At 40.6% G+C, this 144,179-nt stretch overlaps 2 protein-coding genes across 3 annotated transcripts; one reads left to right on the top strand and one right to left on the bottom strand.

Moving 5' to 3' along the window:
- Positions 1 to 68,359: 68,359 nt before the first annotated feature.
- Positions 68,360 to 91,230, top strand: PALS2 (protein associated with LIN7 2, MAGUK p55 family member). 2 transcript variants are annotated; one of them, XM_074150368.1, is made up of 11 exons: positions 68,360 to 68,458; positions 72,928 to 73,080; positions 78,778 to 78,930; positions 79,461 to 79,688; positions 80,838 to 80,969; positions 82,843 to 82,942; positions 83,500 to 83,568; positions 84,589 to 84,750; positions 87,356 to 87,558; positions 87,965 to 88,093; positions 91,009 to 91,230. In XM_074150368.1, the coding sequence occupies exons 1-11, from the start codon at positions 68,360 to 68,362 to the stop codon at positions 91,183 to 91,185; spliced, it is 1,605 nt and encodes a 534-aa protein (XP_074006469.1). In that variant the 3' UTR covers positions 91,186 to 91,230. The 2 variants fall into 2 exon arrangements, with proteins under 2 accessions (XP_074006469.1, XP_074006468.1); XM_074150367.1 differs by having other exon boundaries at positions 68,360 to 68,476.
- Positions 91,231 to 99,447: 8,217 nt separating this feature from the next.
- On the bottom strand, positions 99,448 to 126,387 carry GSDME (gasdermin E). The gene is made up of 11 exons (XM_074150781.1): positions 126,274 to 126,387; positions 125,207 to 125,275; positions 123,409 to 123,639; positions 122,060 to 122,252; positions 112,121 to 112,292; positions 111,197 to 111,317; positions 106,560 to 106,748; positions 104,452 to 104,579; positions 104,153 to 104,336; positions 102,545 to 102,618; positions 99,448 to 101,732 (listed from the first exon to the last, which is right to left on the bottom strand). Exons 3-11 carry the CDS (start codon positions 123,617 to 123,619, stop codon positions 101,502 to 101,504), a joined length of 1,503 nt encoding a protein of 500 aa, XP_074006882.1. The 5' UTR covers positions 123,620 to 123,639; positions 125,207 to 125,275; positions 126,274 to 126,387; the 3' UTR covers positions 99,448 to 101,501.
- Between the last annotated feature and the right edge of the window lie 17,792 nt (positions 126,388 to 144,179).

The following is a 144,179-nucleotide window of genomic DNA, read 5'->3' as shown; positions in this document are numbered from 1 at the left end:
ATTTTGAGTCAGCAGCGTGATGCCAGTTTGCATAGCTGAGCATCTAGTCCGCAAAACTGGGAAGAGGAGTTTGGCCTCCGCTTGGGGATTGGTGAGAGGGAATGGAGCCTGCAGAGAGAGCAGGCAGAGGAGGGCGGATTTGGTGGCGTGCAGCTCAGCGAAACGAAAGGCATTAGCACGCACCCGCCGCGGGAGATCGCATGAGCTGACACCGGGACGGCAGCTAAAGACGCGGGTTCTTTGAGGCTGACAGTAACATTTTCAAACATCGTTGTAAATGAGCAGCTCAAGTTTCTCAAGCTCCTTAAGTTTTGCTCCCGACTCACTTGGAAGGGTTTTAAAATAGTACACCTCGGGTTCAGGGAGGCAGAGCCTGATGGAAGAGTGAGACAGTAAAAAGCAGGCGGGAGACCGGGTTTTTAAAACAAAGAAACACAAAGTCTTTCCTTCCCTCTGTTCGCCCCACACACTTTTCTGAAATATTAGGTTGTTTTGATAATTTGCAATTTACAGCAAGCCACAAGAAAGGATTGCCAGCATAAAGTAAGCAAAATCCTAGGATTCAAAATATGAGCAAGTCACCATAAAAGTGATAAAGAGCCAAGGAGAGAAAATCGGTTTTTGGAAAAGGGACAAAAGAATAATGAATGCCAGACTCTGCTAACGTTTGTGATGCTGGCTTACAAAGCAAAAGCATTATCAACTGTATAAAATAGGAAGCCAACGAGAAGTATGCAATGATGGATGTACAGACGATTACTCGAAACAGTAGAGTTTTTCTCTTCCAGCCGGGATAACAAACGCGACAGTTCAGCAGTCCTGGGTAAGAGCAATGCCTCGTATCAGCTCGGCACCAAAAGAAGGCTGCGTATCGCAAAGTGGGGGAAATGCCTGCTAGACCATAAAAAAACCCAGTTATTGCAGCCTTGAATGGTATGAGCAGGAAAATGAAGTTGTTTGATGCGCTTCCTCTTCAGGAAGAGCCCATGCTGCTCTTTCCTTCTCCAGCTATGTACTTAGGTGGGAACGAGCGCAGGATTTATCCATGGTTTCACCTGATGTGATAACCGAGCTTCAGGGACAACTTTATTCACACTTAAAGAAGAATGTCTCTCATCAACAGTGGGAATGTTTAGTAGAATATAAAAATATCCTTTTAAGCTGTGACCGTACAGGCATGATCATTATAATTATGGGTAATGCAATGGCTGTGGATCCTGCACTATGTTTAGCAGTCAGAATCGGGGCATTAATGTTTTAGACAAAGATAGGATCTGACTTCTCTTCCCACAGTGGCTCCACATTCCTCTCAACTGAGCAGCCACGACATCCATATTCATATACTATTTTTTTCTCCAAAACATTGCCCTTGGTCTTGCTTATTTCCGTGTGAGAACTGCTTGCAGTGTCCTAACAGCCCCACAAAATTTCCTACCCTAATTACAAGTGTGCTCTGGAAAGAAGCTCTCCCACAGCCAGTATAAACAGGGTCAAGGCAGAGCTGAGAGGCAAAAAGAGACATACCTAAGCAAAAGGGAGACCTTTCTGGTCATAAACTGTTTTTGGAGGCTCTGCTGAATCCAAGAGCAGTGTCTGATTTGACCTCTTATGGTAATAGCCTAGCGTTGCCAGCCTTTTTCTGACACTGCTCTCTGGTACATCTGCTGTAAGTGGTTATCTATTTAAATGAGCATTTTTTACTTGGAGTGGATTGGGTTTAGTTCTTACAAAAAAAAAAAAAGGAGCTCTTTCAAAACAACAAGAAAAAACTCAGGAAAAAAACCTCTGTGTGGCAGAAGTCCCAAAATTCATCTCTGAAAACACACAGAGCTGCACTCACCCGAAAGTGCCAGTTCTGTGAAATCCTTGGCAGTCCCCGCAGGGCACTGAGCGCCCTCAGTTCTCAGGATAGTGCTTGCAATTTAAAGCTGCTCAGGAGCCTGCAGGATCAAGCTACTAGCTGCTAAAAAATATCCTCCACTTCTTGCCCATGCACATAGTCGACATGCCGATGCTGCAGTCATTAAAGAATTACAGGCTCTCACAGGAGGCATGATCTTATATCCTTGGGATTAAATCTAGTGCTCAGCCTTGTTTTCCAAACAGAAAGCTAAAACACCTCCATAATAAAACAGATTAGCAGAGAAAATATGGAGTTGCTAAAATAAGTGACAATGTAAAGCAAAAATAAAGCAACGCAGAGCTCACTGGTGATTTTTCTGCTTCTAGCTTCTACAGTGACACCAACTGAGAAATTGCATTTGCTGATGACATCTGTGTATGTTCAGTGGTTATTTATTCCACTGAAGAAAAATTAGCCATATAGTCATTCTGAAAACACTTCCTCATAGAGCATGAAGAAGTCGCTTTGCTTTCTAGGGATGAAGAACTCAATTTTGCAGGGGTTGAGCAACCTCCTTCCTTAATGAGCTTACCTGATGCCAGCTGAGGATGCTTAGCACATCACAGAAATACATTTCACTTCCGAGGAGTGAAATCCTGACTCTTTTGAAGTTAATGGGAGTTTTGCCATCAATCTGGCTAGGATTTCATCTTAGGTCTGTAAAACAGATCTGTCTGCTGTCTGCGTACAGATTCTTTGACACTCTGCTGGCCTTGGCCACTGTTATGGTGTATATAAAACTACAGGTCACCTTTTGGAGCTTATCATATTTTATAATGATAACGAGGAACCTTTTTTTTTTTTTCTAGGAGCTTCTAGAAAACATAAACCTCTTAAAAGCCCAAGCCCATCTTCCATTCACAACCCTCTTTGAAGGAAAGATGGAAAAATGAGGAGGAGAATGTTTGCCATGATTTAGACATCTGCCAGCCTGCTCTGACGTGCCTTGCAGAGGGATTGGCCTGGTAGTAGATGGGAACATATTAATCTGAATATGTATAAGCATAAACAATGCTTAGAAGCTACTGCCCAGCTTCATATCCTGCCCTCCCTCCTCCACATATTGAATTAGTGCATTTATAATGGCATCTCTGTTTATTTAATAAATCTAAATTTCAATTAGAGACCACTAACAATTAGTCATACAGACTAGATATGACAGATGGGCCTCATCCATGGCTGATTACACTAAAAAATGTTATGTGAGTCTATTTTTAAAATACTATCATTCTAATACCCTTGCTGCATGCAAATAGCTGAGAAGTCCATAACATATTAGTGAGAAATTCAGCTTCCTGATAATATTGCAACAGAATGTGGGGTTTATTTTATTTTAAGAGTTCATTATTGTTTCCTATTATCTTGGGTTCATTACTAAAAATTATGACAGTGTTTGTGTAAAGAAATGTAACACAGCGTGATAATTTGGTTATTCTTACATGATCTTGATTTAAAACATCTAACCAGCACAATTATCCAAGATAGAAAAATACTTGCATACATCAAGGCAAGGACATACCTGAATCGTGTAACGGGTTTTATATCCCTTGACTCCCTTGGATTTTTGGTATTTTAAAATTCAGCCATGGACAGGCAGCTGTTTAAAAATATTTCTGGTGATGAAAATGAAGGGCTGCCCCACCCTCCCAGCATGAGATTAGTATGTTGTATGTGTTGCTCCTTTTTATATGCTCATGTAAACTAAATAAATGGAGGATTTTGTGTTCCATCAAAAAGGCTTTAACTAAGTTTTATATATTAAATATATAAATGTTAATATATTTTCTATATATTGTATAATCTATTTTATAGACTCCCATCTAGTCCAACAGAGTAGGGGAAAATGATCACAAAAAAGTTACAGAGAGTAGTGTGTTTGAATGGCATTAGCCTTCTGGTTTCTATTCTCCTGTCCTTTCAACTCTATTCACAAATGCTTCTTCTTGTAGCCGGCTAGCAAAACTGAATTATAGTGCCATGCTACATGGAATGATTCTGACAGAAAGCAATCTTTCTCTAAAAAAAGCACCACTTTTTATAAGAGATTTTTCTCCTTTTCTTGACACAATTTCAGGAAAAAAAGTCCTGTATTAAAGAAGATGAAAATGTTAGGAAAATATTCTTTTGAGGAACATCATTGAGAAAATCAGGAAAGGGCATATCAGACAACACAGAACTAACCCAGAGAAGCACTGACCTTGAAATATTTAAGCTGAAATCAGAAAAATTAAGGGGAAAGGGCCATTTTAATCTAAGATGTAAAAATAACCTAATTCAATTGCACTCTGCGTTTCATATTTATAGCACAAACCTTTGTCCTTTTCATTTGTTTGTATCAGTGGCACTAAACCTTTAATATCTGGAGAGCTAGTTTGTCATCTGATAGAGTCTCTGGTGGCTATGAAAGATGAAATATATACAGAATACAAATATCAGACCAGAACGTTAGTCTCACAATATATATAGCGCTTCTGCAACTCCAGCATAACAGAAAGGGCCATAAAGCACCTTAACTGGTCTCCCGAGGAGCCTTTCCACCCCAACAGGACCCCGAGTGACAGCTCTCCCCACTGAGCAGCCGGGCGAGGAGGAGGCAGCATGATGTAAATGCTACTACAGGCCAGTGACCCCTTGCTGTAGCAACGGCCCCTTAGGTTTGACCATAACTGAGGTCGTTCCTGAGGCCAATATCTTTATCATATCCCTTGAGAACACCAGCAGAAAGGAATAAAGAGGCGGCGGAAAGTCCCTCTCCCTTTTCTCTCTCTTGCATCTGGTACTGTGCCGAGCGCAGCTTAGCTACAGTGGCGGTAACAGGCTAGTATGTGTAACCCTATTCAGAAAAAATCATGGTTGGTAATTCTGTTAAATCACTTTATCCCTGAGTAAAGCAAACATGAGAGCAGATTTTTGTATTCTTATTTTTACGGTTTGCTTACTTGGCTGATAAAATAAATAAAGTTTATATGCCTGTCTGTCCATCTGAGTCAATGTGGGTTTTCATGTTTAGGTTGGCTGTGTTCCCTGGAGTAAATGCCATGTTGCCATTAATCGCTATGTGATGATGTGCACTAAAAACAGTGTCTGTGTATGTGGCAAGAGAAGAGCTGCATACTGCTCTGGAATCACATGCCAAATTCACTTGTTTGCATGGCTTGCAGAAACCTCTTTTTCAGGAGGCAAAGAAATGCAGCGCATGAAGGGAGCTCCAGGGGTGTTTCCAGGGCAATGTCTAACCCATGATTTGCTCAACATCCCTCAGAAGTTCTTCATTCTGCGTCATCGGAAGAATTTGTGCTGTTACGTTACTGATTGCAAGTGTTAACAAGTTCAAAACAGGGCTCCGTGGGTGAAGGTTAACCCCTTGTAACTGCTGAGGCAGCTCTGGGCTGACCTGGGGTTGACATGCTCTGGTTAACCTGAAGTCCAGCACTGTACCAAGTTTCTGGTAAGTAGCCATCGGCTTGTTCACAGGGCAGAAAACATCCATCTCTCTGCAAACAGGAGGAAGCATCCAGCTAAGGGATCTGCTGCCTGTGGTTCCCCAACACCTCTTGGCCTGCCCAGGTTCTGGTCTGAAATGCAATACTCCTCACCCAGCCTCGAGAAGTGCCTGTCCGCCTGCACTCTCCTTGATGACAGACACTGTAGGACCAGCTGTTCTTGCCTGGGAGGAGGCCTTCGTGCTCAGAAAGCCCGTGAGGTTGGGTTGCCAGGAGGGACCTAGGGTTAGGTGATGCTGCAGAGGTGATCCGAGGAAATCCCAGGGGCTCCACACCATGGGTGTCTCTCTCATGTCTTGGTGAAGAGTTTGGAGCAATTTTGCATTATTCTAGATGTAAAAGTTCCTGTTACCGTTCTCCACTGGAAAGATATGTGCATGTTAAATTAGCAAATCTACAAAACAATGAATTGCACCTAAAAAGTAAGCTGATAAAATGATTGAGGAGGAAATCATTGTTACGCTCTTGAGTGGTGCTAAATTGGTTATAACAGATAAAACACTTTCTTCTGCTTGCAATTATAAGAGAGAGAAAGCAGTGCTATATATATGTTTGAAGTCTGAAAAGGTGATGAAACTCAAAGTTTATTTTCTAGTTCCTATCCAAATACGCCAGGACGAAAGACGATGCAGAACTCCTGCTGCTTTTTGCTGCAGACCATTGTTACTCCTGTGGGCAAGATATGGGAGATATATGATATTTATACTGGTTTAAACTATGGACTTTCCCTCAGACTGTACCCTATGGGGCTGCAAGATGGATCTTTTAAGGGAAGACTGTACCCTATGGGGCTGCAAGATGGATCTTTTAAGGGATTCCCCTTCCACGCTTCTCTTCTGTCTTTCTAGTCTTCCTCACAGCACGACCCTGTGGGGAGCACACAGTCCAACTCAGATATTTTTTTTCCATGGCAGCTCTGCAGAAGCAAAGAGGAGGCCCTGGGAGAGTTAATTCTGTGTCAAGCAGCATTAGCCGTAGCTCTGATTTCCAGTCGGAAATCCCTGGGGTCAGCTGAGGACAGCGCTATAGACAGGAGTCGGTCTCCTGATCTGTCCCTCCCGCCTCACTGATTACCCCAGGCCCACTGGAATACCTCGGGGCATCTTATTTTGTACCCAGCTGATGGAGGGACAGTGCTATGGAGGAATTATGGTCCCTGCTGCTGCCCCAGATTCTGTGGGTTTTCATCCCTCCCACTGAAAGCCAAAGGGAACAGTCTGATACTGAGGCTCGTAGTACAGTATTTCAGTTAAAGAAATCCAAGGTTTTTTTCCTCTAGTTATTTTTTCTAGTATTTCTTTGTTTTTTCACTTTTATTAATAAATTGACGTGTGAGCCAACTGGAACAAAAGCTTTCTCTGTATGAAGCTTTATATCTGAGACTGTATAAGCAATGATGTTCCCCCTTCCCCATGAAGCTGTATGGCTGCATTAAAGTTTCTCCTAAGAAGGCAGCAGCTTGGATTTCCTACCAGGACTCTCTCTTCTGTTAACATAGGCACTTCTAAAGAACTATGCCACCTAAAAAAAAACCCAGAACAACGTTTGCCACAGAAGCAACCAAGAATATAGGCATTTCTCTTCTGTCAGCACTGGGGAAGCTGCAGGGCTTTCTGAGCCCTTCCTCTGACCCAGCCTCCAAGAGTTTTGCCTGTAGCTCTTGAAGAGAGCCTGTAGCTCTTGAAGCTCTTGCTAGCTGATGACAAAAGACATTTCATGGTCACCTGATAACCTTTTTTATATATGTACGTAACTTTTAGAAGTGATTGACAGTTCAAGCTCAATCCAGCGCTACTAACAGCAGCCTCTTATGATTACTCTAATGACCCTGTTAAACCTGGGGCTTTTCTTAAATCCTGGGAACTGATAACAATCTAAATACATGAATATTAACCTCAGGTCACTGAGGCTTAAGTTTTTGCAGTACACAGATCTTGCATTAATACATCACTATTTTTACTGATAAATAGCAGCAAACCTTAATTTTATTCTGTTTCATTGTAGTTATTATTCTTCTGGTTGGGTATGGAACTGAAAAGACAAAAAGTGAACTTCCGCAATACCAAAAACACTGTTTCTAACACTAATTTAACTCATGTAAAATGAGGTGCTCCTATCTCCTAAAAACACCGTGTCTTGTGTGTGGTAGGAATTTTGCTACAGGAATGTACAATTTTTCTGAGGAAAAAGGGCCATGTTCTCTTCTGGCTTAACTCTGGTGGAGTCACATCATCAGGAAACTGCAGCATTTTTCCTCTGTATGTCTTTATCTCCCCATCCCACATAAATGTAATTTCAATCACTTATTCTTTCTGTTGTGCCAAGAATGGTCAATGGTTTCAAACCCATGGTGGCAATGAGGTAAAATTCATGAGGTCTTCAAAACAGGATTTAAATGCTATCTAGATCTCATCCTACCTCTTTATCCAGAAACATTTTCTATTTCTCAGGACAGGAATACAAAAGAATTAAGTAATCATCGCAGTTCTGATTTAAAAATCAAATGAATTGGGAAATTGCTACTTTTCATTTCCTCTCAGGTATCTTGTGTAGGCCTAGATTTTTTTTAACGTGATATTTCAAAGAGATCTTATTTCCTCCTGTACTAAAGTCTGTTTCTGAATAATCTCAGCAATGCCCAATTCTATGGAAAAGATCTGTGATCTGCATTGGTGACACAAACTGAGCTTTGTAGTGCTCGTTTCTTGTTATCTGCTGGAAATGGACAATTAAGTTGCCCTGACAACACCCAAGCACTTCTTTTCAGGAGCAGAAAATTGTAATCTTCCCAGGAATTACTCAGTTTACCTTTCATCAGATGAGAAGGACTTTCATTCTCTATTTTAAAATTCACATAGGATTCATCCTGCAAATGTCAGGTGCCTGATAACAAAAGCACATATTTACTCTGAAGCCAGAAGCAGCTGATATTTTTTATGAGACATGGAATTGCTAGAAAACTGTGATTCCTCTTTGACTGAGCTGTAAATCAACTGGTTAGTAGTGTTTATATTTGTAAATGGTTTGATATTTTGATCCTGGCTGTGTGTACATGAGAAGTACCACTGGCGATGTTCAGAGATCACATGCCATGTTTTTCAGATTTCTTTATTGTGGGTGACAAGAAGAGAGCAGCTGAATGTGACCTTTTGAACAGCGCTTTTGGCTGTGTACCTTACTCCATTGACATCATATCCTACTAGTAGATGGTGGGGGCACTAGCTAATGTACTCATTTAATTTGGCAAATGTGAAAAATTTTGAACAAACAGTTAAAGCAAACATTGTCGAAAGCAGCCTCTGACCTTGGGGTACGGTGCAGATGAGTACAAGTTTGGTAATGTGGGTGTCCGCCTGAAGGCACTGCTCTTTGGCCACTGGAGCACGGGCAGCTGCAATCTCCCCACCAGCTTCCTACCATCTCCCTAGGTGCCACTTCAATTAAAACATCCCTCTGTGTACTGTGACTCTTGAAAAGTAAATATTAGTGAGAGCTGAATCAAGACCACAACCATGTTCAGACTTGTTCAGCTGTGAATGCAGGTCCCATAGTCTCAGACTCAAGATGCACACTTTCTTATTAATGGAAACTAGGACAAAATATTCTATATGATTATATATTCAACTGCATATAAGCTGCCATTCAGCAACTGGCTGGCTCTTTGCCTTTGTTTCAAAGTTCTTGCTTGTACTCTGCTGCTGCTGCTATTGGAGTATTGTCAACAAACTCAATTAAAACTTCAGATATGACATACTTACACTTTCATTTCCTCATTAAAATACTTTCCTCAATAGGAATCTAAAGTTAAAGGAAATTTCAAAGAGATTTATAGAGTTCTTAAGGGTTTTTTTTTAACGACTCAAACTAATAACTTGTGTATGAACCTCCATTTCTCTTCACGTAATTGCAATTGCTTGAATAAAAAATAATAAATGGAACATAAATCCACTGCCACTTGAATGAATTTCATTAGCATGCCAAAAGTTTACTGCAAATTTGTTTTTCATTAACATTCAATGACTAAAATTCTCTTGCTTGCTAGAGTTAGGTCCATGTTCTTTGAGGTGCTCATCACCTTTTTTTGAAGTGCTGAGGGCTCTGACGTTCAGAAATTATTCAGCAGTAGAAGAACACCGCCCACAATACAGTTAGTTTCTTAGTTAAAAAAAAAAAAAGCTTTTAAATTAAATGAAGAGCCACCCTCAACTTTCTATTTAGAATTTGACTTGGAGCTTTTAATGGGTTTGCACGTTGCTGTGAATGTAGCCATATGACTCTATTAATGAATTTAATTCTATTTGTGATTCTTGCACATATAAACTGTAAATTAAATTTTTATATCTTTGTATGCTTTCCAGTATCAGATTATTTCTTTAAACTCCCTGAACTATCACACCAGGGAATTAGACCAGTTCTACCAGCTACACGGCATGTAATACCAGCCTGATTCAACTGAGAAGCAGCCCAGATCAGAGAATGATGTTTAGCAGCAAGCCGCATGGTTCCTTTCTCCAGCATGCAGTGAATCAACATGTTTCTAGGTATGCATTGAAAGAGGCATCTTTTAAACATTTTAATCTGGTGGCGAGCATACTAAGGAGTGTGATTTTATTTAAATATTTCTGTGATTTGGGAAAGATGCATATCTGAGATTTTGATAGAGAGCTCCTGGGTACCTTTTGCTCTGCAAACTTAAGTTGTTGCATAAGAGCTCAAATCTGTGAGCTGTTCAGTTTTGCTCAAATCCAACACAGTGATTTTAATGGCCTTCATACAGACCATCAGATTTCTTCACAAAGACTCATCTTCTCAAGAATCAAATGGTGGTGTAGATATTTGCATGTTATGCCCACACTAGTAGAATAATTTTAAATTTAGTCTTTGTAATGGTTAAATGGTTAAACTTAGTGTTTGCACTGGGGTTATCTGGCAAAAGCCAATAATGTCCACAGATGGCAAATACGTGTAAATATCCACGTTCAGTATGTATGAGAAATGGGGGAATGCTGTAGCAGTCGAATCAGAAGTAGAAAAACCCCAGCTATATCACTGGTGAATCATGACTTCACTGAAGTACAGTAGCGAAACTCCCATTGATCTCAGCAGAGATAGCACTTCGCTGACCCTGCTGTAATAGCAAATTCATGTAGCGCAGGGATCAAGCGTTTGAAAATAACACCGAGCGTCAGGGCCATCTCCTGAAACAGCCTGATTAAAATCAGGGAGATCAGAATATTCTCTGCCTCTTAAATCAACCTGATTTTAATCAGCTGCTTTCAGGAGTTGCTCTGAGGATTTTTTTGTACGTGCGTAAGTGCTTTGCAGACTTAGGTCCCCTGTACCAAAGACTGTAAAACACAATGAGTTTTACGAAGAGGTAGAAGAAACAAACACATAATACTATTCCTCCGTTGACTTTGGGAGAAGGAGAAATCACAATTTATTGAAAAAAGTGAAAGTACGCTTAATATCCCCTTAGCAGTTCAGCTGAAAAATGTGACCCTGGCAGCACTGGATGTTTTTCAGCTTTATTTTACTGCTTATTCCAGTGTAAGAATTAAAGCTAATGTAAGTCTGTAAACTCAAGCAGCATAAACATGCAATTTAAATGGAACACTCTATACTAATAAGACTCCTTTGAACTAATAAAAGAGGTATGCCAGGTAGCTCATTTTTAGGAGTTAAGCCAGCCTCATCTCCCTTACTATAGAGCAGGTATGAATCTCTTAAAGGGCAGTGGTACAGCAAAAATAAACAAACAAATAAATAAATACTTGGAAAGGAAGCAGCCTGAGAATTCAAAATAAAAAGGAATGCTGGTGTTTTGTACAGGAGCATTTTCACTCTTATCCTTGCTACATAACCAACCTAAAAGTCTTCAGCTAGCAAACAGTCAGAGCTTTAGAGGGACTTGGATGGCTTAGAGGATTGCTTTTGGGATACAGAAGCTTTCATCTCTACGTCATTGCTTCTGGCTCTCGTCCAAAGTGGGTAGTGATCAAAAGCTGCCGTATGATGAGCCCTTCAATACACTGCATGAAAGACGCAGGGGGTCTCTGCCTACCTGCACCCGCAGCCCTCAGCTGAAATCCCTGTCAGCCTCCGCTTGTGACACTGGCTTGGGGTCCCCAGAGGGGCCTGGGGGGCCTTTCCCCAGCACCCCTCCACCAAGGATTTGTGCATCCCCACAGAATAGAGCTGCACCCACAGGGTTTGCAGCAAAGGGGGTGCCAGAGGAGTGTGTACCACTGCACTGCATTGCTCCCAACCCCAGAGACAAATATGATACTCTTAACATTTTTTTTTCATGTGTCATAAAAGCAATTTGAAAGAAATCTACCTGTTAGGTTCTTCAAGCTACATGGAAACGAAGCTTCCCTTTGGAAAGAGAATGCAAAAGTTGGAAGGACCAGGCTGGGCTGGAGAAGGAAACTGAGTTCCTCTGATTAAGAGAGGGATGAAACTCTTGGTGTGGTCATCCAGAAAACTTATTGCTGGAAACTGTGAAATTGCTGCTATATCAACAGACATCAGAGACACAAATACATAGCTTCAAAAGGAGCTACTATTTTAAGTATGAGAAAGTCTTTGAGGAAAAATAAATGAGTGTGGGTTGCCTCTGCTTTATAGACCAGATTTTGAGAAAACTTCATTTTACAACAAACAGAGCTTTCTGCATAAAAAAGAGGGTCTGGTTTCAGTCACATATCTGCAAAACTGTAAATCATCATTGTTTACATGGCTTAAAAAAATGATTCTCAGAATTATGATCTTATGAAATGATAGAAATGTTTGGTATTAATTACCTCATGAAAGAGCTGAAATTTATGCTAATAAATACTGTCTGCCAGGTATGAATGCATTTGTTACAGGCTGTCACCTACTAATGTGGATGAACAAGAAGTGGAAGAGAAAAATCACCTGAATTACTGCCACTAAATAGGTACAAGGAACCCATGCAGGCCAATGATTTTTAAGTCTCATACGGAATTCATCTGACTAATGGAACTGATGTATAGGGAGAAGACAGTTCCTTCTCGACCAGAAAAGTATGCGAGGACACACTGCCTCTGAGGATTAAGAGACACAGGAAAACAGAGCAGGAGTTAACCATAAGCGCTGGAAGGGAGGGAAGCTTAGCTATCAGGCAGTCATGTGCAAAATAGCAACTTTAAGGTGGCAGCTGCTTTTCTCTCCCAGTCGGAAAACGCAGTGTTGTGGGATGGGTTTGTATCAACGTGGAGCCAAAATCGGAGCATCCCCGGGAGGCTGGGCAGCTGCACGAACCCAGCTCCTTCATTTATATCCTCGATCCTGGTGGATGTGGCTCAGAGCCCCAGCGACGAGCTTGCAACTGTACACCTGGCTTGCAAGACTATGCCATCCACTGCATTTTACCTGTCAAATGGGGCATTTTTCTTCTCTTCCCATGACATTTTAGCTCTGCTGGAAAGGGCAGAGTGGTGGCAAGAACTTGGCTCTTCACGTTTGCAAGCTGTTGTGCGCACATAATCACTTGACTCGAGGAGCTGAGACTTTGGGAAAAGCACCAAATGTTTATGTGCCCTGAGATAAAATTGTGAGATCTGGCAGCGTTGCTGCTTGGAGTGCCAGGAGTTGGTGGGGAGGGCACACCTAGGTTTCTATTGACGCAGATTAGTGTACTTAAGATGACAAGTCTGATACAACCCCAAATTTGAACTTCTTACCCGGAACACCCTCAAATCCCTTGTCACGCTATGCCGAGGAAAGGGTGGCATGGAGCTGCTGTACCGGTGGAGTTCCCCTGGGAGACAGATTTGTGGCAGAGCCAACATACACAGGGCAAGGTACAGGGGTGAAATTGGCTTTGTGGACTTTTTCATTCAATCTGATATCCGCCTTATGGAACGAGAAATCCATTGTTTTTCAGACACCAGTGGCTTTTGGTGCTCAAGTTAAAAATTCTCTTAAGAAAAGAGCAGATGGAAGTGGCTGATTGTCAGCAAATGGCACGGTCACGGGTGGGAACCAGTCACGGGGCTGCAGAGTGGCTTTGGGAAGTGGCTCTGCTCAGGATAAGGCTTTCAGCTGCAGGCCCTGGCCAGGGGCGTTTGGGACGTGGAGCAGCTCAGCATCAAAGAGCTCTGGTCTGAGTGGAGCTGGATAACTCCTGAATTATAAATGCATTAAAAATACCAAGCATTTTTTGGAGTCGTATTTCACAATTTTTTAATCTATCAACAGAGTAAAAGAGGTGAAGAAAGATTTTGCAAGGTGCAGGGTAAAACAGAGCAGAGAGTAATAAAATACTACTTGTAAACGAGCCCAGTTGGAATGAGAGGCTCTTTATGACAGCTTGCCAAGGCTGTAGTGTTTTGCAAAACTGTGTGATAAACTCCAAATAGCTTCTCTGCAAATCTCTGGAGGCAGAACTGAGCTAAGGCTGGCTGCTGTTGCTGCCACAGCTTTCAATGAATGAGCTCAAAATGGACCCTCTAGTGACAGCTCTGTCAAAGAATAACAATCAGATGCTCTCAAAGACAACAACTTCAACATATATATTTTTGTAAGTATAAATGAACCTTAATGTGCTGGCTTCAAACGAAACCAAAAGCTCAAAGTTTTTGATGCATGGTTGGACTATGAACAAAATAAAAGCGAACACAGAGAGTACTGCATTTTCCCCCCTATTTAGTTTGCAAAGCACGATTCTCACTAGAATTGAGATGAGAACAGAATACAAAAATAGGTGGTGTTGGTGGGGGGAATGACTGGTTAAAGGTAGCTCTGCCATCCCCTTCAGAAGGGAAATGTCAGGGGAGTCACCATCACCCAACAGTTCAGGTGAACTGACTGCAAGAGGGAGGGCCCGAATGATTTTGCAAACTCACAGCTTCAACAAGCAGCACAAAAATCACATTTTGGGGGAGCCACTTCAGACTGTAAAAAATCAATCACCTAGAAATGGGCTTAATCAGAACCAAATTATTACCTCATGATATTATTGGTTTCTCCACAAACACCTGATTTCATACCACCAATAAATTCTGCATTTGAAGATTGCGTTGTGTCTTCTCTCCTGAGCAGAATAAACCAGGAGCGTGTGCCTCTGAAAAGCACTAGAAGCTTTCCAGCAGTGGTGTGCGGTGTGGGTTAGGTGAATCTTCACACTTACAGTTACTTTGGCTAAAATAACGGTTGTATTGCGAGTTATCATCAGTTTTAGCTGTGTGACTGTCAGAAGGACTCCCCTGGCACTGAAGCACCTGGACTTCTTTCACAGCCACTGTGGAAGTTAACATTTCTGTGGTGGAAGTAAGGTGTCCTTTTTGGATTCTGCTCAGGTGTAGCTGCTTGTGCAGTCTAATGGAGCTACTGCTATTGCCAAAAGAAAATTAAAACAAATCTGGCCTGGCTAATAAAAGGCTATGAGTATTAATGGCTTTTTCTCCGTTTGCCAGGAAGTTTCAGTCTCTGATGTGATGAAGACAGAGTATGTACAGACTGGTGTTGTCATGCTATTTTTAAATGTTGGTATGCTAGAGATTGTAGTCCTTTGCCCTGGTTTTTTGGCAAACAAATCTGCAGGGAGTATAAGAGTCACAATAAGAATGTGATTGTTATTTTCAGGAGAGGAAAGGACAGTTCTTAGGAATTAAGGCTATTAGTTTGCACAGTTATAAAAACATCACTTTATGGACCCGGGTCTCAGAAGTGCTGAACATTCACAACTCAGTGAAATCAATAGCCTTTACTCAGGATTACTTAAATCTAAAACATGCCAACATTCAGTGCAATTTAATGCCAGTCACCTATTAGTTTTTAACGATTGTATATATTTTGAAAAAACTGCTAAGATATGTTGCTACAAATGGGAAATTCTTAACTATGCCACACAGTGGAAAACAATCCACCCATACAAGGAAAATTATATTAACACATGGCACTAAGAGCAAACATATTTACAAACTAAAGCTGAGCAACAAACACATATACCAGATGTTACTGAGATATAGATAGTCTGCGTTGCTCAGCTGAAGTAGCTGAAGTTCCGCAGAGATTTTTTTAGAGCATCTATTTCATGATGGATATCCTTGTTCTTGAGCAAGTTGTCATGGGAGTCAGAACATGGTGGTTTTGAAGTTGTCTTTAAGATTCAGTGGTAAGCAAAATATAACAACATCAGATATTTTTTCTCCTTTTTCTTCCACATTTGTTGGTAAGAAAGGATCTTCAGCCGAACTGATGATAACTTCTTATGAACGGAAATTTTGGAAGAGACTTCACACTGTCAAATAAACACTTTCATCAAGAGGCAGGATTATCTGTGAAGTGACAGAGGAAGGTCCGCCTTCCCCGTTGTTCAGTCCAGAGCTAACTAGGAGTTTCCCTTGCCTAAACCTCCTTATCTTTTCAGCAAGTCCCATGTTTCACAACGGTTGAGGTAGTCAGAAGCTGCACCCACACTGTCATGCTCATTGGGGCTGTGGCTGCACTTCCACCACCACATTCCCTGCTTGTCTATAGCTGTCCACAATTTTGTCTCATCCTCTGCCTCTAGCTTGGAGGAAGGATCCTGGTTTCCTGGCAGAAAAATCCAAGCTCAGAGGCAAGCCTGAGCTTTGCCCTCGTGGTCCATACGGATCCATCAAGCTCAAGCCACTTGGCTCTGGAGCAGCACAGCCTTTTGCAGGGGTATTTGCGCTGTCTGTATCAGAGAACTTCTACCACAAATCCTCCTTGCTCAGCTTTCCTTCTTGCGGGCTGTTTCTGAGACTACCTCAATATTTCTTGTTGATCTTTGTTTCAATTCCTTGATAACCAAAATGAAAAATACCAGTTTTTAGAAAAAAAACCCAGTCCAATCTCAGAAAGCGAGTCCCCAGACAACTCCTACAGCATGTAAGATGGTTTTTCTGAGACATGAAGTGTTACTTCAGGCCGGCATAAATGCTCAGCACGTGCTCAGCAGCTGGGAGCTGCACTGATCTGTCCCTCGACATTGTACACCACACCTCAGTGGATGTGTAAAATTCCTCCAGTTTTTGTACTTAACCAGGAAACAACTAAAATTGTAAATTTTTATGATTGCGTTCCGCATGAGCTGGCAATGAGTCACCAGCAGTTTGGCTAGATCAGCAATACATCCAGAGCCATTTTTTTGGTGCTCTGGTAGCTTTTGCCTTGCATCAAATGTCTGGTTGTGTTTAAAGGTCCCATCAGAATGGGTAGTGGTATTGCTCACGGAGAAGACTTGGTATTTTACCTATGAAGGAAAAGTTTATTTTTAGGATGAGGGAAGTCACAACTTTTTCTGCTGTTTCTTTTGCAGATCAATTAAATTTAGTAAATTTGCAGAATTCTCCTGGCATGAATCAAGCACCACACCAGCAATACAGGCATCTTGGTGTCCCTGTGCTTAAAATGGCAGCCCTGGGGATGCCCGTTCCTTGCTGAGCAGAGATTGCCAGCAAAAAGTCACTGCCCTCTGATCGCTGGGAGGCAGAGCATGGAGAAAGGGAAGGCAGAAGATACAGAAGGTGCTGTGGAGCTGATATCTGTTAATCGGTGGAGTTACAACAACCCCCAAGTGTGGCTACAAAAAAATGGATTAAAAAGAGGATCACTTGTGAAAACTGAGACAAGGCTGACTTTGGGGGACACTGGGACACATTAACTAAGAGCAGGGGAAGTCAGTTGGCAGCTTTCACTTCTGACCCTCCTGCACAAATCCAGAGGTGTTTTGGGATGGCTTGCTAGCCACGTAAAAAAAGCTGTCACTACTAAAAGTACACTATTATTTCTGCAGTAGTTTATAATACAATATGTCTTCAGGGATTCAGCAGATGCCAGAACAGAAATGCACCAGAAGAACAGAGGTTTATCTTTGATGTGGATCTCAGTGTTGGTAATTTGCCATCCTTGAGCTGCAGAGGTGTTAGGATGAAGAAATGAGGCTATTGATATAGTTAGGAAGCCCCTGATGAAGCTGGGTTGTTTCTTACCCAACCCCCAGGGCCAGTGTCCCCCAGTCTTAGTGGGGAGGAGAGCAGCTCAATGAGGAGTGACTCGGCCATGCTGCTTGGAGCAGTGAGCACTAGGGCTCAAATTCACTGTGCTAATTGGCTTTACACAGTTGTGTCCATGCTGCAGTGCCTCATGTGCAGAGCTTGCTTCAGGCCCACATCAAACCTGTCCACACAGCAGCTCAAGCTCTGTAGCTTCCCGTGTCCCTTTGCACTACCTCAAAGGTATATGAGGGCATTTCTCACTTGATTTATCTGCACCATACACTTCTTGTCAGCCTCCAAGACACTCAAGTGAGACATCCTCCACACTGCATTCACTCTGCAAACACATTGCATGGTACTGGTTGCCACTGCTGCTGACTTGATGTGTGATACCACAGCCAGGACTCAGGAGGGTTTTCTCCTTGTGCGATGGTGCCACCAGCAAGTGTTAGGGTCCTACAAGGAAAGGGGAGACTGTGGCATGGCGTGTCTGTGTAGGTCAGTGTTAAGGGGCACTGCATGCATATTGTAGTCTCTATTCTCTTAAGCATTGCTTTTTTCCAAATGCCTCGATGATCTCTTGCCCCTAGTGCTCTTAATTCTTCTTTCAGAGTCAACCGTTCCCTGGCCACTGTATCCCATGAATTCTCCTTAAGCAGTTGTCCTCCCTTCCATGTTCCCCTGCCCAGTACAATATATGCTGGGCTTTAAAATCGTCCATGTAGCCTGTCCTAAACTTTAAAATAACATTTCCCTGCCATGAAGGACTACTGCAGTAGTCTGGCAGTTTCCTTCTCCCCGTCCCCCACTCCCAGCCAGGCTTTTCTTCCCACTCTGAGATACCCCCATAATGCATGTGCAACCTCCCTGGTGTAGACCCTGCATCCAGACATCCTCAGGATGCCCAGCAGAAGACCAATGGAAGCAGATCACACTATACCCCAGCTGGTGGCTGGGAAAAATGATAAGAAAACCTTCAAGAAACCAGAGAGCATTCAGCTTCAACAGGCTGAATATATTTATTCTGTCAGGAACATTGTAAAATATGACTAGTCTTGACTTGCACTAAGAACACAAATAATTAGGGAATCCAGACCCCCTAGGTACATCACATGCCAGCACAGAAAGTGGCAGCAGCAAGATGTGACCAATGCAGGCTAACTAACCTCTCTCAGGAGTCCAGAGAACACAATGAATGCATCACCGTGTGTTTGGAACCAATACAGATCAGCCCTTTTAACCCAGGCATCCAGGAAACACATTTAATTATTTGTGTCCTAATTTAGCAATATATATATTCTGTTTTATAGCAGAACAACTACTATAATAGAACGTAAGTAAGATCTCTTCCTTCTCCCCCCCAACACACCCATGCAGACAGCACTCCAAAATATATTCCTTGAGGTTTCCTATCTTCAAGTTGATGTCATTCTGGAGTGAACATCAGGTGATCTTGTCCTTCTAAGCAAAGCAAGAGATGGCTGGCTGTTACATTTATATCTCCAGAAGCTGAGTTTACAATTCAAACACGCAAACACTACATTACGGCAATATTGTCAGTAAGACTAGGAGGACCTACAGCCCTTTCAAGCTGTACCCACCTCAGAATTGCTTCCCATATCCCCATGCATCCCACACACTGCCTAACTGAAGGAGAGCAGGGCAAAAGCAGATGGAGGTTGCTTTCGTGCCTGTGCACTTGCTGCTTGTTCTCCTTTGGGAGGCAGCTGAGACAGGAGAGCATCCAGCAGGTGAGTGCAGGAGAGAGACATGGGAATACAGTTGTCAAACTGTGGCTACGGGTGCTCCTGGGAGGCTTCCCACCCAAGTGCTAATCGTCTGTCTCTGTTCCTCTGAGGTATGATGATCTCAAAACTCACAGCTGCATTCTTATCACTGGTTTCTGCCTGAGGAAAGCAAGTTGTAATTCTGTGGAAGTATCGGTGATAAATCTGCCCCATTACTTCCATTTACTCTTTTGCCCTGGTGCTTCTCTGTTGGTATGGCTCAGAAATGCCGCCTCCCCAGAGCACTGCCAGCAGAAGTGCTGTGAGCACAAGCACTGAGTCTGGCAAAGAGCACACTGTGTAACAGATGACTCTGGGTTCTTTTACTTTGATGATCATAATAATACATTTTATTTATATAGCACCTATTTGCATGGCAATAAGAGCAATATGTGTGCTTCAGTGAAATGAGAGATGACAGCAAACAGATTAAAAAGTACAATTCATCTTGAAATGAGGGAAAACAATCAAATGAATCACAGAGCCAAGCAATGGCAAATCATTATTCTTAAAACAGCATAATAGCAAAACAAATGAAAAATACACTGTGTAACACTTTTTCCTTGTCTGATGGCAAATACTGAGTGACATTGCCAAGCTTATGCAGAAAGAGAGACCAGTTCACCATTTAAGTTTCATGGAAACCCTCAAAAAGGAAATTATTTAAGTGGGAGTTCAGTTGTGCATTAGCTATGTGCTAAGCCCCAGTATACACATGGGTTTGGACCCTTGAAAAAAGTACTATCCCTAATCCTTGCATTATTCATCATGTCACAAGACTGAGAAAATGTGCTTTCCCAAACTTTAAGCCCCTTCAAATTTAATGGATTTAAAATTGGACAATAATGGAGCAGAGCCTATTAATATTCAAACTCCATTTTCTCATATGGAATTCATCGGCTTCCTCAGCCCTAATTAGTTTTCCTGAGGCTGTCAGTCGCAGGCAATATCAATACTCTAGTCATCTCTTCTGCCTTCTCCTCCCATCTCCTCACCCATATTCATTATTTTTATTATTCCTATCCTCCCCATCCCAGTGTCAAGCCTTCTCCGAGTTCAAGTTTCTCCTAATGACTCATCTTTCTGTAAGGCACCAAAAAAGGTGATACAACAGTCTATGTACAAATGAAAGAATCTTAACTTCAGGACATGAAAGAATCTTTTTTTTTTTTTTTTTTTCCAGTGGGAAAGTTATGCATTTGATGCCCCATTAGATTCTGACTGGCTTGCAGGACCAGAGAAGTCTCTAGTTTAGTGACAGAAACTCTTAATTCATTCAAATTTCTAATAATTTGACTTCAGCTGCTCTGTGAAGTTCTCTTCAGAGGAAAGCTAAGCTTTTCCCTAGTGTCCTGGTTTCAGCTGAGATAGAGTTAATTTTCTTTCTAGTGGTTGCTATGTTTTCAGATTTGGTATAAAAGAAATGTCAATAACGCATATTGCTTTATTTATTGCTAAGTGGTATTTGTACTAGTCCGTTTTTCAGCCTCCCATAGAAGCTGAGAAGGAGCATAGACAGAACATTAGAATGGCCAATGGAATACTCCATACGATAGACATCATACTCAATATATAAATGGGGGTTGGCTGGGGCAGGGGCACGGGAATCCACGATCTCTGCTCGGGTTAGGCTGCCAATTCACTGGGCAGTGAGAGTGACTTGTGTCTTGTATATTCTTTTACTACTCCTCCTCCTCCCCTTCTTCTTCTTCTTATTTTCCATTATTGTTCTATTAAACTATCTTTACTTCAACCCACGAGGTTTTTTTCCCTTTCCCCTCCTTTTCTCCCTCTTATCCCTACCCTTTCTGGGAGGGGAAGAGGGGGTGAGCAAGAGGCTGTGTGGTCCTAGTTGCTGGCTGGTTTTAAACCACAACACCGAAAACGTGCATATTTAGACTTGTATGTTTCTGCTTATTATGTTTTTCTACTGAAAAAGCTTTTCTCTACTTATTATGCTACATAAATATTTCAAATAAAAGTGGAATATAGGGAATAGATAACCTTCTGGCAGGTAACAAGATCTGCCCCATTTCAAAGAGCCGCAGCAAGAGCAGCGCTTCTGTCAACTTAGAAAAGAGACACTGTAATTCAAATTAGCAAGGCTGCCCTTTCCTGGGCTTGTAAATGTACGCATCTGGATGTCATGAAAATGTATTAACACATGAACATGTTTTTACCTTGTTAGCAGCTGGCCAGCTACAATTTAATCATGCTACACTGAAGCTGATGGCAAAACTCCCCTTGACTTCATGTGTCAAAATGTTTAGTTCTGATTTTAATGTGCATTCTCCCATTCCCTAGAGAAAAAAAAATCAGCATGAATCGGGATATTTTAGGAAAACCATGTAAGTACCTTAAGCCCCTGGGTGCCCTCTGTTCCCTGTCACTCCACTACTGTTAAATTAGGTTTTGACATACAATCAATGGAAAGATGTGGGAGCCAATAAATAACGTGGGTAATTAAATTGAGGCATTGAAATGCCTGACTTTCCTGAACTTGGCCCAGAGAGTGGGAGGCCGTACTCTATGGTAGGTACCTGAATTCGGTGTGGGGGCAAAGGGTTTGCTTGGAAAGGATTTGCAGCAGTGAATAGAGAGCATGCAGGAACCTGGGACTGGATGATAGGAAATGCTCTTTCACGCCACACGCTTAACATCCCTAGCCCAAGTGTCTGTTGCTGCTTTACAGGGACACGAGTAGTGCTTAATATTTTCCATTAACATAAGAGATGCACAAGGAAGAGACCAGCTTGTTGAGAGGAAAGTTGAAAGAGCCCAGCTAGAAAAGCTCACTGAAAACCGTTGTTGATCTAAGTTCTCAGACAGGTGGTAGGAAGACTTATACGGCCACTTTCAGCCAAGCTGAATTTAAGCTCGAGCCTGGCTGAGCTCAGGGGTGCAGTCACAGAGCTGTCAGCTGGCACCTAGTCCCTCTGGGGCACAGAATGAGAGTTGCTATACACATCGTCTGCAGATGTTTGTATGGATCAGGGACCTGCAAACTGTTGAATGCAAATAAAAGATGTTTGCAGTGCTGCTGCACAAACGTGATTGCAGTGCTTCTCCCTGTCCAGCCCTATGAGCACTGAGCTGCTGCCATCTCATCTGAGAAGAACACTCTGGTTTGGTGCAATCACATTTTTTTCTAGTATTTTGCAAAGCCAGTAGAGCCATTTCCTGAAAACATTCATCAGACCCCAGTTTGGGAAATGTTTTCGAAGAATCCTGTAAGAAATATGACATGACTAAGTTGGAATCTTAGTTAAAGCATTTTGCTGTGTGATTTTTCAAGCATTTTCCAGCACAAAAGCAGTCACCATCTGCTTGCAAGCCTCTGCTGAGCCACAGAGGATTGTGCTTTGAGATGCCCTTCAGTAACGAGCACCGTGATAAACAAGGGTTAACTGTTTAAATGATCAATTTAAGCAAGACACAATTCAAGCTAACCTAATGATCATGCCCAGGTCAAAACCACCATATGCAGTAAGGCTGAAGAAGCAAAAGGAAGTGTGGTGTATGAGGATATTTATGACTCTTGTAGTTGATTGACGTTAATTAACTTGCCAACTGGACAAACTCACAATGAACCAACATCCTACAGAATTGCGATGTTCCATCCAAAGTGGACATATACTTTGCTACTGAGCTGTCAAACACATATTTATAAGACACCACAATATTGGAAAGTGGTTTTGCAGTGTGAAGCAGTGCAGATGAGTGATACACCTTGGCATGCGGCGTTGGTTTTTTACTCTTTTGGTTATTTTTATGTAGGTCACTTTTTGCCTTTCTATTTGCCTTTCAGAAAGTAGTAAGATGCAGTAAAAAACACATATTAGAAAAAAAAGTAATGACCATCTTGGTATATGTGTTAGTCATAGCAACATTATTTGGTGCTACTGAAATGTGTAAAGGATAAATACTGTTCATACTCAAACGTGCTAGTTTAGGGTACCACAGTAGAGAATTAAAAGATAATGTTTTGACCACAAGAGGCATTTTACATTTTCCTATTCAATCAACAAAAACGTTCGGAAAAACTTCAACAGGCTAATTTGAAAATTAAATATAGACATTGTTCCTTCTGTACTTTACTCATTCTCTATTACCTGCCAAAGCCTACAAGCATACTTGCTTTAATGGAATGTCTGTCTTAATAGCCTGTATTTTGATTCCTGAAAGAGAAGAGTCAATAGTATGTTATTAAGATTCAGATTATTTTGGAATGAACAAGATAATTACAGGCAAATTCTGCCTTCAGTTTCCTATCATTATTTAAAAGTACTGGTTCTGATTTCCATTGATAGAAAGCAGTTCAAACAAAAAAATCTGGAGTAAAATACTTTTTAAGTAGGAAAGAATGTTTGTTTGTTTATTTTTATATTTTTTTTTTTACAGGATTAGATGTATTTTGCATAAAAAATTTCTGTTGGAAAGAAATTTCCTGATCCCAAGAGATGAATGGAGTTTGAATCTCCTACTGAAACTGATGCAAGCTGGTGTGGTTAGGCCACTAGCAAAACTAGAAGGGGAACACAAGATGTAGAAGCTTTTGGGTGCTCTCCATTCCATAATCTACCTTGAACATTGCCTGTTTTCAACACTTTGCTAGAGTTATTAAAAATTCAGAAGGATTAGATCCTTGTTTTGGCTGCCAAAGTTATTGGTGAAATTTGATAGAAGAAATTTGAAACAGTAAAAACTGTTTCAGGCTATTAATAAAAAAAGGTAAGAGACAGATAATGTTCCTCATGTGCCATGTTCTTCATGTCTCAAAAGCTGCTAAGTGCTCTTCTCTCCTTCTACAGTAGCTTTCAGCTCTCCAGAGTATAAATGAAGCATTCTCTTGTTGAGAACAGTGTACTATTTTCCCAATTAGTAACATCTGTAAACACCCACATTTAATGACAACTGCAATTCATTTTCAGCTTCAAAACAGAATTTGTGATTTTCACTGTGAGAACAACAACAAGAATGTGAAGAGGATGAAAAATACAATCTATTTTGCCCATACATTTTTAATAAATGAAGCACATATTACAATGCGCTCTTTTCAAGGCTTTTTCATCTGTGATGTTAAAGTGTGTAGGTACAAAATCCATCAAGTTAATACCTTAATGTCTAACAGTTAGCACATCAAACTCTGCTCTGAATAAACAGAGAAGCTCTTTTACTAACTTGATTCCGTTCTCTCCAACATTTCTTTATACTGTCATAGCTTATTTACTTCACTCTGGTTTTGAAGCACTAATGTAATTTTTTTTTAATGCACTAGAACACTCAAAAGCATTGCCATATTTGTAAGTTATCACTGCATACCAGTTTGGGATCATTTATTATTATGTGTTTATTAAAATCTGATAAAGTACTAGGCACAAATACAGAAAACTCTCTGCTGTAAAAGTTTATACACTACAAGAAGAAAAAATGTACTGAGACCAGTAGAGTAGCAGGTAAATTTAGAACATTTCTAAATTAATCTGTTCTGGTTTAACAGCTTTTTTCCTCCTCCTTTCCAGTATCTGCAGCAGTAGTGGCAACTCATTCTGAGCTCTGATAACTGCCTGAACTGCGACAGGAAGAGGAAATCTCAGCACATTGGGTTGTCCTTGTTGCATATCTGCAGAGAGGATTCAGATACTCGAGAAGCTTCATGAGGTGTTAGTTGGCAGTTTTCCTTAGCTCATCCCCTTCTGAGGAAGAGCCAAAGAGCTCATTGAGAAGGCCTTGCAGGAACTAATCTTTGAGGCAGTAAAAGCTCTTGGTGAGAAACGCATCAGTTGTCTCAGCTGAGAAAACTGCACTGAGAGCAGCTCTATTACCTATTACCTATTTCCTATTGCCTTGGAAGAACCCAAATACCTCAACAGCAAAGCTCAATGGAAAGCCTGGAAAATTGTTCTGCAGAGAGCTTACCTATCCACATGTCTGTCCATGTGTCTGTCTATCCATAGTTCATGGCTGAAGTATTTGTGTACTGGTCTAGCAGGTTTATTATAGGAGGTAGAGGTTGCAACAGTAGTCATTCAGGTGACAGCAAGTAGGCATTTTAAGTCCTTCAGACGACATAAAGTACATAAGACACCTGCACAGAAATGACAGTGAAGATGAAGAGATATCTAGAAGAGGCTGGCACCTTCTGGAGAGACAGCTGGACACCATGCAGGCTGCCTGCAGCGTCAAAAATGTCTTAGTTTAGGCAACAGATTCCTACCCAGTATGACTCACATCTCTCCATAAAGTTCTGTGTTATTGGGGAGAAATGTCACAATTCTCTGGTTCTCCCAACATGTATGGAACACAGTGTTCTCATCCATTTTTCAAGCTAAAAGCAGTCAGTATGGTCTCAGTGAAATGTAGCTCGTTTCACTCCATAATATATTGCAGTAAGACACAACATGCCATGTTTTAATGGTATATTAAAATGTACCTCACGTGCTTCAAGAAGCTCAAGGTTGCGTAACTTCAACTACCCAAGAACTGTACTGTCAATTAATACATGCCTTATTGTGTGCTATTCCTATAATAATGGTTCTATAATATTTATCAATAAACATCCATTTTAATGAAATATATTTCAATGAATTCATATTTCTATTTAGGGAAAAATAGATTGTAATAAAAGGAGAGGGTTCATAGTGCACTCTATAATGATTTTTTAAAGCTGTCATTTTAATCTAGTACACTGGAAATGTAAGTGATAATCACAAATCACACCTGTTGGACTAAGACTTCTGGTAAATAAAAATCAAACTCAAGTGTTGTGTTTAGATGACTGCGAATTTGCACTTGGTGATTAATACACCACTAAAAAGGTGGGATCTTTTAAACACTCCTTTTCCCTTATGCAGAGGTCATGTCATGGAAGATAGATGTACAAAACCATATGTTCACTTCTGTTTCTGTGAGTGGAAGAGAGCAGACAGCTGCACTTCCCAGCAACAGGATGGATCCCCAGCAAGGATTGCCAACTCTACGATGGCTTTTGGTTCAATAGAGAAACACTTCTTTAACCCTGCAAGGACTAATTTATGCCAGACCCCCTATGATGTTTTGACATCCCTTTCTTTCTAAGGTAGGTCTTACTTCTGAGACTGTTGTTACGAAGGACACAGCTCCCCTGCAAAGGGCTGTGTTTGCTGTAAGAGGCAGAGGTTAAGTCGTCACCTTTGGGAAAAGAATGGGAGCCTTGGGTACGAAACTTCTAAGTGTTTATTTCAAGTTTTTTAATAGCTGATAACTGCATTCAGTGTTTGGCATTTTAAGCCTGATTTTGACATTGACTGCTTTGCATTTGGAGGATCCCAATTTATTTCCAGCTTGAGGAACAAGCTTACTAGCTGTCACACAAACTCAACCACTGACCTTACCAATAGTGGTACGGGGTACACCTGGAAACATGAGCTCTCGTGAGCAATGGTACTGGTGATTGGAGGGTTAATGCATCTCCCCCAGAAGCAGCAATGAACTGAAAGTCTAGCCCTGGAGCCTCCACCAGGTGCTTAGTGAACTGTATTCTGTCCTATACAGGGACAAGAGCAGTCGCGCCTGGCTCAAAACAGATGCAAAAGCAGTGTAGATAACCAGAAACAGTGCAACTGTAGCCTCTGCAATAGTTCCGGTGGGTACAGTGTGCTTTTGAGATCGCATGATATGGAAGCAGCATATGGCTATGTATGCCTTTGCATCTATGGAGTGGTTGCACCTGGCCTTGCTATAAGTCACTTTTGCCCCGCCTTTGAGCCATGTCTTGCATTCTTCAGACACAGATAGGAATCTAGATAAGATATAAATTCAGAAACCTGATCCTTGGTTGTGATTAGAAGAAATAATATGGCCTTGTGACCTGGCCAAATTTTGTGCACCACTTTCATAAATCCAACCTGCAGCCGAATACTTTCTTCTTAATTTACTTTTTTTTCTGAAACAGCTGTGCACTGTTAAATATCGATGGCATGTCCTCTTTCCTTCTCCCTTCCCCCCTCCAGATTCCAGTGTATAACTGGTAGACTAAATCGTATCTCTGCATAACACACATGTGAGTTTATAAAGTAATTTGGTCTTGGTCAGGCTGAAGTGCAACACATTACTAGTTTGTAGGTAGTTACCACTATTATCTAGATTTGCTTTGAGTAGTCATGCCTGGGAAACTACCGCTGCCAACTTTCAATTTTGATTAAAGATGTATTTAATTGGGTTTTTTTCTTTAATGAGAAACTAAAAGCCAGGTAGGAAGGAAGTGCTATTAAAAGTCACTGGCAGTCTGTTAAAAAAAGAAAAAGGATTTTTACCCTTGTCTGACAGAACTAGCTCAGCTATGTATTTCAGATATTGCTGCTTCCAAATATTGCTTTAAAAAAACTCCTAAACTTCACACTATTTGATTTTTAGTGAAATCCTTAAGAAATTGAAAGGAAGCCCTGTGGTTGGTACACAGCTCTTGGAAGGCACAAAATTGCACCAAAACACCTAGGAGAGGGTCTCCTAAAATGTGAAGTCAAAACAAAAAAGACGACCCTATATGTAAACTTGCTGAAAACTAAGAAATATAATTTACTATTTTTAGTAGCTTTATTCACAGGATGAACCATGCTTATGATACTCTGAAGGTTCTCAAAGACTGATGATGATGGAAATTCTGCCACATTTCCTAGGCAATGTGCAAAAATAGTACCTTGCATGACAGAGTTTAACCAATAACCAGAAATTCAGCCCTGCCAACAGCCTTTGTCCTGTGAGAAACATAAAGTAACTAGCCTTTACCTCCCCTTTGGCAAGTGCTGCCCCATGTTTAGTCAGCTTTGTTCTCAGTTGCCTCTTCTGTCAGAAATTTGTCTGAGGCAAAGGAAATGAGAGCTTTTTCTGTAGCTCCCACAGACAGATTGTATTGTACAGCTCCATACATCTGTATTGTAACCATCCTCTTGCCCCAGAAAAAATTGAACAGAGGTTCAGGAGGCCAAATTTTCCCTGGCTTTCCAAAATGCACTCCACAGCAAAAGTGGTGTTTTGACTGGACACAAAACTCAGAACAAAAGGATACCATTAGTTCTACAAGCCAACTTTCCTCAAATGATAAGTAATTTTGTGAAAGAAATTAACTGCAAGAACAAAAAGTACAGGGTTTGGGTCTATTTAGACCATGTAGTATAAGTAATTAGACTTTAAATGGAGACATTGGGTTACATGTGCCTACAAGTAAATTTATTTTTAAAGCCTGGTTTGCTGTAGTGGCCATAATTGGATTTCTTTCAAACACTTTTAGGACAAACGGGCTCAAATCTTAAAATTACATATTACAGTCTTAAAAGCATTTGAAAATTAAAGAGGAAAAGGACCCAGAAGTTATGTAAGATCAATATTGGTGGAATAATTCCTTAACTACTCTTCCCATGATATCATATTTGTCTAAAATACGAAATTGATCCCTAAATGTGGTTGTAAGTAAAATGAGTCCTTTCTAAAAAGTAAAATAGCTAATCAGCATTTGTTTTTCCCTTTGTTCCCCTTTCCAATCCACGTACCTTTTAAAACCACCTCATATTTTGTCTTCACTATTTCTTCTTTATTTCCTCATTCAGGCAGAAAAGTGTCCTCTGATGCTGCTGTCATCTTTGCCTGCCTGACTTGTGGGTTTCTTTAAATGAATTTGTCATGGCAGATAGCAGAGAACAGGCAGCAATGCTTGCTACTAACAATGGTTATCTTCTACTAGATTTTCACTGGCCATGCAATTTTTTGCTGGCATCCCATTGAGCTGGAGACATGAATGGCAATAGATTTTGTCTTGAAAAGATCTGCAGCCAAATAGTTCGGGGAAGGAGCTGTCTTTTGTAGCCAGAGTCACATCAGCAGCTTAGGGAAGAGGGCCTTGCAGTCCGAAGCTGCTAATACTGCTTGTTTCGCTGTTGTAAGGGATGGTTCTTCCTGACCTTAGCTGACTATTAATTTTCCTTGAAGCATGAGGATAGAGAGTCTCTCTGGCAACACTTCTTGTAAGGTGGAGAACACTGTTAGGAAATGAGCTGAGTCTACTCATGTAGGCCGCTGAGCCATGGCTTTTCTGATATGCTTAGGTTCACAAATTATTTGATTCCCTTGAGTTTATTTGAAGTTTTTAATTAAAATTCTCTGCATTGGTACTCTGATTTTATTGTATGTGACAAAGATTTCTTGGGACTTGATTTTTGTTTAAACTAGAGTCCCTTTACAGCTATCACATAGTGTAAAAAGAATTTTGAAGTGAGCATGACATCACTTTAACAATGCAAAAGAAACCTTAGGGAAAATGAGAATGTCTGTATTTTATTTTTCTGGAATTTCATCTTTGTGTGTCTGGACTGAAGACAAGATGGTGAAATAGGGGAATTTCTGCATTTTCTTTCAAGAAATTATTTTCAGATATGAATACCTTGTCAAGAGATCTGGCAAGTATTATTTTCAGAATTTTGCCATGGCTTCTCTATCACTCCGGGGACCTCCTCTGGGAAGGAGCCTTTGGAAAGTGAAAAAACTAAGAAAATTTCTGCTGGCCAAAAGACTTCAAAACATGCAAGCCTTCCTTCTAAAGCGGTGCAGCCAAGAGTGCATGGTTGCTGAAGCCAAAAGGAGAGCAAACAAGGGGGAGCATGGAATTATAGCCAACTTATTACAGCACAACTGGCCAGTTGTAGCTTGGATGCTGGTCCATGCTCCCAGTATAATTTAAGATTTATCATTTCATTGGATAAACTATATAAACTATAAAATATATGCCAGAACTGTCTTCTCTCTCTGTAGATATAGTTTCTTTTCCCCATGTTTTGTATACAAATTGTGAACTCATTGAGTCATTGAGTCATTGAGTAATTCAGATAGGAAGAGACCACAGGAGGCCTCTAGTCCAATCTCATGGTCCAAAAAAGGACAGCTATGAGAGCATACCACGTTGCTCAGGGCTTTACCCAGCTGAGTCTTGAAAACCTCCCAAGACAGAGACTGTACAACTCTTGGCAACTGCTTCCGCTGAAAAAGGTTTTTTTCGTCCATAGCCTGAAGTTCTCTTGATTTCATCTGTGTCTTTTGTTTCTCATCCTTCAGTCATGTGCCACTGAGGAGCCTGGCTCCATCTTCCCAATAACCTCCTTGTAGGCACTGCCAGGCTGCTGTTATGTCCCCCTAAAAGTCATCCCTGCTCCAGACTGAACAAGCCCAGTTCCCTCAGCCTCTCTTCACCAGCCAAGTGCTCCAGTCCCCAACCATCCTGGTGGCCCTTTGCTGAACTTGCTTCAGTTTCTTCAATGTCTTTCTTGTACTGAGGGTCCCAAATGTGGAGGCAGTATTTCAATGTGGTCTAACAAGCGCCAGGTAACGGAGGGCAATAATATACTGACTTTTCTCCTATATTAATAGAGCTGGGTTGCTGTTGATCTTCTTTGCTGCCAGAGGACACCCCTGGTTCATGTTCAGCTCACTGTCTACCAACACCCCTGGGACTTTTCAGAACAGCTGCTGCCCAGCCAGGCAGACACACTTCCTCCCAGCCTGGATCAGTGTAAGAGGTTAGTCGATCTCTGGTTCAGGACTCGGCATTTGTTCTTGCTGAATTTCATGAGGTTTCTGTCGGCCCATTCCTCCAGCATGTCATGGTCTTTCTGCATGGCAGCCCTCCCCACCAGCATATTTACTGCACCCCCAGTCTGGTCTCATCTGCAGATCTGTTGAGCAGCTATCACTCTGTCACCTCCTCCAGGTCATTGCTAAGGACGTTAAACAGGACAGACCCCTCTGGTACTCCACTTGTTACTCTTGCTACCTGCCTCGGGGTAGAGTATGGCCCATTAACCACTGCCCTCTGGGCCTGATCATCCAATCCATCCTGTTGTCTGCTCATGCAGACTGAAATGTGGGAACCTGGGTAAAAGGACATTGTGAGAGTCAGTGTAAAAAACCTTGCTGTAGTCTATTAAGCTTCTTAAGCCTTACTTAAGTCTTGACATCCATGGCTATTGTCTTATCCATAAATCCAGTCATTTTACCATAGAAACACATTCAGCTTGGTAAGGCATTATTTACTCTTTGTAAATCCATCCTGACTTTTTCCAGTCACCTTCTTCATATGCCTAGAAATGTGTTCCGAGAGGACGTGCTCCAGGATTTTCCCAGGAACCTAAGTGAGGCTGTCCCTCCTGTAGTTTACCAAATCATCCTGTTGGCCTTTTCTGAAGATGGGTGCAATATTTGCCTTTCTTCAGTTGTCAAGGACCTCCTTTGATCTCTGTGACCTTTCAAAGCTGGTAGATAGCAGCCTTTTAAGGACATCAGCCAGTCTTGTCAGCTCTCTCAGATGCAGCCTATCTGGTCCCATGGATTTGTATGAGTTCTCACATGTAATCCCTGTCATGATTTTCATCCGCTGCTGCTACTTCTCCTCCTCCTTGCAAAGAGGCCTGGGAGACCTTGTGGGTGAAGAACGAGGGAAAGAAGGCATTGAGTACTTAAAACATAGTTATGTTTGTTGTCATTAAATTACCTACCCTATTCAGTAACATACCCACATTTTCATTGTACAGCTCTATGGACCTTTTGTGCCTAACTCTGTATTCAGGAGGATACTGTAGACAGTAAATCCTTTGCTGAAGTTGTTACTGAGACCCGAGGAGTAAACAAAAATTTTATTTTTAATTCAGCTTCATTTAGCTGAACCTTCTACAGCTTATGATTGTGAAATCTAGCAAAAGAAAGGGGCTGAATATTCTTTATATAAGAAAGATTAGCACTTTTGCACCTGTGAAGAAATCTTGAAATTATCTTTATGTAAGCTCCTCTCATGTTTTCAGATTTTCTTGTCATTTAACCCAAATTTCAAGAAGGAGGTGAGGTGGTGTTTTGTTTTTTTTCCCACTCTGAACAGTATGTGGGCTGAGAATTGAGAATGCACATAGGTTGTGCACAGGGGAAAAGAATATGTCACCTGAAAAGAATTAGTATATTTAAAATAAATATCTTTTGAGATAGGGGTCAAGAAAGAACCTATTCTTTGTGTTTGAGGTATAGCTCATAGAAAGAGAGTTCTTTTCATAATATAGGTTTTCAAAGGATGTTGTTCTGCTACTGTGCTTCCTCTGCCTTGTAAGAAAAAACCCACCACTCATGAAAAGTATCACATTCACATACAGAACATAAATTTTGCAGAAAAAATAGCTAAATATTTTCAATTGCAGCTAATATCATTTCTCTGATGCACACACTGATGGAAAATATAATTCAAGTATACACACAGAACACCTACAACAATATGTTCAGGCAATTAAAGAAAATGAACAGTACTTCCAAAACTAAATATTCCAAATACATGTCATTTCAGCTCCTAGCTAAGAGCTGATCATCATTTGGGACTACGTCTTCCTGCCTAAAGCTATACGGAGAAGCAAATTCTGTAACGTAACTGACCTAACCAGAGGGCAATGTGTACTTGCAACCTGTAACAGCTTAATCAATACTGTTCCTGTGTTCAGTCAGTGACAGCTATTTTTGAACTGGGCTACCAGTCACAGGTATAAGAGTTTTTGATGGATTTCAAACAGTAATGCACTTAAGTAATCATGTTCAGGGGATTTTTATTTTTTTTTTAACAAACCCAAGTATTGAAATTCCAGAACTCTGACAGGGCAGAGTAGCAGAAGCGGCATAAGAAAATAATTCTCTTTTCTCTATCTGGCCAAGTACACCCTCTGTTCTCTGATAACAGTAAAAGCTTGTTGCTTTAGAAGGCTGTACCTCTGCTCCCCAATAATAACCTTGCTAATTGTATAGTGTTGTATATAGTGGAAAGATTTTTCCTGACCCCGCAGGGAACTAGTGCTGTGAAGCATGAGATTTGATTAGCCTTATTATCTTAGCTTGCCCAGTTACAAATGTTGTAAGCTGCCATGAAATTATCCACCCCTTTTAAAAATAAAGCCATACTATTTGTCTTGATTATCTCCTCCTGTGGAGTTGAATTCCACATGCAAACAGACCTCAGTGATGAAAATAGCATAGGAGTTAGATGTATAGCCTTTTAACTCTGTAGGTACTGTCTCCTTTTATTCTTTCATATTGCCTTCCCATGTAAATCAACATTCTCCTAATTATTGTGGTTTTGATCACATGCCTCCCTCCCAAAAGAAAGCTGTTTTTATTTTACCTTCAATATTTGTAATCATCCATGTGATTTTTTAATGAGTTCCTCTGGGACAGTTTGGAAAATCATGCATTTTCTTACAGATTTTGCTGTCTTTGCTGGATCTGTTTGAAAATCTTGAATGACTTTTTGTGTACAGACATGATATCACACTGTATACTATTTCTCTGGCACAAAGAACTTCCACAAAAAAATCTCATTGTTTTGATGACGATGATCTTGGATGGTATGCCAGTGGTTACATAAACAAATTATCTTCATAAAATTCCCAAATAGTGATAAACGCAGCAAAGAAGCTGATACTTTACTGTCTGCAATTTATCAGGCGATGAAGACAGCATATTTTAGGGGTTATCAAATAAAGAAGAAGTCTAGAGATCCAGCTGTCTGAAGACTGATCACAGCAACTGATTATCCAAGTTAGACTTTGGTAAACTAAAGTACCCAGAACACTACATTTGTGGCGTATGCCAGCAATGAGCTTAAAAAGTCATTTAAAAAAATGTACTGTCTCAAAAGTCCTTCACTCTAAGTGCTCAACATCAGTTCCCCACAACAATTAAATACAAAAAAGGGGAACTAATTGAAGAAGAAGCTCTTCTCTGGGTACATCTGTTCATTTTGTCATTAAAATAGTCATCATAGTAGTGACAAAGAATTCAAAATTCAGACCCAGAATTCTGCAGAGCATAAGACAAAGAAAAATCTAGCATAGTTGACACCAGCCAGCAGATCATTCCTCCAGTAATAAGCAAATGTGGAAGCTGGTGGTGATTACAGGTTTTGTTTCCCATTTGTACACCCAGAACAGTAAGGGAACTGAAAACCGCATCATCCTCCTTCCCAAATTTTGTACCCTGAAGTGTCTACTCCCCTAACCCTTCTAGGAGCCCTAGATAAACTGAAAGACCCTGGAGAAAGACCTCTACCTTGTTACTTGTAGCACCAGCAGAGGACTATCACATCACAAGCCTAGTCTCTGCAGTTTTACAGAGAGGAGCATCAGGCTTCATAGGAAAGGAAACCTTTTGCTTGAGTGAGATCTGTATCATCAAAGGCAGAGTTCAAAGCTCTGCAGAGTCATAAACTCCAGTTCAAGTGAATACTAATCAATCAGCCCAAAAGTATGAGGGCTTGGGCTGACCTACCATACAGACTTTATGCTCCCTGAATCCTGTGGCTAGACAGAGACTGAGATAATCCCTGGCATAAAGCAACTCGGCTTTGGCACTATTCTGACTTATGGCTGGCTGACCATGATCACTAGCCAGAAATTGCTGGGGCATAAGTCAGCCCTGGCTAGGTCCCCGTCTTCTCTGCCCTAAACTGGGAACAGGGTGAGGCTTGGCTGAAGTGCAGTAATTGCCAGTTAAATGGATAAGAGAGATTTACAATCGTTTTGCACTGCAGGAATGATGCAAAGCTATCAGATTGAACTGCACCATCAGGGTCCTAATGACCATCTTTGGACAGGGGATTTCTTGTTATGAGCGGCACGTGAATGTAAGTAGTAAAAAGCCAAAAGGATATGATAATTCTTGCCAGAGGGTAAACATCAATTTCTAAATTCTTCTCTAAAACAATACATCTCTGTTCTCTCCTTAACCCTAACAGGTCAAATGGATTAAGTAGTGGGCAAGAAATGGTGTGTGAGCATTTGGGACACATTCCCTAAAGGGCTTTAATAGCCAAATGGCAGCTGCAGAGGCCAGCATGGAAGACATTCAAAAGGTTGTGGAGCAAAGTACTTTGTGTTTAGATATTTCTGTTACAGCCAAAAACGGGCTCTCATGTTTCACAGGTTTGGATTCAAGCTTTGAGTTTAACCATAATAAGGAACCTCTAAGTTTTGCAATGAAGCGATTTTCTTTCATTGGCCACGAAGGCAAAGTCAGGATATCATGAAAGACGCCAGCATAAATTGCTACAACCCTTTCTCCTTAATAGAATAATGTTCAGCCTCCTCAAACACAGGGGCTGTAAGAGAAGAAGTCAACAAGATGTTGAGTTGTGAAATACAGGACAAGATGACAGTTATGTGTTCTGTGGCTCCGGTTCAAAAGGTTTTCCATTAGAACATCACAAAAAATAAACGAGGGTCAAAGGAGAGAGAAGGATCTGGAGTTATTTTTCGGGGTGTGAGGATTTTCTACGCCTGTCAGTTTTTCCATTGTAGCCGCAGGGGTTCAAACACTGAAAGGGTGGTTGGTCATTACTTAGCTTAGAATCCCTTACGACGCGTTAAGTTTCCTTTCAGTTTAATATGGAAAAGATAACTGCTCGTGAAGCAAATTACCAAAAATGTGTTCAATTTGGACTTTTTTACTGAGAAATTGCAGGAGTGCTGTAAGCTCTTTGGACCTGGGGATGCATAATTCCATGTGCTTGTGAATCTCTCAGCACAGTTACTCTTTTCTGAGCACAGCCTTTGGTAGCTACTGTAATTGGGATAGTAAGTAAAAATAATTCCTAAAGGAATTTTACATGCTGGTTTCCAAAGATGAGGACAGCAAGATCTTATTTACTTGATACATCTTTATTGGTCAATCTGAGAAAGGTTTTTCACCTGCTGGCTGCTGTTCCACAATTTCTTTAATTATGGCCACCATATATATGCTGCTTCTTTTGATATCTTTGGTTGCATAAAAATCAGTTTATATGTTATCTGGTAGGAAAGCACAATCTGAACCTGCTAAAATGAAAATCGATACCTAGTGGATTTTCTGTTCAAACCCTACCCCCACATAGTTCTGGCTTTCCCTTTCCCCAATGGCTCCCAAAGCAAAAGCCAGTGCGAATTGCAGACAGCTTATTATTAAGGGTTACCATATGTCACAGCAGGCTATCATGTATTCTTAAAACAGCATAATTAAGTTGATTACAGTCAAACTCTAGACTTGGATTTAAAAATTGTTGGAAATACAGTAAGAGAAGGAAAAAGCAAATGGAAACAAGCTGAAGAATGAAGTGTTGTTTTGAATATGAGTGTTTTCTTTTCTGGGGCAAATTTTACCCTGAGATATACACTCCAGCTTCAGTGAGGATTGTGTGTTCCAGACTGACTTAATGTTTGCAACTCAAACTTCATTAAGTCCAAGAGTATTGAAAGGTGAGAGTCTCCACAAAATCAACCAGAAGCAAAAAGCGAAAGCTCGTCTATTACCACTGATCAAAACAAATGAAATGTTTAAACAGTGATCAGAAAGGCAGGAAAATCAGTTTTTCAGTGTCGTTTCCATCTCAGTAGTCTTGCAGGTTATTAGCATCAGGGAAAATCCCCCCCCCACCTCCCCCCTTGAAATATTTGACTTATCCTTTGCCAGTGCTTCTTGCACTTGGTGACTGAACAGGCGGCGCTAAGTGAAACGCTGGCATGTCCCCTCCTGACTCGGACCGAGGAGAGTCCACAGCTGCCCTGGCAAACACCGACACCAGATCCAGCCGCGGAGTGCGTGGGGACACGCACACGCTCACACTCTTCCGCACGCATACGCACACTCTCACATACACGACCGCTCTCCATCACAAATGTGCTCGCCCTCACACACACTGGCTTTTTTCAGGCAAACACGCACGTGCCCTTTCACACCAACTCCCTGGCACACCTGTATGCTCTCACCTTTACACGCGGCCACACGCACAGGTGCTCGCTCACCCCCCCACACTCTATGACATGCACAGTCACACACATACGCTCTCTCACACACACTCCCAGACATACGCCCTTGTTCGCTCTCTCGCAGTCTTTCACACTCACATTCTCTCTCACGCTCACAACCTCAGCCTCCCTCACACTCAGACCCTCACTCACAGTCTCTCTCTCACACAGCTTCTCTCACACTCACATTCTCTCACACTCACAGCCTCCCTCACACTGACAGCCTCCCTCACGTTCAGCCTCTCGCACTCACAGACACCCTCACACACTCAAGACTCTCTCACACAGCCTCACTCACACTCACACCCTCACTCAGAATCCCTCTCACTCACAGCTTCCCTCACACTCACATTCTCTCTCACACTCACAGCCTCCTTCACACACTCAGCCCCTCACACAGCCTCCCCCCTCCCTCACACACCGCGGGGGGGGGTGTGTCCCGCCGCCGGGCAGCCATGCAGGGGGGCAGGCGAGGGGAAGGGGTGGGTGTGCGTTAGGGGCGAGGCGGCGGCGCGCGCGCCCCCTCAGGCGCCCAGCCGCTTGCTGCGGGAGGCGGGGGAGGTGCTCGCGCGCCACCGCCGCGGAGGCCGCCCGCGCGCGCGCGCGCCCGTTGCGGGGCGCGGGAAGGGGGGGGGGAGGCAGTAGGCGGGGGAAGAGGGGCGGGAGCGCGTGCTACAGCCACGCCGGCGGCGCGCGTCCGAGGCGGGCGCAGAGCGGCTGGAACGGCGGCGGTGGCGGCGGAGCCGGCGGGGGAAGCGGCGGCACCTCTTGGCTCGCGCTTTCCCTTTGCCAACCGCCAGCTCGCGCGCCCGAGTTCGTAGATGGGGCTGAGCGGCGCTCGCTGAGGAGGGGACGGGGAGCGGGAGCCGGTGCCAGCCGGTAAGTTGCGGTACCGGCGAGGAGGTCGCGTGTGTGCGGGGGGCGGGGAGGGAAGGGTTCGTCCGCCCGCTTCTCTCTCCCTTCAAGCCGGCAGGGAAATGGTGGTGGGAGGCGGTGTCCCCCAGCGATGCCGGCCGAGCCCCTTGCCCCGGGGGCCGGGCGGTGGGAGCAGGGCGCGCTGCCCCGGCGGCTGGAGCTGAGGCGCCCCGTGTGCGTGTGGCGTGAGGGGGGACGAGCCGCCCGCAGGTACCGGTGCCGGGCGGGCCTGCCGGGGAGCGAACATGGCAGCGCAGGAGTCGGGGAAGAGGGAATTTTTGCCCCCAGAGCGAGGATTAACCCTCCTCCTCCCGCCTCCGGATGCGTCCCCGGGAGACTCGCTCTTCATCTGCCGCTCCGGATTATCTACCCGCCCACCCCCCTTCCCCCACCCCCTTCCCGGTATTTTCTCTCCTCCTGGAGATTATCAGATTTCCCGCCCCTCCCTCGCTGGGATCCTCCGCCTCCCCCCTCCTCCGAGGGGGATTATCTCCCCCCTTCTCTGCCGGATTATCCCCCCGGCTCGCTGTCCCTGTCCCTCCCTCCCCGGTTATGCCCCTCCGCAGCCTCGCCTCTCAGGGATTATCATCTCTCCCTTTGGGGTGATTCCTCCTCTCTTGATCTCTGCCCCGGCCTTTCCCTGCTTATTTTCCTCCCGAGGAAGTCATCCCTCCCCTTCCGTCTGCCTCTGACTGGGGAAAGAGGAGAAAATGTGGTTGTAATCGGGTGGGCAGGAGTTTCCAGTAGTGCTGTCATCTCCTTGGTCTCCCTACTAGTACTACAGGCAAGTGGATGTAGGTGGTAGGAGAGGCACCAAGGATGTAGAAAGCTTATGGCAGAGTTCAGCCCGTGGCGTTGTGCTCCGTATGCGGGGAAATATACGCACCCTTTCCCCGATGCTACGGCTGTTGGTGAGATGCTGCTGAAAGAGAGCCTATCTGGATCGGTGCTCTATAAAGACAGGCACATGCATGGCTGGGTGGTGGATATGGCATGTTAACCAGAAACTGCACTGGAAAAGAAAAAAAAAAAGCCAACAGCCTCCTAATTTCTTTGGGGAAGGTACAACGTACAGTAGTAACATTATAATATAAGTGGGAAGGTGCATGGATGACATTGCTGCTGTCCGGGGGTCAAAGCTGACTTGAAAGCCAAGACAGAAGCTATCCAATGCAGTTGGTTTAGGCTATTGCTGTGTTGGTGAGGAGGAAGGAGGCAGGTATCTTTTGCTTAGGCTCTGATGCTTATGTGGTTCATTACCATCAACATGCTGGCAGAGGAAAAACCAGTTTGTTCCTAAAGAGGAGAGATAAGGTTTATCCCATGCGTTTGGCTCTTGTGTTGGTTAGACCATTCTCTCCGGGTTTTATGGCACATGGGATTGCTGGAGGAGAGTTGCAGGTCTTCTGACAATCTTGCGGCACAAGGCCCAGGATTATATCCATTAAACTTCCCTGACTTGGCTTTGAGAGGAGGAGGGGCTGTGAGAAATTGTAGAGAGGCTGGGCAGCTATAAATAGATGTCAGACTAGAGGAGGCTTTGAACAAATCTTAGCATGCTGCTTCTGAACAGATAGTGTCTGTTAAACTGGTTGAGTTGACACTAGCATCATAATGTTTCCTTTTATTTCGGCCGAGGTGGTTGGATTTTAACACTTTGACATGTGACTGGACCATGCAACATCTGTCACAAAATTATTCTTGAAAATGTTATAGAGAAAATTCTCATTTAAATAAAGTGCTGATAATTGTCTCGTCTCATTTGAGCTCATTTTAATGTGATTTTTAAAGGACTCTTCAGAGAAATCTTTAATTTCCTCTTCCCTCCCTTGAAATGCTTGGAATTTATGATCTTGCTCTCCTTGTTTTGTTCTCAGAGTATCGCACTATATAGATTACCTGAGACCCATATTGCTGTGAAAAATCTGCAGGACTGAGGCATGGTGTCGTAATGCTGGTACCATTAGATTTTTATTTCCTCATCTTTTCTAGATGAGACTTTACTACTTTCTTTGTTGTTTTTTTGGGGGGGTTGTTTTCTTTTTTTTTATATGGAACCTTTAGCATCTAACTAAAAGTGTGTATATGCAGCTTCTTTGAATTCTGGGGGCTTGCATTTGTTTCAGATCCTGTGGGTCACTGCTGTTTCAGCCTGTCTTGTCAAGAACTACTTAATATGGAAATTATTGACAAATATACTGTACGAGCTATGTGGAATGGTGTCTGTTCTGCTGCTATATTAGTGGGCTAACTGCACACAAGTCTCTAAAATGATTGAAAAGCTGTTGCAACATATGTGCAATTGGACCTTTCTTGAACTACCTCTTGTTGCTTTTTTTTTCTTTAAACAAATAATGGAAGCTATTAACGTAAATCATGGCTTAATCACTTATGTTTGTTTGTTTTTTTTAATAAAATAAAAATAAGAAAGGAAGTAGTGAAAACATGCCTGGCTAATATGAAGGAGCCTTAGTGAAGGCTAATAGAGAGGATGCATATCTGCAAGAACCCTGACTTTTAGAAGGTTCCTTATTTAAAGCATAAAAATTTAATCTGATCTTTTTTTCTGAATTACTATGTACGGAAACCTCAGGGAGGTAGAAAGAAACCGAAATCTAGGCAATATAACTTAACTACTTTCGGCATTTTTGGTTGATGTTTAACCACAGTAAAAGCAGGAGAACCAATAATCTACCAAATAATTTGGCAGGCTTTATTTTGAGTTATTAAGAATGTGATCTGAGCATTGTCCTCAAACACTCAGCTTCTTGAGTCAGAATCAAGCTCCAGCTTGATATTAGGTCCTGGTGTTGGATATTTCTACGTGCAGAAACAAAGGTCAGTGATCTGGTTAAAACTTTATATTACCATAATGACAGACAAAAGAGTCTTTAGCATGAGTCTCTTTGTACAGTGACTCAGTCCCTGAATCATTCTGTTTTTCCAAATGTATGTATTTGTAGAAATAACTTACAGTTTGAATGCAGTTTTAGAAAAGTTTAATGTCCTCCTTTAAAACCATGCTTTCTGCTATAGTTATAAGTGGTTTGAAGTTCTGACTTGATGTGACTGTTCCAGGCTCTTGTGACTGCCCTTTGCTCTTCTGTGCAGGGCACTGATCTGTAGATCAGTGAATCTTTACTTACACTGTAGAAAAGGGGAAAGGATTTATTCTTACTTGAGTCAGGTATGCACTTGGGATTGTGATAATGTTTGTTATAATGCAGGTGTTGCAGTCACCATCCGGATGTGGAATGAATTATCCTGTTCTGAGATTTGAAAGGATTAAAAACTCACACAAGTTTAAATAAAATGCCCTGTTGTGTTCTGTGTTTAAGGTAAAAATGGATAAAAATTGACTCACCCTAGTTTGGGGGAATTGACTGAGGTAGTGGTCATGCTACTAGAAGAGGAAAGAGTACCACAGGATGGACAGATGGTTTTCAACACTGCATACACCTGAATTTGTTTTTTCCTGCTTATTCTTTTTTTGAGCTAGCACTGAATTACATGTTCTTGTTTGTTCCTTTGAGGAAAAGAGAGCCACTAGAGGAGTTGAGGTGTGAGGAGAAACTCCTCTTAACTCTTCTTAACAAGCCAAACAAGTTACTGTACCAGTAGGAAGTGCACAGTGTATGTTCTGTAAATTCAGTGCTGAGCCAAACTGGAATGGGTACGGCCTTGCACATGTGGTAAAAAAAGACTTTTTAGAAACATCCTGCAACTGGAGTGGCACAGACACTATTGGGGTTATTTGTATGGAAATGTGAAGCAGGGATATATGATGGCAGGGTTAAGAGCGAGTCTGTGAGAGGGAAGGTGGTTTTACTGTCCGCCACAGTAGAAGGTGGTCATAAAGAGTCCTGGGGAAAAGTTAGTTTAGTTCAGGCTGATGTGGGAGGCAGGCTGAAATACATATATGCTGGTCACAAATACTGTTAGAGGAATGTAATGGTTTGTTTTCATTGACAGGGAGGTGCCAATGTGACTTTTTATCACAGGATAAATAGTATAATAATAATAGACAATTTATCACAGGATAAATAGTAGATGATGTTTCAGAGCTTAAAACTGATCTAAGATTTTATTTAAGCATGTGTTAACTAGAAGGCAGTGCGAAATAGCTGGACCAGTAGGTGTTATTGGCTGGCTCAGTATGGTTGTGACTAAAGTCTTTCTAATATGAGTTCAACAAAATGTCAGAATAATGGTTCGTGTTTTGGGGAAAGATCATTTTTAAGTTAAGGTATTATCTGATTTCATGGTCATTAAGGCCATCTGCAATTGGGTCTCAGATTATACTACATCAATACTGTTGTCTTTTGCAGTGGGATAAACAAAGCATTGTGATATTAGCGTGCTATCCTGTGGCTTAAAAATTGCTTTTTTCAGAATAAAGCAAGCCTGAATTATTTAATTATGGCTGATATCATTCTTACAAGAGTAATGGAGACAAAAAAGAGAAAGAGGTTAGAGGTATTTTTTCATATCAAAACATTTACATTCCTATTTTGGGTTAATTAGAGTCTTTAAAATGATGGTAAATCATTTCACAACTTGTATTAAGTAATGAAAATAAGAATTTGAAAATGGGAGGTTCTCTACTTTTATCTCTTATTTAATTATTTTCAGGGTCTCTTTGGCTTAAAAAAAAAGGTGTTGCATATTGAGAATGCTTCATATTAGCAACCATTCTGTGGGTTTTACACGTCAGTTATTTAAAGAACTTGTTGTAATGTTAGTGTCTAGGTCTCGTGAAAGCGTGGTGGAAATTAACAAGGTAATGAAATTAGATATCATTTCAGATTTACTGGCAACAAATGTTATTTAAGAAATACTTGGATATGTTAAGAGTATTGACTAGTTTTGCATTCTGACAAGTAACTGTTTGAGAGTAGGAACCTTGTGAAATCCCTGCTGACTGTGGGGGATGTCAGTGGTTTCTGCAAATGTGTTTTTTGAGGGGGGAGGAAACCAATTCTCGGCATCTTACACAAAAACATTGCTCTTACAGCTTTTGCTTACCCAAATCTCAAAGGATCAAATTACTGTTTCAGTAAAATTCACTTTTCCAGTAGGTGGAGACACAGCTGTTAATTTCAAATATGCTTAAGCCTTTACTCTTTGATCCAAATATTTTATCAAGGTACTGTTGAAATAATGAAAATTAGGAGGCAAGAAAAGTAGTTTAAATTTTTATTTCAAGATAGTTCATTTAAACTTCCTTTGCTGAGGTAGTATAGGCATTCAAATGTTATTTTTGTAGTAAGAGTGGCTGCTCAAATAGTTTATTTTTAGTTTTCTAAAGCAAGCCTTGTCTTCATCCACTGGTCAAGTGTGCATTAATGAAAAGTTAAAGTGTACCTTTAAAAATATCTAAACACAGGATGGAGGAAAGTAGATTGAGGGTAAATAGGGTAAATAGACTGAGGGTAAAAAGATAGGGTAAAGCTTTTTCTGAAGACTAATAACAAAAGGTAGGGGAGCACTCAAGTAAATCTGTAGGGGAATGAAAGCAAAGATACATCAGCCATTCTGATGCTTACTACATTCCTTGATAAGTTTTTAAAAAAATATTTGATTCCATGTTCGTTCACTAGTTACCAATGTTACGTTCAGAGATACGCATGCAGTTACCGCGTGAGAGGTTTTGTATGTTAAACACGTCAACAGCTTTTTATGGGACGTTGATTTATTTTTTTTTAACAAGTCAGTGGGCCAATTGGTAAGTCAGCCTTTGCATATCTTCTTATTAAAATTCCGCCCCATGCCTTTCCTGATCCACTGTTGAAGTTTACAGAAGTCTTTTTGGCAAGATGAAACTGCTTATACAGCAGAAGTTCTGAAACTGGGAAGGCAAACTGCAGTCTACTGAATGAAATGAGCGAAAAGTTTATTTCGCCTTTCCAAGCAATTCTGGCTTACTGTATTGTGAACTATTGGGCTGTAGCAAAGCACGGTGTTGCTGGACAGAAATTGTTTGAATGATAATAAGTTTACTGTAGTCGTACTGCTTCTTACAGCTTCACTTGCACTTTTCGGATCACTAAAAGTGCGGGAGGAGGAGGTGTAATTAACAATTGAAAGTTCAGTTTATGCATTCATTGGTGAAGAACATGCTGGCAGGGAGAAATTGTTAAGTGAAACCTAATGTTGATAGTGTTTGACTGTAAGGTAGTCATCTGAATGCAAATCATGCAGATATTCAGCCACTCTTCCCAGATCTACTGGTAGATTTTGCTGCTTACTCTAGATTTGGTAAGCAGCAGCAAAATGGGATGAGCAGTGCTCTATTTGGTTAGTTCTGATCAGGGGAGCTCTTTTATATAGATTTAATATATGTAGTATTTGAGGAACTTCCAGAAGCATGTTGCTTGATGTAGTTGGCGTTTGTCATATGTGATCTCCCCCCTGAGGACAAACTCTTTGTTTGCATTGCTATGAGTGATATTTAAAGCAGTGTTTGAGTGAGGCTTGTTTATGAGGTGAAACACTAGTGATACTTGGGCTGGGTCTGTGATTTTTGTTTCATTCTTTCGTAGCTTTCTCCAGGGTGGCCCACTTCCTGCGTAGATAAAATTTAACCTTGGCATGAACCTGTTGTGTGAGAGGAGTTGTCCATCACTGGCTCTCTGATAAGCTCGTAGGTGTCTTGGCTCAAGAGTGATAAAATGGATACTCTACATTTGAGTCACTGTTCTTTGGAAAGCAAGATAAACTGGTAACCAGTGTTACTGGGTTTTAAACAGCACTTCTGTAACATTAGCTGGTCACATAGAGGTAATGGCTGTGCCTGAGCTGCTCTGACTTATGGTTGAGAACCCTCATCCTTCTGCTGCTGCCTGCCGGGATCAGGTCCGTTTCATGTTCCCGTGGCTAGAAGGGAGAAATGTTTGGGCAGTTTCGAGGACAGGCAATAAATACACAAAAAGATGTTAGGAAAGGTGTAGGAGAGCACTGAAGAGTTGGCAGTTGAATTGTCTCTTAATTTTGAAACATAATGAGGTAGGAAAAAAATCCGTCTGTCCGTATGTCCATGTGTCATCCCGTCCCCCCGGCTCCCACGATGTAGGTCTTAGGTGTCAAGACATTGTTAGAAATTTTGCTATTGGGATGGGAAAGTAACTGGATGTGTACACTAACGAATGTTGTTAAAAGGTGTAGAAAGGTGGGTTTTTAGTTTATTTTTTTCACGTACCGAGTGTCAAGTATGAAAGCGTGAAGCAGAGCCTTTCCTGTTTCTCGGTAGAAACGTAGCTCGAGCGCTCCCTCTCGTGGTGACACTGTGACATCGACGTGCGGGAAGCGCTCGGGGAAGTCGGGGTTACTGCTCTGCCTGAGAGACAGGAGCCCACTATGTTTGCATGGGTGCTTACTTGCTTAGCTGCCTACAGTGATAAATAAGCCAGTGCTACTTAACAAGTAAGTAGCTAAATACACTTTAAAAAAAATCCACTGTAGACAAAACTTGATACAGTTAGAAATCTTGGTCTAGCAATTGGGTCAAAAAAGTGAATCTCCCCTCCAGTCTAGTGCTTGGGGAAGTCACTGCGGTCTGTTTGCTGGGACTTTCTGTGCTGTTGCTTGGAAGCACGCAAGGTTACTGTTGAATGGAATTTATTAGCCGTGAATTGAAATGTACTCATTTAAGTGTCAAATCTTGGCAAACAGCTCTGCAAACAGCACAGACAGACTGAGCAGCAGAATGAAATGCATAGTTCTTAGCAAGTTACCATACAGTTCTCAGTCTTAGGTCAGATTCCATGCTATTACAGTTAAGGAAGGCTGTAAGCAGCAACAGTAAAACTGTTGAACAGGGGTACTCAGAAGGAAGTACTTCATTGGTACTAATGAATAGGAAATGGAAAAGGGAAAGGTGGACTGTTCAGCAGCTGGACTCCTAATACCGTGGAAGGTCTTGAGATGTATTGTCTTAAGTAATTCGGAATTTCCAAGAGATGTGGATGCTTCATACCTGATTCCAAGCTTCTGGTATTGTTTCACTTTGTTTCTTTTTAACTGTTCAAAACTTGAGCTTCTGGTTCCTAGTAAGGTTCTTTATTTTAGACAAGACATAAGGTTAGGCCTTGTTTGACCACGCATCTTATTTTTTCCATAAAGCCACCAAAACTATTTTGAGACAGTTTTATATCACAGTTAGACTGTCAGAATGGTGCTGTTAGGTCTTGCTATTAACTGGAGATATTGAATTAAAACACTTTACGTGGACTATTAAGTTAGAGCTCAGAAAAATAGTGTGTTTTATTTTTTTTAACTAATTTCAATTGTTAGGTATTAGCAAAAACCTATATAGAAATTTTCAGTGAAAGCATAGGAATTTTTTCGTTAGAGTTATAAGGATTAGTCTAAATACAAATTTGGCAAGAAGTGCTTTTGTAAGAAGCTCCAAAACACTCTCCTGCTTAGCTTAGAATGTATGGAGACTATATGGAAAAGTGGAGCTGTATGTCTGTTCGTGCTTGACATCTGGTGTTCTACAGCCTTACTGGTTAGACATATCTTTACCACCACCAAAAAAAGACCATTACACACAATGTGTACTTTTGTACACAAATGTCTTTTCTCAGTATTCATGCCATTATCAAGCTTTTACACATTTCAAATAAAAAAAAAAAAAAAAATTAAAAAAAAATCCCTTGGGCCTCCACACCTGAGGCATAAGTGATTTTACTTTACAAATATAATTACTGTACTTCCAGAGGTAATCTCTCTGGACAGCCATAGACTAGTTTGAATTAGATTACTCTGTTTTTTCCTCCAGGGTGAGTTAATACATTGAGTTTTATTTTTCTGTAATTACTTCAAAATTCAGATCACTTTTAATGCTTACTACTCTTCCTTATTTCTAGACTGGGATAGCTAAGAATACTTGCATTTTAAAGTTTAACAATAACTTTTTTTTACCCATAACTTTTTCTCCAGGTAGATATCTGCTCTACTCCTGGAGCTTACGTTGTATCCACTTAGTCTCAGTTGTAAAGCTTGTTAATTTGGAAGTACTAGAAATATTTACTTAATAAGCAGAGAGTAAGCACACTAAATCTTTCAGTTGTGACATTTAAGTAAGTCTAGCGAGAGCAATGTTTTTGTTAAATCTCTATTTCCAGAGTTCTGGGTTTGCAAACCTTTCAAGTAGTTTGGCAGTAAGCTATGTGAATAAAGTTACTACATTTTACCTCTATTAAAAATTTTTGGGACAGAAAGCCAGTCAGTATGATGTAAGCAGATGAGCAGGGTTAGTCTTGGGAGATACAGCGAAGAAGATGTTTTTCCCATTTTTCTTCATGAACTTCAGCAGGAAGGGAGATTCTTTGGATAGATGATTGTGAACCGCGATGGGACACTTAACTCCAAAATGCTAATGCTTTTATATAAATGGCCTTTCTCTATTTGGATTTTACTTATTTTAAGAAGTAGCTATGCACTTAAGCATTAGATCAAAGGAATCTACAAAGATGAATATGTAAGTGAACGTCATTGTTTGAGCATATAGTGCTGTTTTGAAACGGGCAGAAGGAAATCTTTGGTGTTTTGAGGTCTCAGGACATGAGTTCCTGTTTGCGTTGAATACAAGACTAGCCAGGATATGTGTAGAGGTGGTTCATTTTAATTCTGTAGTTGGTATCTGGTATCACAGTGCAGGAGCATTGGTTATATACCAATGTAAGATTTGTTTGTTAAATGCAACATTAATGGGTAAAACTTGTTACTTTCATTGTCAGTGAAGTCCTACAGCCTAGCTATATAACACTTGAGTCCACTAAAATCCTGAAAGTATTTGGGTGTTGTTTAGTATGGTATTTTCAAATAATAATAACGGTCATTGGGTCAGACCAAAGGTCCATCTAACTCCATTTCCTTTTTCCAACATGCAGTGCAACTTCTGAAACCATTCAGAATCTATTAGGAGCTCCTATTAACATTGTCTCTGAGCAGATTTTCAAGAAGACAGAAGACATGGATGCCTGTTCTTGAGAAGGAGCTGGATCCATAAAATTTAGTGTCCGGATAGCCTTGAATTCAGCTTACAGAAAGGGATAAAGAAGCTTATCATGGTCCCCAAGTGCCTAGACATCATTAGTCACAAACTGGTAAAGAATTTCATTGTGCTAATCTGCAACAGTGGCAGAATCCAAAATGTAATGTGTTGCTCACGACTAAAATAACATCTTATATAATTGCCCTGGGCCTGCACATTAACAACTTCCAAAAAGATCTGATTGCTTTGCAGAGGGGATTGAAAACTAAGACAGCAGAATGACTGATAATGCTAAAGGCATAAGACTGAAGGTCTCCAGAAAGTTTGTCCCCTTATAGGCAACAAAGATAACGCATTTGCCACCCTTTCTCTTTCTTTGCTTTTCTACAAGTCACTAGGGAGCCAAATAATAATAAGAGGAATTATATAAATACAAGAGGATGATCTAAAATACCAGGCACAGGTAAGCAGCTGTGGGTATGGCTACCTGTAAGAAAAAGATTCCTACTCCCTAATATTGTACTGAAGAAAGGCCCTGCATCAGTACCTTTCTCCTGTTTGATGTGATCTTGCTCTATGTTGAGATATTACCCATTTAAACTGAGCAGGGTTGTTATCAGTAATGCCTTGGAGCTGGCAGTCAATCCATTAAAGCTCTTTGAAAAAAAAAAAAAAATTATTTTGGTTTGTGTGTGTGTGACTATACATTCATACATACATGTATGCATACATAGAAGAGGGAATTCTGCTGTCTTAGTTTTCAAACCCCTCCGCAAAGGAAGTACAGTATTGTATATATGTGTTAAGAGTATATCTGTGTATATAGAGACATACATATATATCTGTATCTATCTTAAAAAATGGAACATGTGCCTGTAAACAAAAAGCCCAGCATTCATAAGCTGTCTAGGAAAGTATAAAACCAAAGTAAGCATGCGTGGTATTTTCCACAGGTAATCTCCCAGAATCCAACTAATATTTATCTCCAAGACTTTTTGAGCCAAATGAGGTTTGTGAGTTATTTATGTAATTCGTATTGTGCGCTTTTACTGTTCAAGATCCTTCCATTTCAAAACTAGTCTCAAATGTTTCATGGACTAGTATTCATATATAAATTGCTACTGTGCACTGGAGATCTGTTTGATTAAATATGAGAAACTCTTATCCTTGGACTGGATTACTTTTTAGTTTCTTTAAATAATTGACATGGATTTTCTCTGGAGTGCTTGATAGCTGAGATGTGATATGTGTATCGTTGTAGCCTACTGTGAAGATTGAACTGGTACTAGTTCTTGTTTTTTAATAGAGCTGGTGGTAAGTTTGCAGCAGATTAATGATTACCCATATGTGTAGTTTAGTAAGCATGTCAGACTGACCAGGATATCCACAGAATGTTCTTTGGTTGGCCATTGGTCCATCCTGCCTAATGATGGGTCCAGATGGAACAGCAGAAATAGCTGTTTAGTCTCCAAGCACTGGAGTCTATATGCCTGTTTACATAATTACCTGCTCTCCAGAAATCTGACTGCTGCTGTGTGACATGCTCCTTCTGATCCTGTCTTCCACATGGGCACCCTGTGTAAGGTGGACCTAGCCTTGGCCAAGATCTGGTGTGGCTTTAAAGGTTCTTCTGCCCTCAGTGCAGGGTTTTAATAAACACAGAAAGATACAGTATGATGGGGCTAAATGAAGAACATTTTAATAGTTTGAATTTTGGGTTGGTTGGTTCCCTTTGAACTTACATGTCTGTGCTGATAACAGGTGGTCCTCTGAAGCTGAAGGAAAGGCTTCTAGATTACCACTGGAAATACTCTTTCAAGTGAAACTGCCAGTATGGTATTCTGTGCTTGGGAACAGATCTTCAGCTGATCTGTGGAAATGCATAGATAAAAAGGAAACAGTGGTCTGTTTTAGATTGCTGTGATTAACAAACAGTCTTCCTAGAATCCCTCTTCACATTGTCCTATATCTATACTCAGAATTGGGAACAAACTGTAGCAACTGGCTCCCGTTTCAGTCATTGTGTCAGTCGTCAATCATTCTACAGGTAGCTAGCAGTTTGTTATATTCATTGTCACTTGGAAAACACTTCCAAGTTTACAGTAATACCCAGTGACTTTTAAGCCTCTTGATTCAGTCCTCTGATGCAAGTAAGAAGAATGGAGTCAGGACTTCTAGATTATTTTGTGTTAACGGTGAACAGATGTATTTTGACCAGTGAAATCAGCTTGATAGGAGATCTTAGCAGTGATTGATATACAGAATAGAGAGACACTTGGAAAAAGTTGAGGTTCTTGTGTTTGATCCCTTCATCAGTCAGTTGAAGAGGCAAGAAAGAAGCAGCGTCCCAATATAGTTTTTCTAAAAATGTTTTAAAAGTAATTTTTCAAGGTGACTTTCTTATTACCTTTGAACAACAATTGTAGTCACTGGCAAACCCCTAGTTTGGAATAAGTGGAATGTAGAAGTTTTCAGGTTTGATGTAAATTGAGAAGTGTATAAAAGTAAAAGCATTTCTGTTACCAAGAACTTGATCTAGACTTTTTGCGGTGCTCTTTCTTCTTGGGATAAGAGATTTTGATTGTGGTGGGTAAAACAAATAAGTGGAGCTCAGAAAAAATTGACCAACTTTTCTTATCCCAAGTTGCACCAGGAGGGCAGGTCATCCTCTATTGGTACTTCTTGCTGAGAGAAGTGACAATGGCATATCTAACTTCCATTCTTAAAACCAGCTATAGTTTGATCTTGTGATGTCTTAAGGTGAGACTTGACTAGACTTGTCTTTTCTCTTGCTGAAGAAATAGATCCTTTGGAAGAAAATTGAGATAAAGTGCAGCACGCATATACTTCTTGTATAGAAACAGGAGAAAAAAGGAGAAGTAAAATTTACCAGCTGTACATTGAATATTGTCTGTTCAAGTGATGGCCAAAAATACTCTTGTGCATCTGAAGATGTTGAATGCATCATAAATCTCAGCTAATATTATCTAGAATTACTATACTTAGTTATTTGTGACCAAAATTAGAATCTTACTAAAGCTTTTATTACATGGTTTTTAGAGTTCATTGTCAGCTTCTGACTGAGTTAACGAGATGAAGAAAGACAAAAGAAACGAAGAGTCATCAGGACTCTAGATCCTGGCCATCTTTTAAAATAGAATTTAAACATGTTAGAAAGATCTCTGAATGTCTATAGCACAGATTACTTATAATTAAACTAGTCATGGTTTTAATACAGCTAAGGAGCCGTTTTGGTTTGAATCTCTACTCTGTTTTTTAAGCATTTGGGTGTACTTAGGGAACAGGAGAAGTACTTTCTTGGGTGAACAGAAATAAGCAGTGAATGGAAGGATAGTGAAAAAATTTTGGAGTATATAGGAGTATGAATAACCTTTCTGAACCAAATGGGTTAATCAAGAGTTACATTATGTGACATTTCACAGTTTGTCCTTAAGGAAATATATGCAAATACCTCTTGTCAGCTTCTTTTGAGGGGATCATGTAAACCTCAGACTGAGTCTTTCATTCAAGTAGGTCACTTCCTTCCTTTATGCTCTTTTTCTCTGGTCCAATTCCCAAAAAACAACTTTAACAGATGCCTTAACTTTGAAGTCACTGGGACTACTTACTTGCTTGCAGCTGACCATATACTTAAATAATTTCAGTAATATTTTAGAGAATCCCGGTTCTCTGTAATATTGTCTAAAGAACTTTCTGTAAGGCAGTAGACTGAAAAAGGAGCAAGTTGAACCTGCTCTGCTTTGGGAACCTTCCTCTCTTTGCCATCGAGGAAGGAGTAGTAAGTATGATGTCATCTTTCAGGTAGAAGTGCCAGGCTGTGTACATGAGGACAGGTGGAGCAGGTGGCAGTCCTTTTTAAACACTACCGCTTCCAGCATAGTGAAGGCACTATCTTTTAGTATGCAAAATGACAGGCCAGGTGTAGTTCCTGGACCATCAACTGGAACGTGCCATAAGCCATCCTGCTTTTTTTTTCGTTTTCCTTCTGAGACACTTCTTCTGCTGTATCTAGTCTTCCTAACTTCATCATAATGTGTTGCCTACTCTCCAGCCATTTTATACCTTTTATTCAATAGATTGCCAAATAGTTCGCTGTTAAACAGGTGTTCAGGACTTTTGGGCCTCAAACAAAATGTTACTCTTGTTCTTTCTGTGTTAGAGAGATGACCAGCTTTTCTGTCTATGGTAGCATTTAAATTTTGGCTGAATGTTTTAAAAAATGATGTTGGAGTGTATGTGCATGTGTGTATGTTACGATGGCTGGTGTAATTTGGAAATGTACAAAACATTGGAAATGTACAAAACAAAATGACTGCAAAAAAAGCATGAGAGATAATCTGACACTAAGTTGATCTTGAATTTCTGCATCTCAGTGGTGATTAAACTCATTAAAATATATTTTCCAGCTCTCCCCAAAATATAATCCAACAAAAACCTTCAAAGGATTTAAATCATCTAGTTCTTCTATTAGAGGCATCTTTGTACAAGGTGTCAGAAGTTCTGTGTCTGTAAGTTTGTTTGGGGCTCTTATTGTAGCGTGTATCTCTTATGAAATCTGTTGCTCTTCCTCTGAAATCATAGGACACTGTGTTTTACTGGCTTTGCTGTTAGTGCTGTAGATTCAAGTAAAAATTTTTGGGGAAAGCAAGAATGTCTCGGATGTAGTTGTAGTGATACTCCCATGCTTCAGATTTTCAATAGAGTCTTGCAGCTCTGCTGAACTAACAAATTTATGCTTCACTACGCACTTCCCTTCTTGTCAGTCACTTTATACAGAAAAACATGTATGTGGATACATGCTCTTAGAAAGCACTGTAACTGAAGAGCAAGACTGGTAGAATGACTTTAGTGATTTATTTATTTTATTAAGTCTGGAACTTAAGATAGTCTTCCTGGTACTTTGAATCAAGAGAGAACTGACGTATGCTCTCATACAACATAGTATGGATGGTCCTTTCTCACAAAAACATACCTTTAGGTTCAGGTATCTGTCTAGAACAAGAACTGTATCCTGAGTGATGGAAGAATTGGGAAAACTCTCAGTCAGTGCTTTATCTGTAAGTCTTTGGTGAAAATCCTTTAGGGGAAAGGTTTTACAGTTTCCTGCTGTTACTCAGTACTGTCTTCAGAATGAATGAAAATGTTTTTTGGTTTATACTTAAGTTTAGACTCTTTTTCCATGTGTTATACTACTGAATATGGGCCTTTGACTACTTTTGGCTTTAAGACCAAATAAGTGTCTTGAGACTCTCATTTGACATTTGTCATACACAGCAATAGTATGTGGGTATTTGAACACTGTTGCTTGTCTTGAGGCAGTCAGTGGATTTGGTAATGCTTAATTTTATTCGGACTCGCTACCTGTAAGGACAGAGAAGACTGACACCTCATGAGTCTGAAGAGGTGTATAATCCATTGGTACAAAACTCAATTTATTGCCAATAGTGAAAACCTGAATTGCTGTTTCTGAATCATAGTTCACGTGTTCAGTCTTAAGTTTGGGTATATGTATGTCCTCTTGCTTCCTACACTTCTTTCCCTTCTCGTAGTTATGTATGTGTAATATAGGTCAAGAGGAGTTATATGGAGCCAGGGTATGGGCTTACAGGTGTTGTCAGAGCAAGAAAAGTACAACAAGCATACGAGACCAGGAAATTACAAGGCTCCTTGGTGTACTCTGCTTAAACTTGTTCAATATGCTAACTATTCATTTATTAAGGACAGGAAAATCACAGTTTTGAGTACATGTGAAATTTATGTAATTGCATTGTGAATTTCAAGTACTTAGAATCTATATAAAAAATATCATTAGACTATTTAATTCTCTACTCTTTCAGTCATAATTCAAACCTCTTGTTGAGCCGATGTGATGCATGCTTGATTGTATTTTCTTCCTTCATGGCCCTTGATGTCAATTGTTCTGGACAAGGGGATGGTAATTGAGGAAGGAATTTTTAAATACAGAAACTTGGCTTCTGTTTTGAACTACTGGCAGGAGCTCATTCAAACCAGTCTCTCTGGTATTAAAAAGCAAGTGTTGATTCCTTCTGTGTGAAAGTTGGCTTTTCTGGGTCTGAAAACTTGTGCGGATAAGTGATGTGGTGTTTAAATCCTGACACTGTTTAGAAAAACAGAAACTCTGCCAGCATTTCTGCAATTGAGAAAGCTTCTTTCATGTTTCAACTACTTCAGTCATTGAACACAAATTCCTTCTGATAGGATCAAGTGTCATTGCTATTTACTACCATGGCAAGTTTCTGTAGAGAAGTACTCAGTGCCATCAGTAAGCTTGATTTATGGAAAGGATATTATATTAATGAAAAAAGATACCTTTCCAAGCAGTGTGCTAAGGTCTCTTCTAAACTGAATATCCCAAAGGAAGTTTCAGCATGCAGATCTGATGCTTCTAATCTATCTCTGTGAACAGATTAATGCTACTAGGTGGACCAGCAATCCCATGAGTGCTTGCCTGGCTATGAACCTTTGTTACTGTATTGTTGGATCTGTCCAAAGACGGGTGTTCTGGCAGTCTACCTGCATGTGGTTTACTTTCAATCTGTTTCCTCAAGCTATCCCTCCCCCTGCGCCCCCCCCCCCCCAAAAAAAAAAAAAAAGCAAGCTGAAGTCCAGCATGCTACCTTGCGGCTTTGCTGGCATGTGAGATGCTTGTAGGTGAGCTATCAGGATCTGTTGATTTAGGGAAGTGCAAGCTTGGGCTGCTTAAAAATCTCAGCTGCTCTTTAAGGAAAGGCAGACAAGCTGATTCTGCCCTGAGTATAAGACTTGTTCTTGCACAACAGGACAAGTGGAATGTGTGCAGATATACTGGGAACCATGTTAACAGACAGGGTATCTGAAAAGTTGAAGCAGAATCAAGATTTCACTTGCGTTTTGGGCATGTCTCCGTGAACAATGTAGTAGCAAATGAAAGAAATATAGCTGATTATTTGAAAAAACAACTAAACAGGTAAATTTCCTTTTTACCAAGAGGAATTTATGTTTTCTGAGACTGTATTCTTAGACTATGTTTTGTTTCATACCTTTCAAAATTATGAGGGAGAAAGTGACTATTTAACTTCAGTGCTGAGTTTGCATGAGCCAACGATTACTCCATCTGTTTGATTCCTATTACCTTGTGTGCACTGTATGACCTGTCTGCTGAAATAGTACTTGTTTTCTCTGTTGCCAGTAGTTCTGAAGGTCATGAAGGTTTTTTTAACCCTGTAATACGCAGAAAATATTGGCTATCTTAGCATTATGGAAAAAGGCACCATTGCCCTTTTAAGTTCACTTTGGAACTTGAGGGTAACTTCATGTTAAATTATTCTGGAATCTTGAAGCTAGTTGTGTCCAAAGAACCAATTTATCCATAGGAGGGTACATTGCTCTCTTTTTATGTATCTCTCAGGCCCAATACTCTTCTGGTAAAGAGGAATTTAATGGGGAGTATAATAAGCAGAAACTACAATGGATGGGAGTGACTGCTCCGAGAACTCATTTAGTGTGATGAGACAGTCCTCTGCTGCCATGCTGAAGATGGCTGGCAAAGCAATTACTCTTTTCCAGGTCAGGACCCAGACTTCATAAAACCTTCTTGTGGAAAAGCTGAAACACGGAATTATTTACCTATTGCAGTGGATTTCCAAAGCTGGGGATAGAGAAGAATCATGGTCCCCAATGTGCCCCAATGTACATTTCTGATTGTACATGGGAGGAATTTAAGAGGCTATTTTGAGCATCCTCTCCACTTCTTTTCTGTTGATGGCTTTATATTACAAGTAATTCTGACTACCAATACCAAAGTAACTGGGCGTAAGAAACTTGCGTGAATCTGAGAGGTTCCATTGCCAAAACCCATGAGGTTCTTGGCTCAGTCAGGTACAGCTTGAACTAACATCTTCTCTCTTCTATCCTCCCATCCCTTTCTCTGAGACCCCTAATTAGTGGGGAAAAGAATAGAACAAAGGACTTAGGTCAAACCCAAGAGAGTCTGTGCTGTTATTGTTTCATCATAAATGGGATTGAAGAGAGTTAGTATATGAGGGTATGTATGAACTGCTTTTAAGTTCATTGGAGTTTGGAGTCTAGAAAAAAATGATCTTAAAATTTCTTTAATTTTTTCCCCTCTGTAGACTTTCTCATGTTTCAGATGTACTCAAAAAGCCAAGTTCCATCATGGCCTCATTTTTACAAGAAAACATGTTATAAAAGAGATAATGAAATACAAGTAGAAGTTGTGGTTTTAAGCATTTCTACTTTCAGCTATTATAGCCATTTACCTGTCTCAGAAAATGATAAAAAGTGCTGATAGACTGTATTCTTTGATTAAGTTTTGCAGTGGTGTGAACTGTCCAAGAAGAAAAGTTCAGCTATCTTTGCATTTGCCAGAATTTCTTTTGAAAAAAAAAGAAAATAATTGAGCTGAAGATCTGCAGAACTTGGCTTGTGCAGCAGTAATTGAGGGAGTGATTTGCGTCATGTGAGTGACTGGAAGTATGTACCTGAATACTTACAGCTGTCAAAGAAGAGAAATAAACCAAAGTGAGATGACTGCCTTGCACTACAGCAGTTATTTGGCTCTATGTGCTTTCTTTGGACATTGGGAATGAAGCCGTCAATAGTTGTTGGAAGCAAGATTTTTGTTTATATTTGAAGCTGATCATTATATTTCTGAGCATGAAATAAAAGCCCTGTCTTTTACTGCAGCCCTTCCACTACTCTGAAGTTTCACTTATGTCCTTGAGCTTCTGTCATCTGGTATCCCATTTTCCAAAGGAGGAGTTGAATGGAAAGATGTTTAAAACTTGTTGTTTAATTAGAAAACTTGTAACTATTTGTTCGCAAGTTATTCACTGTAAGCCTTTACTTAAAAGTTTTGCTTCAGTTGGGGTGACAGAATACATGACTGAAAATTCAGAAGTTCTTAGGCAAAACTTAGTGGAACCAAACTTGGTATTCTAAGGAAATAGGGTAGAAAATTTCAAACTTTCCAGTGTGTGTCACAGGTACAAGTGCAAAATACTGTTTTGAAGATACCCTTTGCAGTTTCTGTGTCTGTGTCCACCTTATAAAACACAGAACATCGTCCTTCTGTGTTCATAGCACCAAGTTGGAAACTGACTTGAAAGTGAAGGTGGTGAACATTCAAAGTGGTAATTTTCTAATAAAGGTGTAGTTCTTAATGCAAACTGTCTCAAGACAACTAGAAATAACTTTTCCCCCTGGTGTTGTGCCCAGATATTCTTAAATTGAAATAAAATTTCCTGCTTTTAATTAAGCATTTGTGATCCTAAATAAATCCTGACAGCATATTGCGGGGAAGTAGTCTGGGAGGTGGAACACAAGACTAAGTGCAGTGTTATGTACTCCAAGGAGTTTTTCAGTTCCCTTCACAATCTGAGTGTCAAGGTGATCTTTTTGTTCGTTTTCCAGGATTCTTGACCATACCCTTCAAGGGACTAAAAGAAGGTAACTGTTGAGGATAATGAATTGAAGTAATTATGTCAATCTTTACTGCGTTAAATTGAAAGGAAGGTTTAGAGTAGAATCTCTTACTAGTGACTGAGATGCATTTTGGGTATTCATGTAGGTCAAATAAGCATTTAACATGCCATCATGTTTTGCCATCTCTGTATTAAAGTACAAAGGTTTTATGTGGTATTTTTCACCATTTAAAAACATCAGCAGTGTTGTTGTGCAAACAAATCTGGAAAAGGCATTTTCTATCCACTACATCACTACTAACATTCCAAGTGTGTTTTGGTAAATTTTCTTTGTAGATAAGGCTTTACCTTGTGTCCTTAGAGTAAGCAAGAACTGTGTCATATGACAAGGGTAGTTAAGAAAACATTTTAGTTTTGGTTGGTTTTTTTTTCTGTTGCAAGTCACCCTGAACTGTAGCACTGTTAATTTAGCAACTTGCTTTTACAGCTTCCGAATAAGTTTATTTGGGCAGAGATGGGGAGTGCTTGCATAAGAGGGATTAGTTTAGTGGAAGTGGGAGCATTAGAGTTTAGGAATGATCTTCAAATGAAACTTCTGGAAAATGTACTAGGTGATCACATAAAATTGAAAAGTGAGATCCTGGGCCAGAGATAGTTTCATTTAAATTTTATAGTTTTTGCAGTTTCGCTCCTGTCTTAAATTTTATCCTTGCAAGTTACGAAGCAGAGGAAAACGTTCAGTGAAATTAAGCAGACTCTGATTAACTGAAAACTTCCGTATGGAAGTTTTGCATGATGGGTCTTTTTCCTTCTAGAAAAATGGGGTAGAATCACTTTCACTTTTTATTAAATAATGAGATAGTCTAAATCTTTTCTAAAGTGCTTTAATTTATTTTGCGCTCTAAAAAGCTGTCTTGTATTAGTTTTCTGCATATGAATCGAGCAATTTCCAAATGCTTGTGCGGCATCTGTAATAGAACCTCAAATAAAAATATTTTTATGTCTTCATTGATGCAGATCTAATTTAAATACTCTGATGTTTTAGGTTGGAAGTGATAATTAAACAAATACTTCACAATAACAGAAATGTGCAACAGGGCATGCATGAAATGTTAATATATGGGTATGATGTATTAAAAGGGCATAGGTATAGTTTTTGGAGTGTCTGCATCATAATAGGGCAATCAGAATTTGAAATTGCTATGTTTGGATGCTTTCATTTAAAAAAGCATTCTGTCGTTGTTATGAGTAAATCTGAGAATGTGCTGGTACAACTTTACTTCACTCAATATCAAGCCCTCTCATCATAAAATTCTTAATTGTTAAAATTCCTCAGTGTCTCCTACACTTAAAGCTGTAGAAGGATGTAGTGTTAAAAGCAGCAGTAGTATCTGGATGAAAGTTGGTTTTTAGTGAAATTCATTGTCTAATCATTTTCACTGAAGGAAAAGAGGATCAAAACCAAAGTGCCAAAAACTGATTTGAAGCTTAGAGTAATAGCAGTGGGACAAAATATACATGTAATGTTTGGCACTTAAGGAAGAGGACACTTTGTTCAGCTACAAATTTAGGGTTTGGAGGAGACAGAATGATCTTTTATATTCTGTTGTGACAGACCAGTAGATTGAGCTGACAGTATGATGTAACTGTGAGAAAGCCAAAATAGATCTCATGATCTGTCTGTGTCAGTAGAGAGGGAAGTATTAATGGTGTTGTGCGAGGCACTCATGAGCCTCTTGTCTGATAGACTTTGCACAATTCTGGCCGTTGATATTGGGGAAAAAAAGATGCAGACTGGAAGAGGTACACAGGAATTATGTCAAGCTTGCTGCTTTCCCAATTATCTTAGTATATAGGAGAGAAGAAATTGCCCTGTTTAACTCAGAATAATGAAAACTGAGGCATTGTTTGCCAGCTGTAAATAATTTGCATTAAGAACAGGGAGCAGAAAGAATTGTTAAAGGTAAATTCCATATTAAACCAAGCTTAAGGAAATGCTCAGGTATCTGAAGTGTGGATTTTTTGATGATTTCCTACCAGTATTCTGTTGAGTGATCAAGTGCTTTCAGATGGAAGGATGCAAGCACCCCTGAGATACAAACTCCAGTGGAACCCACAAAATCTCTAGTGATCAAATTCGTGGGTCTCTGGAGGTGTATGGTGGTGTTACTTTGCTATGCAGCAGAGTATCCAATTTTGTGTATTAAAAGTACCTTGTCTTGTTTGCAGACATACCCAAACCGCATTACAAAATAGGTCTGTAAGTATTCATCTGAGCCATGACATCTGTACTGACAGTAGAGTACTTTACAATACTTGTGAATTTTAGTTTACTGCTTTGAAAATATGCCTGCATCATGTTCTTAGATGCAAGTGGGAATGGTTGAAGAAACATGTTCATAACAGGACTTGAACCTTCCGCTTTGTTGCTGCTGCGGTGCTGTGCTTAGAAGTAGGGCAGAACATACAACTCGGAAGTTTCACAGCTCACCTTTATCCACTATGACAATGTTGATTGGAGACCAGTAACAAGATAAAAGCATGTAACATTTGAAGTAGAATTCTCCTTTCCCTTTGGAAAGGTGTTGACTATTTTCTCTTAAGGTCTAAACTTAGTACTTGTATGAAGGAAGGATCTGATTTAGTAAGATCTCTTCATAGATTTCCTATTGGCCTTAAAATAAAGTTATCAATGGGATAAAGTTGCATAGATGGTTCTGCATGACTTCAGCTCAACTTTTCCACCAAGAAAAGTGGTACAATAAACTGAATTATTTTTTTGTTGCACATAACTTGCTCCTGTGGTCTTTACTTGTGGTGTTCATATTTTGTCAGTCGGTTATGCTGTCTTCAGGCTCTGTCACCCTGCAACAGAGAAATAATTTTGACTTTTGTGACAGAAATGCAGAGCTTTGATTCATTTGGAAGGGTGCACATTAGAGCTGAAAAATTAAGATACAGAGAAAGGCATGAAGTTCAAAAGCTGTGCTTGCTTTCTTGCATCTATTATGCTGGCATTTTGGACTTCATAAATACTGGCATTAATTGCCTGTGTGACTGCAGAGAATACAAGTTTCTCCATCCAGCTGTTTCTTGCAAAATACCAGGGAAGATGATTGATGTGATCCGATAAGTCCAGTCTGTTGTGTAAGTTGAGTGCAGGATACATCTTGAAACTTGTTGAATTTGTATTGAAACTTTGGGTACAAAGTGGTATCTTAGACTGCATATCCACTGAATATGTTTTGCCTTCTTTTATAGGTCCATTCGAAAATATCCTCTGAATTACTGAAGTAGCTGAAGAACTAAGGGAGTACAGTCTTTGTTCACCAAAATTGAAATTTCTCCTGGGGCATATGCTAGTATTCATTTAAAGTACAGTAGTCTTTGTGTGACATCAATACATACTTTCCTAATGTCTGTAGCTGAAAAGTAAGAACATTACCAAAAAAAAAAAAAAAGAAATAATTTAATTCAGCCTTTTTAAAAAGCTTTTAAAAAGCTTTTTAGTTGACTTGCTTTTACACACTCCAGTTAGTGCTGTATGGTAGTTGAAGCTTTTGCATTAAATTCCTTCTGTATTTTATTTCAAACACAACTGCTGTTTGTAATTTGAGGCACAATACTGTTTTCAATTTCTCTTCTCTTGGAACACTTAATTTTTTTCCTACAATGAAAGCTTTTACATGTACAGGCCTACTTGTCTGGGCTGTAGGTATAAGCTTTCAAAAGTATAGAATATCTCCTTTTCATTCCACTGGCCTCCATTGCCTCCAACAGATTTAGATTTCTGGATTACTTAAATGCTTGTTAATAATTCTTCAATGTCTGCAATATTTGGTCTTCATATTTGGGCAACTTAGCAGGTGCAGAGAAATGTTCATGTTTTGAAGTTTTTTCAAAGACCTTCTCAAAGATTATTTCTTCCAAACAGAAGAAAACAATACTGTTTCTCTAATTAAAAAACGTTACAAAACTTCTTAATGTTTCACACCTGTATAGGCTTATCTCCAAAGCATCAGGCTTAGTTAGTTAGCATCAAGTTAAGTTAATTGCCTTTGTACTTTACAATTGAGATCTTTTTCTTTACTATCCTTTAAGAAAGAAATTTAACACAATTTCCTCAGTACTGGATTTTAGTATATCTCTTATCAGTGTCTTATTGCTGGTCAAGATGCATAAATTTAAATAAGACTTAACCTTATAATTGAGCTGGTTTTGGAGAAGTAATGCTTTGTTCCTTTTTTATCTTTGCTGAAATAATTTTAAAATAGTGCTTTTCTTTCCAAAAGATGCAGCTGTGAGGTCCATCTGTTCATCAGAAAATTTGTGCTTCATCTTTTTTTAGACAAACTTCACAGCCTGCAAGAAGCATGTCTGCGGTGTTTGGGATGGGGAAGAGTTGTTAGCTCTTTCCCATAGCTTTTGTGACCTTGAGAGTCATGAAAAATGGGCATGTAAAATGCAGTTGAGCGAGCTAGGTTTGATAAGGGTGGGGACTGCTCCTGCTTCTATTTATAGTTATGCTAAGATATCTCAATCTTGGCTTGCCAGGAGACTTAGAGAAAATGAAGTTAAAAAATTAGTAAATATTTCTAAGCATCTATGTTATTTCTTTTCAACATGCAAGAATTCACCAAGTAGAATTTAAATATCCAGAGGAGCATTCGTTCTTATCAATTAGACTTTTCCTTCTTCCTTTACTTCCTTCGTTGCCATACATGCCATTTGTTTCTCTGATTCTGCAGTCAGTCAAGTATGCATGTTGCAGACAACAGCTTCCTTCATTAAGCAGTCTTAATGGTCTTTCTAGAGGAGATCCGTTGTATTTAGTGAATGAGGATAGGGTCCTGTTTAGAAAATGTGCCTACGTGATGTTACAGTGGATAAAAAAACCTCGTGCTGATGCAGATGCAATGTCTGTGGATGCTTGAGAGCCCAAGTATCATTGTACCCTACTACAATAAGCAACGTAGGCGTGCCTTGTGTGGGATTATCTCTCTAATTTGTAGCCCAGCGTAGAGGAATAGATGGGCTAAACTGCAATTGTACATGACTTTCATAGCGCTTCTCTGGAGGTGTTTCTAAATGTGATCTCTGCTGTGGCAATGCTAACATAACGGTGTATGTGCCTACTACATAATGCTTTCCCGGAGACTTTTATCTTAAAAACTGGTTTCTGAAACTTACTCTAACAGTAGTAACAGAGGACTTTGTCAGTGTTTCATATCCTCTTGGTTAATAGTCTGTTAGTGAGTGAACTTGTTTGTAGTAGCTCAAAATATTAAGTTGTTCAGAGGTGCTCCCTCTCCCACACCTAGACTGCTAAAAATGTTATAATTTGTAACCGAGAAGTGGCCAATGCAAAATACCTTTAAAATACCTTTTTTTTTTTTTTTTGCCTGCAGTGTGTTAAAGCGTAAGTCCCTTTTTTTTTTTTTTTTTTAAGAGCATGAATACAAATGGCAAAAATTTAAACAGCTGTCATTGGTTAAGGGCTGTATGAGTTGCAAAGAAGAATCTTCTTTTGTCTGTGCATATTTGGTGTCTTTTGAAACTTTTCTTTTGGATATATCCCTCTTGGAAAGATTTAAAATCACACAAGAAGTTGTTTCCAAAGTGTATGGATAGACGAGAGTTTAATCTAACCTTCTAGACTTTGTGTGAAGCACCAGCCTTACCAATAGTCCTTGAGGTATTTATTATACCTTCCTATCCAGATGAGTAGGTCATGTGGAAATAAACATGCAAATATTTATTTAAATATATTATACATAATTTTCTTTTAATTCCTGTTAGTTTGTAAGCCTAGAGACTAATAAAATGAAATTGAGCTAAAAAACTCAGCGCAAGATATTCACTCTGGAAAGCTTTAATTTTCCCCAGTGAGTGACACATTTGTCTTCTGTCTGCAAATCTGGAAAATTTATTTAAATGTATGCTTCCTCTTTCCTTTACATAGAATTAATGTAGACAAGAATTAGGCACTGAAAGAAAGAGTAAAATCAGATTTGATAGAAGAGTCACAGTTGAGAGCTTGGTGAAAACCTGTCTTTTCCTTATAAATACAAGAAGAGAAGAGTTACCATGGTATCTTTTACTTCTGTTTGATCTGAATTTACTATTGTAAGGTACAGTGTGTAGATAAAACCTTTGAAGCATCCTTTGGTTGTCTGAAGAGTTGTATGTAGATTAGGAGGAGTTAATTCTGGTTAGCAAATTTTGCATTCATTAGTAGGATTTCTGTGTTCTTAAGCCTTGGGATGCACTGCGTTTTCTATAGAGATCAATTAGCATGTCTTTCTCCCCCCCTTCCCTTTTTGATATGGGGTTCAAATGACAAACTAGTTTCTCTGGGTATGGGGTCATATGCATAGTAGGATTAAATTGTTCGATGCATGTACACAGCAGACCAGTACCCTCCTGCTGAGTCTTGCTTGAGGCTTTAAACTTCATATGGTTATGAAGATGTTCTTTGAAAACTGGCTGTGGAAATTAATTCTTGTATGTTCCCTGTCACCAAAGCCAGGGGCTGGAGTGGAGGGTGTCCCAATGTAATTGGATTTTTCTCTTCAGAATCCCAGCTCAAACTCAGTTCTGTTGTCACCTTTTCCTAAGAATCCCTTTATGTCAACACCTTGCCTCAGCTGAGAGCCTGTTTCTGCTGCTCGGTTCTTTCTGTTCTGTCTGGACACTGTTGTCAATGGGTGTTTCTTGTAATGTGTATGTTCCTAGATGGTTTTTTTAACCACTGTATCTACCCATGCATGTCTTGTGCTGTCCTCACAAAAAAGCAAGTCCTTTTGTGATGAGAATTTAAAATTTTACCCAGATGGGTCTCTGAATACGAAAGAAGGCTTGGCTTCAGGGAGAGGAGGAGGTACATGGCAGAGCTCTCAAAGTTACTATGTTGTTACCAGTTTCCTCTAAAAGATGGGACAATGGAGGCAAGAGAGACTCAATTAATTTTCCACTGAAGGAAAAGCACACATATGCTTTTGATGGGACACCAAAGTATTGAACAATAAGGAGCACTCCTGACAAGCCTGGCTTATGCACTGCTTACCAGGATGCGTGTGTGTTCACTGTAGTCCTTCGTTCTTGTGTGCCTTACTTAAATATAATTTCTACAGGGTTTTATTTGGGGTTTTTTTTTTCTTTTCTCCCAGCGAGTAACCTCTATCAACATTTCAAGGGCAGATTTGACAGAGAAGAGGCTCAAAAGGCAATTTTTGATGGGGTATTTAGATTTGGTAGTCTCTGAACTCCTTAGTTCCATCTGTTTCTTGGTTGATAGGACCTGATCTTTTAAGTAAAACTTTCCTGTGTGAGTACTTACATCTTCAGCTTTCATTCCTGCTGCTCAGAGATAAGATACTTTTCTACAGAGCTAAGGTGGCTTTACCCCAGGAAAAAAAAAAGTGAAATTGTTTTAAAGACTGCTACTTGAAATTCCATGTTTATCTACATTATTCTCAAAGATCATTACAATGAAGCCTGGAAACAATGTATCTCCTGCTGTTTGTATTTTAATAAGTTTTTTTTTCCCTAGAAATGAATAAACAAAAGCCTGTTGAATAGATACATAAAATGAGGCTCTGTAATACAATTATCAAAGTATCTTCCTCCCCCAACTCCTCAATTGTCTTTGGATAAATCAAATTGTTTGGAAGTACACATATGAATACCTAAGGCGTATGTAGGTCAATATGTTGCTTAGACTTTCAAAGCTATTTGCACATGTGAGAAAATATTAGCATTTCACATTAAACATTTGAAGCTGGCCCCTGACTTGCATAGTAAACGTAAAACACTGAAATTGAAGTGCTTACTCTAGTCTCTCACAAAAAATACCCATGTATTGTTGTCTGTTCTTTTTAAATAAACTGGCAGACATAATTACTGTTGGAAGGTGCTCCTGATGACTTCTTTGAGAAATAACATTTGGTCATGTTCTTAATTTTTTTGCCAGGTGAGTGTAAAGCAGTGAAACACAGTGAAGCATATAAACATTGCTCTAGTTCCTGGTTACCATATACTAGTAACAGGTGCAAAGACGTTGAAGCTTCCTAAAGCTTTCTCTAGTACTAAATTTTTTTTACTTAGCTTTGTAGCTGTTTAAAATAAAGGGATATTTAAAGTATTACTTTTTTATTCAACCACTTAGAAAGATCTTCCCCTTAAGATGAGGAACTAGCTACACTGAGGCAATATAGAGATCCATGTTGTGTTCAAACATAAACAATCCAGGGTGAGTAAAGGTGCCTTATTGCAACTTACATATGCCTGCCTTTTTGTTTTTCTTTCTAACATTGAGGCAACACTATTCACAGCTAAAATGCCTCTTGCCACGATGGCTGTGCCATGAGAGAAGGCAACCATCAGATGCACAGCAATAGGCAGCTGTTTCTGAAAACAGATAGTTTTGGTTTTGATCACCTAAGATGCGAGTCTGCCTTTGTGAATTTTTTGAACTCTGCACGTTGATAAAGGTATCTGCTGCTTTCCAGGAATGCTAAAATATACTTAACCAGTTCTGATGCTAGAATTTGTGAAACCTTTATTAAATAAAACATTCATTTGAAAATGCCCCGTCTAGCTGCACGAAGCTTGAAAGTCATTCTTGTGAAGCTTAATCTTGCTCTCAACAGTTTTTCCTTGATGATAAAGTTTTTATGTAGGGCTTTCATTTTTTAATTTGATCATTCTAAGATAGGCAGAATTCTGAAAGGCTTATGTAAAAAACAGCTTATTAACATGGAGATATATAAGGAATTTCTTTATTATGCACGCCTCTGTCACCATCAAGTGCTGGAATTGCAACTGGTAGTTGAGATGCATGCATTGACCTGAAGGAAGCTTTATGTTTTCACTAAGATTATTTATAAGAGCAAAAGCACTAACCTGAAGTCCTGTAAAAACAGTTTACATAACTGTTAAAAATGTAAAGAAAGCTTATTATTACAACACTTGGAGTGTTTATGCAGCACCCAGTACACTACATTAATTGGCTAGAAACATCTGTCTGCTTCTGCAAATACTGTAGCTTGGGTGACTGCATTAAGAGTGATGAATCTGTAACTGGGAACTGAGAAAATGTGAAACAAGGCAGTTGCATCTGCAGCTGAACTAGTCAAGGTCTAGGATGTACTTGGCCTGAGGAAGATGTGGACTATTTACAGGTTGATTTGGTGACTTTATGTAATGTGTGATTGCTAACAGCGCTTTGTCTGTTATAAAGTAGAAATAATATTGCTTCAAAATCTGAAAGTGTAAAGTAAGTGTCATTTTCCCTCCTACTCATGGTTTCACAGAAGATTCGCTTTTTGAAAGCGAGAAGTATGGTTTAAACATATTTTCTTAAAAATGCAGTCTTTTGACATACACTGCTGTAGTTAAAATGCGGCACACAAGATGATCTGATTGTTGAAAAGTTCGTTCCGCTTGACACAAAGAATGGTCAGAAAATTTTTTATTGGGATAGAATTTTCTAGGAAGCATTGAAATTAGAAAGTAGGTGTTGAGAAATGCTGTTTGTTCTGTTACTGTGCAGCGTTTCATAATAGCTTTCATTATAAAGCAATGAGGAAAGTTAAGGGTAAATTCCTGTGTGGGAGAAGGGGCATATAGGCTTTCTAATTCCCTTGATATGTGCTGCTATGCGACATAGGGAGCATTGTAGTACACGGTGGGTGTTCTAATGCTTTTTAGCTTGTTGGGGATCTCAACAGAAGATTTTTGTTTTTTTTTTAGTATACCTGTGTATATGTCTGTCTGAGCATGCCCATATAACTTGGCAAGAGTTTGAAAGAATACAGTTAAAACAAGAACAGTGTAGGTTATTCACTACTAAGATAATACCGCAAGAAATGAATATTTAGTTCATATGTTGGAAACGAAGGAAAGAATGACCATTTACCTTACAAAGGACATCATAACTGTCTCCAGCGGTGCCTCCTTTTGTGCTCAGTCTAAGCTGGCACATGTTCATCTCTGCAAGCTTGGGGCTAGCTGCTGTAATCCCAGCTAAGGGTTGCTGTGCACGTGCCCAAATGCCAGCAGCTCTGTCATACGTGAACATACTGAACTCGTTGTCTAACATAAAAGATCTGTTTTGCTCAGCTTTAACACAGTTACAAAATAAATTCTCATCGCTCACCTCAGTGACTTCATGGGACAAGACAGCTGGGATGGTAGGATTTTCTCACTTTTTCTTGGGCACCGTTGTTCACTCTCACCCAAGTTGCTGCAGTTCTCTCTGTGAGGCTGTAGATAGCCAGGAAAATCTCCACTGAGGATACTGGGCAGGCACGATATGCTTCACCTTGTAGGGTATACTTCCCATCACAGTGTGTTGTGGTGTCAGGCTGGTGTTAGCATCTGCACCATCTACATACACTTAGTGCTGGAAGGCAGTAAGTCAGAACTGGTTGTAAAGGACGGCTGGGGATGGACACAAGTGTCCCCGGGGTAAGAGATGCCTTGGAAACAATGTTTTTTGTTTAAAAAAAAATATTTGGAACGATGTGCTTGTTTTAAAAACAGTGACATCTGCCTGTACAAACGCTGTAAAACTTACAGTTGGTTGGTGTATTTATGAGGGCTGAAAACTTCTGAAAGAGAGATTAAATGAAAAGAGTAATGAATGAGTTGCTTTTATTGTATTTAGAAGATTATGCATACCTTATACATAGTTTAGAATTGTTTGGTTTTTTCAATCTTTAAGTAGTAGAGAATCTTGAAAGGAATGTGCTAGGCCTGGATTTAAATTGATTGTGGTGATAAGGATTTGGATAGATCCTTTATTTCCATCTCTCAAACAAACAAACAAACAAGTTATTTTTCTGTTCTGTCCACTTGCCCTCGATAGATGTAGTTGGCTGCCTAACATCTCTAAAGTTAATATTGTAGTGTTATGAAAGCTTGTTTTGGTCAGTACTTAATTTTTGTTTTTCTTTTGTCAGCAGCCATGCAGCAGGTCCTGGATAACCTTACTGATCTGCCCACGTCAACAGGCGCTGAAGAAATAGACCTGATTTTTCTGAAAGGAATTATGGAAAACCCTATTGTAAGATCACTTGCTAAGGTATTTAAACTTGCTGCTCTGAGTAGAATCTGGAAATATTTTCACTTTTAAAATATTGTGTGAACTTTGAGTATGGATTGAGTTATTAACAATGGCTTTTATGGATGGTGCGTCTCATTAAAAGACTTGAAGGAGTTCTTGAAGGTGAAGATTTGGTACAATGTAATTTCTGTGCATGTTGATTTATTGTTCTATGGAAGATTCTAGAGGAAAAAGAAAAATTCAGAGACTCCAGAAATAATGTGGAAACATTATTTATAAAGAAAATGTCAAAATACTTGCAATTAGAAGCAGTTGGTTTTAACACAGTCTCATGACCACTGTTGTGTGCAAAACCCATATGCCTTCTAAGTTTCAACATTTTTGCCAAAGATGAAAAGTGAGAGTAATAACCTTCTTTCTTCCATGGCATAAACAAGTTTTCTTTTTGTCTTTGGCTTAAAACGACTTTCTGATCAGCCCAGTGAAATATTCTCTCCGTGCCCTTTCCTGGATCTCAGAGTAATGGTGGGACCATTGGTTGTCAGCTCTCTGAGACAAGGGCTATCCTTAGTTTTGGTCTTGCGCTATGAAAGTCTATTATTCATAGATGATTGCAATCAATTCTAAATATGTAAGGTGATATTCACAAAAAATCTTTGGACTCTATAATTAAAATGTAGCTTAAATTGCCACTAGGAGATGCAGTCAGTATTGCACAGCACTTATATTCTTTCTTAATCTTATTTCATAAAAATAAGTGCCTTTCATGAGGAAAAAGCAGTTGACTTAAATATAGCTGTTTCCTTAATATGAATAGACATCTGAAAGCAATGCCCTCTGGGCAGGCATGAAATACTCTGTAAAGCTTAAGAATTGTTGTGCAGGGATTTTGCTCAGTATAAAGATCTGGAGAGGGAAACTTCTCGTAAGAATTCACATAAGAATTTACTTCTGTTCAGCTGTTAAAAAAAATTGGTTGTAAGTGGAAGACATTACATAGTAATAAACTTGGAAATAATGGATGTGTCTCATCTGCTAGTGAGATGACTGCAGAGGGAAAGATTTGTGTACTAAATTTACTAGAGTAAGTAAAAGCATTTTCTTACTTAGAGTTGTTTCCAACTTCTGTATCTGCTGCACACATCGTCTTTAATTTAATTTTTATCATGAAGAAAGTGTTCATTGCAAAGCATTTTTTTCCTATCAAGAATTTTTGCTTTAATGGCCAGTTGCAATTCTGCGGCATTTAATGACTAGCAGATGTAAAAACGTGCTTTTAATGAAAACAGACTCTTAACTATAAACTTCCTTTATCTACAATATTGAAAGGTTTTAATTGTGTTCATATGGCATGACCTCACTTACATTTTCTTTTGTAATTATTTCAGAATTAAACCCAAAAACTCAGTCCTAACCAGCAGAGCTAAATAAGGACAAGATCAAAATGACAACACATTTCAGGAAGTATATGTAGTTCATGTATGTCCATTTGTCTCTGAAAAATACATAAAACTTGTTTTTCTGTTAGAAGAGCTATTTTTCACAGAATGGGCAATTCTTAGGACCCTGAGATGGTCAGATTATTTAAGCAGATTAATTTCAGACCAGCCCAGAAACATAAAAGCTTTTTCATTTTTCTTTGTTAGTCAATTATTAAGACTAATCATTAGGTAAAGTATCCTAAAAAGGACAAAAAGAAACTTAGGGAAATGTGCCATGAGCCATACAAGCTTGATTTTTCTTTTCCGTCCTTAAAAAAATGAAGACAAGCAATAAGCAAAATAGTTAGTTAATAATATTTTGCAATGCAAATTTTGGCTAATCATTTAAAATTGTGTTAAGTTCATTTGATACTTTTTCTGTCTGGAATAAAGGCATTGAAGTGGAAATTACAGATTTTTTTTTTAGACAGGTTTCTTTTACTGTACCGTTCCATTCTTTAGTGGGTGGTAGGGGAAAGGGGATGTAACTGTAATCACTGTAAAATGCATTTTCCTTCATTTACTGGTGTTTATGCTCAATCCTAACAAGCATTTAGAATTGTTATGAATTGTTTTTTGAAAACAGTGGTTGGATTTGGAACATGCATGAATATTACTCAGTTTTGCTACTGAACTGTCTTATCAAAATTCTCTTCTGGATTATTAACTATTCTTTTGAACCTCAAAACTTCATCTTCTTTTTTGCAGTCCTGCTATTGCTTTTAGTATTGTAGCACAGCATACAGCGTGCCAGGTGAATGCCTAACCCAGACCAAGGAAACATCTTGGGGAGTAATCTATAGACATTGAGTCCAGTATTTAGGATGTCAGATTGTTGGAGGCAAAAGCCTTACTATTTGAACATTTGGCAAGTATAATAAATACTGAATGAATCAGAAGACTCAATTCAGTATCACTGTTTCTGAAATAATGAACTGAAATGAAAAAAAAAAAATAATTGCAATATCTAAGTTAGGTATTCCTTTTTTTTTTAATTATTCATACCACCCCATATCCTGCTGCTCCCCAACATGTTACAGGATCAGAGGTTGTTGACTGATAAACTTCCTGTTCCCCAGTGTATGCATGGCCTTGATTTTGGGAAGAAGGGTGAGGATATTTGTATTTAGGTTATATTCTATGTTAGTGGTAGTATTTTCAAGAAAATAAGTGAGAAAGAAGGTAAACTGTACTCTCTAATTTTACAAAGGTGTTGGAGTATGTTTAAAAGTCAATAGGATTGTGTTTCCACTTGCTGTAAAAGAAGTAAACTTTATAAGAAGGGTGTTGTTTAGCGTATGTATTATGCAGATAATAGCATTCCCTCATTACGGAGAATGTGTGTAGGTGCCAAGCTTCTTATGATTTTGTGATCACAGTCATTTGGTTCGTGCGTGTTGGTGTTGGGGAATGTTTGAAATGTCTTTCTCTGTGTTAAGTTACCCTTTCCAGTGTTTGATCATCAGTACTGCAGAAATAACATTTTATACACATGAAGTAGAATTTGATACTTGGATGATTTCAGGAGCCAAAGCTTTCGGGTTTTAGCAAAATTTTATTTTAACATCTGTTTTAAAGCACTAATAAGAAAGTAGATGTGTGTGCATACGTTCAAATTACATATATGTGAAGTGTATATAGATGACTCACAAATATATCTGTTAGTTGTTGTGGTTTTATGTGCCAAAGCGATTGTTCTTTTTTGAACTTCTTGTTGCTATGCTGTTGTAAATAACTCTTAATTGAGTGCCTTGAGAATCTTAGTTATTTTTGGCCTCCTCTTATTCCCTAATTTTACTGCACTACTTGTAATAAATAAGTGAAGCTTTCGGATTAATAAGATGTTTCTCTTGCAGCAAAAAGCTCCTGCCTTTCAATGAATTTAAGTATCTGCAGCATTTAGGAAAGAATTATGCCTGCAACAACTGCTCTAGAAAGAGATACAAAGTTATCACAGAATGGTTGAGGTTGGAAGGGACCTTGAGAGGGCATCTAGTCCAACCCCTTGCTCAAGCAGGGTCACCTGGAGATGGTTGCCCAGGACCATGTCCGGACGGCTGTTGAATATCTTCAAGGAGGGAGACTCCAACCTCTCTGGGCAAACTGTGCCAGTGCTCAGTTACCCTTGCAGTGAAAAAAGTGTTTTATTGTGTTCAGACAGAGGCTCCTGTGTTTCAGTTTGTGCCCATTTCCTCCTGTCCTGTCACTGGGAACCACTGAAAAGAGCCTGACTCCGTCCTTTTTTGTGTATTTATATCCATTTATGAGATCCCACCCTGACCCTTCTCCAAGCTGAACAGGCCCAGCTCTCAGCCTTTCCTCAAATGTGAGGTGCTCCAGTCCCTTCATCATCTTCGTGGCCCTTTGCTGGACTCTCTCCAGTATGTCCAGAACTGGACACGTTACTCCAGGTGTGGCCTCACCAGCGCCGAGCAGAGCTCGACCTTATGGCAGCAGTCTTCTTAGTGCAGCCCAGGATACTGTTAGGCACCTCTGCCACAGACCTCTTTAGCTCTTCCTTTAGTTATGTAGACTTTCCTTTAGAATTTGCTGTTTTGAAGATGTTTGAATGGGAGGAGCCTGGGGTAAATGCTTCTCTTGCAGATTTTATTTTTTCTGAGCAGATCCCATAGTTCCTTTTTTTGTCCTTTTTCTAGAAGGCACACTTGTACTGGGTTCTGAAGCAGAAAAGATCTGAGGTGCTGTATCGTTCAGAGAGGACTGTTTGGTGTATATAGCATAGAGGTTACAGAAAATTAGGACACACAAGCATCTCTGACAGGTGCTGCTTATAAAGTTTGCTGAGTCACGTAGTTAAGCATGCAAAATCCTTCAGCCGTTATAAAGATAAAATATATGGATTATTACCATATGTATTTTTTCTGGCTTTCCTGCTAAAGGTTGCACCAAGAAATTATTTAAAACGTTTATAAATTGGAACTACTTGAAACTTATTTACAGCATAGTCTCATATATTTAATCTTACAGGCTCACGAGCGACTAGAAGATTCTAAACTTGAGGCTGTCAGTGACAACAACCTGGAGCTGGTGAATGAAATTCTTGAAGACATCAGTCCCTTAGTAAATAAAGATGAGAATATTGCAGAATTGGTTGGAATACTCAAGGAGCCTCATTTTCAGGTGCCACCTTTTTACTGTATATTACCAACTGAACTGTCTCAGTATCCGCATATGGATCTAGAAATAATAATGAAGCAAAATCTGAGCTGTAGCAAACTTGAATATGTAGGATTTTACTCCAAATGAAAGGTAAAGCAGAAGCCACGTGGGGTTAAGAATGAGCATTATTTTATTTTACAATATCACCCGAGGAATATCTTCACTTATCATATTAAAATCCACTGGAGTTTCTGTTATAAATCTTGGACAAACATTTACTTCCTATATGACTGGAGTTTCCATAACAATTCCCTGAAGGTTTCATCCTTCGTATTTCTAGGTGGTCTGTCTCAGTTCCTGATACTGACCAGTCTGTACCTGGGGACATGAATTATGAAAACTAATACTACTCTATTCCTGACCCCAATTTTTCTGTCTTTTGATCAGTATTTTAATCTATTTGAGAACCTTACTGCTTATCCTATAGTAGCTTAGTTTCTTTAAAAGACTTTGATAAAGACCTTTTGGAAATTGGTCTATATTATCAACCGTAACTGCCTCACTGCCATGCTTGGTTACTCTTTCAAGGAACTTAACTAGATTTGAGAAGCATGACTTCCCTTTATTAAAGCATGTTAATGCTTTCCCATGATCTATGTTATCCAATCATTCTGGTTTTTATGCAAACTTCTAATTTGTGTAGTATCAACATCAGACTTAGTCGTTTGCAGTTTGTTGACTGTTCCTTGGAACCCAGTTTAAAAATTTATGTAATGATCATTGCATGCTATGAAGAAGATTGCGTGCTGCTGCTTTCACTATACTGTTGGGTGAGTCATGGGTATGTAAGAGAAATAAGCTATTTCTAGAGCTCCCTACGTCATTTGCTACAAAAGCTGGATGGTACAAATGAATTAGGTATGAAAGGAAGAGAAAAGACTATTTGATGGTTAAGCTAGTTAAATGCTGCCCTGGAGAGCTAACCTATCCTTCACTCTGTCAGAATTAGAGTTCATTTAAAAAAAAAAAAAAAGTCTGAAGCAGCTGTAAGTTGTTGGTTTGTTTTTTTTCATTTCTAACTGCTTGTTGTGAGTCTCATTTGCAGAAACAATGAGCAGTTTTGGCTGCTGCATACAGGCAAAAAGCAGCTAAGAACTTAACTTTTCAAAGTAGATCTGAAGTGATTCAGTTTAGGAACCTAAAATTAGGGCATGCTTTTTCAGCCCTTAATTTTGTGCTTCCGTTCCCCGTCTGGAGGCAGGCAGCATAGACAAGTGAGGCCAAAGTAGTATTGTTAATGATTAAGTGTTTTTATTTCACTGGTATCATCATTATGCCCACTGTAGAAGAGCTTTTAGGAAAATTTACAGACCAAAATGTGGATGCAATACTCTTTCTAACACTTGGGGAGGCTATCTATCTCTCTCTCTCTGAAAAGGGTACAGAAAATTAACTCAATACACAAGAAATAAGTGCTATCCTTTCTGCTTCATTCAGTGCAAGGAGGCGTATTCCAAATTCTGCGAGAAGGTCCCTGTAAGGAAGAAAGAAAAAATACAATGTAATTTGTAATTATAGAAAATGTAATTTGCATCCTTTCTCCAGTCCAGTAACTGTGTAAACAAGCTACCTTGACTTGACTCCTTTAAAGTTTCATGGACACTATTGTGTAACTGTTTTAGAGGCGGATTCTGTGTTTTACAAATGAATGGTGCCACTTTATCACAGCGTCATCTTACAGTTGTAACCTGCCTTGGCATCATACAAGTATCAAATGTGGTATACAAGTCCTCAGTGCCATAGCTTATTTGAATTTATCATTTAGTGCCAAAAGTACTGAATTACGGAGCTCCATTTCTTTTGCATATTTTTATAGAAGAACACTGGGGAGGGACTGGCTTCTGTGTCTGACTGTCTGTTTCCTCCTCCCTCTGTTTTCTCACTTCTCCTTTCATTCCTTTATTTTTCTTCCCTTCCACTTTCTACCCCTTTTAGTTTTAACTGAACTTTTCAAGGGTCAAAGTGTGGAAGATACTAAGTTCTTCTGAGTGTCACGGTACTGATGGCTAGCCATCAGGCCAATAGGAATTGAAGAGCCAGCTGACACACACAGTGCATAGAAAAGGCTATAGCAAGTCTTACCAGACAGTAGCTGGAGAGCAGAAGAGAGGAGTGGTAAGAGAGGTTGCCTTGAGGGAAGAGGGAGGAGTTGAAAGTATTGCACATTTGGAGTTACTGACACCTTTCCAAGAATTATGCAAGCCGTTCATCCCAAATAGTAGATTCTGCTGGCAAAAAAATACTTAATCTGAAAAGCAGCCAATATTTTCTTCTAATAGTTAGCTTTATAATGGCTAATCATACCTTTAAAATGTTTCATTTAGAAAAGTGATCTTAAGGTCTCTCCTAGACAGGTCTTAATTTATAGGGTTATTTTTCCCACACATGCATGCCTCCTTATCAGCCCCTCTGATTTCTCCAAGATCTTAAATGATTTCCTCGCTTTTCCGGAACAGCCTTTAAAAATGTCGTCTTTTCACATGTGCACTAGGGACATGCAGTCCATTTGTTAAGTCCTAATATTTAAACAGTGTTATCAGAGAAGACTAGTACATATTTAGTACATAAAGAAGGAATGGAAATATTTTAAGTACTCTTGAGGCCTGAAGTGTTAGGAGTCCTGAATTCAAGACTATAGAGTTGTTCTGCTCTTGTCTATTCCTCCCCACTCCTAATTTGTAATTTAATTGTTCTATTGAATCACAGATGGAGAAATAGTTATCATATAGGGCAGGCAATTCTTCATAACATGTATAGATCGTGCTGAGAATTTTTTTAGGATAAACGAATTTTGAATTTGAATGTGGCTTCAGCACTATAGAGGGCCTTGGATGTTTAATGTTCCTTTGTTCGCTGTATTTGTAATTACTTTTTAATTTTTTTTAACCTGTCAAATTAGTACAGCCATAGAAAGCTGCTGTGAAGATGTGAATATTCTAAATATATGGATTGCTTATGACAGTATTTTGCACAGAGGGGCCATACCATCTGACACAAGACTCTGTCTGTTGTGCGATATCTTTTGTGATACGCAAAGAGTTCTTCTAAATGCCTGATTCCGGCAACCTTGCCATTTTTTCCATGAGAACCTTCCTACAGTTACCCAGTCTTGGATAGTCCAGCTGATCCTGTTTACATACACCGTGTAGAGGAAACTTTGAACTGTTTTATGCTTGTTGATTATTCAGTCCATGTTGTTTTGCAGATTTTGGCAGGGGTTTTGTAAACGTTTTAGCACCAGTATGGGAAAGAAGAGATTGCAGAGGAGCTCAGGAGCACATTACGTTTTCCAATACCATAAGAAAGAAACAAGTCAAGTTCATGCAACTGTATTTCTCAGATCACTCAACCGTATTACTGAAATAAGAAAGTAACTGAGCGACATAAAATGTTGGCGTGTAGTCTGGCAGTGGATACAGACATGTTGCCAGGTGGCTTTAAGTGTTCTTCAGGACTGTATGCCGTGACCTGGCTGGCTGGAAGCAGTCTTGTAAAACTGGTATAGATTCTTGAGTTTTAGAACTGAGAGTTAGAAATGGGAAGGTGGTAAGTTAACTACGGGTTGTTTTAAGGAAACCAATAACTACTTTTCTTAAAGAAACCATTTTATAGTTGCGGGCAGCAACGTGCGGTGCCTGATAGTCCTACTGTGACTCAGCCGTCATGTAAAAGGTAAAAGATTTTGTGACTGAGAGATGGTTAAGTAGTAGTTGAAAGAATTCATGCTTATCCATAAAACTAAGTGAATAAATAGAACCAGAATGTGGAGTGGGATCAGATTTAAGAAATGAAGAATCTTACAGAGCATGTTAATTTGAAAAGGGTGACACAGACTGTTAGCTTAGTAGTCTTTTTTGATTGTGGGTCAGTTTATAATCCATAAATTATATGAGCTGTACAAACACAGTTATGTGTAAGGCTCCATTAGAAATCTAGTGGTTTGTGGCCGGAAAGTTTGGGAACAACTTGTTCTAGCATGTGACCAAAAGGGAAAACTGGAAGTATCATACTGGTGTATCTACTTGGTTTTGTCAGTGGTAATGCATTAAAATGTGTAATTGATGCTAGTTGGGTTCATTTTGGAAATGTAGAAAGATCCAAAAATGTTGCTTGCAAACATTGGCAAAGAGAGATCTGTTCTCCTGGTTTCTGGATTAGATGTGTCTTGGATAATGAAGAATTAGAAATTGCTACCATCTGACAGCTGCTTGATTTAATAAATGGTTGTTTTTCCTATTTAATTTGATTTGGTTTATGTCCACAGTATGAGAGCAGCCACAATAAAAGCATCTGTCTCTTCAGTCTTAATGGCAGGGGCAGAATCGGTGAATTAGTACCTCCTTCTAACCTCAAATTGAAGTCTCAGCAGGGTCATGATGTAATGGGCAGATTAAAATGACTGTTCAGGTTTGTGACACTTGGAGGGCTTGCATGTTGAGCTTAGCACTAAACTAATAAGGTTGCATAACTTCTAGGTTAGAGGTGGCTTACAGAAGGATGGAGCAGACTGCATAGTAAAATTGTTATATTTGCTTAAATGTTTTCTGCTCATCTGCTCTGCTTTCTAGTAGTTTGCTGTCTTCCTCTGGCATGTGCACATCACTATCAGTCATAGTCCCTGTGGTGTCTTCTCTTTTTCTCTTTTTAGGTGTCTTTCTCTTTTTTTTTTTCTTTTTTTTTTTTTTTTTTTTTTGGTGTCTTATTTGACACCGTCAGTGATCTGACTTAAGACCATATCTCACCAGGTCACTGTTTGAAACAAAGCTATGTTCTTCTTTTCCTTTTTCTGTATCTGTCAGTGAGACTCTCTGTGCTATAGGATGCTTTGTCTTGAACTACTGCATATGGTGGCTATAAGGTGTCCCTTTTCCTCTTTAAGATGGGAAGTTTCCACTAACTTCACAAGTTTGGTCTTGTTTTACCTGTATATATTGTCTTTTATAATATTTTCTTTAAATCTTAAAGTATCTTTTATGAGAAAATCAGTCTAAATTTCATTGTCTTCTGAAGATGTTTGTATTTATTTGGATCTCTTCCTTTTGCTTTTTATTTATGTATGTGGACTGGTGAAAACACCGTTAACTGTAAGGTCTGAGCGCTTCTCTTCCACAAAGTTAATTCTGTTGACTTGATTTGCTAGAATTCTGCCTTGACTTTATGCAAGCAGAAAGCACACATTCTGCAGATTGCTAGAAATCCTTGCATACCTGTAATTATCCAAATTACCGTGGAGGAAAACTATATTACATTAAACACAAGTAACTAATGATGAGTTACCTTCATTTTTTTTGCAGTGGGTTGTTTGTTTACTTTAACCATTTGCTCAGATACTGTCTCATTACATAAAAGATGATGTTAGGTACTCTTTTTTCTATCTTCTTCCCTGCTATTTCATACGTTCCTCCCACTTTCATTACGTTTTTCTTATACTTCCTTATAAGGAAGCATTTGTATTCACAAAAGAGAGCATATTTGCCAAGACAGTAGGTTTATCAGTCCATGTGAGTACTTGTATGTCAATTTTTGCTCCATTCTATGTGAAGTAAGAGTTTTATGGTCTGGTCCCAAAAGGGCAGATTCAGTGGTTATTCAGCACTAAATCCTTTTGCAAATGGTTATTTCATGATTAACAAAAAGGCTTTTTCTGTTCCTTTGCAGTCACTCTTGGAAGCACATGATATTGTGGCTTCAAAATGTTACGATTCCCCTCCTTCTAGCCCAGAAGTCAATAATTCTTCAGTGAACAACCAGATTGTTCCAGTAGATGCTATTCGTATCCTTGGAATTCACAAAAGAGCAGGAGAACCACTGGTAAGTAATTGAAGATGAGTGTGTCTTTAATTTAAAGTGCGAGTGAAAACATTTGCATGTGCCTGATTTCTTGCATTATGTTTTAATTATTGCCATTAATATGTTGTGTCATTTAGTGGGTGATAGGACCAGTATGGAAAGGCTGAAATAAGAAGATACTTGTGTGTTTTCCATTCTGTTCTCTTTAAAAAATTATGGGATAGTGAATAGGCAGTCACTAGGCTGAATGACTTGCTAGCATAAATGACTAACACAACATCTGTCTGGTCCTGATAGAAAATGACAGGATTGCATGTCGTCAAGAACAATACAGTCATTGTTCAGTTGTACGAAAACCTTGTCTGCAAGTACTTTTGTGTCAGCTGGAGCTTATGTGTGTATTAGGAACTCTTACGCTGTCGTAACTATTGCTGTCTGTTTGCATTGGGGTAGATAGAATATCCCATAGCTGTATATTTTTGCTCAAGATAATGGTAAAATGAAATTGAAATTCAAACAATGGTAAACTAGGTGTCACATACCTCTTTCAGGGTGTTACATTTAGAGTTGAGAACAATGATCTGGTAATAGCACGGATTCTTCATGGCGGAATGATAGATCGACAAGGTCTTCTGCATGTAGGTGACATTATTAAAGAGGTGAATGGCCACGAGGTTGGAAACAATCCAAAGGAATTGCAGGAACTGCTGAAAAATATTAGTGGCAGTGTCACTCTGAAGATTCTCCCCAGCTACAGAGATACTGTTATTCCTCAACAGGTCAGTGGTGTATTTCTAACAATTCTGTCTAAAAAAACTTCTGTTTGACTTTATCGCATAAGATTATTTTAAGATTTTATTAGACATACTTTGATTGTTTTGTGTATTTAATGCTTGCGGGGCAGCTAAACTGTAGATACCTGTTTTCACCTTTTAGTACGTTTTGGAAATGGGTTTCTTCAGTAGATCAATAACAAGCCTCATATGCTTGCCTAAAAAATTCTAATAGAATTCAGAAACACATTGAACTCAACAGATGAGCTTGAACTCCCTGGCTTAAGTCGGAACTTGGGTGGTGGCTTTTCCTTATCCTTTTGTTGTTGCTGTAGGCTGTCGATTTCTCCACTGCAGAAGTAACTTGTTGCTCTAAAATCAGTGCATGTGAAACATCTTATGAGACAGTCCTTCAGGTAGTGAGTCTCAATGCCCATGACTGCCATAGGCTATGTTTACATTGAGGAGACGCGGAGGCGATGTGCTCTTTTTGAGGCAGGTGTGCTGCTTCCTTTACTCCCAACCTGGCAGAAAAAAAGTCAAAGATGTTTCCAATCTACTGGTGCAACTTACTGGTTCTTCCCCTGCATCAAAATTGAGCCTTAAGCAGTCACATAGCGTGTTTGTTTTAAAACATTGAGTTCATGGTGAAATTAATTCTTAAGATTCCACAAGCCTTGAATACAGTGTTCGTATTCTGAGAATTTTTTTTTATTTTTAAGTAATTTAAAAGATGGGCAGACACAGTGCTTAGGGATATAGTTTAGTGATGGCTTTTGTCAGTGTTAGGTTGATGGTTGGATTCGATGATCTGAAAGGTCCTTTCCAACCTAGGCAATTCTATGATTCTATAATTGAGTTGTATATACCGAAATGCAAAAATGAGTGTTTTGTAATACATTGTCCAAATAGAACAGTTGGTTTTGTATTTTTGTCATGAAGCTACTTCAAACAATGTTTGCACTGTTGATTATTCTACTCTCTCAGCTGGTATATGCCAGTTTTTTCCATATATTGTATTTTACTTGCCAAATGCAACTTTGATCATGTCAAACTCTTTATGCTGTAGGTAAAGACGTTACTTCAGTTTGACAGATAAATTAGTAAGAATGTATTCTATAATGTTTAAGCTTTGTAAATTTTTACACATTTCAGGTTTTTGTGAAGTGTCATTTTGATTATAATCCATATAATGACAACCTCATCCCATGCAAAGAAGCAGGTTTGAAATTTTCTAAAGGAGAAATTCTTCAGATTGTAAACCGGGAAGATCCAAATTGGTGGCAGGTTGGTAAAAAGATTGAAAAAATAAAATAAAAACCCGAAAAGCTTCACCAGTTACCTTGATAATAAACTCTATAAATTGCAATCTACTTCCATTTAACAATAGATATATGAAAAAATATTTACACTGCAATATACTACACTGTTAATATCAAGATATTAACAATTGAAATACTAGAGAAAATTGAATGGTATAAATTGTGTATGTAACACTCATTTTGCTATTACTGCTATTTGTTTGTCTTTTTTCTTATATCATAAGCCTAGACGTTCCAAAATCAGTTTAAGTGGACAGTTTCTAGCAGAAAGTCTTAGGTTGGCCGTGTCAGTTGTGGTAAGCGTTCCCTGGCAGTGACTGTGGAAGAAGTGGATCCCTTCCTGAGTGCTCAGAGTTGAGGAGAGAGAGGGGAATTAACCCTGTGGATTTGAAGAGGGGTGAGAATAGGTATTTGGAGAAGCTGTATCTTTTATTTCCACAGTGGCGGTCAATGTCTTTGAGCTGTTACATGCATGTTCATAATCAAAGTGTTTGGCACTATTTCAAATATTAAAAGTTCATCCTACTTTAAGGTTGTATTTCTACATTCAGTCCTTCAGTAGAAATGTAATCTGGTGCTTACGGTATTTTTATTTTTTCTAAGACACTATGCACACAATTAAGCATCATCAGTGCCTTTGAAAGTGGGATGAGTGTACCCTTAAGATGCTTTTCTCAAATTGCAAGTGGCAGTGGCAATCTAGGCAAATAGTTTAGCATTATTAATTTCCCTTTCTACCCTTAAATTGCTCACCCTTTAGTAGATAACAAGCAATAGTGAGCCAGATGTTACTTGAGAGCAATATATATGACTTCTTTAAAGGCAACAAAAATACTTGAATGTACATCAACAACTGTTGCTGAATTCTGTTGCTTGTCAGTGACAGTAATAACAGAAAAAAAGAGACTAAAAAGTGTGAGGGAAGACAGAAAATTTATTACTGCCAAGTTAATTAGTTTCAGAAGTTAGAGACTCCAAAACTCTGGAGTAGTTTGACATTTAGCTTGCATGCTGTCTTCCGTATTGCTTTTCAAATTCTCCAGTTGTAACCTGTGGGAGTCCAGGGGAAATAAATCTTGAAACGTTCGATCAGTGACAAAAATGTAATATGTTAAACCAGTATGGTGTATTGCAAGTATTGCTACGCACATCATGCCACTGGGAAAAAAAGATAGTTTTTCCCTTGTGCTTTCTAGAAATGCTAGACTGTTTAAAAACTTGCTAACTATAAAAAATCAGTTAGTCATAGGTAAAAGCATACAAGTTGAAAAGCAAACAGTTCCTGTTAGCAAGAGAGAGGCCAACCACTTATGGACAAGAAAAGTGTAACATTTCGTAACTAAGTGTTTGTACATCTTAAGCTTGCTGAGAATTGAGCTTGCCATGAAATTATTTTATAGGGAATCTTAGCCAAACTTTCATTACTAGGAATACTGAAGTTACTAAGATTTTTAAATCTGTTAGTGCAAAAAGCTTGAAGGCATGATTAGGCATGAAAAGTCTTGAGATTTGTCACTTGAGAGTTCAATGTCTGGAGCTAAATTGGAGGATTTTGATGCCAAAGGTTTATGACTATAGGAGCTTACTAACTTAATGGGAAGAAGTAATGAAACTTCTATTTTATTTGTTTCCTGAATTATAGTGCGCAATGGCAAGATGCTGCTACTGTAAGACAGAATTTTAGTACCCACATCTGAGTTTGAATTTCCAAGTCTCGATAGTAAATGTATCAATACTCACCGTTGCGAAACTCTGGCAGTGTGAAAGTCACCCAACACCGCATTGATGAGAAAAATACTTCCCACAAGTAACCTATGATTTATTTTTTTTTTCGCCAGGCTAGTCATGTCAAAGAAGGAGGAAGCGCAGGGCTTATTCCTAGCCAGTTCCTGGAAGAGAAGAGAAAGGCCTTTGTTAGGAGGGACTGGGACAACTCAGGTGAGATTTAATGAATTTCAGGCATATATTTTGCTCTGACTCCATTTGTTTTGCTTTTCCTGCCTTCGTAGATACTAGAAAACTACTGTCTGAGAATACACAGAATATTGCAAAATGCTAATTATTATATTTTGGCTTTGACTGAAGGACAAAGGCTGAAGTCTGTGCTTAGTCTTCACAGATATATGAGTCAGTTTTGCCACCTGCTGATGAAAAGCTAAATGAGGTGGGGAAGGCATAAGAATTAGCTCCTTTTTTTTGGGTTTAATTATGTTTTTATAGTATGCACTGAAAATTAACAAATTAAACCTTTGAAGGATTTTTCTGCTGGTTTTTACAAAGCTTTCTAGGAAAATTAACTTTTCCTCTGTGTTTGGTTCTTACTGTACTGTTTGATGTGTATGAAAATAGATGTGATCTCCTACCCTAGAATATATGAAATTCTAAAATAGTCCTTATAAATTTAATTAGATTAAACTTGCATATGTTCATGTAAATAAGCCTTGGAAAAATACGTTTAACAAAAATTATGAGTTTGTCTCAATTTTTATTTCTAGGGCCTTTCTGTGGAACAATAAGCAGCAAAAAAAAGAAAAAGATGATGTATCTCACTACAAGAAATGCAGGTATCTCTTAATATTACGTATGAGTCAAGTTTCTCTAGGCTTCTAAACTTTCAGTCTGGTGTTTTCAAAGCTGAAAGATTTGCAGTAAAGTATTTGATTATAAATTTGATAGATCAGATAGATTTTATGGTTTAAAGGCAATAGTGACCAGTGAAGATAAGGTGGTGCTGAGTACATCTTTGGGTAGGTGGAAGTCAGAGAAGAACTGGGAGTGAAAAGAGGAAAAAAAAGTGAAAGCTTTGTTGCCAGCAGGTTGAGGGATGTGATCCTTCCCCTCTACTCAACACTGGTGAGGCCACACCTGAAGTGTACTGGGTTCCTTCCCAGTGCAGGAGAGACACGGACATGTGAAGATGATGAAGGGACTGGAGCATCTCTCCTGTGAGGAAGGGCTGAGAGAGCTGGGACTGTTGAGCCTGAAGAAGGGGAGGCTCCGGGGGGATCTCATCAATGGACATAAATACCTGAAGGGAGGGTGCAAAGAGAGTGGAGCCAGACTCTTTTCAGAGGAGCCCAGTGACTGGACCAGGGGCCACAAGCAGCAGCACAGGAGGTTCCCTCTGAGTGTCAGGAAACACTTTTTCACTGTGAGGGTGACTGAGCACTGGCCCAGTCTGCCCAGAGAGGTTGTGGAGTCTCCCTCCTTGAATATACTCAACCGCCATCTGGACATCGTCCTGGCTGAGCAGGGGATTGGACCAGATGCCTCCAGAGGTCCCTTCCAACCTCTACCATTTTGTGACTCTCTGAAAGCTCACTAATTGTTAATCACAGTTTTCCCATTCTGATCAGTCTTGAATTTTCTTCTTGGAAGTAAAGGTAATAATCTGACCTTATGCTGCCTGTGAAAGGGTAACTGTTTTATTCCCGTGCCAATTTAAAGCTAGAAAGCTTGTATCAGACTTAATGCCCTTTGAGTGCTATTTATATTCACATGTGGTCTGTTGATGTAGAGCAGGACTGCTTTATTTTTTTTTCTTACTGTGTATTAACTATTTTTTTGTTCATTTCTCAATATAGAATTTGATCGTCATGAAATCCAGATCTATGAGGAAGTAGCCAAAATGCCTCCTTTTCAGAGGAAGACACTGGTCTTAATTGGGGCCCAAGGAGTGGGGCGAAGGAGTTTGAAGAACAGGTTTATAGTACTGAATCCTACCAGGTTTGGAACTACAGTGCCATGTAAGTTGTCAGCATTCGTATTGTAATATCGTACTGTGAGTCTCTGATTATCTGTAAAATATCTGATGTTTATCCCAGTGATTCAGGGTGGGAGTAATTTTATCACAGTGTAAAAGTTGTATAGAGTGCGAAAACAAAAGGCTCTTCGTCTTCTCAGGCAACTGAACTAACATATGATGACAGTGAAAATATTTGCAACTAGCAATTAAATGTTACTGATGCTGCAGAAGAGCTATTTTTGCATGTGCAATATTTCAGTCTGGTAGGTTTCCTCAGTGAAAGTCGGCATCACTTACTGAGGGGATTCTAGAATTTTCCTAGTAGTCTTCTGTACTGAATAGCCAGTGGAGTTTCTCAGGTCTGCCATTTAGTTTTCCATCTGTAGAAGCACCCTAGGCATTATAAATTGTTACTTTAGTATTAGAAATGTAGGGAAAAGCAACAAACTTCCAATCAAACTGAAGTGTTTGTGATCTCCAAGATTTTTATTATAATCTGATGTTTCAATACATCTCACCTCAAGCCCATGATCTTTCTTTTTTTTCTCCCTGTCAACTTCAGAAAAGACCTCCTCCCTTACATTCTGTTTTCTTGCCTTCCTTCCCAATAGTTACTTTGCTCATTCACAACATCATCTTTTTTTTTTTAACTGTCCCCTCCTTTGGCTGCTGACCAGAGAAATCCACCCTTCCTGCATTATTATTCTCCTCCTGCCACCTGCTTTTCAGAATTTCAAAACCAGTCGGTTCCTTCCTGTTTTCAGTGGGCAAGGAGTAGATCTGATAATAGGGGAGGAGGGACAGGTCTTAAAGACAAATTGTGCAACACGAGAAAACCGGTTTCTCTCACTTGCTGAATCTCTAACACCAAAACCGGCCAAGGCACTAAGAATTGGTATGTGTGACTGATAACAAGGTTTGCTTCTCAGTGTTGCTTTTTAAAGAAATCTTCTATATTGGCAAAACAGTAAGAAACTTTATTACTTCTAAAATTCTTTATTCCCTTTCAAAAAGGCCCTCAAAATTACTGGCTTCTTTAAAATGCTATTTAGATGCTTAAATATATAGAAGTAATGCGAGACAGTGTTAAAATGCTTTTGCTTGGAGCTCTTGTTCACCCCTCAAAGGCATAAAAAATTAACTTTTCCAACCTAGCAATCTGACAATCTAGTCACGCACATGCAGTACAGTTTACTGTATATAGAATATCCTCTCTACTTCTGATTTTAAGTAGGATAATCAGTAATCTTAGTTGGCCTCAGTTTCTTTGATCAGAAGAAAACTCTCCTGGTTATTCACAAACGAATATGGGGGGGGGTGTGTTGGGGTTTTTGTTTGTTTGTTTGTTTTTTAAATTTTTGCTATGGGGAGAAGCATGTCCTCGGTGTTGAGTTCTAATCCATCAAATGGTGCTCTGTGTGTCTTTTTTCTTCACTGTGAAGAAACTGTGAAGTCATCTTCTGGCTGTAAACTGTTAAAGCTCATTCTCCAAAATTTATTTCAAACTGATATGATTACTTTTTGTATTCTATAAACCATGATAGCTTCAATCTTTCTGTAAAATCTTGGCTAAAACTGGATGTTCTAGTAATAATGTTTATTGCTAACAGCTTCAGAAGATCATTTCTCCTGAGACGAGCATTTTCTATAATGATGATGTTGATAGGAATTACTGGAAGGGGGAGAACGGTTTTCACTTGTATCACCAACTTGCACCAAGTGGGGACGTGGCACTAAGTGGTGATACAAGTATTACCAAAAGGATCCACTCACTGTTATCTTTAATATATTCTAGAGTTCAAATCCAATTAAATGCAAGTAGTGGGCAGATAATATGATGATAGGGCAGCAAAGTGGGTGATAATCTGATTTTACTTTTTTTTATTTAATTTTATTTATTTTCACTGTCTTGCTTAAATAATATCTGTACTGCACAGTTTAGCCAATACCCAAGAGACCTGCTAATGTTTTATACTTAAATACTGGCTTTAATCTCTCTGCAGTGAATTTACCTTGCTTTAAAAAGGGTCAGTTGTCCTGGAAAGCAGCATTATCTGGCCTCCACTCAAATTGTGCTACGGTGGCCGGGCTGCTTCTGATATTTAAGCTAACTTTCTGTAGAGCTGGCTCAGGTAATTCTACCCTGAATAACAGGGCAAATAGAGTGAGCAAAGTATGTGCTAAGGTTTGGGAGATGAGGAGGGGCAGATTTTGGTGTGTGCTCAGTTATTTTCAGAAGTACATTTGACGTTTGAGAATTAAATTTCCATTTGATTTCCAAGTCACGTAAATAATTATTTTATTAAGTGAATAATTAAAACGATGATATGAAAGAGCATTGTATATGGCGTGAAGGAGTAATAGGAAATAAACAAATGGGTTGGTAAGCAACATATAGGAAAGAATAGAAATAAAGGGAACAAAAGGAGCTCGGCTCAGTTTTGAAACTTGCACTAGAATAGGTAATTAATCTGTATATGGAGCAATTATAATTGCATATTAATGTGTATTATACTCTCCCTAATTTAATAGGCATTCTAGTCTCATATTTGTATTCCAAATATAAAAATAAAACATTCGATTTATATTTTAAATTTTTTGTTTAGTTACTTCAAGAAAGCCAAGGGATGATGAAAAGGATGGGCAAGCGTACAGATTTGTGTCACGAGCTGAGATGGAGATGGATATCAAAGCTGGCAGATATTTAGAGCATGGAGAATATGAAGGAAATCTTTATGGCACCAAAATTGATTCCATCCTTGAAGTTGTTCAGACAGGAAGGACCTGCATCTTGGACGTGAATCCACAGGTACATCATTTATAACGTTACACTGCACGTGCAGGGGTGTAAGGCTGCAGAGATCTGCCTTTACATTTGAAGGCTTCTTAGGTGGTTTAGAGATTACAGTAGTGACTGGATTCTGGCATCTCTGGCCCTTAGTTGGAATGGGTTAGAAAGATGAAAAAAACGCAGCTTAGATTCTGCGTGAAAGAGGAGTCTTGCAGAGTAGTAAATGATCTTTTTAGCCAAGGAAAGAACGATGCCGAGCATCTCAAAAGGCAGCATAGGAGTTTCTAAAATAGAAATAAGAATCTTTGCTTATATGTTTCTGCCCATTGTAACAGATAGTTTTGCAGTGCCCCTTAAGCAATGGGGACATGTGGTGAGTCACTCTCAAATTTAGGGTTTTTTTTTTCTTTTTCTTCACTTCCAGGCTCTGAAAATATTGAGGACTTCAGAATTCATGCCCTATGTAGTGTTTATTGCTGCGCCAGAGTTGGAGACGTTGCGTGCCATGCACAAGGCTGTGGTAGATGCTGGAATTACAACCAAACTTCTCACTGTAAGCAGATTATTTCGTATTTAGTTTGCTTTGAATAGGATGTTCTTAGACTTTTATTTTTTTACCTTTCATTTTAGATTGAATTTGTTCTGAAATTAATGTCTCTAAGAAAAGTTAGGCAATACTTTTGCTGATTACTTAGTAGAAGTTAATCAAATACTATGTATAAGGCAGATTGCTTCTTTCTTAAAAATAGACCTCTTACAGAGAAGTGTTGATTACAAAAATTACTTGTAATTTGTTCTTTGGGAAGTGTCACCTTTGATTATTTGCATAGATATTCGACGGTGGGAATTGTTCTTTTATGTAAATGACTTTCCTTCACTTTCCCCATCTCTCCCCCTCGAAATGTTTTCTTCAGGTTTGTCTTATGAGTGTGCTTTAAAAATGGAATCTGTAAAATGCAAGCAAAAAAACCCAAGCAAACAAAAAAACCCACACCAAAACCCCACCACACAAAAACCCCAACGGAATGCAACTAAGCCTTGTTTCCACGAGCACACGCTGCACTGGGAAAGGCTGGGAGCTGCCAGAGTGAGAAGTGTTGAGTAGCTTCCCAGCCCCTGAAGTTCCTTGGATTTGTCCTGTAAAACAAAGTGGCACATTTTATTCATTCTCTCCTTTTCTGAGACGCAGTGTGTGGCAGAGGGAAATGAGACATGCTTCCTCCAGCGCAGCAAATTATAAATTTTCTGTAGGGGTATGAACTTTCCCAGCTGCAGGACCAGAGCAAAAAAAGCCAGATAGAGCAGTTAAGAAAACTTCTCCTCTGTGTTCAGCAGTAAAACGTTCCCATCTGAGAAAAGCCACGGTTTGCTGAAACTCACAGTGGTAGTGCCACAGCTTAGACAGTAGCAGTATCTTAACGAGGCATTCAAAGCAATAAAATGGGCGTGGGTTAATTTGCACTAAATGAATATGGGATTTTTACGTTTTTTTTCTTCCTTTTCAAACCCGTGAGATCCGATTCTCTGAACCACATGAGAGATTGTCCGGTCCTAGTCATGGATTCTGGCTATTACAGATTCTATTATCTCTGTGAGTGCTCTGCCCCAAACAAATTTTGTGATGCATACACAAGAAGGCAAGGTGAAAACTGTCCAGATAACTATAAAAATAACTTCCTGCACTTCCTAATACTCGATTCCCTGGGGGACACCCTTGCCTTTGTTTCACTTGTCCTTGTGAATAATAAAGAGGATAGTTGCTTTTAAAATATACATTTATGTATCTTTATGGATTCTGAATCATATCTGTACACGTGTATATAAAGAGTATGTTTTCCCACCTTATATTCTTTTACTTCCTGAACAAATGAAAAACAAATGTCATTTAAAGTATCAAGTTCTGCTTGCTCGTGGGGCTTTCTTCGTGATTTCTAGCATCCTAAGCCATTGCAAAAATTCTGGCTCTTGTGGTGCTACGTTTGCTTCTCTCCTTCGTTGACTGTGAAGGAAAGTCTATTCACAAACTTACTTTTTCATTTTAGCTTTTGTATTTGACAACTGTATCAGGACCTGAAAATATTAAAACGAATATTGTCGAGGGGACAAATCTCATAACTGCTTACAAAAAATTGCCTTTGTGCAAAAGAGGAGAGGAATTTTCTAAGAATGTAGGATTAATGAAACGTAAAAAAAATGCTCAGTGGCAGCACTTCGTGAAGGCTTCATAATGTAGGAACGTAAATTTTGCAGCTCTTGTCAGAACTAAAATAATGCAGCAGTAGTTTACAAATGAGGAGGAACTGATGTTTGGTGAGCAAGGCTGAAACGGAGCCTCTAACAGCAATAAGGTAGCCTAGAGCTTTATTCTGCTAGAAATGTATCTTTCATTGTCTTTTATTTCATAGTAATTTAAATCCTTGGGGTTTTGGGTGCTTTCCGTGTGAAAAAAGGGCATAAATATATTTACATAACTGATTGACTCAGTCATTCCTAAAGCATTCATTTTATTCTGGTTGGATCATCAGTTGCACGTGCAAAACGATTAACTGCCCGTTGCGCAGACCAGCCCGAGTTCATGTGCTTCTATGGACTTTTTTGAAAATTGCAAGATTTGCAAACATTTTGTTGCCGAATTTAATGGTATTGGCACAGTTTGTAACGTTTTCAGCCCTTTGAATGCATTTTAGCTTAGGTTTTCTGTGGATTTATTATAAAAGAAAACTTTCATTGATTTTGAAATACATTCAGTATATAGCTTTAAAGAAGGCCAATCGCATCCTGGGCTGCATCAAAAGAAGTGTTGCCAGCAGATCCAGAGAGGTGATTCTGCCACTTTGCTCTGCTCTGGTGAGACCTCACCTGGAGTGCTGTGTGCAGGTCTGGAGCCCTCAATATAGAAAGGACATGGACCTGATGGAGCGGGTCCAGAGGAGGGCCACCAAAATGATCAGGGGGCTGGAGCACCTCTCCTATGAGGACAGGCTGAGGGAGCTGGGGTTGTTTAGCTTGGAGAAAAGGAGGCTCCGGGGAGACCTCATAGCGGCCTTCCAGTACCTGAGGGGGGCCTACAGGAAGGCTGGGGAGGGTCTGTTTACAAAGGCCTGCAGTGACAGGACGAGGGGCGATGGTTTTAAGTTGGAGAAGGGGAGATTTAGATTGGATATTAGGAAAAAGTTCTTTACCATGAGGGTGGTGGAACACTGGAACAGGTTGCCCAGGGAGGTGGTTGAGGCCCCTTCCCTTGAGATATTCAAGGTGAAGCTCGACGAGGCCCTGGGCAACCTGGTCTAGTTGGGGGTGTCCCTGCTGACTGCGGGGAGGTCGGACTAGATGACCTTTGGAGGTCCCTTCCGGCCTGGACCAATCTATGAATCTATGAAATAGTATGAATGAAGGGCTATGTCTTCTGTATTTATAAGGATTTCCCAAGTCTTACGTTCTCAGTGATGTTTAACATCTCTTCAACAGGACACTGATTTGAAAAAAACAGTGGATGAAAGCGCCCGGATCCAGAGGGCCTACAACCACTATTTTGACCTGACCATTGTAAATGACAACCTGGACAAAGCCTTCGAGAAGCTCCAGAGTGCCATCGAGAGGCTGCGGCTGGAGCCCCAGTGGGTCCCCATTAGCTGGGTATATTGAGATTTCTCAAGAGGAGCTTAAGTAACAAATAAAATGAGCTGCAGCAAATACACTAACGTGACATTGTGTAGATACCGACGGTAACCTACGGCACCTGTGCATTTTTACTCTGTGTATATTCAAAAGTACACTATTCTGAATTTTTATAAAAATGTTGAAGGGAAAGTGTACTTAAATATGTAATTTATTTTAATTTTTCTAACTTTTTACAGATAACCTTTCTATTCATATCACATGAAGGAAATGCGTTTAAGCATTTTTATATGTTTTGATTTAGTACCTTTGCCTTTTTCATCTAAGAAACTTTCAGTCATTCACTTCAACATTTACATCTTGGTCTTACATTTTCACTGTGATTAAAAAAAATGGATACTTGAAACAATTTTTGTAAAACTTGTTAACGTCAGTGTTTAACTGGTCAAAAGCCTATAGCTCGTATTAGGAAAGAACACTAATTTCTTTGGTTTTTTTTTTTTTCTTCCTTAAAAATTAATAATTTTATGGGAGCAGAATTTTAAATATTAAAAGCAGCAACCGACACCCAGCTCCATTGCTCCAGCTTCTTTCGGCTTAATGTTGGTGCATTCTTGATGTTGTTTCCCAAATTCTCGGTGTCTCTTTGATGTAGACAACTCTTGTGTAGGTTCCCTGGTACGTGTCTCTGGAAATAACGTGAAGCGATACCTTGCAAGGCGCCGCTGAGGCCGTTCCCGGGAGCCAGCCCCCGAGCCCAGCGCGGCCCCAGTTACTGGCCTTAGAGAGCTCGTACGCAAGGTAATCGGGTGCAGTTTGAGTAACGGTGAATGAAGTAGCCTGAGAGAGAACCTGATAACACGGAGCCTCGTAGAGGGATGCTCGATGTTTAGGAGTATTTATTCGCTCTTGTGAAAACACATTGCTTAAAAAAAAAAAAAAAAAAGTTTAAAAAAAAAAAAAAGGTAGGGGGTACATTTTCTTTTCTTAGGACATTGTTGGATATTTGTGTAGTGATCTGTGGCTTGATTTCCTGTGAGATCTACTAGTTCGATATTATCTTTTTGAATATTTGTGTGCGATCAACTGCTGTATTCTTACGAGTGTGATGTAATGGAATTTCTGTGCTTTTTGTTCCATTGGTTTTAATTGGGTTTTTCATTAGATTGCTTTTTAGCAGGAAGCTTCCGATTCACAAGCTATGTCGTTTATACCTTTTTGTTTTACGACATATTTCCTTTTGTTCAGTGACAGTTCTCCCCTTAGTAGGCTCATTGATATAATTCGTATTAGGTTCAAGTTCATCAATCGAAACTTGTGCTGATGTAAATTTCTGCTTAACAAGAACAAAAGGAAAATACAGCTTGTTGCTAAGGCTAGCTCTTTTTGTGACCATATTTGATATTACGATGTCAGCTGTTGTATATAGTGTCATCCAGCATCGTGTACCGGGTTAGGTGTCTAAACAAAGTCATCTGTTTGTTTAAATTTCTCTTCCATCCGGTGACAGGCACCTGGCTTCGGAATTCTTTTTCAGCACCAGGGTGTGACACGGAATGCTATCAAAAGGCAAATTCCTCAGAACCATTTCTGAAGGAAAAGAGGCTTAGACACTGTAAAACAGTATTGCTTCCTGGGGCTCTGGAAGACTTTTATGTGCACAAGGGAAAAAAAAACTGGAGTTGATGGCAGTGTAGGAAGAGTGTAAGTCTCAAACAAACCTCAAACCACCAGTATCCTACAGGCGGTTTTAAAAATCTTATAAAGTTGGTTGTTGTGGGGGAAAAAGGGCAGGGAGGGCTTGAGATCCCAGCGTGTGTGGAAAATGTTAGTCGAAACTGCGGATAGCACAGGTGATCTTTGTGGCTCTTAATACTGGGATTTCAGTCTTTTAGAGGGAATCTGAAATTCTCCAAGGAAAATTTTACCACTACTTTGTTTTGTTGTTGTACTTTTCAGGATGTGTTTTCTCTGGTTTTGTTTTAAGTTTGGCAGAGCTTTTAAGTGTGGCATCAGCATGAGAGTTCAATTTTCCTTTCCCAGGGGACACGTTCTGTGATCCTGTCGCACGGAGGCAGCTTTGAGGGAGGGATCGGGTGTTGTGTGCAGCGGCAATGACAGCAGAGCCATTGCTTGGCTCTCTTAATGATTTGCTGTTGGCACTCTGTGCCCAACGTGACTAAGCTGGGTGTGTGTACTGTGTAACGGGAGACCTACACATGCTGTAAATAAGATGCGCTGTCTGGACAGATACGATGCCTTTTCATGATGAGTTAGAAAATACTCTATTTGTGATGCCAAAAGTGGGCTGAGCTCACTCTTCCCTAATGAATGGAATGAGAAGATTCTTTATATTGCACAGATCACTTATTTTCATCATTTTTTTTCCATAAATTTCCTTAACCAAATGAAACACATGAATCCTGGGCACCAAGGTTTACTCACGAAAACCTCTCTGCTCCTTCTGTTTCCATCCCAGAGAGAATACTGGCAGAAGAGTCCCCCTAGTTAGCAATCTCCAAATAGCCGTGTATTCGCTAAAGCCTAAAGCTTTCACTTTCCCTACAGGGTCACACAGTGGGTTTGAAATCAAGCAGTCGGCACATGGAGCCTCGTGGCTGACGTGTGGTGGCGAGAGCGTAGGTGGGAGTGAGAAGTACAATTCTGAAGCAGGAAGAGAAGATGGTTTGCTTAGGGTGCACGCAAAGGTCCTATCAACATGGCTGCGGGTTTTAATGTGATGTCCACATTCAGGTTCTAAGGAAAAAAAAGAAAAACCACAAAACAAAACCAACCACTACGCTCCTTGCATCTATGAATTAAATCTTGAAAACTGGGAGTTCAGACTGGCAGATGTGTGATGTTGCGGGGGGGAGAAGGGTTGTTTCAGTTTGGTGGTGGTGGGATTTGTTTTGTTTTTCAGCAAAATCCAATTTTCATCAGATACTCTGCTTAGTTTGTCACTAACTGGTGGGAAGACTAGAGTGAGAATGACAGGTTTGTTTTTTTTTTTTCAAAAGAACATTTTTGGACGTTCTTAGAATGCTAGAGGTGTTTCAGCGTATACAGAGGGGTGACAATCTCTACCTGTCAGGCTGTGCCAGATCAGATGTTAGATAGAGACCTGGGGAGAAGGACACTATGGACAGCTAGTTTTGAGCGAGTGAAAATATTTCATAAAACAGCTGTTTGAAGTATTTTGGAGGAGTTACAATAACTAGGATTTCATGTTTCTCATCCTGTACTAAGCATTCATTTTCCAGATACCAACAGGAAACCTTTTATCTGTTGACTGTTAATGATAACAACGGGTGTGTCTGAGCGAGGTGAAGATGCTGCTAAATGTTTAAGATATGTGGTATGTATCACAAGATAAATATGTAAGTAGTTTAGAAAAGTAAATTATCAAATAGTTGTCTGTGTATATGTATGTATGTGGATGGTAAAACAAAACCTGCTCACGTCTGCTATCTCATTACTAAGCTACCATGACTTAATCCAGAAAAGTACCTGCATGTGAGACTTTAGAACTGGTACACTTCTCTACCTGGTTTATTGTGTTTACTAATGTATATTTTTCTAAATATACAGATATTTCAATCTAAAAATTCTATATTTATCTGTAATTTCTATCTGTTTTGGACAGTGCATGAAGTGCTGTAAAATTCTGTACATATAGAGACTTATAGAGGAAACACTGTAGTTGCCCTGTGAATGGGGAGTTATACATAAGAGTACAGTCAGTATGCCAGGACCCCTAAGTTATTTCCTTAAATGCACCAAAAAATCCCTGAAGCGTGCACCAATCTCAACTGTAATGTAAATACTTTGGCGCACGTGTACCCAAGGGGTTACCTTGCTGTCCCTACATGTTCCACTAGCAGGTCTGCTTTAGGTTCTACACCATGTGGCAAGATGCAGTCAATTGTTTAATGCAGTTTAGTGGGATAGTTACAGTGGGATATGTCGTCTTGCATAGATTTATAAAAGGTCTTTTAAAAATGTTCTACAAATGAAATGAAAGTAAAATTGGAGGAGAATCGCAGAGCGGCACAGGCAGAGGAAATAGAATTGATGACCGTTGCAGTGTCCTTCACTTGTGCCGTGGTCTCCCATCAGCACAGCTCCGCGTACTTGGCCGCACAGAGCTTTGTGGAGCGGGATGGCAGGTCAGCTCATCGCTTCTGAATCTGTGCTTATATAAACTGTCACATCATCTTGGATAGGCTTAAAACCTGACACTTGTTTTTCCCCCAATCCTCTGTACCGTTCTAACTCATTGCATCTTCCAAAATCATACCTCCATGACTTGCTCTACAAATGGGCTGCGGCTCAGTGTTCAGGAAGTCATCTGGGTTGGGTTTGGTTTGGAAGAAGGTGACTCAGATAAGAAACAGGAAAGTTTTTTAGTGTTTGAAACAGAAAATTCCTGGCTGGGTCCCCCTGGGAGCCAAGCTTGCCTCTGCTGTGCTTAAGGACCAGTGGAGAAGGATGAAGTAGAGCAGCACTCCAGGAACCGGGAGGGGGGTTATTGCCTGTCTTTACGCACGAGCTCTTATTGTGAACACAAACCCAAATTCAGAGTTCCATCACCTCTTCCTTGGTTTCCCACCTAGGCTTCCTCTGTCCTGCTTCTTCATTCAGGCTGAACTTTGAGGCAGATGCTGTTCCTCCTGACACCCGCAGTGCCTGCTGCGTCACGCGTTGTGCCTGTAGGTACAGCTTTAGGACAAGCTGCAGGTGGAGGGCTGTTGCATCTGTCATGCAAAGGTATATACGGCCTGTTTGCTTCCTGCAGGGTTTATCGCCTCACCCAAACGCTGAAGAGTCAAAGTACCGTATTGTTCTTGCCAAACTTCACAATACTACTTTTGCAAAAGTGGTGAGAATCAATTTCTCCGTGTCTAGGTCGCGGTTACTGGATACAAACTCCCAGTCTGCTGGGCCTCTTGCCTTAAACCCCCTCCCGCCGTCGGTCCCACACAAAACCCCTCCTGGGCCACGAGAAGGATTTCCGTAGCTAAAGGTCCTCTGGTTTGTGTTCTCTGGTGAGCCGTCATTGCTGAAGGTGGTGAAATCCTGGCCCAATTTTCATTTCTTTTTTGCCGAGTTTCTTTTTTTGGCCTTCCCTTTTTGGTTTTCATGTATTTTTAACGAGCTTACTGATGGGAATTGTCGGGGATTCTCAACTGCTGTAACTTCCTGTTGTCAGTCCCAAGACAAACGCTAAAAAGAGTGAAAACACTTGTACAATTACCAATTGTCAGAGGCAGCTTTGGCTTCCAAACGCATTAAAAGCGTGCTCATGTGCATGCACACACATGCATAGAAATAGAACTTAGGGGTAAGTACCGCAGGTAATTCAGATGGTATTTGCTAATTTACCTGAATTCTCCACGGTAGGAGAATTTTAAATGGTCACGTTTTAATCTGCTGAATGCTCAGTTCAGCCGCTGGTTCCGCAGCCGGAATTTACCTTTCCGGGCTTAAAAACAAACCCCGGCTCGATGAAGGCTCTTATGCAGTTTCACCTCCAAATAGATTATTTTTTTTTTTCAGCAGGGTCTCAGCAATATTTGTATTTTATAGAATTAGTTACACTTGAAGTAAATGTGAATATTGTTCTCAACATTTTTAACCCTTTCCCATGCTAGCGGGGTGTGGAGTTCCTTTTGCTGCCAAGGCAGCGGTTCACGGAATCACTTACCCACCAGCCTGCTGGGCTAATATAGTTACAGTCCTGGAAACACTTTCTCTCCTTTATCCTTTCCCTTTTAATGTCATTAGCTCCATGGTAATGCCTCTCCATGCACATTTAGCTGTCCTCGCCGCCGATCCAAGTATTGCTCCGCAAGTAGCCGAGTTACCTACAACACGGTAAAACCTTTTCCAAAATCCCACGTAACTTCTCTCTTCTTTGCCCTCTTACATGATACAAACTGTAGAGCGAAACGAGTCATGCTGCTTTGGGCAGTTCTTGGGGGGGGGGGGGGGGAACACGACACAGCAAAATTGTCACCTGCAAAAAGCTATTTTCTGATGGATTTTTCTTGGGTTAGGTCTTGTACACGATTAGATATGGAGGCAACAGTTGAAACGTGTTTTAACCCCGTGGAAAATGCATGTTGAGCGTCCCCTCCCCTCCCCACACGTCACCTGCGTAGCGTTTGCGTTCTGGGGTGTAAGAAGGGGGGACCGCGCTTCCTTAGGTTTCAAAATACCTACAGATTTGCTGCTGTCCCGCCCCGGACTGGGGTAAGAACTGTAAAATCTCAGTTACCTGTTTGGATTTCAGTGTGTATTAGAGGTCTGTCACCGTGCCGTTCCTCACCTTCCTCCTTCTCAAAAAAACTGGTTTTGCCTATTGGAAGCTCTCGTGGTTTTGGGGTTGTTTTTTTTTTTTTCTTCTACGGCGTATTAAATTAAACTGGATTTGATATTTGTAAAACTTGTAAGAACTGCTCTCCTGTAAAAAAAAAAAAAATACTCTTTCTTTAGCTGAAAAAAAATCTTAACTATTAGCTAAACTTTCTAATGTAAACCTGAATCTGATTTAGTACCTAATTGTTGTTTGACTACAATAGCGTAGAGCAGGCCGAGGAGATGGGACTTGTTCGCTTTCTGACTTCCTACCGAGAAAGTCAGCGAATCCACCGGACGTTTTTAAATTGTGACTTGTTTTCTAAAACGCCCATTGTCTTTTTTCACAGCTAATATTTTCACAATAAACACAGCCAAACATAAAAATGTTAAATGTACAAATTGTGAAATTCTGTTAATTCCCAACAAAATATTTTTGTATATAATAAAGATTTAATATTGAAAAAATGTAATTAGCTTTTTTTCTGATTTCTTTTTTCATCCTGCTCTTGAATTTTAGTGAAATAAGGAAGCTATCAAGAAGCAATCTCCTGTACCTAACCCTTTGCTGCTGCAAACTGGCTCCACGTTAACCCACCAAGAGTTTCCTGCTGTACCCCGGTGTCGGTACCCAGTATTGCCCTGACCAACCCACCTGCACAGACCGGGCTTTGCTCACCGTGTGCTGCTGTGGTTTAAGTCCCGCAGGGTTCCTGCGCGCCACTGGTACAGCCCCTCTGCGCCTCGTCGGGTGCTCAAAGCTCAGAAAAGCAACTTTTCAGTGGGTCTCGTTTGCCTTGATGCTGTTCTTGAATGCGCCGAGTCCCCGGTCTGTGTGTAGAGCTCTTGGGGCCTCTTCAACCAGCCTATAAATGTCATGGCTGAATTCGGGCTCCTCATTTCCTGAGCACCGCAGCACTGAGGGAGTCCTTCTCCTGGGCCCACAGAAGCCCAGGGGACTCGGGACTGCAGCTTGTCGGTTACTGCTGCCCCTGGAGACGCACACGCTCCTCGAGAAGAGGCTGCTGACCTCATCCGCTCTGGTCCTGCTCCCATTCTGAATGGGAAAGGGGTGGTTTCTCCTCCCTTCCTCCTGAGGAATGCAGAAGTACAGCAAAGGGAGTAACATTTGGGGAAGGGAATTTGTGTGAAATCAAACCTTTTATGAGACAAGCTCCAACCCTCTCTGAAGGATCCTTTTACCACCTCCGTTTTCTAGGAAAGGCCTCATTTAACCTTGAAAAAGAATGTTCTGTACGAGGGCAGCCTGTCACACGAAATCACTGTTTTATCTAAGATGTGGATGCACATCCAGCTCCTCTAAAGTGGATTCTGAATTAATTTGGATGGGTGCAGCTTAGGCTGGCTCCCTGAAGAGGCTTCCTCGTTTAGCTCAGGGAAGGGCAGGACAAGAGTTACTTGGAGACAGCCGCGTTTTTTCTGCTCTTCCCTTGGATCTTCCTCTCCCCGGGTCCGAGTTATTTTTAATACTCACGTGCATAAGGATCCTGCTTTCCAGAGCATGGAAGAAGGAACCGGAGGGAAAATGATGAACACAGAAACTGCCTTAGTGTTTCTGTTTTCCCCCAGCTGTACGGCTTAGTTCTGAAAAGGCCACATCCTGGGCTACCTGCTGGGCTACTATAGAATACATTTCTATAGAATACCTACAGTCTGTTGGGGTTTTTTCGCCTTCTTTTTAAACAAATCCCCTCTCCTGCATATATGACAGAGTGTGCACACCCTGAAGGCACCCGTGCAATATAGCAGACGTAAGGCTTACCCCAAAACTCCGTAAGGAAGATGAGCGCACACGGGCAGTGGCACCATGTGGGTGCCCACACAGCCACTTCCCACCACCTTCAAGGCCAAGGGAATGACTGGAATCCCCCCCCAAAAAAGAACAATGGAAATTACACACGTGAGGTTATAAGTTACTCTATTGTTTTGACATAACATTTAATAGAAAGTTTTGATAAATTAGTTGGTTACAGAGGCAACTTTTGAGTAGTGCTTGGCAAATGAAGACTTTCCCATTTACAAACACACGCCACTCCCAGAAGCAAACAAGCTTCTGTCCTCCTGAAGGACATTTCCACATACACCAGTGCAAGGTTCAGGCAACACCACCAGGTTCATGCAACAGAGGAGACACAGAAGCAGCAACAGCTCAGGGTGAAGGCTCTCCTGCGCCCCCAGGGCATGGAGAGGTACCACAGGACTTTTCTGCAAAGCCCACTTCCTCAGTGAAAGCTTAACTGGCATGAGTTTTTGAAGACCTCTTAGACAACCTGCCCAAGACCATGTTGGAACAGAGCAGAAAACTGAACCCAGGACTCCCACCCACTGGCGAAGCTGCGGGGCCTGGTTAGTGATCACAGCCCCCCCACACACACAGGTGCCTGCTCGTTTGCCCGACAGCCACCTCAGTGTCTTACCTGAAACCACTGATCCTACCCCTCCACTCTGCTCTGGTGAGACCCCACCTGGAGTACCGTGTCCAGCTCTGGAGTCCTCAGCACAGGAAGGACGTGGACCTGTTGCAATGGGTCCAGTGGGGGGCCATGAAGATGATCAGAGCACTTCTGCTATAAGGACAAGCTGAGAGAATTGGGGTTGTTCAGCTTGAAGAAGAAAAAGCTCCAGGGAGACCTTATAGCTTCCTTCCAGAAGGGGGCTACAAGAGAGATGGGGAGGGACTCTTGATCAGGGAGTGGAGTGATAGGAAAAGGGGTAATGGTTTTAAATTGAAAGAGGGGAGATATAGATTAGACGTTAGGAAGAAATTCTTTACTGTGAGGGTGGTGAGACACTGGAACAGGTTGCCCAGAGAAGCTGTGGATGCCCCATCCCTGGAGGTGTCCAAGGCCAGGCTGGATGGGGCTTTGAGCAACCTGGTCTAGTGGGAGGTGTCCCTGCCCATGGCAGGGGGGTTAGAACTTGATGATCTTTAAGGTCCCTTCTAACTCTAACCATTCTATGATATTCCACTTACCTGGAACATCATCTTCCCAAGCCTGTATTTACAGTGATCTCTGCTGCATTTCTGTCCCATTCACATGATTACAAAAAATTACAGTTAAAAAAAAAAAAAAAGGCAAAGCAGTTCGAAGCACAAAGTGCTTTACGGACACTTTGCCGTTAGTGTGGGAAACAAGCAAAACATCTGTACTCAAAATGTCATACGGGTAAAACGATGATTTTTGTGGAGTGCCGCAAGGAAATTCCATGTGCACACACCAAAAGGCATCACCGTACCTCAAAGAGAAAGTCCAGAATGCAATTTAAACAGCTGAAACTTGCTAAGGTTAGTAAAAACTTAAGAGAAATCAGAGAAATGCTGTACAGAGGCATAAATCCCTCAGGTGGTCTTAGTTTTTGAAAAAGAGAGTATTTTATTTCCTGCAGTGTGCAGTTCACATCCACAAAGCCCAACTACACTTAATAAACGAAAACCTAATCAAGTACCTCTTTGAGAGCCCTCCATCCCACTTGCTCCAGAGTGAAGGCATCCTGCACAGAGTCTTAAACCAGCAAAACATTTACGGCCTTGTGGAGAGCCCTGGATTTCAAACCACCGCCTCTTTCTTTGCTTGCTTACAAAAAGCAGTTTGTACTTCGCAGTTTTCTCCCACGCATATTAATGCAAGCAATCAGGCTGCCCTGCGGATCTGACAACCACCGGAGCAGCTATGTTCAGTGTCTGTTCCAGGCTTGTCTTTTTTTTTTTTCCTTTCCTTCCTCCCCCTTCATCCCATATTTATGTGTTTTCCACTGCAGACGTACCCTAGTGAAAGTGCAGAGCAGCAGCACACCTGAGGGCAGTGAGGAGAGCTCACCCCAGGCCTGCCCGGTCCCCCCGACTTCCAAAACTGCCATAAGGACTCAGCTGAGCAGCTCTACCTCAAACACACCGACGCTAAACTGCAGGGGGACAAAAGCAAGAACAGGCTACAGCGATAACTGGGTGCTCAGCAAAGCTCCTATACGTTCCGACCTAAAGCGTGAAATCCATACAATGCAACATAAAGAACAAGGGGGAAGAACCTCGGATCTCTCATAGTTACAGCTTTTACAGAAGACTCTGTCATTTCCAAATTAATGTTTGATGAGGCAAACAGCCTTTGCACGACATCAAATCTTCCTCTGTCAGTGAGAGGTGCCACCAAAGGACTGCTCAGCGCCACGGTGCCATCGGCTGAAGCGACGTTAGGCTGGATTTATGAGAGAGAGCAAGAGACAGAGACATTAAAAAGGCTTCCCAAGCAATGCTGCTCCCGCCATCGCACCGCTCAGCTCCTTCTTACAAAACCACCGGAGAGCTCACAAGGCAGCAGCAAAAGGGCAAGACTCCCTTTACTATTGGTCTTGAGAAGCGTGATGTTCTCATCCAGAGCCAAAGTTCTATGGCACCCCTTGAGGAGAAACATCTACTGCGTCCTTTCCCCCAGTCCACCTTCTCTCACTGCGGATCACACTTAACTCTCTCCCCTACTCTGAGCAAACAGCACTCCCCTTGCCCCTAAGTATTAAAAGGTTTTTACTATTGTTTTTGTCAGTGAGCTTAAAAAGCTTTAAAAAAGCCCTGCCCCATTCCTTCAGCAGTTTCAATGAATGGCCTCAGAGTTTTGGACCTTCAGAATTTGCCCAGGCCCAAGCACTGCTGCTATCAAAGTGACATTTCCGTTTCCCAAGGGCAGGAGATTACTGTTACTGAGACTTTCAGACAGGCTAGTGAGACTATTAGAAAATTAAAATTTGAGCTTAAGTTACAACTTCCTTTTGCTCTCAGCCGATGAAATCTCCCAGATACAGAAACGTTTTAGAAGTTTGGTGTCCAACTGCAGGAAATCACCTGCACCGTTTGCCACTGTCAGACTCTGACCTTGCCTAAGCAACGCCCGCAGCCAAAATTCGCACAGGAGCTTGACATCTTCTTTATTGGGTGAGAAACACAATAAGGCAGAGAACAGTCATTACTGCTGCCGGGGCCCACACGCTACACGGACACATTTTGATTACTCACCAAACAACACAAAGCCGGAACAACCTGAAGATCACAGCAGGCACGCAGCAGGACAAGGGTGTAATCAGACAGCTCTGTGAAGGAAACATTAAAAGCGGAATATTGTTTCCAGTGAACGCAGCTCGGGGCTGCTGCTGGGAAGGGGACTCTTTTAACACTGAGCTCTGTTACAGGGTTCTCCTGCTGAGCAAAGACAGACGAGCTGCATTTTTGAGGCCCACCCGCAGATACAGCACCTCGTGAAAGGCCTGCCGGAGACCACAGCGATTCAATGCTGAGGACAGTTGTCACAAGTGCTCTGCTGGACGCTGGGAAGAGGCTGATCCAGCCCTTTCCTGCCCGCTTTCCAGAGCACAGAATAAAACAGGATGGGCGATGGGTACAGGCTCCGCATTGACTACCCCTGCCCTTGAGAAAAGAAAGGCAGCCCACAGAAAAGGGGATTTCCTCCCCATCGTTTTTGTCTCCTCCCTGAGTATCTCCCCCATGTTCCATTCTGAGGCTGCAGGCTGGATGAACAATTTAGGCCTTGAATAAAACAAGAACCTCCGCTCTCAAAGTCTGTATGAAACCCTGACTTCAGTAAAAACACAATTTGAGAGCAACGACATAGCTGAGACTGCCTTGGGGCAGGGGGATGAACTAAATGATCCCTGTGGTGCCCTTCAACTCTGTACCTCAAAGGCTGTAACTCCTAATAGAAGCAACAGCCATGAAGCAGCTTTTGATTCTTGATCCAACTACATTTACGCCTGGACATTAGCCGCAGACATTATGTCCAAAGCCAGGTGATAATACAGCACACTCAATTAGCTGCGCCCTGCTGTTAATAGCATCTGACAAGTGTTACCACATCAGCAGGTTTCTGGTTTCTATTACTTTTCTGTCTCTGCAAATGAGTTAAGCTTTCCCTACCTGGGTACTGTGCGTATATGGATGCACACTGACATTTTGCTGCACAGCACCACATCTAACTAATACCACACTGGACTTCCCTTCGTTATCTTAATGTCAGGAAATTCTTTATATTTGAGGGAGAGGAGAAAAAGCCAGGAAAGTCTGCCTTAGACTTTGCAGGTAGCTTTTAATTAACACTGTGGTGCCAACGAGATTGTGAGCATGGCATTTGTTTGACATTTATGTTTAATCTCCTTTTTCAGCAGCTGCAAAACAACCCTCTAATTGCAGCACCTCTATGTTAAATTCATTTTTGCTAAATATAGTTTTCACCTCAACAATCTACGCTGTTACACAGAAGACAACACCTGATTTGTAATTCTCAGCATTTAGGCGGGAAGAACTCTGGCACGAACCAAGAACAGCAGTTAGACTGCCAAACTGGAAATGCCCGCATCCAGCAGAAAGTAGAGTTGAGCAGTCTTGGGGGGATGTGTATTTTACAAGCAAAATCTGTCACTGATTGAGGGCTGAATTTAATTCACAGCCAGGAATGCTAAGCGTGGTATGCCGAACCCATAAAAAGGAACAGAACAAATTATGTTCACTCAGTTCACCAACTGCTCAAAAAGAGCCATGAACGGTTTAACGCAGAGGGAGCTTCTAAAGAGAAAATAAATTTAAAAAAAGAGCTCTTCATTCACAACATACCCGAGATAGCTCCGATGAGGAGGTGAGCAGCTGAGAAGAGCTCTTCATCCTGAGGGTGACATTTCTGCAACAGCTCACTCTGTGAACTGCATCCTAAGAGCTGCAAGAAGTCAATGAGGTCTCGCTGTTGCGCAGGTTTTAACTCCTCCAGGTCTGGCTTGTCTCCTGTGCAGATATCATCTAACTAAAGCAAAAGAATAAATGTGACTTCTTGAAAAGAGAAAAGCTCCAGCAGAAAAGAATGCTAGCTCTATTCGGAAATTACTTTTAGGAAGCAAGCAAAAGTTTCTTCATCTTACCACGTCCCCCAGGGCAGTGACCATTTCTTCACGGAGCAAGAGTTCATAGAGGGTTTTATATAAAGCTCTTTGCTTGTCTTCCGGCAGCTTCACAAAGGGCTGGAACTGAGTCTTCAACCGTGACAGATCTTTCCCGAGAAAGCAGTAAAAAGTAAACCTAAGTATTGCTACACAAATGCCAGTAAAAACCGCTAACATTTTTGCTATATGTTTCCTAAGCTCATGTATCACATCATCTTGACATCCTGATTTCCGTCATCACAAGTTATAATGAAAGGTTAGAACACATCTGATCGTATTTCCCTAATGAGCCAACGAAGCATCAATGACAATTCTAAGAAAGAAGAACAGCTACTAAGGATCAACATTCGGTGTTAAGTTTTTTTAGTGGTTTAGAAATCAGTATTTTAATGTTAACTGAACTAACCACATACTAAGTTTCTCACTTGAAAGTTCATCTCCAGATAATGTTCATTTATAAGGCAGAATGAAGAGTTCTGCTCGTAACCTTACTTCTTAATCTGTGGGTTAATATGAACTACAAAGTTAATGGCATGAGTCCACACACAGAATTCAAAGTTCCTATTGCGATTCTAAATTGATATTGTCCTCATTTTTCATCAGGTGCATCAAAGAATTACAACCCTTCAACCCCGACCAAATTATTATTACAAAAATCTCCTCTTGATTAAAATATTGAATCCATTGCAATACATACAAGAGATACACAAGAGAGTTCACTGCACTTCTTTCCCCACAATTCAACTATGGCAATAAACCAAAATATTTTATGACATAAAATTACCACTTTGCTAAAAGAAAATAAGTTTTGAAGTCAATAATGCCAACTGGAAGGTTGGAATGTGTTTATCCACATTCCAAAAACAGGGACATGCAAGCATTCTTAATCTTGTTTAAAAGAAATTTCCCTTCACGTCACTCCAGTCGAGAAACACGCTCTCTTTAAAGATGCCTTTTATATCTAAAAATTACTTCATTGCAAAAAAAAAAAGTAAAAGCCCAGCCAGAGGTAGACATTTTTCGTACCTGACGCAATCGTATGACTGTCTATACAAACAACAGAAGAGGAAAGCTACTTTAAATTGCTTTAGTAGAAACAATTTTTTTTAGTTTTTTCCAAGAGACAGTTCAGATTAATTAATTAAGACAAATCTCCAAGCTGTTTAAGCAAGAAAGGCACAAAGGTACGTTAAGCTAAAACAAAACCCAAAACAGTGGCATATCACTCTTGCACAAGTACGTGTTTTTTATGTACACACGGAGACACAGTCATTCCTTTAAAACAACTCTACACTGGAGAATGACATAACTGATTTCAGGACAACAAATACCTATTTTGGTCACAGTTAGTCTATTGAACAGCCATGAACAAAGGGTGAAATTTCACGATAATGGAAGTGATGTTCATCGTTAGAACCAGCTGTAAGAATTCTACCTAGAACTCAAGAAAAGTGTATTCTGAGGCCTTGATTTGTTTTCCCCTTTTTCATTCCTCTGGTGACAATCCTGCCCCTTCCTTCCACATCCCTACAATAAACAAGTTGTGCCTGGCTCATTATACCGATTTGCAAACTTCTATTTAAACCACATTTAAATTTTGTCAGCTTTACTTGACATCAAAGATTTCTATAATGATTTTCAGAAAATAATGAGCCTAGTTTAAGGCGGGGGACACATCTTTGTAATTCTTGAGACTTAAAATAACCTTTAACTGAGAAGCTTTAATGATAGTTATTTTCCAAATTATGAAAAAATATTTTCAGTGACCCTTTCTGAATTAAAGCATAAATCATCACTAATCTTATAGAGCTTATCTGGAATGTAACAGAACTGGCATAAAACCCTAATTTTGTAAGATCATATTTACGACAAAGACATTCAGGCTATTCCTAGGGAACAGTCCCCTGCACATACCTACTGCAGAAATAAATTTTCCTATTCTTTTAGTGCATTCCCCCAAGAGTTCCTGATAAGGGCTATTAGAATGAACTACATAATTTCTTATGTACTATCGTACCAGATTATTTCTTCCTATCATGTTGCTTAACTCACTGTAATGTAATCATGTAAAGCATTTCTGGTAATACCTTGTTTCAATACACTTAAAGAAGCACCGCTGGGAATGAGGTTTGCAGCCTCAGAGTACATCTCATTATCAACAGCATCTGGCTGATAGAGAAACAAAGTATCCCTGAATAGTGTTGAATGGGGATAACTCGAGTCTTCCGTGCTTTCTTTTTCAAAACCTCCTTGCTGTTCATCTAGCAGGCAGAATTCTGTAATTAGAAATTAAATTTAAAAAAAAAAATAATTAATAAAAAGCACAAGCAATTACTGAATGAGATGCCAGTTTATATTATCTGGTGTTCTCGCGTGATTTCTCCATGCCTTGTCTCGTCTAGATGGCAAGAATGCCAGGGGTTGCTACCTGTGTGAATCACTGAGCATTACTGCAGCCCTGAGGTTTGGTACAGTGTGAGCAGAAAAAGATCCAACAGAGGTGCAGGTACCAACTACAAGATGTGACACCAGCTCCTGTGAATTAAAGCAACATAGACAGCAAATAACATGAAAACTTCTCACCAACGCTGTAAACCTGAACAAGAGATGCAGGTAAGAATTCTTCACATCTTCTACCAATTAAGAGACGTGCTGTAATGTGGGCTACGGGATCTACTCATGATTGAGACGCACGAAAGCACTTTCTGAGATGCATAAGAACTCGAGAGTCCCTCACAGAGCTGCTTCTGGCCATGGCACTGACAGACTCCTTTTTCTGGGCCAAGCTACACGCCTACCCTCAAGTTCTCCAGATTGACTGGAAAAATAGGGGCTTTTCAGAGTCTCTAAAGGGCTTCACCTTCTGTTCACTAACAGAATTGCTCTGCAATACACTGTCTCTTTGCAATAACTTCATGGAAAAAATAACACACCCTGGCTTGATTAGTCTTTCTGCCTCATCTGCATGTTGAGCCCTGGCCTAACTCACCCAAACAGGGCTGCCCATTTCCTGCCACCACAGTGCTCCCAACTTGATGAAGCCAAGGGACTCCTGGACGGTGCCCAGGGAGCCTTTCTAAGAGTTAGGCTGAGAAATCTGGAATATCAAGTTCTGTGCTCACATGTCCAGTATTGTACTCCAAAGACACAGAATATAATCAAAGCCCTATGCATTATTTTGATCATGATTTTGATTTGAAACTGTACCCCTGGCACTCTGCAGCAGGTCTGAAGAGAACACAGGCAGGCTAGCAAGAGGAACTCAATTTTCAAGTAATACCTGACAGCAAAGGGGATAAAAAAAAAAAAAAAGTAACTAATCAAGCACAGTACTCACATGTACCAGCTACAAAACCTAAATATAACCTTCCTGCAGTTGTAAGAGTCTGTCTTACCAAATTAAGGACATTCAAAGCAGATGAGAAAGCACGGAGAGCGCTCCATCAGCAAAGAGCTTTTTCAAAGGGAGAGCAGACAAAGAAATCTCTGCCACAGAGAAAGAAAGACGACAGAGACCTTGATGCCTGCATAACCCTTCACAGAGAAGGGTGAGCTACAGAGGAGCAGAAAACGATTAACACGAATTAAAGAACTTCCCAAAGCAACAAGACTCTGGACAGCAGCTAAGGCACCCTAAGGCCAACATGCTCATGTTACTTTCACTGATAATAACGCAGCTTTCACACAAACCCAGAAGGAGGAATAGTGCTAATAGCGCTAATAAACTACCTGCCCTCCTAAGGCAGAATGATGCTAATAAGGGAAATCACCACACAGAATGACAAGAAAAGGTTTAAGAGATACAGACCCTGCTGTTAAATCTTGTAATAGGACTCAATTCAGAGGAAAATACAGGACTCTGAAAGGTTTCTATTAATAGGACTGTTAATTTATCTTTTATCTCATTAATTTTTTCATAGTCTTTTAAAAAAAAGGGAAAAAAGTGAATGAAAGAATATATATAATACTGTGATATTTTCTCTATTGAATTCTATTACATCCACTGATGACAAACCTCCAATAGTGCAGTAAGATCTTGTTATTCAGAAACTTTAACAAAAGTGGAAGAAAACCAGAAGGGATCAGTGAAAACAATCAAAGGCAAAGAGACTCCTTTGCGTGGAGAAGCTGAAAAGTTTAGGACTATTTAACTTACAGACATTTAAGAGGCAGCATGTCACACGTATATAGCAATGAACAGAACAAAGCAAATCAGCCGGGTGCTACTATACCTCCTGTTTTGCAAAGCAAGAACAAGAGGACTTGCAGTGAAACTTTACAGACACAAAACTGCAGAGCCTTTAACAGGAACAGCTTTTACCTGTAGCGGAAAATTAGCCTGCAGAAATCAGACAGAGCGATTACAGGAAAACATTATGGTAAAGGGATCAGAAAAGGATTAGACCTTTTGTCTTTCTTTTTTAATTTATTTATAAAAATGTCCAAGCATGTCCAGTCACATTAGCCAGAACATTTTAAAGAAAGTTTATCTACAGTTCTTCCTTATAGAATAACTCAAGCACTGTCAGTGGCAAAGAAAAAGAAAGAAAAAAACCTTAAATGCACCTTATTCCTTAACTGTCTGCAAAGAGAATCCCATTATGTTACACCTGCTGCTGGTCACTTTCTGTCTTATGTGAAAGGACTACTTTAGTCTCTGAAGTTAACTTCAAAGGCTACTTTTTATTTCCATAAACAGACGCTGATCCCTGCTCAGACATTCAGAACTTGAAGGTTACGCTCCACCATCCTTATTCTTGCTGGCAAATCCCTAATTTTGTTTTTAGTTCCTCCTTTTTACTTTCTGAATGAGAGTCAGGGAAGGGAAGATGGCACAAATTAAAAAAAGAGGCAAGAAAGACATAGGTTGTTTGGGATAAAACATGAAACGATCTTTGCTCGTTTTGAAGCTTAAAAGACATAACATTAAATATGAAACAAAAAAAGTGGAAAAAGAAACAAAAGTGGAAAAAAAGCAGAGAAATACAAATCATTAACGTATTACCTGCTAGCAGGACATAGGTATTTGCATTTAGAAATCACCTAAGTAGGCTATCAGCTATACACCTATGTAGTCAGACAGCCTTAATTGCACCTGATTACTCTGAATTACGGTTCTATTATGACCATGAAGTCAATGCCCTCTGCTATAACTCTGAGTTCAGTTTATGGCAGAGCAATTCCACATTTCAGAAAATTTTTTACAGGTTACATGATATTTACTTATATTCTTGAACCTACAGACTTCCTTAATATCAGAAGTCAGTTGAAGGAGAACGATGGAGAGTTTCTTCTGCATTTCTTATCCAATTAAAGTGCATCCTGGATTCAAACTCAACTGCACGTCAATTACTTCTTCAAACATATCTCCTGTTTCTCTCCACATCAGTCCTTTCCAACTACCAGCCCTACAGATTCCCTCTCATTTCCTTCCTTCTTGCATAACATCCCCTGAAACCTCCTTTAGGTCAGGGAGTTCAACTAAGGACAGACAAGAAAGAAAAACCCAAGTGATTCTGCAAAGCAGAGTTACTACTCCCCCCAAAGCCAATTTCAACATTTCTTTTTTTTAAACTTGATACCTGAAGTATTCAACTTGAAGTAAGTAAAGCACGACTAGAAAACACGACAGGGACATTTCTGCAATCATTCTGAGAACAATCTGTATATTAAAGTGTAAAATAGACAGAAGAGTTTAAATTCCAGTGCTATACTTTATGAATAATTCTTTTCTTAGCAAGACTGTTGTCTAAATATTCTTAGTTGACTGTTGATTTATATTCAGTTCACTCTCCCTGCCAACAGGTGAAGGCAACAGCACAGGCTGGGGGCCAGGTAGCTAGAAGCAAACCTGCAGAAAAGGACCCAGACAACAAATTTGAGAGGATCATCAACACATCCTTGCAGCTATTGGAGTTTGCTGCGTACTGGGCTGTACCGACAGGAGAGTAGCTAGCAGATCGATGAAAGTGATTTTTCAATTTGAGAGACTGCATTCACAATGCTGTGCCCAGTTTTGGACTCCCCAGTACAAGACAGACATTCTCATACTGGAACAATCTAGCAAACAGCCACCAAGATCGCTGTGGGCTGGAGAACACTAGGTATGAGAAGACGCTGAGAGACTGGGTTTGTCCAGCCTGGAGAAAATATTTCTAAGGGAGAACCTTATTACTGTCTACAACTACCCAATGGAAGCATAAAGAGAAGAAAGGGCCAGGCTCTTCTGTATGATGATAGGACAAAATGCAAGAAATGCAAATTAAAGAGATATTCTCATTAGGTATTAAGGAGAAAAAGAAAAGTTCACCATGATGGTGGTCAAACATGAGAACAGTCTGTCCAGAGGGATGATGGAATGAAATCTCCATCTCTGGTGATATTCAAATCTTGAACAGACGAGGATATGAGCAACCTGATCTCACTCCAAACTCAGATCAAACTTCTAAAGTTGGCCATGCCTTGAGCTGGGGCTTGACCTAGATGACCTCCTGCAGTCCCCTGAAACCTAAGTTATTCTAAAGTTATTATTTATTCAAACAACTGAACAAGCATTACACTAAATCAGAGAAGCAGCATTTCACAGCACAAATAGCTATCAAGGCAATGGAGACCATACAACATCATCATCTTCATACACAGGGAAATGCAAAAATCGTTGCCCAACGGACAGCTCTGTCCACAGTTGAACTGCGTGCCACAGAAAACGAGCTTTTATACTTACCAAACTGGCCACTGTGCTTTATAAACAGTTCAATTACACCGTAGGCAATAGTGGTTGCAGGAGGAATTTCAAGGATCACACTAGAATCCTTCATCATACTTCCACTTTCACTCACTGATACCTAGAGGACAGATTTATTCACCATTTATCTGAATCAGCTATTGAGGAGCTTAAACACAGAATTCATTACAGCAAAAAAATATAGAGAAAGGATGTGCTTTACTCTCCATGATGCCTAACTAAAGCACATATTTGACACCTATGAAAGGAACTAGATGAGTAGCAAGGTAGAAGCACAATGCCAAGAGCAGCTCTCAAACTCTTAGCTGCCCTGTCCTAGTACAAAGTTGAGCTCCAGGTTCAGCTTTTGACTTTTGACTTTTAAAAAAAGCTTGCAATGAATGAGCATATATGTTTTGAATTTGGTAATTCTTTCTCAATTCATAGACAATTTTTCAGATATCCTCATAATGCAGTTCATCCCTACTCCCACGAATGGAAACAAATAGCTTCTCAATAAATATTAAAACTTAGTAGACACTGCAAACACTTTTGATCAATGATTACTTGGCTTTTCAAATAAATTTGCTTCTGCAATGCATTTCGCTCTTCAACTTCCACTGAATTGTTATGTGTTTGTTTTATGTTCTGTTGTAGGCAGGATTCTACATAGAAACTGAATCACAATTTGACAGTATTGATGGAAACCACGTTCCAGGCTCACAATAAAAAATGGCATCTTCTGCCACTGAGGCAATGGAAGAAACATTTTACCTTTCTGAAGTTTCACAACTAAGCAGTACAGTGAGTTCAACGTGTTAAGGATGCATAAAAAGCACCCTGAGGTCTGTTTGGAGAAATCATAATTTCTTCTTAGATACTCTGCAAATGTTCTGCTCCTTGCAGATCTTTAATAACTTTTACCTTTACTGTTCTTCTACCGCATCCAATCACACTGCTGATTTTTTCTTCTATCTGGATATGTTCAGATATCATACACTTCTGAGTCGTTATTATCTTTTCTCTCAAGATGCACAGCACTTCATGTTTTCTTTCTATTACTTGCTGCAATAAACTGCTGTTTAGGTTTATTGTTCTGAAAAAGAAAAGCCATTAACAACGTAAATTCTAGAACTGAGAAAAAACATTTTCTTAATTGAAGAAGCTTTTATTGTAAAAATAACAATGGCTTCTGTATGAGGAGTCTCCTCAAAATTATTATCTCCTCTTTTGTTATTTGGTAGCTGTAAATATCTGTATTCCACAGTAAGCCCCAACACATGTATTGAATTCTTGATTCCTTACTCTGAGCAAAAAATGGCAGTTGTCTGGCTACTTTCTAAGTGAAAAAAAGCAAGGGGGAAACTAAAGACAACTTTAAGCTTCCAGCGCAATATGAAAACAGCCAGCCAGGTTCTGGGCACTGGACTGAGTCCTCTGCTACCATGAACTCACAGTGACATTAACATGGCCATGGCGGGGGACACCAGCCAACTCTCCAGAGTCTCACATCAGCACAAAGTGTCAGTTGGTCAATGGGTCACATCTTGCAGTTTTTACCCAAAAGAATAATTTCAACCAAAAAAGTTACCAGGGAGTACAAACAGAAGACGGGCACTCGTGGTCCGTATTAGGAACTCCCTGCAGCCTAGCACACTGCTGCATATATTATGCATGCACACACACAATAAAACTACCTATAATAGCATAATACATAATAAGCATGTAATATAACAGTAGCATCCATACATCGCAAAGCTCTGCTTGGAAAGACTGAAGTTGCAGTCAAGCTACGGGAAGTTAGGAAATATAGCAAGCAATCTTCCAGTCTGCTTAGTTTCTTTGTAATCTTTTTCTTACAATAGTTCTGTTTTCTCCCTCTTGTCTGACCAGATCCAGTTCCATTTCTTCCCCCCCCCCCTCATTCATCTCAGCTTTGTCCCACAGCCCGCCAGCGCCTCTTCACATGACTTCTGTGCTACCTTTTACTCTCAGATGACACCAGCTGTTCACGGCTCCCAGCCTCAGTCTCCCCTCCTTCTCACAGTTCATTGTTACCACTTTCTGGCCAAACTCAGTCTCATTTACCTCCTTGTCACCATTCAGTCCTGTCACCCCTATCTTTGTAGGTACTTCTACCTGCTGCAGGCGTGCCATCAGGCACTTCTCAACAGAGGAGGTGACATGGGATCCTTTGCACCCAAGAGCTGATGTTCAGACTCACACTGGACAAGGACAGCTTGAGGTGACCACCACAGGAATCCAGGTTTGGCTTTTGAAGGCCCATGTGCAGGCAAAGGAGTGCCCTGACACGCTGCTGTCAAATTCTGCGTGACCAGAATTTCTCCTTGAGGGATGAACAGCACACAGAGAGTAACACCTCAATGCCAACCCTCACAGCTCACTAAGGATCAGTTCCAGTATTCCCTTAAACCCTGAACTGGCTGATTGGGATCAGCACTGACCAAGTTCTTCAAACGGCTGGACGAGAAAACACAGAAAAGATTTCATGGATTTGGGAATGGAGAAGATTACTGAAAAAACCCACCAGCTATGAACTCCTTTGTTATTCATCAGTATAACCTCACAATTTACAATTAATGACCAGGACTGCCACAGTCAAGAGAAAAACTAACTGACCTCAAATCTCTAGCTCGTGCCTCGAACTTAACAAGTCATCCCTAATCCACAATGTCATTCAGCATGAGTTTAAATGCTGCTGGAGATACTTCTAAAGATAGAGTCTTCTTGGGATGAGCAGAGGAAGGAAAGTGAACTCCCAGAAGCAATACGAGAGGATTATTATCTAAGAAAAAATGACAAAATTCACTACCTTTTCTTCTAGGGTGCTAACAGAATTTCTGGCAACGGTTAAAGCAACTTCTTAACTGCATTTAATTGATTATAATGTGTCAATTATATTATATTTTTTGCAAAATACTCATTGGAGGTCCTCAGATGAGATGTCATATTTTCTATGAACAGATATCTCTAGCAAGACAGTTGGAAGATTAAAAGGTTGCTATCCCTGGCTCAAGTTATTCAGTCTTTCCTCCCTTTTACTGTAAATGGCTATTCATGGGGCTAAATGGCAATTCCCCAAAAATATGACAGAAAGACATGTCTGACTCCGCTTTATTTAAATCAAGATATCTCCACTTTTAATTAAAAAGTTTTAGATTTATTAGATTCTGGAGGTTTGGATTTATGCAGTCTGTGTAAGTCTGAAGTCAGCTTGGTTCTTTATTAAATTAAAAATATCCTGAGGCAATTTTTGATCTTTGGAGAGTTACATGCTTAAAGTTCAATCAGTTGGAATGAACTGTCTGAAAACCTTAAAGTTGATTGTTTAAACAAGGGAAAGAAAAATACCTCTGAAGCAATGCAGCAGCCACTAGAAAAGCACCCCCAAACATTCCTGAAATTATTAATATAACTTTTTTTTTTTTTTTTTTTGGTGCAAAGCCATGCTTTATGCTTGGAATACAATGAATCTTTGGATTAAGGAAAAATTGAAGAAATGTCAAGCAATCCCAAACACTGCTGCTCTCAGGAGTGTCTGCCAAACCACAGCTATTAGTTACCACAATAACAGACCATCAAGCCTGTCACATACTTCACAATAATTATTTATGATTCTGAAGAGGTGTGCTAAGCATCTTGAAAATACAAATTAATGCACTAAGAACTTGCAATTTTAACATTCGACCTAAGAAGCCACAGGGGAAGAAATACAATGAAGAAGTACAAAAGCAATTTGTCATTTGCTTTCATGTGATGTATTTTTTGCCTGCTTTAGAGGATGACTAACTCACCAGATATCCCCATAAGTCAGAGCAAAGGAAACAAAACAATCAAAGGTAGAAAAATACAGATTAAATAGAGATTTGCTATTTCTAAATGAGCGTTAACATAAGAAGCACATAGAGCATGATTTAACTTCATACAATTAATGACCAAAATAATTAAAGAGGCTTTTTCTTCCATCTACTTCTGCAACATTCTGCCCGAGGTGGGACTGGTTTAGACCCCCTCACGCTCCTGGCTTTGAGGTTCAGATGCAGAACTAACAGCAGACCGAAAAAGATTCAGGTAAACATGCAAAGAGGTGCAGTGAAGAAATTTCTGGGACAGCACTGGATGAGCTGCCGCAGCACCGGAGACTACACAGCGACACCAACACCATAGGGGCACAGAGCCACCAGCTTCAGTCCCTGAAGCAGTGCTCCCACCGGCACCCTGCCTCGCAGCCAGTCTGGGGTCCCCGTGTGGCAGAGACACAGCCATGGCCTCAGCATCTCGACTCAAGTGACTTCAGTGGGACGTGTTCAGCTGTAAGCCTGGCAGAAATGCTCTTCTCATGAAGTTTGGTGAGTAAATCCCAGCAGATTCAGAGCTTTAAAAATACATACCCTTACCAACAGTTACAAATACATTTTCTTTTAAGACAACACGGTTAAATCATCTCTAGACTTCTGGGACTGAACTTTCTATCATAAAACCCCTTAGACTCTAGGGTTGTGTTGTGGGCGCATCCCAGGTTATCAGTGGGGCACAGCCTGGGGAAGCAAAACATTCTGCTCTTCTCAGCGATTCAAACAGGAGGCAACATGAGGTAAGCAAGCATCCAGCTTATCTAAATTATCACTGAAAACAGCTATCAAAAGCAACATGCAACAGGGTTAAAGTCTGACAATCAGAGCAGGACTTAAAGTATGGCAGGGCAATGGCTGCTGAATCTATGACTGTATTTTTGCAAGAGCATTTGCTAGCGCAACACTCTGAATATCAAGAAGATATCCGAATAACAGGAGGCAAGTCCCTGAGATTGCATGCAGACACATGAATTGCACTGTATTTTCTTTACTATTTTTTTGGGTTTTACAGGTATAGTTTCAGAGCTTTTCCTCCTGTTCTACAACTATCACTCTCACCATCTCTTTCACCGTCTATTGCACAAGAGCCCTCAGCGATCTTGCGTGACCTGTACTACATCACAGCACTCCTTCCCACCATGAGAATCCGAGCTGAAGGACTCAAGAGTAACACTATATGTAATACAATGAGATACTGGTTTGCTAAGTCCCATTATCAACACACAGGGTATGAGTCGGTATAAATAAAGATCACTTAAAAGTTATGGGGTTTTGTTTGATTGATTGTTCTGTTTAAATAAGCTTCCTGAGGTCAATGATTTACTATGCTGGGAGCTCCACAGGTCAAATATGAGCAGAAATGAATCTGAGTTTTGGTTTCACTCTCTCCATTAAGTTGGATTAAACACTCCCACTCTCTTGTAATGTGAAGGCTTCCCTCATTTTTATTCAACCTTTTTGCTCTTGCATGAGGAAAGCAGTAGAGAAAAGAAGGGAGAAAGGCAGAAAGCAGTGGAAGGCAAGAGAAATCAGACACCACCTGGCAATAGAGCAGGCTCTCACAGTTAAAGGAGAGAGCAGTAGCCAATTCCAAACCCCACAGCTGAGACTGAGTGTCTTTCCTTCAGGTGCAGAATCCCTGACGGGAATGTCTGCAAAGGAGGGGGGCTAGGACCATATTTCCATCAAATCCTTTCCAGACTTCTCAGTAGCCCACCCTTCAAATCCTCAAAGCAAGGTACTTGCCAATTTACTAGGAATACCAAAAAGAATGGTTACTGCTCTGAGTACTCTCCATCCTCACACTGAAGTCAGCACTGTTGCCCGCCTGCACAAAATTTCACTAGTCCAAACTACCCACGAGTGAAAAAACCTTTTCAGTCCTGCACATGAAAACGTCACCTCAAGACACCTCCTCTCCCAGCTGCAGAGACACAGGTGGCCCACTCTCAGCCTTGCCCAAATGAAACTTCTTCCATAACATCCCCATGACTAATTACAAAACATCTCTCACTGCACAGCCAGAATTCATCAGCTTGTTCAGTCGTCTCCACTTCATTTATAATGCTTAACAGTTAATGCTTTCCATACCAATGCCGCTTGCTGCACAGTGAGGGCCTTCACCCAGCTTTGTTCTTTCTCCAATAGAGACCTCTAGATAGAGTGCCATGGAGTAAAACCCACCAGATCTCACTCTGCCACTTTCCACCAAGCCCAAGTATGTAATATTTCTTCCGTTAATCCATTTCAAATATAACCTCTCTGACCTACTTCTTACAGTCATTCTGCAACACAGTATCTGCTATAATCACCTTATTGATAGCATTTCACTATTTTCCCTACAGAATATCCTGACAATGCCTTCCCCAAGAATGCAAGTGACAGATAGTTCCTCTATTTTCTATTCGGCATCCTCCTTATTTTTTAAGTCACAGACACACACAATTGATTTTATTCAATCCTGTCTCATAACATTCTGTGACTTCTTATTACCCATGTAGTACCTTTGGTAGAAAAATGAATGGTTTTCTCATCATACGCATAAATGCTCAAGGAGTTGTAAAGAATAACTAACAAAATGGTCTGAATTTCCACTGTACTCTGATTAGGAATAGGCACCTGTTTTTGTCTCGGTGTGGACAATAATTGAGTCAATGAAAGTGCATATTTAAAGTGCAATATGCAATAATGTAAAAATATCTTTCAATCGTGCTAGAGTATACCACTAATAACACCCTGTTTTTCTAATATGCTAATCATAGAGTTAGGAGTCACATGAAATGATGAAGTGTGACAGGCAAACCTTTCTGCAGCTGATGGGGACTGACTGACCGTTGCCACTTGGTCCTGTTTCTTTCTCTATGCTGTCACTGTCCTCTCAGGACTTCTATTTCATTCACCTTACACAACTTAGTGAAACAGTAAAAACAAACAAGTTAATTTGTTAGTCCATGAAAACCAGAGATTATAACCTCCTCACAATCCTTTTCGCTGGAGGGGAGAATACAGAACAATTGAGGTTGGAAGGTCATCTGGTCTAACCCCCTGCTCAAGCAGGGCCGCCTAGAGCAGACTGCCCAGGATCCATCCAATGATGGAGACTCCACAACCTCTCTGGGCAACCTGTACCAGTCCTCAGTCACCCTCACAGTGAAAAAGCATTTCCCAATGTTCAGAAAGAGCCTCCTGTGTTTCAGCTTGTGTCCATTGCTTCCTGTTCTGTCACTGGGCACCACTGAAAGAGCCTGGCTCAGTCCTCTTTGCATTTGTCCTTCAGGTATTTATATACAGTAATAAGATCACCCCTAAGCCTTCTCTTCTCAGGTCTCTCAGCCTTTTCTCAAATGTGAGGTGCTCCAGTCGCTTCATCATCTTCCTGGCCCTTCACTGGACTCTCTCCAGTATGTCCACCTCTCCCCTGTAACTGGGGAGCCCAGAACTGGACACATTACTCCAGGTGTGGCCTCACCAGTGCTGAGCAGAGGCGAAGGATCACCTCCCCCAACCTGCCAGCACACTCCTCCTCACGCAGTCCAGGAGACCAGTGGCCTTCTTTGCAGCAAGGACACATTGCTGGCTCATGTCCAACTTGGTGACCACCAGGATGCCCAGGTCCTTTTCTGCAAACCGGCTTTCCAGCCAGTCAGCCCTCAGCACATACTGGTACCTGGGGTTGCTCCACATGCAGAACTTTCTACTTCCTGTTGAACTGCACAAGGTTCCCACCAGCCCAGCCTGTTGAGTCTCCTCTGGATGGCAGCACAACCTTCTGGGTGTATCAGCCTCTCCTCCCAGTTTTGTGTCATCAGCAAAATTGCTGAGGGTACACTCATCAACCCCATCCCCCAGATGACTAACGAAGATGTTAAACACGACTGGACCCAGTATTGTCTCCTGGGGTACACCATTAGTCACTGGCCTCTAACTAGACTTCGTACCACTGATCAATACCCTCTGGGCTCAGCCACTCAGCCAGTTTTCAATCCACCTCACTGTCTGCTCATCCAGCCCGTAATTCAGCAGCTTCTGTATGAGGATCTTATGGCAGACAGTATTGAAAGCCTTAAAATAGAAGATGGAATATACTCTTAAATCCATAGCAATCTTACCGAGTTAAAGGCGCAGGACTCTGACCTGAAATCAGTATGTTAGACTACTCTGTGAATTAGCAAGCGCAATGCGATATGAAAAGCAAGAATAATGTAAAATAAAATATGCTGAGTTTATATACCTAAAAGCACCATTTAATTATTTTTTTTATATTGCTTATTATGTTAATCAGCGTGTTCTGCATTTCCAATGTCATTCCTTCCACAAATCAGGAAGGATCTCACCCCGCATCCTTCAGCTGTCATCCCTTTTCAGAAAAGGAGACCCAATGTGGCATCTGGAATCTAATTAAAAGATCAGTAGGATTCTCCTTCAGAAGGTTCACATAAGAAGTGACAGGAAACCGGTTTGCTGCCACTCAGCACTTCCAGCTTGCGGAACCTCGAAGACTCACATGACTTAGTTCATAAGGCATATCAGCTTTGACTTTTTTTTTTTTTTTTTTTTTTTTTTTTTTTTAGAGTTTTCTGCTATTTATCTGCAACTTTGACTTAAGCAGCCTAACACAAGAACAACATTTTAAAATGGAACTTAATTAGGCTATATATGTAGAAATAATAAATGAAACAATAATTGATCAAAAAAGCCCAAGCAACGTATGTCATTAGATGAAATCAAGAACACTTTGCTGACTCCCTTCTCACAAGGACTGACAGGTAAACATCCTCTTACTACCACAAAGCTCTGTATCCAAAACCCACTAACTTGTAGGCACCAGCACTCCCAAATGCTGAATTCCTGAATTCCACACAACGCTCCATGGATGAGACAAAAGCTAAAAGCTTGGACACAATCCATCATAAATCATAGAATATTTATGAATGAGTAACTGGAATTTTATTTGTAAGGCATTGTCACAATTTCTGGTGACCCTCGGCATTATTATTACCCTCGGCCACAAAAATGATCAGGGGGTTGGAGCACCTCTGCTACGAGGACAGGCTGAGGGAGCTGGGGTTGTTCAGCCTGGAGAAGAGGAGGCTCCGGGGAGACCTCATAGCAACCTTCCAGTACCTGAAGGGGGCCTGCAGGAAGGCTGGAGACAGTCTGTTTACAAAGGCCGACAATGACAGAACAAGGGGTAATGGCTTTAAACTGGAAAAAAGCAGATTTAGATTAGACATTAAGAATAAGTTCTTTACCATGAGGGTGGTGGAGCACTGGAATAGGTTGCCAAGGGAGGTGGTTGAGGCCCCTTCCCCGGAGACATTCAAGGTAAGGCTTGACGAGGCCCTGGGCGACCTGGTCTAGTTGGGGGTGTCCCCGCTGACTGCGGGGGGGTCGGACTAGATGACCTTTGAAGGTCCCTTCTTGCCCAGATGATTCTATGATTATTACTAGAATAAAAATACTGTTGTCCTCATAATTTTCGGTGACCTGGCAGAAGCCAGACAGACTGTATATCAGTTCTACACTTTGCATCATAAGCATCTAAGAATTAGCTCCTCATGTAAAGGGGCACACACATCAACCTCATTTACAGTTATATTCAGATCAGCGTAGAGCTACTGCTTTTCCACACTCAAAAGCGGATAATATATTTGTAAGTATTTAGTTACATTCAGGATTATAACCTGTGCTGAAGTAAATTTGATTTGCTATAGGAGAATTATTTGTTTTAAACGAGTAGTTAACTTACTAGACAAAACTAAGTAAAAGTTTCCTTATCTAAGCAGAAGTTACTCTAGTTTGGTTTTCTGTAGGAGTCTTAACCTAGTGTTAGAAACAAAATTCTAAATCTTGACTGACACTATTTTTCTGATATTACATGCATACTAATTTTAGGGGCCAGTACTTTCTATATTCCATATTTAGCCCAGTATTTTCCGCTTTTAATAAGGTATTTAAGTATGAAGGTAGCAAGGTGTTTTATTGGAATAAGTTTGCTGATTTGTGAATGCTCACGATAAAAACAGCAGCCATTTGTTCCTGTGAAAATGGAGAATTGATTATTTCTAGAACACCAGCGTATCTAAAGAAAATTTACACTGCTTCTGACAACTTTTGCACTGATAACAAAAACCTATCATCTTTATCTTCAGAGCATCAGCAAAGGCTATTAAAATGTATTACACCTCCTCCTAGAGATCTAGCGTGCAACGCTGTCACCAACGAACCACCCTGATCTCCCCTGAGTAGGTCCCTCAGAAATACAGAGTAGACCCCCGACTCATCAGCTGGTTGCCAAGTAGGTTTTGATCCATGACTGCCTTATTGCAAGACTAAATCAATCCCATTTTAGAGTAGGACAGGAAAGGTTGTGTAGCTTGTAAAATTAAGATTATGGTTCAGAAAAATCTGGGGGTTTCCCCTCAGTTAGAACAGCGTGTAACAGTGAGCAATGATCCATAAACTATATTTTGTTCAACTACTAGAACATGCATTGACTATGCTTGCTCACCTTTACTACTGCTTCAACTTCAAATAATCCAATTTTCTAATCCAATTTTTTGTTGCCCACACAGACACAAAAAAATTTATAAAGCATGGTAATTCTGAATTCAGTTTCCATAGCATTTGCCTCAGTAACACAGAGAAACTAATCCTTTTTTTTCTCCCCCAGACCGTCACCTCAGTAGGGTCCCCCAAAGAAGGATTTGATCCTTGTTTCAGATGGTAATTCATGCAAATACGTAAGAGGAAACTGCAGAGAGATGTTCCTAAAATGAAAAGAGAAAGGTTCGACCAAGCTCTCAAAATCGGGACATTTTCATTTTGGTATGTATGATTTATCACCTGAAAATGAGAGCTTACAATAAAAATAATTCTAAAACTATGGCAACACTACAGAAACAATTGTTCAGTGACCACAGCTGGCCCAAACCTTTCAGCTCAGAAATCTTTCCAGGCCATTACAATGCCCACATTAAAAACGTACCTGTCCTTGACGTCTTTCATAAGCTGCTGCAAGTCAATCTCCTGCTTCCTCAGGTTTCCAAACGAGGACTGGTTTTCCACATAGCTCTTCCCTCCAGCTCCCAGGCTGATCTTTCCAAATGAAGTTCCAATACTTCCTTGAACAAAATCTTCAAACTTCCCCATGTATTTTGCAAAGTCAGACTCCACAATTACTAGAAAAGCAATAAAAGCAATTTCTACCCATGAAGAGAAGGGCTGAAACAGTCCTGAAGTGATTGGAAAAACAGAAACTTACAGAAAATATGACAAGTTAGTGAAGGCAAGGAACAGTATAGAGCACGTAAATAACGAAATTTACAGCTCTGCAACTCTTTCTTCTGCTTCCTCCATATTTTCATCATCTTTGCTCTGCTGCCTTTTATATTTTGCCACTTTAGGAAAACATAAGGTGATTGAAATGCTGAGCTCAAGTACTATGGAAGATTTACAAGGAACTATTGAAACATTTCAGCTACAAGGGAAAACTACAAAGCAGACCTGCTTGTACAATAGGGTTAATATTTTGCCATTAATCTTAACATATCTCATTACAGGTCTGTCCCAAATCTCACTGAAAGCCAATGGAAGCATCTAAGCGGCTTAAACTAACTCTGAATCTTATACACCTATAAACCAAAGAACTGACTCAGAATCAGCTAATCTTCCAAGCCAGCTACAATTAAAATCTAAACTTAACTTAGGGACTTATTTATTTCCTGGATGGAATTGTGGCATGCCCAGAAATATGGAATTCCAGCTCATTAATCCTAAAACCTGGTTAGGACTGCTGCAGCTGGATGATGAAAGAAGTACAAGGGTCGACCATTTTTCTGTGGTCTGCGCAAGAAGAAAGGAAACAGTTGTAAAACTTACTTGGCCTTGCCTGTGCAAGCATTCCCTGGGCTACTGTCACCAACAGGAGACTGTTTATCCAGTGTTTTTTGACCTGGCACGCAGCATAGTTTCCTATTATCACATACTGGAATCCCCCAAAATATTCTCGGGGAACTCCTGTGGCTGCAGACAGCACTGTTACTAGACAGCAGGACTGTACAGCTTGACAACCTTCAGCACTCAATTTCAGTAGTCTATCTAGGCAAAACCTTTATTTTTTTAATTTTTAAGCAAACACTTATTACAACTGGTTTTAGTTAAACGAATAGTAAAATGAGAAAAGATCTAGTCATCTCATTTCCACGGATGGAGAATACTGCAGAGCATTCCTCCGAAAGGAGCCCTCTAGTAACAGGATTGAGAATAACAGCAAAGAAGATTCGGCTTTGCATTCTTTTTATCTGCAATAAAAGTGCTGCCCGAGTACGGCTTTACCTGGTTTTATCGGTTTGTCTTCAGTAAGCACATCACTCAGGGTGACTGTCAAGAAATGATACTTCGGCTTCTGCCAGCACCAGAATTTCTTCCTCTTTGTAACTAAGCTCAGGAGCTGCAGCTTGTCTGAGGCGTTCAAGTGGGAGACAGGGATCAGGTCACCTCCACTGTCAGTTTCTCTCACAAAATTCTTTGTTGCTTTTGCAAACATCTTGGGGAATTAATTAAAGCCTGAAAGAATATGTGTATTTTTCAACAACTACAGTTGGAAAGTATAAATATTTACATTGTCACTCTATGAAGTTGTTCATAGTATTGGTATTACTGCAGGAGCAGCTAGTGTTCTCACCCCATCTTCTCCACTCTGAGCTGGAATCATGACAGTTCATACCACTTATCCCAAAGTAAAAAGGTTCTCACAGTAACAGATGAAAGAATTTTAGCTAAAATTTTAAATAAGCAACAGTGAATAAGCAAAGAACAACGCACTACAAACATGATATGCAAGGTCTAAACATTACAATAATAATGCATGAAATTTATGATCGTGCAGATAACGAAGAAAGAAAATAAATGTGTGAAAAAATAAATATTCCAATCTACAGCTGAAAAGTTCCTTCAAGGAACACTCAGAGGTAATTAATCTGCTAGGGAAAAAAAAAAAAAAAATCTTAAAAAGCTTACCTGAATTTCTAAGAAAAATCATCTACTAATGAGCACCCCGCGGAGACTGGCGGGGGTGAGCAGAGCAGAGTCCTTCTTTTATTACCTCACATAACACCACCTTACTCCATATAGGGTAATTGGGTATTATTCACACAAATTATCTTGATCTTTTTAATAGTGAGTAAACACATAGAAGGATAATAAAAATAATCCTATAAAAAGCAACAAATATTTGTGCTGGCATCTTTGTGACTAAGATTTGTTTCTGAACTACACCCCTGGAAAGCCCCAGTTAATTTTTTTCTTTCTGAACCTTTTTACCTTCAATGTTTTCCAATTTTCTATTTTCCATTAGCATAACTACAGCTAAATTGAACATATGTTATTTGCAACTCTTATTTTATAGCTGCTAAACAGCTACATACGTTAGGTTATTCTAGCTTTCAAATGTCTTAAATTAAAAAATATTGGCAACTCATATCGTGTAAGGTTTCCTTTCTCCAACGCAATGCATTTTGCTGTATTTACAAGGAACTTTTTCAATAAGGGACAGTGGCTAAACTCATGGGAGAAATGGTAAAAATGATCATTCACAAGTGCTAAACACACAATTCTAATAAACTAATTGTTGATCTATTAAAAAAAATCTAATCTTTTCGAGTTTTTCAACTCTGTGTTATTTGATCTAATAATATTTCCAGAATTAAATCAGGTCTTTTTAAGTTGGCAGCATTTCTTTGAGTCCCCCAGCTGACAATGACTGGAAAGTTCAACTAAGATCATAAGATATCTTAATTGGGTATCCACACACTCATGGTTATTTACCTGTCTTACTCTGCAGAGACGCTAGATTTGCCATTTACAAATACAGGCCAGAATAAGTTAGAATAGACTTCAAACAAAAAATGATGTGGCAGTGGGCACACAGGATTATTGAGAGAAAATGGAAAACTGAATAAAGATATTAGTGGTTGGACTACAGGCTCCGTGTTTTAGTATCAGTTGGAGGACAGAGAAAAACAAAAAAGCGCCTTTTTTGTAGATGGGAACTTACCTTTCCATTAGCTTTTCTCAAATCCCATTTCAGATAATATTTTACATTATATTTACCAATTCATGTTGAGGTACCTACCTTCTCACGAAATCCCTATGGCCTTCTCTTAGTTCTCTATGTAAGCAAGTGAAGAGTGTTTCCCAACACCTGCATGGAAAGGATTTGAACAATGTCAAAGTTTTGTAACATTTTACTGAAGAGTCTTCTGGGACTTTCATTCTAATTGTGGCTGCAACAAACCTACAGCACAGCCCCGGCTACATGCACTGGGAATATTTCCACTGACTTTCTTGTTCTCTGACCTTTTCCTAAACTCTCAACTGAGATAGATTGATTTTCTGCATTCTTAAATTTCTCCTCCTTAATTTCCCCGGTTTTAATCTCAGTGAGAAAGCTTTAACACAATAAGCAATACAGCTCCACTGCAGCAGAAAAAAAAATAATTCAAAACAGGGAGGTTGTAATAATAATAATAATAATTCAATGCCCAGCGAGGTTGTGGAGTCCCCTTCTTTGGAGATTTTCAAGACCCGCCTGGATGCAGTCCTGAGTAACATGCTCTGGACAATCCTGCTTCAGCGGGGGAGTTGGACTAGATGATCTCTATGGTCCCGTCCAACTCTAAAAAATTCAGTGAAATTCAGTGAAACAGACAAATCAACCCTCCAGCAGCCAAAAAAACCCTAGTTTTCTTTTTGCCTGGGACTACTTTTTGCGTGACCTCGTATTTCACAACCAACCAGATTACTGATTTGTAAGGGAGGAGACCATCACAAAAATCCTCGTTGCCTGCATTAGCTGCTCTTCCCCAGCATAACCTTCTTCAAACATCTCTGTGCTTTACGTGACTGTTCACTCATTCTGATCCCATTCCTACATAACCAACTCACATGGGCACAATCTCCGAAAATGAAAAGGCCCACCAACTTCTGAGGAGTTTACAGTAAGACAAATTAGAAAAAAAAAAACCTGTTCCTATGATTTGGCATGGTTACACACTCGCTAGATCTCATGAGAAGAACCATTAACACCATTCTCTAAAACTTCCAACTCATGGTGGTTTGTCTTCACTCCTACTCACTATGCTTTGGACTGAGACATCTGTGAAGGACCACAGAGTGCTTATGAGGACGGCCGAGACTCACCAAGCAGCAGAGATGGGACTGTCTTCAGCCTCAAAGCAACAACACCAGGGTCTCCCACACTTCGCTGTGCTGGGAATGTCTCTGCAGGGAGCATATTTGCTGGTGCAGCTGTACCTGCAAAGCAAGAATATTCTCTCCAAAATTCCATTTATGTCTCTTTGGATATAGTGCCTTTAACACAAATTCTAAAATGCACCCAACTATCTTATTTCACTAGTTCACAAAACAAAGACATAGAGCAATTGCATTTCCCCTTAGCCAACATCAGGGAGTTAATACAGCTACCAGAATCAAGGGCATCCTGACTGAACAGACACAGAGCGGTTATGGACACAGCATTAAGAAAACTCTGCCTTTGGAGTTTCTTCCTCTGGAAATTTTGTTAGAGCTGTGCTTGGTTTGGCAGAATTAAAAGGGAAGGAATCAAAGGTGGTCGGAAAAGCCTGTCAGAGTAAATTCACTCTTGCAGATTGAGAGCTAAGCGTGAAAGCAGGAAAGGAAGGAGTACCACCTTCCTTGCCTACTGAGAAATTTAAAAATAGCCTGAACCTGGGCTATGGGAGGATTATTCAATGAAGAGGAGAAAGAGATCAAGCAAAGATATTTACAGCAACTTAATTGTTTACTTAAGCAAACAAATCTTACCCTGCTTCTTTCCTTTATCACAGCTCCTTAATTCAACATAGTGCGACATCAGACAAAGAAACATTTAATGAATAATCAGTGTTTACTTTTGTCAGCAAAAAAGTAATTTCCCAACAGTTGCCTAATATTTCTTACATTATACATACACATATACTGACCTTTACCAAAAATACAGAAAAGCTTTTTTTTTCTATTTAATACAAGATTACCCAGCGCACAGGGAAGTTGGGAAGAGGGTGACAACTGGATCGCCAAATGTCAGCACACCCCTTGTAAATCCAAGTTGTGAGGAAATACAAGCCCTGAGGGCCAGAGATCACCATGCAGGAGCCGCAGTGTCAGAGGACCTGTTAGGCATTAACTCTGCTGTGCAGCAGCAGTAATGGCCTTTGAATCCTAATGAAGTTGGAGTTTACGCCAAAAGGCAACTAAAGTGTGAAAGCGACGACAAGCAGTACGTGTGTTTTATTACAAAACCTTAGAGTTATTTTCATCTCCTTTCTAGCCGATCTAAATTAAAAAGCAGCCATAAAAGCTAATATACAAAGCCTAGCAGGGATGTTCTTGGAGTGAGTCCAGCGAAGGACCACGAAGATGATCAGAGGGCTGGAGCACCTCTCCAGTGAGGACAGGCTGAGAGAGTTGGGGTTGTTCAGCCTGGAGAAGAGAAGGCTCCAAGGAGACCCTACAGCAGCCTTCCAGTGCCTTAAGGGAGCTACAGGAGAGATGGGGGGGAACTCTTTACCAGGGAGTGGAGCAATAGGACAAGGGGTGATGGTTTTAAACTGGAAGAGGGGAGATTTAGATTAGATATTAGGAAGAAATTCTTTACTGTGAGGGTGGTGAGGCACTGGAACAGGTTGCCCAGAGAAGTTGTGGACACCCCATCCCTGGAAGCGTTCAAGTCCAGACTGGATGGGGCCTTGAGCAACCTCATCTAGTAGAAGGTGTCCCATGGTGCTGGAACTAGCTGATCTTTAAGGCCCCTTCCAACCCAAACCATTCTATGATTCTATGCTCACGCAACAAATTTCAGTCCTTGAATGCACATGGTCCCTGAAAACACCCTCAATACGTTTTAGCCCTGGACACAGCCCTCTTTTGTGCCTCCAGGACTTTATAGCACATGCCTCCAAAGACCTGCCACCACCACAGCGGCTCGAAGCACCCGAGGGGGACATGGCGCCCCTTCCCCAGGCTGGCAGCTGCTGCCCTGAGGTGGAGGTGCCAGGGCCTGCAAGCAGCAGCCACACACTTGGGGCCCAGGCCCAGGGTGTGAGGGGAGACAAGCCGCCCTTGTCCTCAGCGGACAAAGGAGGCCACCTCACCCGGCCCCGCGCCGAGGCGGGGATCCCCCTCACAGGCTCCTGCGGCCCCGCAGAACCCTCTCAGAGCGTGAAACTGCCGCCATTCAGCCTTGTTCTCCCCGCCGCGAAGGCGGAGGGCGAGAATAGGCGAAGCAGCGAAGGAAAGCCGAGCTCCGGCCGTCAGCGAGGCGGCCGCAGCGGCTCGTCCTCAGCGCGGTGACAGGCTCGGGCGGGGCGGGGGGGTCCCGCTCCGCCTGCCCCGGGGGGCGCGGGGGTCTCAGCCCGCGGGGAAGGGAGGATGGGTGGCGGCCGGGGCCCCTCAACAGCCGCTGGGGAGGCGGGCACGGCCGGCCCTCACCGCCTCCCCCTGTCCGCTCCCGTTACTCACGGCTTTCCCGGCGATCCCCAAGGATGCGGCGAGCTCCGCCCGCGGGGTGTGCCGAGCCGCGCCGCACCCCGAGGCCAGGTTGCCGAGGGCGAAGCTCAGCGAGGAGCCCGGGGGAAGCCCTGAAGGGACACAGGGGTTCTTGCCGGCGACATGGCGAGGCGAGGGGCGAGGCGAGGGGAGCGCAAGCCCCGCCCGGGTGCCCGAGCCGTGCGGGGAGGGCGGTGGTGGCGGTGCCCCGGGGAGCGGGCCGGGACGGGCGGAGGCGCCGCCGCCATCTTGGAACGCAGGGCCGCCGCCTCAGGACACGGCAGCTGGGCTGGGGCGCTGCCACGACCCTCCTCAGAAATCCCGGGGCAATTTCTGCCTCCTTCGTCGTCCCTCCCGCCTGCCAGCACTGGGCCGGCCTCATCTTGCCTGGGGGGGTTGAGAATCCTGCCATGAGGTGGGATTCGCGGCTTTAGGGTTGGTGCTGTTGGCCTTGCGAAGGCTCAGTGGTCCGAAGGGGAGCTTCCAAGCCAAGGTTCTGTCCCCGGCCCAAGCGACCTTGAAGAGCAGCACTGCGGAAAATGAGAAATGTGGTCCATGGAGCACTGGGGGCGTGAACCACAGGTTCACAAACCACAGGATGAAATACTGACCACCGTGGCTGTATCTCAGCCCTTTGAGTACAATGGAACACCAGAACAAAACAGCTTGGTTGGTTATGGTATCAAAGTACCAATGTGGTGAGAAATAGGTGAGTCTGCAGAAACCCAAGGAGTAAATTTGCAAGAGAATAAACATCAAAGAAATCTTTTTTCAAGTGAACAGTGCCACAGGCCAGGTACTTCCCTTGTGGTTTGAAGGGAGAGCGTTGGAGGCTGCAGGGTATAGAAGTCCTGTCACCAGATCTTAGTGTTACACCTGGGCTTTCGCACAAAAAGAAGCTGAAGGTTCCATGTCCTTAAATGAACAGCCCTGGGTGAGAGGTAACAGTCAATGCATATAGCTAAAGTAGCATTCATTTATTCCACTCTCTTTACCTACGTACGTTATCCAAAACTTCCTCTTAATTTCAACAGCTCTTAATCTATCACCCCTTTCTGATTCCCCCAGGTGACATCCGTAGTGAATCAATGATAAATAGATTTCCCTTCTGGGTTTGCACCTGCTGATGGAAGTTTGAACCAATAGCCTGAATGGAGCTGAGTAAGTATCTGCATTTGTGATAATTTACTTTTTATGGACTAATAAAATATAAAGCGCCGTTCCTAGAGCTTCATCCTGAGAAAAAGCACCCACACATCCTCAGGAGACCTCGTTTTAGGATCAGCACCGAGCTGCAGAATCGCTAGCTCCAGTAATAAACTCCCACAGTGGCCAGTAATAGCACACGTTTCATCAGCCATCATGTGTTTTTCCAGGGAGTGGCAACGTGTGATTCATTTCAAATGCCAAGTGTCTGCTGAAGCACATTTTGAGAAATCAAGCCAGGAAGTTGCACTGAACCACATTACCATGGAAATATTCCCTGGGGAGGGAGGACACAAATAAACACCGTGACATTTGCTAGTCAGTTTAAGGATGTTACTGACAGTTGGGTGTACATCAAAGACAGGGTGCCCACACCAGGGATATTTGCATTTTTTCAAGAAAAATCTTCAGGCAGAAATTTATCCATTTGAAAGACACAGGCCAGCATAGGATGATTTTAAGATGCTTCTCATTAATTAGAAGAGCCAGAAACATAGGTCTGGGTATTAGCAAACAATTTTTGGGCTATACAGTGATTAGAAGCTTCAAAGGCTATTATCAAAACACGAGACATTTAGGATTCATCGTATCAGAGAAATACACGTTGTGAGTGAGGTCTGCGTTGGGATCTGTCTGCCACGTGCTCCATCTCCCAAGCTGAAGCATGAAGGGTATCACTTCTGCGTTAGGAGACCCTTCTGCATTACCCCTGGAGGAGAAGCTCCTCTTGCAGAAAGAGCAGAAGGAGAAAAACAGAAGCTTTTGCCTGTGGGACAAACTGCTTTTGGTATGGGACAAGATTTGGCTACCTCATTTAATGAAATGAGAAAATCTAGGCGAGAACATCAGAGCCACAACTTGAAAAATGAGTAATACGCATAATGAATGAGTAATAACTAAAAAAAAAAAAAAAAAAAAGTAGCCTGAAAGGAAAAAGAAACCAAACCCACTAGTTATAGGCTCTTATTTCACCTCTGTGAAATTCGTGAGGTGTGATATGAAGATAAGCGCTCATTCAGCAGGCCACCACAAGGTGTCAGCGTTGCAGAATGGTTGTTCCTAGCAGGTGTAGAACAGGTCTTTGTATCCTGTAAGCGTTTGATACTAGATTTTTTTTTTATATGATAGCATAATTGATGGCATATGATGGCATAATTGATGGTTTGATTGATTTATATGATGGCATAATTGATGGCATAATTGATGGCATATATATCATGGCATATGATTGGCCTTATTTTTTTTCAACCATTGATATTAGGGTGTAAGTCCAAAATCGGCTGCAAAGGGGAGTTTATTAAATGGCTTTTTTTTGTGTGTGTGTCTCTATCTTAAAAACTTTTCCAAATGCTTTTATGGGCTCAGCATGAACAGCACTACTAATGGTATATAATGCCTTGTAGCCATCAGTGAGGTGTTTCAGGCTGCATCCTGCCTAGCTAGAAGGCGTTCGCTGAAATTCAGCCTGTATATTGACGTGTCAGGAGATTGTCCAGAGCTCTCTGTTGCTGCACGCTAGGCTTTTTTTAAAGCCTCACATTGGCTTGAGAAGGGTCTGCTTGCTTCAGTTCTGTGGAGGAAATGGAAATAAAGTCTGAAACTATTTTGGGCTTCCATTTAGAAAAGAAGGCTATTTGGGGTAGCAAATCTTTTTAAAGGTGTCCAACAACGTAAGCCAAATCACCAGCAAAAGAATGAATGTCTTTTTTCCCCCATTTCCTTTTGCAAGAATAAAAGATCTGAGAGGGGGTTTTTTTTGTTGTTTTTTTCATTTCTTTCAAAGCAACTCACCAGCCTCATTTGTATTTCACATTAAAATTCATCTCCTGTTCTGGTGGGATGCTCTGTAGTTTCTCCCTGTACCATTCAGTCCTCCGAAACATTTCCTGTTGCAAACAACAGCCTTCTCGCTCTCCTGCTGGTAGGGCTGTGACAGGCTTAGCCAGCAGCGAGTGACTGTGTCCTGCTCAGGGGACACCAGTGGGAGGGTGCAGGAAGCCAGGAGGGACCGTGTGAGCTCGGAGCAGCCAGAGGGCTGTTCTGCTGCATTTCCCCATCCGTTTGTGTCAGCTTCTGTCCGTTCGGCTCTTGCCGGTGGCGATGGGAAGGTGGTGTATTTAAAGCATCTGAAGATTTTGCCTGCGAGATTAATTCGGCGCCTGTTTCGAGGCTGGTTTATTGCCAGGTTCAGCGCCGCTACCTTTAGGGACATATATGAGGAAAGGTCACTAGTGGACCATTTAGTCCCTTGGAAGGACGACCGGAGAGTGCCACTCTCAGACGCAGAGGGAGGCGGATGTTCAGTATAACTCAGTTTAGCCTGTTTGCTCCAACTCAGTCAGCTCTTGATGCCTCGAGTATTGAAGTTGGCGTGTGGGGAAATGGTGCTACGTCTGCCTTTCTGTAGTACAGGTGTTGTGGCACAGGGCTCACCTCTGTCACTGTAAAAGCTCTCTTATCCCTGCGGTGACTGTCTTTTGGAGTAGATGTAACTTTCTAAATATCTACCTATGAAAACCTTGTGATTATTTGATGATTTTCCCGTGATTTTAAGAAAATAGTCAGAAAGGGTAGGCTAGGATCATAGAATCATAGAATGGTTAGTTAGAAGGGAGCTTAAAGATCATTGAGTTCCAACCCCCCTGCCATGGGCAGGGACACCTCCACTAGAGCAGATTGCTCAAAGCCCCATCCAGCCTGGACTTGAACACTTCCAGGGATGAGTGTCCACAACTTCTCTGGGCAACCTGTTCCACTGCCTCACCACCCTCACAGTGAAGAATTTCTTCATAATATCTAATCTAAATCTCCCCTCTTCCAGTTTAAAACCATCACCCCTCATCCTATCGCTGCACTCCCTGATAAAGAGTCCCTCCCCATCTCTCCTGTAGCCCCCTTCAGGTACTGGAAGGGGTTCTAAGGTCTCCCTGGAGCCTTCTCTTCTCCAGGCTGAACAACCCCAACTCTCTCAGCCTGTCCTCATAGCAGTGATGCTCCAGCCCTCTGATCATCTTCCTGGCCCTCCCCTGGACCCATTCCAGCAGGTCCACATCCTGTGCTGAGGATCCAGAGCTGGACACAGTTCTCCAGGTGGGGTCTCACCAGAGCAGAGTAGAGGGGCAGAATCCCCTCCCTGGACCTGCTGGCCATGCTGCTTTTGATGCAGCCCAGGATACAGTTGGCTTTCTGGGCTGCCAGCACACATTGCCAGCTCATGTTGAGCCTCTCATCAACCAACCCCCCCAAGTCCTTCTCCTCAGGGCTGCTCTCAAAATGATGATGTCTAATAGATTGTGGATACCTAGTGATTCATCTAGGTAATGTCTAGTGGTGTCTCTAACAATAATATGGAGGACAGTTTGCATGAAGCTGCATGAACTAAGTGCTTCTAACTTTAAATTGTAGGTTATATGGCAGCTGCAGAACTTTTGTTTCTTTTCCAATAATGATAAATGAAGACTTAGGATTAGATAGTGTTTCTTGCATATCTCAAAAGTCTTTTTCCGTAATAGTTTATTACAAACCATCTGGTCTCATTAATGTTTTATCAAAAACCATCTGGCTGCTATATTGTTCAAGCTATTCAGTAGCAGGTCTTCCTCCTAAATTAGCCAAAAGGAATGGCTATCAAACTACTGTGTAGGAGCCCCAAACATTTATGTAGGTCCTATATAAACAGTTATTTTAAAAGCATATTATTCCACATTAAACTACAAAAGTCTAAAATAATATATCAGTAATAAAAACTGACATGAAGCTTTTTCCCTATGCTTCTTAATTTTTCTTCTTTTTTTTTACATCTTTGATTCTTGGCCAGTTGGAACAAATCTATGAAGTCAAATGACGAACTGTATTAAAATAATAAATATTAGGATTTTTTTTTCAATAAAACATTGCAAACGGATGATACCTGTCACTGAGCGTTGAAAAAAATGAGGCCCTTCATCTTTGTGTCTCTGCACACCCCCCCCTTTCAGACTGTAAGCACTCTAGCAGGGTTCTTTAAAATACAACTGTAGAGCACATGGCACTATTTCAAGTCTAGTTGTGCAGTGCCCAGTCCTGCGGGCAGCCAGGTACGGCTGGCTGTAAATGGTTACATATTATACATGGGTTTAATAATGCGTACTTCCACTCGTGATTGTTCTACCATTACATTTTCAGATCAATAAAAAAAGCGATGCTAAAATTAGTGCAGTTCATATTGATTTTGTTATTTATAGACAACCTTAAAGTCACAGTGAATGGAAGAACCAAGGAGAGTACATCTCAAGAATACCTAGAAAGTTTAGGACAGAACTGGGAAAAGAGGAGGAGATAAATGATGCGTGGAGAAGAGCCTGTGACTGACGCTGCCTGCAGAGAGGAAAGCTAACTGTAAGGAACAATTTTCTTCTTTGTTCTGGTTCACACAATTCCTCTTGTGCTCTCTGAATGGACGTGTATGCACAAAACCACTCAAAACCGCTCGCTCTCCGACTACGGGAGCAAAAGATTTGGGCAGAACTTCCCAAAGAATCCGCAGTTGCAGGTGCAGTTCCTGGCGAGGTGGCGGCTGGATGGTGTTTGTGTTACGCTGACAGAGCTGGAGCACAGCTGCAGTCAAACCTCGCAACATGTTCAGGAGCTAACAATATTTCCTCGAATAACACCAGATGCATGTTTTCATCTACTACGACATTTGTAGCAATAGCTTTATTATGATTTAAAACAAATTTTGTCCCTCCCTTTTGGTTTTTGAGCCTCCTTTGTTGTATTTCCCAATTACTTTGCAACTCCTTAGCCCCCATTCTCATTACCCGGTAACTGTCAGCTCAATCTCTCTGTCAGAACTGACCAACAACTGGAATTCCTCTTCCAGGGCAATCTGAAAGGGGTTTCTCCAGGAGAACAAAGTAAATGCATTTTTTAAAGTACCCACAAAGGCAGAAATTGAGAATTTTGTTCAGAGATCTTTGGAGCAAGCCATGGCCCACGAGTAGCAGATACACTGAGGAGAAGACCGCAAATGGTGAAGAAGCTAGTGGCTCCAGAGGGTCCTGAGGAGCTGCAAGGCTATATCGCCACTACAGAGCCCACTCCTGGGGCTCCCCGGGGTCTCTGCACCTTCTGCTGTGGAAATACACACCACGAGGGAGGACAGAAGTTAAAAAACCCACCCCATTTTGCACAGGGCTGATAGTTCAGCCCCATTGGGTACCAAGATTAAGGGTTCTTCTCAAAGCCTTTTCATTTTTCAGGTTGCCATGGCTGCCTCCTCGTTTCATCATGTGAACGGTCTTTTCAATGTTTTACAGACACTGGGACAAGAACACACCTGGGTTTTCCCCCCTAAAGGGAAGCAGGGTGAGGAGAACACGGTTCCTTTTGAAACAAGGAGGGAGGGCTGGCAAGCAGCTGGAGACTGTGTGGGCTGCTGATTGCATGGGAATTCCTTTTATATTATGGAACACCGTTGCCCCAAAAGACAGCGAGGTGCCATAAAGGAGGGGCTATGGGTCAAAACAGACTGGTAGGTGTAAAAGGGGGCAAGTATCAATCTGTGCACAGCAATGGTGTCCTGCAAATTTGTACTGGTGGTGGCTAGGGTTAGAGTCACACAGCTCCTGGTTACTGACGTGGTTTGTTACATTGCACACATATAGATAAGGTCTTCACTGTGCTGGGAAAAAAAAAAAAACCACATATGAAATGAAGTGCTGGCCTGTTCTCTGACAATTAAAAATGATTTAATTTGCTCTGTCATAGGAGTGAAACTGGTGTCCTTGCTGCTTGCGCTGCCCTTGTTTGTCCGAAATGGTGCATTGTCTTGGGTGAGTAGCATCTGTAATGGGTGATGCAAGTAATTGTGGGTGGGTGGTTTTCTTATTGCCAGTACGACCCGCTTTGCAGCTGGGAGATGGGAATGCACTTCCTCCTACAGAACTGGTCGCAGTCACCTTGAGCTGGGGGTTATTTGGTTCTTCCGCAGTTACTGCCTGGCCTCACCAACGCCAGAACACCATGGTGTGAGCAACGCCATTTCTAAGAGAGAAGGAAGACCAGCTGTGTCCTGAGAGGAAGTGTTTGTGTCAAAGGAAACAATGAGCAACTGGTACTGGGAAAGCATGAACTGCAGTCACTCTTTTGGCTCCGGACCTTGTGACTGCACGCTTCAATACTGAGAATCTTATTTCAACAATATATACTCTTTCCTCTCATTCCTTTCCTCCGTTATTTCAAACAAACAATTCCTGTTGGTATCAAGACCAAAGCATTCACATGAGCATCAGCGTCAGGAAGCTTTGCAGCTAAAATACAGTGCAGCTCTTACTATGGCCTTTCTTGCAACGTGGTGCATCCAGATCTCTTCTCCGGTTTCTGATATTCACAGAAGGTGAGAATATAATATCCTTGAGTTCTCCGCCCTCCGTCAACTTTGATTGAAGTTTTATACTGTCTCCAAAATTAAAGGGGACAAGTTAAGGATGGGCCAGGCTCACCATCCTCTGGGTACTAGAGAAGTCGGAAAAAGTCAAGCTTGCTCTAAGTGACCTACTTGTGGTGCTCTCTCTCAGACAAAGTCCTCAGTAGAAGTTTTTCCCATGAAAGGACTTCACAATTTGGTGCACTATTTTTGAACTTCATCAGAAAATTGATTTTCCCATGCCAACCCCCCTGTATAGCTATTACACAGCTCTGGTTGCTTTCACAAGATTTGTTTCACTGGCTGAAGTACAAGCAATAAACAATAAACACAAGTAGGATGATCTCTTGACTTCACTCCATCTTCAGTCTGTCAATGGCTGAAATGATAACAAACCTAAGAGTAAACAAAACGGTAAATCTCTCTCAGATATTAGACAGATTCTCATCTATTGATAAATCTACATAATCTTCCTTGCTCTAGGCAGCAGTCTCAGCGTTGCAGACATACTCTCATAAAACCTAAGAAGGAAAGGATTTTTCAAGGCACGTACTGCAGTAATTCAAACTAGATTTACTGCAGCTTTTATCACGGCTTCTTTTTTTTTTTTTTTCCTTTTTTCCAACACAAGTTCAAAAGTGAGAAATTTGTAATTTAGGAAAGTAATTTTTTTCTTAAAGAAATATTAATAAAGAAAACAATGTTAGCTACGCGCAACCCCATGTTTCCAAATTCTAACAGCTGGTCTTAGGAAAATAGCAAGTGAAACATCAGCTTAAAAAATCCTCAAAGAGAAATATTCCCTAACACTTAGAGGAAGCCAATAATTCCTGAAGCCTGTGAAATTACAGACAGAAACATCAGCTGATGTTCGTACACAACATCTTGTCTTCCAGGAATTTATTATTGTTCCAAGAGCCTGTAAAAACTTACATCAATGAACTCCCAGGGTCAACTTCTCAGTTAACTTAAGCCTCAGTTATACTCAGCTCAGTAGAGCAATGTTGATTTACCTCAAATGAAGGTTTACACTTCACAGTTTCAAATATTTCCCTTGGTACAGAGTAAGGAAAGATACAAATTGGTGAGCATACAGCAGAATTTGGTATGTGACCAGCTTTTAACTCCATTTAAAAACTCAAGAGTAACCATACGAATTCTTATGCATCTGCTGCACGAGAGGAGGTCCAAGTTAAAAATCAACAAATTGAGGATGGAGAGCAACATTTGCAAGATGAAAGAAATGTAACAGAGGCATTAAAAAAAAAAGAAAAAAAAAAAAGAAAAAGAAGCCAAGATGTGTCAGTTACTATGCAGAGTATACAGAGCGAGCCTTGCTCAGCTGTCAGTGTTTTTCCTCACGCTGTGGTGGTTTGAATCATTTTGCAGTAAGCAAAATGACTTTAAAATAGGCATTGCTGTAAATGAACAGACAGCTGAGCTTAAACACAAATTGGATACGAGGTCCGTACGAGCCAAGTTTACTTTACACTTCTATAGGGGAGAACAGCCCGTTTTGTCCGGGTGGCCCTGACCACACGTGGGCGCTTGACGTGGAATTAGCTCCGGGGACAATCATGAGGGATTCACCCCATACCCATTTCTCTGTAAGAGAAGTTCCTACTGCCCTCTGTGTTCATGATCAGGACACCAATAAAGAGGATCCCTTGCCATCTTCCTCTCCCTTATATAATTATGAAAAAAAACCCCACATTACTGCTGCTGTAAACTGCTCTTTTCCCAGCAACTTGAACTAAATGCTCGTTATTTCAGGTACCAATTAAAGCATATTAGATCTCTATGAAATTAATCAGCAGTGAAGCGATTCCAACTGACATGATGAGCAAGTTCCAAAATTCTTCACCCAATCCAGAACCAGAATGGCTGCATTTCAAAAAAACAGGAGCTGATTCTCCCCACTATAAAAGCCGTGTTTCTTTTGGCCTCTATCCTTATTCTGCCATGCACAATAGCTGAGGATATTTTGCGTGGCAACAGATTTATTGATCCAATTTTCCCAGCTCTTCCCAGAACCTCCATGCTCCTTCCCACCAAATCTTTGTACACAGGGAGTCTGGGAAGTGCTGCAGAACTGGAATTACAAGTTGGTCAGGAATTGCACTCACTGTACTCCCACATTTTTCAAGATCCTAATCTATCTGTATTGCATCTTCTGCGCATACGGTGGGACCGGGAGACATAGCTGAGATCTGACTGGCAGAGCTGTCCCGAATCACCATCTCTAAGGTGGAAAACACCACGTTGATATAATTTCCTTCCAGTTATTTATTTTATCCAGTAAAAACTATGTTTCCTTGATTTTAAAAGTTGTTTTATGGAGAACATGTGGTTTGTGGTTTCCACATTCATGCTAAAGCATAACATTTATGCTGCACATCTGTCTACTAAAACCTGCTTTTAAGGATCAACTTCCAGCTGTAAATGAATTCCAGCAGCTTCCCCCTTTTCCCGCCCCAGTGCCTGGCCTAACCGCCATGCCACAGCGCTGCACCGTGCGTGCAGGTAACTGGGAAACAACTGGAACGCTGCACAACCACCGGCCAGACTGTAAGAGTGATAAACAAGGCTTCTAGCAGATGGAAGCTCCTTCCTCCTTGCCATTTGGGAAAGTGTAAAAAGCACAGATCACTACAGCAGCTAGAACTCATTTCAGCTGTCACCAACAACCTTTGAAGAAAGATGCTTAAACCCCTGGGAAAAAGTCTGGGTGCTCTATGACCTTTTGCAGGTATGATTTATTAACATCCAACTAAATTGGTTACAGAGACAAAAATAATAAATCAAATTGCGCGTCAAGGTGCTCCAACATTATTACAAATTTTTGGAGTAAGTGAAGCAGAAAACAGGAACGATCCTGACTACAGAACGTTTTCTCAAAAATCTGAAAGTCGGTGATAAAATTCTAACACATAAGATACCTTTCTTCATTCTGAAATCACTAATGCCCTATCAAAACAAACAACAAATTCAGCATTTAGCAGCTTTGCGTATGTAATACCTCATACCTGTGGTATGTTTTTCCAATACTGGAACTAGTAAAATACTGTTTAACATAAATACAAGACTGCCCGATTCTCGGGGATACCAGCCGTCTCACAGGTGCGGAGCTGAAGGAGCTCATCTCCTCTCCCAGATAAACCTCCCAAACATTCCCATGAGCTTTAATAGAGTTTTGTTTTATACAACAAAAACACCAAATCTACAATTTATATAAAAAAGCAACAGCTTAAAATAATTTTTTAACATGTGGCAACTATTGATCTGGAAAATTTCTCTTATTGCTTTCAAAAGCTGCAGCAAGAACAGTATCTAAGAACTGAGCAGTACAGTAATACATTTGGTGGTAAGTTACAGCATTTACTAAGTTTCAACAGATAAGCCAGATAACCTGTGCTCTTCCTTGTGAACCCACAGCTGCCGGAGTAAGTTGCACCCACCAGTAGCTAGAACACAGAAAGGATGAGTTAGTGAATACTGGGAATTTTATTTATAGTAGGTATAATCCATGAATGAGTAAACACTCAACCAAAAAAAACCCAACCCTTCCATTTTAACCTCACTCCCTTGAATAGCACCGTCTGACTCTCGCCCTTGCAAGATGCATCCAGTTACGTGGAGAAGTTGGATTTCACCCTTCTCTCTATGATACATGCACCGTGGGCCAAGTTTTGCGTCCTCTTCAGCTCGCCCCCTCTGTATGGATTGTACACACAAAAAAAAAAGCTGTCTTGAACAAAATAAAATACGCTGAAAACGTCCTGCCCTGCAAAGCTGGTCATCTAGAGAGATGACGGGAGAGATTAACACAAAAGCAGATGAAGGACGTTAATTAGGAGTATGCTGAGCAGATGTAGCTGCCTATTTCCATAGCACAACACACTGCCCTGACCAGGTCTGACGCCACAGTGCAAACGGGAAGAAAGTCTTGCTCACAGTCGAGGAAAAGATGCAGAAGTAGGGCACAATGTTTATGGGGAAGGTTTTTAACTACAGGTTTTAGGCATGATTTGCCATTTAAAAGCTTGTTAGAATGGACTGCTTTCCTATTTTTCAGATTTATTTTTTTAATAGAGAAAAACGGGACACTGAATAAGGACTTTTAGATATGAGGGGCCACACAGAAAACCTGAACAGGACTGTAAACAGCTGAGGGAAAGCTGGGGGGTGGGGTGTGGGGCATGAGAAAGGTTTTTGTTAGGTTGGTTTTTGGGTTTGGTTTTTTTTTTTTGAGACTGGCACTGGACCTTTGTGCAACCCCAAAGCTGTCCCTGGCTGTACGTTCCGGCCCCATGATTTTGCATTCCTTTCCGTGCAGTGATCTGGCTCCAACACTAAACTGACAAATAATAAGGTGACCATGTTTGCCACCACCACTTCCTTCAGGGGCCAGGTTTTAAAAGAAAGCAGGCATCCTACTTCCAGTCCCTTCAAAGAAAACTTCTTGCTGGACGAACAGATCTCTAGGATGGTTCCTTCTCAAAATTTTGGCTGTTTTTGCTCTTCCTTCCACGCACCTAATTTTCCAAGCTCTGTATAAAGAACTTAAGTACTTTACTGGATCTGTATTTCAAAACAGCGTGTAAAAGAAGTAAATCAGTGCTGGCAAACGAACACATAAAACATATCTGAGAGAGCAGAGATTCAGAACGGAACGCAAGGCTTAATGGTGCGCTCCCGCTCAGTCTGAAGGGCCCTTTATGCCTCCTAAACAAGTTACCCTGTTTCACAATCCCAAACTTACACCGTACCAAAACCAGAAACTAAGTGTCAAATCTGGAAAGTAGAGCTGTGAGTTTCTGTTTCTATGATCACTATTCCTCCGGATATTTTTTTCTTTTCTTTCTTTGCTGCGTAATTTGAAAACTGAGTCAGTGTTTTAACACCCAAAGGCCTGAGCTGCTCCATCACCTTGACATTAAGTTTATAGCAGGATACACAGAGAAAGCGGTGCTAGAGGAATGATTCTCGAACTGCCCTCCAAAATCACGTGAAGTCATGCTTTTAAGACAGCTGCGACAGCAAGCAATGTTCATCAGGAAATTTTAGGACTGATCAACAGCTTGGGGATCACTGCTGTGTACGAAAGGAAGCAGTAAAGTTGCCCAAATACGTTCTTTTTTACCATTCAGGGTAGATGTGGGGGAAAAAAAAAGTCCCTCAATGTCAGTTATTAAAAACCAGAGCTGTCTTAGTTATATTGCAGAAAATTAATGTAAGTTTTGCACCCATTAACACGTCTGAAGTTTGGGGGAAGAAAATTACTAACATTTCATATTTTACGAAGAATAACTGTATAGAGTATATTAAGTTTTGTGAATGATGAATATATTTTTATGCAGGAATACATAGAAGTAACATCAAGGCAATTTTCTTCCACTTATTAATATGCAGTTGACCGGAGTCAAGCGAAATTAAGCAGGGACAACTAGACTGCGGTTGGAAACATGGGGTCAGAGGATCTTTCACAACTGGTCACACTGTGTTTGCAGATGTGTATTAGAGATTTACAAAAGGAGCTATTGTGCAAGGATTTTGCTTCATGTATTTAAGAAATGCCCTGGATTATTCCCAGGCATCACACTTCTGGAAATGGTAATAAAATTCCGAAGTTTACCCTCTTGATATGGGAATTTTGCTGAAGAAAATTTTATATAAGGCACTACTCAGCCTAATGCTTCCTGTCATCAACCAAATGTATTTTAGACATTTTAGACTGTAAGATACAAGGCAACACTGCCAGTCTGATTTCTCAAACATCATGACTCAAACACCCAATATGATATTAGTTTCGTTTAACACCTCCTGATTTAAATGCGTTACAAGTCTTTAACTTTGCCTTTTGGCCCCGAATACTTCAATTTCAGATGCCATCAGCTATTAGGTCATATAACAAAGTATGGGGAAATCCCCTCCATACATCGAAAATACAAACCCAGCAATCAGATCAGACAGTAATCACAGCACCTGCCAAATATGACAATGAGCAAGTTTCATGCATCCTCCACAAATGTTGCTCCCTTTCTTAAAAACTTTTTTTTATTTATTTTTAATTTCCCCTACCTGGTTTTGTTGTTAAATGAATGTTATTTTTAGTATGAATTGTAATTACCAACAGCAAGGATAATTACAAATACAACTCATTTTTGTGCCAAGTTTTGACGGTCAACACAAGAATAAAACAGGAAGGGAACATGCCATGAAGAGATCCTCACTTTCCTTGAAAAGCCAAACAGCCCCCAAAGGTGAAAAGTTCCTTTGGAATCAAAGGCCAGATCTTGTCTTCAGATTGAGGTGAACCTTGCCTTATTGTAAGCTGCTGACGTGGTAGTAAATAGTCTTTAAAAGTCTTTAAAAGTCTTTAAAAGACATATTAAATGGGAAGAATTATGCTCACTTCTTTGGTAACGAATTACAGTGAAGCAGAGCTCCTGGGCAAAGTGAAAAAGGCTGAAAAAGTGTTTGTCTGTCTCCGAGACAGTGGGGCTTCAAGGTAACAGAAAGCAAAATTCAAATATACATCTACTCTGACATCACAGATTTGGTTTAAAATGGAAGCGTTCATAGGATTTCCTTCATGTTAAATACAATACATGGATCCATTTTTAATGGGTTTTCTTTAGAACAATGCAGCACACAGTAAAGTGCAAGCTTTTCTAAGCTACTAGTCCCCCAGGAGTCTCCCTTATCCATGCCCCGTCCAATCGTTCCAGTCATAAGCCAGTTAAACGTGCCAACAACATTTGGGTTTATTTTGTGTCATTAGAGTGGCATGTAAGAAAAAGAAGGGGGCGTTGGGGGGTGACAGGATATAGACATAAACTTGGAAACTGTGTTGTTGCCACAGTCACAGTCACATGGAACAGATCTGAAAAATCATGGGTCAGGCTTGATTTGCAGATAGGTAGGAATGCAAATTATTCTGCTAATGACTTGTGATTTGATGGAAAAAAAAAAAACCAAAAATACTGCCCGTCTCTATAATCTTTGTTCAAAAGTGCGGCTTCTGCTACATTCATTTCCTGCTAAATTTCTGACCTATGGTTTAGTAGTTTCACAAATCTAGGCATATGTATAAAATTACAGGAAAGAGATGCAATTGATTTACTGCAAGACACTTGAATGTTTATCTGAACATAACAAACAGACAGAGGAAGATCAAAGACTCCATACACTTCTCCATAAGGCAGATGGTCATTTTTTAAATATAAGATCTTAAATACGCTGTTTATTTCTTAAGAGGTAGAAAATATCAAAATACTAAGAAAAAATTTCTAGCTTAAAACAATCAATTTGCTTACTTTTTAAAAAGTCTTCCTGTTGCAATTTTTAGGTTAATAAAAACAAATGAAGCTATGGAAGCACAGGATTTCGTGCTCTGTATAGATTTTACTTAATGGAAAAAGAGAGAGCTTCTCCATCCCATCTAGTCAGTGCTCAAGCATTATGTACAAAGGATCTCCTCCTCTTGCCCTGTTGGGGGCTATAAAATCTGAAGATTCCCAGTGGAAAATTTTGGCGATTCCTGAATTTCTAGCACTACATTTAGCCGGATACAGTTTACGCATAAGGCAGTAGAACCACTGATGTAAGCTCAGAACCACCTCTTCCATAATGCTAAGAAGAAAGCTAATAGAAACAAAAGCTTATTTAAATCTTTTCTACAGGCAGCAAAGGATCATTCTCAGATTCCAGCACCAGCTGATAATCTGGTTTAGCAATTTATAGCAGCCCAAAGACAGCTGAACTACTCACTGAACTGTGGAAGCCTACTTCCAGTTGGAGTTACTAAGGCTTGCACCCTGACTTCTCAGCACAGCTACGAGATGCTGATGCTACTGTCTCCAATGCAATTCAATAAGGCATAAGTTAACTCAGAACCGACAATATTACACATTGGAAAAGTAGT

Source organism: Numenius arquata, chromosome 7, assembly GCF_964106895.1.
Source record: "Numenius arquata chromosome 7, bNumArq3.hap1.1, whole genome shotgun sequence".
Taxonomy (NCBI): Eukaryota; Metazoa; Chordata; class Aves; order Charadriiformes; family Scolopacidae; genus Numenius; species Numenius arquata.
The sequence above is the reverse complement of the archived record's forward strand: the minus strand, read 5'-3'. Positions and strand labels throughout refer to the sequence as shown.

Bases quoted from the DNA above. Each gene is read 5' to 3' on its own strand.
- PALS2 (XM_074150367.1), top strand. From the start codon at position 68,360: ATGCAGCAGGTCCTGGATAACCTTACTGATCTGCCCACGTCAACAGGC. The intron at 68,477-72,927 runs GTATTTAAACTT...TTAATCTTACAG, and splicing joins TTGTAAGATCACTTGCTAAG to GCTCACGAGCGACTAGAAGA. The intron at 82,943-83,499 runs GTGAGATTTAAT...TTTTATTTCTAG, and splicing joins GAGGGACTGGGACAACTCAG to GGCCTTTCTGTGGAACAATA.
- GSDME (XM_074150781.1), bottom strand. From the start codon at position 123,619: ATGTTTGCAAAAGCAACAAAGAATTTTGTGAGAGAAACTGACAGTGGA. The intron at 102,619-104,152 runs GTATGTTGTGAA...TTTCCTTCACAG, and splicing joins CCTCATCGGAGCTATCTCGG to AGCTGTCTGATTACACCCTT. The intron at 101,733-102,544 runs GTGAGTAATCAA...TCATAAATCCAG, and splicing joins TTCCGGCTTTGTGTTGTTTG to CCTAACGTCGCTTCAGCCGA.